Source organism: Neovison vison, chromosome 1 (genome assembly GCF_020171115.1).
Source record: "Neovison vison isolate M4711 chromosome 1, ASM_NN_V1, whole genome shotgun sequence".
Lineage (NCBI taxonomy): Eukaryota > Metazoa > Chordata > Mammalia > Carnivora > Mustelidae > Neogale > Neogale vison.
The window spans coordinates 130,602,881-130,747,059 of record NC_058091.1 but is presented as its reverse complement, the minus strand read 5'-3'; the positions used below and the strand labels follow the sequence as shown (position 1 = coordinate 130,747,059).

Sequence of the window (144,179 nt, the reverse complement as noted above, 5' to 3'; positions counted from 1 at the left end):
CATCCCAGATCAACCTAGATCAACCCTGACAGATTTCCCTTCCCCAAGCCCAGCCAAGGATTTCTACCCCTCAGCCCAAAGAGCCTTACTCTGGCTGCCATTCAAGGTCACAGATGGTGAGCACACCTTCACCAAAATCTACCGCTGTCTCTCCCTCAGTATAACCTCCTGCATGCCTATCTGTTTCTTCTCTCTAGAATGTTCTCCCTTGCAACCTCACCTGCCTAAACTGCTTTTATCCTCATCATACAATGACCTGGCCTGCTTGGTTGGACCTTTTCCCCAATACCCTTCACCAGATGCCCTGCCTCACTCTTGCACACCTGCTGGGGGCTTTGGGCTCCCCATGTCATCGACCCTTTTCTGCCCCGTATCAGCACACAGCCTGTGCTCCCTTCCTTTCTCCAGCTCCTTCTTCCTCTCCCCACCACAGCAAACGCCACCACCTCTCACTGTCCAGGCCAGAAACTTTGGACAATTCCAGATGCTTTCCTCTTTTTCACCCCGCACCTGGGTCCTCAAAAATCTGCCTCTGAGGTAACCCTCACATCTGTCCTCGCTGGTCGTCCTCCCTTGCTCTACGTTAGCTCTGGACACCCTCATCCACGGAGCTGCCCTGAGGCAGGCAGCCTGCTGTCTCCGCCCTGCTTACTACCTGCGTACCTCTGGGGGGTTGCTTCAGCTTCTCTGAGCATCAGTTTTCTCACCTGCAAGAGATTAAAAAATTAAATGAATTTTTTTGGATTGAATTAATAAAGCAATTTCCTGCCTGGCCCCTGGCTGCAGGACACAAGAATAAAGTCCAGTGCTTTCAATGCCCCCCATGAGCTTGATAAAAACCCGTGTGACCCCACCTACACTTTTCCAATGCCACTAACTGTCAGAATAAAATTTTATTATTACTTGTGAGTTTTTTTGTTATTGTTTTTTTAGTTTCAGGGCTTTTTTGTTTTTTGGGGGGGGGTTTGCTTAGACTGTAAGGCCGTGCATGCCATGGCGCAGCTGTTCCTCTTACTGCTCTGAGGAGCCCCCCAAGAGAAAAGCAAGCAGTCCGCCAAGTGTGGCAAGCCCTTGCACAGACCCAAGCCTTGCACCGGCTGTTCTCCAGGCCTCTAATCACCCTGATCCACCTCCACTTCGCTCCCTGACGCTTTCTGCATCACCTCCTTGTGTTCTTCAAGACACAGTCCAGCCGTCACCTGCCTTGTAGGGTTGAAGCCTGTAGGGAGCTCTCCTCTGGATTCCAATCATCCAACACTTAGTCTGAGTGTGAGTCCCATGTGGAGGGGCTCGATCTCACAACCCTGAGATCACGACCTGAGTCGAAACTGAGAGTCGGACCCTCAACCAACTGAGCCACCCAGGTGCCCCCAGATTTATGATTTTACAGTAAGGCCACATGCTACACAGTTTCATCATATGATGTATTTATCATGTTCAGAACCCTCCCCAGGAAACGCTCAGTGCGCTCATCTATAAGATGATGTTAGACCAGCTGACCTCCAGGGTCACGTTTAGTTCTGTTTTTTGATTTCTTGTTAATAAAAATGACTCTTAGGCTAAAGGAATAGAACCCAGCACAGCAGTCCCAGGAAAGGGATCCCTGGTCTCTGTTTCAGCAGCACCAGGATAGAGTGGGAACGACACGGGAGGTTTGGATTCTTCACTGGTTTGAGCAGTTACCACGGCAATGACCTTAGAAAAGTCATTAAAGCCCACCCAGGTCTCTGTTTCTGTGTGTCTAAAACATGGGAGCTCCAGGAGTGGCTTCTGTGGTCCTTCCCATAGAGAATTTGAGCTCTAACGCATCCTTGCTTTCTGAAAGCAACCTAGACCAGTCTTGGAATAAAGTGTATATTCACCCACATTATAGATTTTAAGAGTTTTAGTAAAATTAATGCCATTGATGTTTTTCCTGCTAAAAATACATGGAATACTATACATATTAAAGAGAATGTGGTAGCTTCTTGTCCAAGAAAATACGGAGTGGTGTATGATGCCAGTGCTGCAGGAGGGAGGTCTGGAACGAGAGGTCGCAGAGGCAACACAGGACAAGGCCAAGGACCATCACCAATCTGGGTCACTTGGTCAAAGACATGAAGATCAAGTCTGTGGAGATCTGTCTCTTCTCCTTGCCCATCAAGGACTCTGAAATCATTGCCTTTTTTTTCTGGTTTTGGAGAGTATGCCTGTGTCAAGCAGACCCATTCTGGCCAGGCAACCAGGTTCAAGGCATTTGCCGTCATTAGATTTTACAATGGACATGTTGGTCTGGGTGTTAAGTGCTCCAAAGAGGTGGCCACTACCATCCATGGGGCCATCACCCTGGTCAAGATCTCCGTCATCTACACGTGGCGAGGTTACCAGAGGAACAAGATCGGCAAGCTCCACACTGTCCCAGGCAAGGTGACCAGCTGCTGTGGCTGTGCCAGGGCGCCTCCCACCCCTGCCACCAGAGGCACTAGCATTGTCTCAACCCCTGTGCCCAAGAAGCTACTGATGATGGCCAGTATAGACGACTGCTCCCCCTTGGCCAGGGACTGCACTGCCACCCTGGGCAACTTCGTCAAGGCCACTTCTGACACCTTTCCAAGACCTACAGCGGTCCCACCCCTGGCGTCTGGAAAGAGACCGTGTTTACCAAGTCTCTCTATTAGGGATTCACTGACCATCTTGTAAAGACCCACACCAGTCTCCACATAGAGGCCCCAGGCTCCAGCTGTGGCCACCCACAGTTTTTTTTTTAATTAAATTTTCTATTTAAATTCAATGTAATTAGCATAGACTGTTCTTATTAGTTTCAGAAGTAGAATTTAGTGATTTTTCAAAAGATTTTATTTATTTATTTGAGAGAAAGAGAGCACACAAATAGGTGGGAGGGGCAGAGGGAGAGGGAGAAGCAGACTCCCCACTGAGCAGACACCCTGACATGGAGCTCTATCCCACCCAGGACCCTGGGATCATGACCCAAGCTGAAGGCAGCCACTCAACCAACAGAGCCACACAGGCACCCCTAGAATTTAGTGATTTATCAGCCGCATGCAACACCCAGGGCTCATTACTTCAAGTGCCTTTCTTTTTTTTTTTTTTTTTTTTTAAAAGATTTAAGTTATTATTTATTTGACAGAGAGAGATCACAAGTAGGCAGAGAGGCAGGCAGAGAGGGAGGAGGAAGCAGGCTCCCTGCTGAGCAGAGAGCCCGATGCGGGACTCAATCCCAGGACCCTGAGATCAGGACCCGAGCCGAAGGCAGCGGCTTAACCCACTGAGCCACCCAGGCGCCCTCAAGTGCCTTTCTTAATGCCTTTCTTAATCACCCAATTACCCTATCCCCCACCTACCTCCCCTCCAGCAACCCTCCAATTGTTCCCTAGAGTTAAGAGCCTCTTCCGGTTTATCTCCTTCTTTGTTTTCATCTTATTGTTCCTTCCCTTCCCCTATGTTCGTCAGTTTTGTCTCTTACATTCCACATATGAGTGAAGTTGTACATGATAATTGTCTCTCTCTGACTGATTTCACTTATCATAGTACCTTCTAGTTCTATCCATGTCATTGAAATGGCAAAGCTTCATCTTTTTTGATGGCTGAGTAATATTCCATTACGTATATCTATGTGTCACACAACACACACACACACACACACACACACACACACACACACATAGATATATATCCACATCTTCTTTATCCATTAATCCATCAGTGGACATCTGGGTTATTTCCATATTTTGGCTATTGCCCCCACATAATTCACATAAAGTGAATTAAAACTGGTAAAAAGAAGAATGTGGTAGATTTGTAAATACTACTTGGAAGATGTCATATGAGTATCGCTAGGTTAGAAAACTGAGTTACGGGACGCCTGGGTGGCGCAGTTGGTTGGACGACTGCCTTCGGCTCAGGGCGTGATCCTGGAGTCCCGGGATCGAGTCCCACATCAGGCTCCCAGCTCCATGGGGAGTCTGCTTCGCTCTCTGACCTTCTCCTCGCTCATGCTCTCTCTCACACTCTCTCTCTCAAATAAATAAATAAAATCTTTAAAAAAAAAAAAAAGAAAACTGAGTTACAAAACAATATGGACTGTAGTCCCCCCCTTATCTGCAGTTTCAGCTTCCCACAGTCAACCTCAGTCCAGAAGCATTTGATCCTCCTTCTGATATGTTGGCAGAAGGTTGGTAGGAGCCTAACGCTACATCACAATGCCAACATTCCTCACCTAACTTTATCTCCTCACAAACATATTTGATCATGTCACACCATCACAAGAGGAAGCAGGATGAGTACAGTAAGATATTTTGAGAGACCACATTCACCTAACTTCTGTTACAGTATATTCCCATAATTGTTTTATTATTATTCGTTATTATTAGTCTCTTACCATGTCTAATTTATAAATTAAATTTCATCTTAAGTATGCATGTATAGAAAAAAACATAGTATATATATGGTTGGGTACTATCTGTGGCTTCAGGCATCCACTGGGTTTCTTGGAACATATCTCCCATGGATAAGGAGGGACTACTGTATAGCATGATACAATTTTTATAAGAAAATAGTGTGTACACATATAAGTACCCAAATCTTTTCCTCACTTAGTCTTTACTATCTCACTATGCACCACAGTCCACACAACAGCTCAAGGCAAACATGCAGAAATCAGTCACTCTTGATTCCTTTCCTTCCTTCACACCTTCGCTCTCTCTCTCTTTGAAGGAGATAAGGGGAAAGTCACACGGACATCGACCTTGGGAAGTTTTATGAGCTTGAGGGAGAAGACAATGCACAAAAGATGATGTGAGAATAAATTGGGATGGATGTTATGACTGAAGGAGAGAGAGCCCTGCTGGTTGGGGTGGTCAGAGAAGAGGCCTGAGGGATTGAGCTGGGCTTGAGGAGGAAGTTGGTCTAGATGAAGGCAGGCAGAGGAGCAGACATGTGAGGGAAGTGGAGGGAATGAGTGTGGCGTGTGAAGGGAGAGGTGCCACTACTGAGGGACAACTGGCAATGTGCCTGTGTCCAGCCTCTCAGGCTGCCACAACAGAGTACCACAGATTGGGGGGCATTTAAACAACACACATTTATTTTCTCCATTCTGGAGGCTGGGAGTCCAGGATCCAGGTGTTGGCAGGACTGGTTTCTCCTGGAGCCTCTCTCCCTGGCTTTGCAGATGCCTTCTGCTCTCCAGATCCTCACTTGGTCTTCTCTCTGTGTCTATCTGTGTCCTAACCCCCTCCTCTCATAAGAACACCAGTCAGATTGGATTAGAGTCTACCCTACTGACTTCATTTTAATTTAATCGCCTCTTCAAAGATCCGGTCTCCAAATACAGTCACACTCTGAGGTCCTGGGGGATAGGACTTTGATGTATGAATTTTGAGGGCACACAATTCAGCCAATCACACTGTCTCTGCCTAAGGTGTACCAGATGACCAGGAAATGGGTGAAAAGCTGAATAAATGTACCACATTTTAATGGCATGTTTATGGTCCAGCAGGAAATTTGCAGGACACATAAAGTGAGAATGGTCATGGAGATCCAACCTCTAAGACACTCTTGAGCAAAGGAACACCATGATGTTGATGCCATTGTAAGCACATTCAATGGCAATGTTCTGCCGTGTGGTTTGGAGCAGAGGTGAGCCTGCGGCCAGACAGAGCAGGTCAAAGACCATCTCAGTCATTCCGGGTGTGGGGTGACAAGAGTCTTGACCAGGGTGGTGACCACAGAATAAAATCTGGAGACAGATGGGGGATTGTTTCAAGCACCTGCACCCAGTTGATGTGGCCATGAGGGCCATATGCTGCCTTGAGAACAATGAGCCCTCTGGAAACTGGCTACCAAAACCTGCATAAGATGATTTCATAGGTCCTAGGACAACAATGACTCCAAACAATTCCTTCTGATTCAGGGCCCTCTTAATTTGTCCCCACCCTGCAACTTGGTCTACTCTGCACTTGAATATGAGTGGGCTGCACTAAGACAGATTCCTACTAGTTGGCAGAGGCATTAAATTCACTCCCACTATGTCTTGGATTTTGTGGTTATCTCCCCTAATCATACCTCTTGTACCTACAAGGAGCTCCCCTCCCTTCTTCCATACTTTTGGAAATTCTACCTGGCTTTCAAGACCTAATTCATATACTTACTTGTCCACACAACTCTCGGTGGTGCTACAGCTCATGGGGCACTCTTGGCTGAGCCCTAATCACATGTATTTATACTACAAGATGTGTATGATATTAAATAAAGTATCATTCTCATGTTTGAGATGTTTGGAACATTTATATGCCATGCAAACTCCCCTATGAGATTATAAACTCCTTGAAGTTATGAATTTGGAACTTCTTATGTATTTGCTATACTACAAAACCTAGTGCATATTAGGTGCTCAACAAATTCATGCTGAGACAATAGCCAACACCCCAAAGGTCCATGTAAATGGAGTTAGTGGATGAAAAAGACAGAGATAGAATATAAGCATATTCATTTCAATTCATAGACATGGTCTCTAAGTCCCAATCCCACCAGTTTGCTCTGCACTTCCTGAATACTGCTCAAAAAAGCATTATCCCCAAGTCAGAAGAGATTCTTAAATCTCCAAAAGGAGCTTCATGGGTGGGAACTCAAAGTTGCCTCATCCTCATGTGTATAATGTTGATAAAAGGGTTGAGGGAGCCAGACTCTTGGCAGTCTGCATCCAAGGAGATGATTAACCTGTCCTGGGAAGCAAGTGGGACTAGAACCTGTGATAAGGATCATGCCTGAGGGGAGCTGGCACCAGGGTGGCCCTCAGGGAGGAAGGTAGTTGTTCCAGTGCTCCTCAAGGGAAGAGAACAAAGGAAAATAAGCAGGGGTTTTTTGGAAAAATGTAAAAGTTGATTCTCAAGTGCATATGGAGTTGCAAGGAGCCATGGATAATGAAAAGAAATGTGAGAAAGAAGAACTTATCACAAAACTTCAAAACTTACCACAAAAGTACAGTAATCATTTGAGTGTGGTGCAGGGATAAGGACAGACAGTTCAACCAACAGAATAGAATGGAGTCTAAAGATAAGTTCATGTGTCTACAGTCAAACAATTTTCATTGAGGAAGCCAAGTCCATTCAAAGGGGAAAGAACAGTCCTATCAACAGATGTTTCTGGGGAAAATGGATTTCCTTCCATATGCAAAAGAATGAAGTTGGGCCACTATCATACACCATACACAAAAATTAACTCAGACAGATCAATGACCTAAATTAGAAGGTCTAAAACCATAAAATTCTTAGGAAAAAAACACAGGAGTAAATTTTTACGGCCTTGGATTTGGCAATGGATTCTTAAGTATGACATCAAAAGCACAGGCAACAAAAGGAAAAACAGATAAATCAGATTTAGCCATTAAAAAATTAAAAATTAAAAAAATTTTGTGCACCAGAGACATTATCAAGAAAACAAAAAGACAAGCTATAGAATGGAAGAAAATATTTTCAGATCGAATATCTGATGAAGGTTTGCTATCCAGATCATATAAAGAACTCCCAACACTCAACAAGACAAACCACCAAATTTAAGAAATGGGTAAAGGACATAAACATTTCTCCAAAGAAGATACACAAATGGCCATCAAGCACATAAAAAAATGCTCACCATCATTAATCATTAGGGAAATGTAAATCAAAACCACAGTGAATTACCATCTCCCATCCATTACGATGGTCATTATAAAAAATGAACAAATAAAAAAATAGAAAACAACAAATGTTGGTGAATATGTAGAGAAATTGGAATGAGAATGTAAAATGGTGCAACCCAGCAATTGCACTCATAGGTATAGACCCCAAAGAACTGAAAACAAGTGTTCAAACAGATACTTGTCCACCAGGGTTTACTGCAGCATTACTCAGTAGCCAAAAGGTAGAAACAACCCAAGCGACTAGCCACAGATGAATAGATAAACAAAACATTGTGTATATATACAATGAAATATTATTTGGTCCTAAAAAAAGGAATGAAGTTCTGATCCAACATGGAGGAACCTTGAAAACGTTATGTAAAAGGAAATAAGCCAAACACAGAAGGTCAAGTATTGTACGGTTCCACCTATAGGAAACATCTAGAATAGGAAAATTGAGAGACACGGAAAGGATAATCGGGGTTTCCAGGGGATGGGAGTGGGAGAATGGGGAGTTATGGCTTAATGCTTATAGAGTTTCTGTTTCGGTGGTGGAAAAGTTTTGGGAGTCAATAACGGTGATCCTTCTACAACATTGTGGATGTGCTTAATGTCATTGAATTGTACATCGAAAAGAGGGTAAGATGGCAAATGGTGAATTCTGTTATTTACCTCTATTTCACCACAATTTAAAAAAAACTTATAAAATCAAATGAAACAAGAATTGGCAGATGCAAGGAGGAAAGAGAAATGCAACGCCGGATATGGCGCTTTGCAAATGGTAGTTACTGGGACAGTGTATGGTGATGGCCAGCCTTTTGGTTCAAAGATATTTTATGCTAGGCACTACATACAAAAAAACTAAAATAAAATAGGCAGAGAAGACTTGCTCCAGCCAATATGGGAGAACATTGACCCTTGAAACTATGAGACTGACCCATGGGCTCTCTGGGCCACCCCAAGATGCCAAGATAATGACTCTAAGGTCACTTTCTATGCCCAAGTTTTATCATTCTGGTAGCACTTATTTCCTCTCTCATGCTGAAGCTAAAGTCCCCTATCAAATATGGGAGTATTACTTAAAAAAAGTCTCAGCTAACAGGTGCCTGAAAACGTGCTTAGCTCAAAAATGTTTATTTTCCCAGCCTCTCCGAGGTGTCTGGGTGGTTCAGTCTCTTAAGCATCTGCCTTCAGCTCAGATCATGATCCCAGGGTCCAGAATCAATACCCATGTAGGGCTCTCTCTGCTCAGCAGGGAACCTGCTTCTACCTCTTCCTCTGCCTGCCACTCTGCCTGCTTGCGCTCTCTCTCTCTCTCTCTCTCTGTCAAATAAATAAAATTTTTAAAATATATATTTATTCTTCCAGCCTCTCTTCTGCACAAAAAAAAAGGAAAAAAAAAAGAGAAAGAAAGAAAGAGGCAGATGGCTTGCATACTTTTTAAACTTATGTTTTAAGTCAAAACACGTCTGCTTTCTATTCTACAGCATTACAAACTCTGCTATCATGAGAGACAGTGACACAGAGGCATGCTCCCTTCACGATGGGATGTGACTTTAAGTCCTCCCCTGAGGGTTTCAGGGGTTCCCCAGCTGTATGAGGATAGAGCTGCTCTACTCCTCCCTCCACTCCTGGCACTGGCTCCCAGCACCTCGGTGTTGCAACCCGACTCTAGGATACCATGAGCATCGAGATAAAGTCCTCTGCAGCGCTTGGCACAAACCATCCAGAATCAAAATATGTCCGTGGAATACAAACAATCTCAGCCCCTCTGATCTGGGGAAAGAAGCAGGAGGAGGAGATTGGGAGGAGAAAAAGTGACCTCCGCAGAATACTAATGAAGTCTAAGTTCAATTTTAAGACGGGACACGTGTTTAAAAGAGAGCACACGTGACCCTTGATTTGCTTCAAGCTTCTTTGAATACATCTGCCCTTTCATCTGAATGATTTTAAACCTTCAGTTGGATCGGGAACCGATCTTCGAGGGTATCAACCATAGAACTGAGGAGCGAGCTGCCTGCAAATCACCCATGCCCTTAAATGTTTAAACGTACTAAATGAAATAGGCCACCTGCAGGGCGCCCAGCTGGCTCTGTGGAAAAAGCATGGGACTTGATCTCTGGGTCATGAGTTCAAGCCCCAAACTGGGTGTAGAGATTACTAATAAACAAACAAACAAACTTAAAAAAAAATAACCAAATGAAATAATCCACCTGGGAAGCATAAATAAGAAGTAATGAATCGTGCCATTATGATGAAAAATTGAGAGACACTTAAAAAAAGATATATACGTCTGTGCAAGTGACATTTGGGTAAGTTTGATGTGATGGCTGGTTTGCTGACTTTTCTTGTGTGTTGCTTTCTTCTGATTTAAACTGTACTGTGCAGCTACACCCCACAGCAGGTCCTAAATACTAATTTCTAAGAGACACTCTTGCGGGGAGATGGATTCAATTAGCATCACATCTTTAATGACCCGGCATATTACATACTTCCCATGTATAATTATATATTTTACGGCATCATGCCATCCTACAGATAAACAAAAAACTTTGAGAACATTTACTAGCTTTTTCGGGAGTGTCCCCCAAAGGGTGTCATTTTCATTTGAACCAACCACTGAGATGGAATAACTCCACTCTTGAGGGTTAACTTGTGGAAGTACCTTCATTCAGAAATTTCCCTCATGAGGTTTTTTTTTCTCTTTTACCATAAAATTGCAGAAATGATGGAGGCATGATACTCCATAGTGTATATGGACCACATCTTCCTTATATTATGCCTCCATCAGAAAGGACGAATACCCAACTTTTGTAGCAACATGGACAGGACTGGAAGAGATTATGCTGAGTGAAATAAGTCAAGCAGAGAGAGTCAATCATCATATGGTTTCACTTATTTGTGGAGCATAACAAATAGCATGGAGGACAAGGGGCATTAGAGAGGAGTAGGGAATTTGGGTAAATTGGAAGGGGAGGTGAACCATGAGAGACTATGGACTCTGAAAAACAGTCTGAGGGGTTTGAAGTGGCGGGGGGGGTGGGAGGTAGGGGTACCAGGTGGTGGGTATTATAGAGGGCACGGCTTGCATGGAGCACTGGGTGTGGTGAAAAAATAATGAATAATGTTTTTCTGAAAATAATAAATTGGAAAAAAAATTGCAGAAATGCCTATCATGCCCACTTGCACAAGGGACAGCATTTATATTCAAATATATTCAAATCTGTATTTGAGCAAATACATATACAGATTTGAATCATTTGTATTCAAGTGATTCAATGATATACAAATTTGAATAATCCAGAGATTTTGTATTCAGGGAACTCAAGGTAAATCATGGGGTACTGGCCTATGAGTAAACCATTAAAACAAAGTCTGACAAAGGCACAGAGAGCAGAAGTGGACAGGGGTTGGAGGGTTCTGATAGCCTTCCTGAGAAAATGAAATGGGAATATTGAACACTGGGTAGACATTTTCATGGCATACAGAAATTGGGACATTGTTCCAGGAGAGTGAGCAGTGTGTGCCAAGACATGAACAGAGTGGCAGGTTTGGGAGAACTCCCTAGAGATCTATGTTGCTATGAGAGGGAGGTGAAAATAAAAATGGAAAACTTGAGGTAAAGCCTAGGACTTTTCCTCATTACTGAATAAAAGATGTCACCACCCAGGCAATTCATCTTCATCTTAAAATACAAACATAAATTGGGTTATTGGATTGTAAAAAGTGATCGAGGTAGAATGAGCAGTCCTAGGAACAACCGAACCAAAAAATCTTCAAGCTCCGCTATACTCTTCTGAGAATCAGTAACCTCAAAAGAAGAATGCCTCTTGCCTTACCACCACCCGATCTCCATTTTTTAAACATTTTGTTAGTTTAGGAGTGCCTAGGTGGCTCAGTCGGTTAAGCATCCGCCTTCAGCTCAGGTCATGATCCCAGAGTCCTGGGATGGAGCCCAGAGTTGGGCTCCCTGCTCAGCGCAGGGTCTGTTTCTCCCTCTCCCTCTGTTCCTTCCACCTGCCCATGCTAGCTATCTTTCTCTCTCTCTTTATTGTGCACAGGCACACCCATGGTGCACACCCACACACACACGCGCGCACACACGCTCTCCCTCTCTTAAATAAATAAATAAATAAATAAAATCTTTGAAAAATTGTCAGTTTATTACAGGCAAGCCTGGCAGAACAAGGACAATCAGAAGTGGAGGGTACTGGGGCAATTCCCTAACGGGCCAAGAGACGCTGCTATTGGCCAGCTGGTGTCCTGGGTCAAGACTGAGAAGGTATGGGAGAGTAAGGGGTGCGGGCAGGTAGATCTGAAGCACAAGGAAATGCAATCTGGAGAAGGGACGGTTTTGGGGCAATAGAGTTCTCTTCTCTGTTGCCTACTGGCACTTCTGCAAGGAAGGCTGCTGCTGGCAATTCTCATTCCACACCTCATTGCTTCCCCTGCTATGGATCTATTTTCTCTTCTAATGTCTTCCAGCATGAACATGTTTCTGCTGTTCCGGGTGCCTGGGTGACCTAGTTGGTTGAGGGGCCAACTCTTGATTTTGGCTCAGGTCATGTTCTCAGGGTCATGAGATCAAACCCCTCGCTGGGCTCCAGTCTCAGCAAGGAGTTTGTCTGAGATACTCTCTCTCTCCCTCAGCCTGTCTCCCCTCTCAAAATAAAGAATGTTTCTGCTAGTCAAGGTCTCAGAATGACGATTCCATCCAAAGCTTCTAGTGTCTATCCTGAGCCACAAGGGGTTCCCTGCTTCTCATTCCCTGTCCCCCACCCACCGCCCCTACTCCCTACCAAAAAAAGATTAGAAATTCTCTCTGACCAGACAGGGAAAAGTTCATTTGCACATCCAACAAAGTCCATTCTTTTTGTATAACAAACATAGCTTTAGGAAGTTATCACAGCATCTAATTGAAGAAAGGGATGAGGAAAGGAGATAATATTTACAAACCTGCCTGTGTTACACTTTAGTGGGTACTCTCAATATATTATCTCGTTTAATCTTCTCAAAGTTCCTGTGAAGGAGGCTCGATCAACCCATTTTACAGATATGAAAACAATCACCAAGTCCACAAACTCCAGCAGCCATCCTTACCCAGTCCAGTTTTTTTAATGCAGTGGTTTAGGCAGGTCTCCAGCACAGGAGATGACTGATAAATGGTAGACGACTCCACGGGATCCTTGTCCTGTGGAGTAGTCCTGACTGAGTTGATCAAGGTTTACCTGGCTTTTCCTGCCCTCTCACCCCAAGCCAGTTATCATGTCTCATCTCAGCACTCAAAACATATATTAACGGAGAACAGAAAGTTCTTCCTACTATCTTTGGCTCTCTAAAGGAAAAGTCAAAGTCTTACATGCATTTATTAATGGCCCACTTCTACCCACAAGGGGTTTAAAGTGATGTACCACAAAGAGGAGCACTTGGCTGGCTCAGTCAGTTAAAGCATGCCACTCTAGATCTCAGGGTTGTGAGTTCGAGCCCCATGTTGGGTGAGGTGCCTGCTTAAAATGAATAAATAAATAAATACATAAATAAATAAAGTGATTTGCCACAAAGATAGCTACAATAACTTGACTGAGTATAAATAAGAATAAAATAATAGGATCATAGATAACATAAATATAAGTAAAATAAAAGTTAATAACAGACAAGGAACAGAAAAATCATAAATTGCAGACTATAAGGAATTATATAGTTACTGTGATTAAGCCTTAATTTTTACTTTTTGTTTACTACCGGTCAAACGGAAAAGGGAAACCTGGTCAGTTACATAGTTCTGATTGTTAAAGAAGAAAAGAAACTTTCTCAAGGGAAGCTTAGCTTTTCTAAAAATTTAGTTTTAAAATATATAACTTATGTATAATTTCATAGTCACGTCTACCCTCCCCAACTCATGATAGAGTACACACCACCCCTATCATACATTCTTATAGCAAAAGTGAAGCATTAAAGTAAAAAACTCTCTAGACAAGGTTAGACCCTCTAAAACACATTGCATATCCATTATATACTGCTGTGTAACAAATCAGCCTGAAGGTCAGAACCACCACCATTTTATGTGCTCATTCTTCTCAGAGTCAGCAAACTGGGTTGAGTTTAGCTGGGCAGTCTTCTAAGAGTCCTCAAGCCTCATACTATGGAGGTTCTCACTTCACTGGTGTTGGATGGAGCTCTTCACTGGCAGCTCCCTAGGTGATTCTTGGACATTGCGAAGCTTAAGAACCACCGGCATTGTGCATACCCCTAACTCACACTCAGCGAAGGCAGTTTCTCCCAGGTGAAGTGAAGTTAAAAGGACTTTAAGAAAGGCCAGATCCAGATGACCGAAAACAACAGTGAAAACGAACAGACTCGTAATTCCTGATTGCAAAACTTATGGCAAAGTTACGGGATCAAGTTAGTGTACGGCATAAGGATCGAAATATAGAACAATGGATCAGAGTTGAGAGTCCAGAAATAAACCCTACTTTATAGTCAATGGATTTTCAATTAGGATGCCAAGATCTTTCAATGGGGAAAAATAGTCTTTTCAACAAATGGCACTGGGACAACTGGATATCCACATGCAAAGTGACAATTCTGAACCCTCTTCCTTCCATCATATAGAAAAAGGAATTCAAAATGGATCAAAGACCTTCAGGTAAGAGCTTGATCTATGTAACTCTTAGAAAGTAGCACAGGATTCTATACCATGACCAAGTAGGATTTATCCCAGGAATGCAATGTTGTTTTAACGTCCAGAAATCCAAGAACAAAACTCACTATATTAATAGGATAAAGGACAAAAAACAACAACAACACATGGTCCTCAATACCTATGGAAAAATCATTGCTTGAAATCCAATTATATTCGTGATATAACCTCTTAATAAACTAGGACTCAAAGGAGGCTTCCTCAATATGCTACAGGCATCTATGAACACTTGACAGTTATCACTATACTTATTAGTAAAGACTGAATATAGCAATAGAATACGATTCAACCTTAAAAGGAAGGCACTTCTGACACATGCTACAGCATGGAGGAAACTTGAGGACATTACGCTCAGTGAAATAAGCCAGTCACAAAAAAACACAAATGCAGTATGATTCCGCTGATACAAAGTACCTAGAATAGTGTAATTTGTTGAGGCAGAGGGTAGAATGGTGGTTGTCCAGAGCTGGAAAGACAGGGAGGTGGGGAGTTAGTGTTTAATGAGCACAGAGTTCCAGTGCAGGAAGAGTAAGAATTCTGGAGATGGATGGCAATGTCGTGTTGGAAAACACGGGACATTGTACAGTTGATGTGTATATTGTACATCACGTTGTGACAGTTGTACAATGTGAAGATATTAATGTTGCTGAACTGTCCACTTAAAAACAGTTAAAATGATACATATTATGTTATGACTTTTCTGTTTCACAAGTGAAAAAATAAAAATAAAATAAATAAGACTGAAAAAAATTAATGTTTTCCTGTTGAGACTGGGAATGGGGAAGGATATTTTCTGTTACCACCTTTATTCAACTAGACACCAATCTCTAGCAAGTGAAATACTCAAGAAAAAAAAACAAACAAAAGGGTATACAGATTGGAAAGGAAAGAAGTATAATTGTCTGTTCACAGACAACATGATCCTGTATGTAGAAAATTCTATGGAGTTTCCCCAAAACGCACTAGAATTAGTAAACCAGATCAAGTCTACAGGATAAAAAGGCCAATACATAAAACTAATTGTATTTCAATATACTAACAATAAATAATCCAAAACTAAAATTATAAAACAATTGCATTCACAATAGCATCAAAAAAAATTAAATACTTGGGAATAAATTTACAAAACAAGTGGAAGAACTATGCACTAAAACTATAAAACATTGCCAAGATATCTATCTGAAGATCTGAATAAATGGAGAGATGTACTATGTACATAGATTAGAAAGCTCAATATTGTTAAGTGGGTGATCCTTCCTAAACTGATCTAGAAATTACACGAAATCCCTATCAAAATCCCAGCATTTTTTCGTAGAACTGGATGACATGACCTCAAAAGTTATACAAAATGCAAAAAAAGCAGTCACCTGGGTGGCTCAGTCAGTTAAGTCTCTGACTCTTGATTTCCGCTCAGGTCATGATCTCAGGATCCTGGGATTGAGCCCCATATCAGGCTCTGTGCTCAGCAGGGAATCTGCTGGAGGATTCTCTCCCTCTCCCTCTGCATTCCCCTCTCTATCTCTAAAATAAATAAATAAATCTTTAAAAAAAAGAAATGTAAAAAACAGAGAAAAGCCAAACCATTTTGAAAAAGAGCAAAGTTGGAGAACTTACACTACCTGATTTCAAAACTTGCTATAAAGCCATAGACATTAAGACAGTCTTGTATTGGCATAAGTACAGACAGATGGGTCAATAGAACAGAACAGAATATCCAGAAATAAACCCTTACCTTTATGGTCAATTGATTTTCAACAAAGATGTGAAGGATATATATGTCCTTCACATCTTTCTTCATATATATAAATATATATATGAACAAAAAAAAAATATATATATATATGAACAAAGATGTGAAGGATATATATATATCCTTCATATATATTCATATATATTATATATGTGTATATATATGCACATATATATACACATAATATATACACATACACAGTTTAGAAAACATATATACACACACATATATAACATACACACACACATATATATTATATATATGCATATATATAAGAACATATATAAAGATGTGAAGGATATATATATATATATAAGAACATATACAAAGATGTGAAGGATATATATATATTTATATATTTTATTTTATTTTTATTTTATTTTATTTATATTTTTATTATATATTTTCTTATTTATATATATTATATATGTATATAATATATGTATATGCACCCTTACATCACAGAATACACAAAATTTCATTAATAGACTTAAAATTTACAAACTAAATATTATCTATAAAGATGCCAAAATCAGGGCACCTGGGTGGCTCAGTGGGTTAAACCTTTGCCTTTGGCTCGGGTTATGATCCCAGGGTCCTGCGATCGAGTCCCACATTGTGCTCTCTGCTCAGCAGGGAACCTGCTTCCTCCTCTCTTTCTGCCTGCCTCTCTACTTACTTGTGAGCTCTCTCTCGTCAGATAAATAAATAAAGTCTTTTTTAAAAAATGCCAAAATCTACAAAAAAAAAAAAAATCCTGACTTACCGCTCTTTGTTTTATTTCACAGGCAAATGAAGGAAGCTAAAGATGGGCCAAGTATCTTGCACGGCATTGTCTATTATTTTTAACACGTTTACCAATATTGTTCTTTCTGTGGCCAGATTTGTCGAGCTGAGTCCCTTGGCAGGAAAACCCCATCCCAGCACCCTGACGGACAGCTGCATTGAAAAGAAAGTCAGTGGGATTGTTATGTTGACCCTGGGATACTGAAAAGTCCTTAGATGGGTTCTAAACTCAGATTTTGTGTTATAGAAGAATAAGTTGTTTTCCATCGAGAGAATTTAATTAAGAGTTACACCAATAAATTCTCAAACGTAGCTGTAATCATTCACCCGAGTTTATTATGAAGACATCATCAAGGAAAGGATGGGTTTACCCAGAGCTTTGGTTACTGGGTTTCTTAGGCCCGAAAGTGTTGAGAGGGTCCACAAAGCCCCAAGTCAGCAGCCGTGGTTTGGGGGATTTTACCCATGAGGTGCCCAGGTGGGTACAATGTATGTCTCTCTAGAGAGCCTGGAACATTGCTGATCCAGGACTGAGCCTGCCTCCCTGAAATGCCTCCCAGGCAAGCAGTCCCTCAATTAATCTTCTCAAGGCTTCAATAGATCTGAGAAATGAAAGAACACAGTTCTCTCTCAAGACAGACCTGCAGGTTTGCCCATGTCTTCTGGATCCCTTCCAGTTTCTGGGGAGACTTTCTTTCTTGCAAGTCTGGAATGGGTGTGGAAAACAGCAAGGCCCTCTTCTCCACCAGTGACAGGATGTGCGTTTGCTTGCCGACACAGGCAGCCACCTGTAAGACCAACACCTTGTTTCTTTTGTTTGGAGATTTGGTGCGAAGCAAAGCAGGTCCCCTTCCCAGGAGGCTAGTAAGAGGGAATTTGTATTTAAAACAAGGATCTGTGCCCCAAATACAATTTCCATCTATCTCCCTACCACCCCACAAATACTCATTAAAACTAAATTTTAAGACTAGCTATGCATGTCTTTAAAGGATTAAACTCCCCTTTTAGCAAATTAAACTTAAAAACTCTATTCGGGTTACTAGTAACCTTTTTTCTTTTTAGAATATGTCACTCTCTCATCAAAGACATCAAATCTTCTTCTTTTCATGAATAAAGATGTCAGAATTAAGGGGTGTTGGGCGGGGCAGTCAGTTAAGTGTCTGACTCTTGGTTTCAGATTGGGTGATCTCAAGGCTGTGCGCTCTGCATGGAGTCTGCTTGAGATTCTCTCTCCCTCCTACTTGTGTTCTCTCTCTCTCCCTCTCAAATAAATAAATAAATAAATCTTTTTTTTTTTTAAGTCACAACTAAGAATTAGAACTCTTAATATTTCTTTGTCCTCATGCTATAATTTCAAGATGAAATCATCTATCACATTAAAGAAGTCATTTTCCAGTATGGCGCGGACACACACACCCCTGTCTCTCTCAGATCTATTCCTCGATTATATGATAAATAGTTTGGAGAAAATGACAGGATTATTCCCAGTTTGTGAGAAAGTTAAGCTTGGCATATGATCCCTGCTTCTCCAGTGTTATTTCTGGATATTTCCCCTACCAATATTCAGTTTCCTACCATTAAAAAAAAAATACAACACTATTCTTATCATCCTGCCCTTTTCTCATATTTCCTTTCATGTTTTAAAACTAGCATTTTTGAAAGTTGAAAATAGAGCTACCCTATGACCCAGCAATTGCACTACTGGGTATTTACCCTAAAGATACAAATGTAGTGATCTGAAGGGGCACGTGCACCCAAATGTTTATAGCAGCAAGTCCACAATAGCCAAACTATGCAAAAAATCTAGATGTCCACCAACAGATGAATGGATAAAGAAGATGTGGTATATATATATAGGCAATGGAATACTATGCAGCCATCAAAAGAAATGAAATCTTGCCATTTGTGACAATGTGGATTGAACTAGAGGGTATTATGCTGAGTGAAATAAATCAATTGGAGAAAGACAACTATCATATGATCTCCCTGATACGAGGAAGTGGAGATGCAACATGGGGGGTTTGGGGGTAGGAAAAGAATAAGTGAAACAAGATGGGGTCAGGAGGGAGACAAACCATAAGAGACTCTTAATCTCACAAAACAAACTGAGGGTTGCTGGGGGGAAGTGGGTAGGGAGAGGGTGGTTGGGTTATGGACATTGGGGAGGGTATGTGCTATGGTGAGTGCTGTGAAGTGTATAAACCTGGTGATTCACAGACCTGTACCCCTGGGGCAAATAATTCATTATATATTATTTAAAAATTTAAAAAAATAAAAATAAAAATAGCATTTTTGGGGTGCCTGGGTGGCACAGTCATTAAGCATCTGCCTTGGGCTTAGGCCGTGATCCCAGAGTCCTGGGATCGAGCCCTGCATCGGGCTCCCTGCTCAGCGGGAAGCCTGCTTCACCCTCTCCCTCTCCTGCTGCTTATGTTCCCTCTCTCGCTATCTCTTTCTCTGTCCAATAAATAAAATAAAATCTTTTTAAAAATTGCATTTTTTTCAGATTATAAAATTAATACTGTTTGTTATAAAATTTTAAAATATGAAAAATTATGAAGAAGAAAATCAGGTTATAACACCTATTCTCCTGAAGCTGTTTCAAGAAATTGAAGCAGAAGGAAGACTTCCGGACTCTTTCTATGAAGCCAGCATTACCCTGATCCCCAAACCAGGCAAAGACCCTACCAAAAAGGAGAATTTCAGACCAATATCACTGATGAATATGGATGCTAAGATTCTCAACAAGACCCTAGCAAACAGGATCCAACAGCACATTAAAAGGATTATCCACCATGACCAGGTGGGATTCATCCCTGGGCTACAAGGATGGTTCAACATTCGCGAATCAATCAATGTGATAGAACAAATTAATATGAGAAGAGAGAAGAACCACATGGTCCTCTCAATCGATGCAGAAAAAGCATTTGACAAAATCCAGCATCCGTTCCTGATTGAAATGCTTTGAAGTATAGGGATAGAGGGAACATTCCTGAACTTCATAAAATCTATCTATGAAAGATCCACAGCAAATATCATCCTCAATGGGAGAAAGTTCACAGCCTTCCCACTGAGATCAGGAACATGACAAGGATGCCCACTCTCACCACTCTTGTTCGACATAGTATTAGAAGTCCTAGCAACAGCAATCAGACAACAAAGAGAAATAAAAGGTATCCAATTGGCAATGAAGAAGTCAAACTCTCTCTCTTCGCAGATGACATGATTCTTTATATGGAAAACCCAAAAGACTCCAACCCCAAACTACTAGAACTCATACAGCAATTCAGCAATGTGGCAGGATACAAAGTCAATGTACAGAAATCAGTGGCTTTCTTATACACTAACAATGAAAATACAGAAAGGGAAATTAGAGAATCGATTCCATTTACTATAGCACCAAGAACCATAAGATACCTTGGAATAAACCTAACCAAAGAGGTAAAGGATCTGTATTCGAGGAACTACAGAACACTCATGAAAGAAATTGAAGAAGACACAAATAGATGGAAGACCATTCCATGCTTTTGGATCGGAAGAATATACATTGTTAAAATGTCTATACTGACTAGAGAAATCTATACTTTTAATGCCATTCCAATCAAAATTCCACTGGTATTCTTCAAAGAGCTGGAGCAAATAATCCAAAAATTTGTATGGAACCAGAAGAGACCCTGAATTGCTAAGGAAATGTTGAAAAACAAAAATAAAACTGAGGGCATCATGCTACCTGATTTCAAGCTTTACTACAAAGCTGTGATCACCAAGACAGTATGGTACTGGCATAAAAACAGACAAATAGACCAGTGGAACAGAGTAGAAAGCCCAGATATGGACCCTCAACTCTATGGGCAAATAATCTTCGACAAAACAGGAAAAAATATACAGTGGAAAAAAGACAGTCTCTTCAATAAATGGTGCTGGGAAAACTGGGCAGCTATATGTAGAAGAATGAAACTCGACCATTCTCTTACACCATACACAAAGATAAACTCAAAATGGATAAAAGACCTCAACGTGAGACAGGAATCCATCAGAATCCTAGAGGAGAACATAGCCGTAATCTCTTCGATATCAGCCACAGCAACTTCTTTCAAGATATGTCTCCAAAGGCAAAGGAAACAAAAGCGAAAATGAACTTTTGGGACTTCATCAAAATCAAAAGCTTCTGCACAGCAAAGGAAACAGTCAAGAAAACAAAGAGGCAACCCACGGAATGGGAGAAGATATTTGCAAATGACAGAACAGACAAAAGGTTGATATCCAGGATCTATAAAAAACTCCTCAAACTCAACACACACAAAACAGACAATCATATCAAAAAATGGGCAGAAGATATGAACAGACACTTCTCCAATGAAGACATACAAATGGCTATCAGACATATGAAAAAATGTTCATCATCACTAGCCATCAGGGAGATTCAAATTAAAACCACATTGAGATATCACCTTACACCAGTTAGAATGGCCAAAATTAGCAAGGAAACAACATGTGTTGGAGGGGATGTGGAGAAAGGGGAACCCTCTTCCACTGTTGGTTGGAATGCAAGTTGGTGCAGCCTCTTTGGAGAACAGTGTGGAGATTCCTCAAGAAATTAAAAATAGAGCTTCCCTATGACCCTGCCATTGCACCCCTGGGCATTTACCCCAAAGATACAGATGTAGTGAAAAGAAGGGCCATCTGTACCCCAATGTTTATAGCAGCAATGGCCACGGTCGCCAAACTGTGGAAAGAACGAAGATGTCCTTCAACAGACGAATCGATAAGGAAGATGTGGTCCATATACACTGTGGAGTATTATGCCTCCATCAGAAAGGATGAATACCCAACTTTTGTAGTAACATGGATGGGACTGGAAGAGATTATGCTGAGTGAAATAAGTCAAGCAGAGAGAGTCAATTATCATATGGTTTCACTGATATGTGGAGCATAACAAACAGCATGGAGGACATGGGGAGTTAGAGAGGAGAAGGGAGTTGGGGGAAATTGGAAGGGGAGGTGAACCATGAGAGACTATGGACTCTGAAAAACAATCTGAGGGTTTTGAAGGGGGGGTGGGAGGTTGGGGTACCAAGAAGTGGGTATTATAGAGGGCACAGATTGCATGGAGCACTGGGTGTGGTGAAAAAATAATGAATACTGTTATGCTGACAATAAATAAAAAATAAATTAAAAAAAAAAGAAAAGAAAAGAAAATCAGGTTAACCATAATCCTTCCACCAAGGGTTAATCTTGTTAATATTTTTGGTGTATTTCCCTTTTGTATTTTTAGTTATGACTCCCCCCCCCAAAGAAATTACATAGCAAATAAATCTGAGGCAATTTTCCCATTCTTTTTTTTTTTTTTAAGATTTATTTATTTATTTATTTGACAGAGAGAGATCACAAGCAGGCAGAGAGGCAGGCAGAGAGAGAGAGGAGGAAGCAGGCTCCCTGCTGAGCAGAGAGCCCAACGCAGGCCTCAATCCCAGGACCCTGAGATCATGACCTGAGCCAAAGGCAGCGGCTTAACCCACTGAGCCACCCAGGCACCCCAATTTTCCCATTCTTAATCCATATCCATTTGGCATAAGACCACTTACATTTGGTCTTGAGCTTGTCCCACACTGTCTCCAGCCCTGATATTTGGGTCCCTGCCTTGTGTTCTGTTTCTCCATCCACCCTGACCCTGAGTTCCTCAGCTGGGGCCCCACTTACACTGGGTTCCAGGTTTGAGTTTTGGTTATTTGCCTTCAATGCTGTTTGACCCCATGGGCCTTTGGGAACGTGAATTCTCAAGGCAAAAACTTCATGTATCTCTGTACCCAATGTAATAAAAATCAAGTAAGACTTCATGAAAATCTACATTCTTTATTATTTTGCCGCTTCTGAAACTAACTTAGAGTTTTACTTTGCCTTTTTTTTTAAAAGATTTTATTCATTCATTTGAAAGGGAAAGAGAGAGAAAGTACAAGCAGGTGAAGAGGCAGAGGCAGAGAGAGAAGGAGACTCCCCACTGAGTAGGGAGCCCAACGTGGGCCTTGATTCCAGGACCTGGAGATCATGACCTGAGCCGAAGAAGATGGTTAACCATCTGAGCTACCCAGGTGTCTCTTACTTAGCCTTCTTTAAAAGCAGGCATTTCCAAAGACATGAGATACTAGAGAGCAGGCACCATGATCATTTATAACTCCAGCACATGACCCATAGCAAATGCTCAATAAATGACCACTGAATGCTTAAATGACATTGAACTCTTGCTTCCTATCTGAGGAAATATAATCAACGCAACAGTAATGACTGTGGTCGGTGTCTCTGCATCCTTTATCAGCCAGAATCACTGAGCTTTAATCACTTAAACTTCTCTGTTACTCCTTTCTTGGCCACTGGCCACCTCCTCCTCCTGCCACCTTCATGCTTGCTGCTTCCCCCCTCCCTACCTCCCGCCTCCTCGGATGGATTGAGTTCCCTGGCAAGTAGAATGAGGTACCCTAATGTGGTTCCCATTGCCTTCAATTAGCCTTCAGCAACAGTCTTCATCAGCCTGTGGGTGTCTGCCATGCTAGTCCACCGGCTTCAAGAGAGCTAAGAGCAAAGCCTTTCCACCCTCACACAGTGAGAAAAGGACATGTGAACAGTGAGGTCATTAACAGAAAAATACTTTCAAAAATTTTGAGGACAATTGTGACCTCTGATGAGTTACCTATGTTGGTAACTCAGTAGTCATGGGGTATCTGGTTGGCTCATTCAATAGAGCATTCGATTCTCCATCTCATGGCTGTGAGTTCAAGCCCCACATTAGGCATGGACCCTATTTTAAAAAATTTCTTTTTCCTAAATACTAAAAAATAACAACAACAAAAATAACTCAGTGGCTGCATCACCTCATCTGTGGTTGGAGAGGACAGAGCTGCGAAGGGGACAGGGATGGGGAAGGGGAGAAACACAAGAGGGGCCTTGCAAGACTCAAAATGAGACTGACCACAAACTTGGGCAAATAACTTCACCTTCCACACCTAAGCTTCATCCCACCTTTAAAGTATCACCAAGAGACCCTAGAGATTTTATTACATCTTTTGATTCCTCCAGTTATTTAAATTTGGGGCCCAAATTGCTTTTTGATAAACAGAATCACATTTTTAAATATTGCTGCTTGAAAGAACCCAGACATCTCACACCCATTAAGGTGACCTGCTTAAGAAAGAAAGAAAAGAGAGAGAGAGAAAGAAGGAAAGAAAGAAAGAAAAAGAGAGAGAGAGAAAAGAACATGTTGGTGAGGATGTGGAGAAACTAGAACCAAAACATTATAGTGGTTTTTCAAAAATGAAACATAGAATTACTTCCGGATACTAGAGTTCCGCTGCTGGACATTTACCCAAAAAGAATTGAAAAGAAGGACTCAAAGAGGTATTTCTGCACCCATGTTCATAGCTGTATTATTCTCAATGCCCAAAAGGATGGAAATAACCGTGTCCATCCACAAATGAATGGATAAATAAAATGGAGTATAACATTATGTAGCCTTAAAAAGAAAGGAAATTCTAGAAAAAGAAGAAGGCGGCGGAGGAGGAGAAGGAGAGAAAGGGGGAGGGGAAGAAGGGGAGAGGCAGGAGGGAGGGGGAGGAGAGGGGGAGAGGGAGGAGGAAACCGACACACGAGGTCTCTAGAGTAGTCATTCATAGAGACGGGAAAGTAAAATGGCAGGTGCTGGGAGGTGGTTATTTTTAACAGGTGCAGGGCTCCTGTTCTGTAAGGTAAAGTTCTGGAGACAGATGGTAGTGATGTTTTGACAACAACATCAGTGCTTAATGCCACTGACCTGCACATGGAACAGGAGGGAAGATGGTATGTTTTACGCCACCTTTATTTCCTGCAATTTAAAAGGAAAAGAAAAAAGGAGCCCTGAATGAGTCCTTTGTTTTTTGTTTTTTGGGGTTTTTTTGCTTTTTGGGTTTTTTTAAAAGGTTTATTTTATTTTATTAAAGATTTATGTATTTGTTTGTTTCTTTATTATTTGAGAGAGAGGGAGGGAGATGAGGAAGTGAGAGAGAGAGAATCCCAAGCAGACTTTCTGCTGAGCTCAGAGCCCGATGCAGGCTTCGATCCCACCATGTCCTTGAGCTCATGACCTGAGCCCAAATCAACAGTCAGACACTAAACCGACTGAGCCACCCAGGTGCCCCTGAATGAGTCCCTTTGTAAAACCAAAGTATCCTGTGTAAGGTGAGGAATCACACCTTTTCCTCCTAAGCTGTGTTGGGAGTTCAGGCTTATGTGGAAACCTCAAGTCAGTCGCCCCTGAGATATGTTTTGCTTTGCGAGCAGCCTGTCTGCAGTCACTTCTCCACGAAGATTCTGTGAGAGCCATTCATATACCAACATTTGATTTCATACTTTTCTCTAAAGAATTACTTTGGGAGTCACGGCCATTCACTCACTTCCATTGCTACACAAAGGGCAGCTTACTAACATCATTCTGTCATTGCCGCCACCACAGGGAGATGAGGCAACATGGATACACAACCCTCCCCCACCCCCACACACAAGACAGAAGTGAAGTGAGAAATTCCTGCTCCTCTCAGCCTGCGGTGGGAATGCTGGGTTGGGTGAATAATGGCTCCACTGGCCACAAATGAAGCTTCCTCTGACTCATCGGGTAAATGAAGCTGCTTTATCTCCCTTGCCCCACCTACCGTGCCTTCCCCATCCTTTCCTCCAGAGCAGCCAGGGACTGAGATAAAAGTGAACGCACTGGACTCCTAGTGCAAGGAGGCTGCTGAATCAGGAGCGGACCCAGCCCTTGCAGCATGGCCCCAATAACGCCTAGACCGTGCCTTTCATCCGAGGACCTCAAAGTCCTCAAAAGCATAAGCCCTGGGAAATGATCTGGGCTATTTCCAAGTCAGAGAAACTAAGGCACAATGGGGGCCACGGTCGCACTGGGTATCAGCACAAGATCATGGTCCAAGGAGAACTCAGGACTTCCACATTATTTTTAACCATCACCCTCCCTCCTGCCTTTTTTTTTTTTTTTTTTTGTGGAATCGAACTCACATATTCTAATGGGTGGGAAGAAAAGGAATAACAACTTTGTACAAAACATAATCTGCAAATAACGCAGTGATTTAGGACATCTCAGAGAATCCGTGTTTGCGTTGCTTTTAGAAAAGCTTTTCTGCCTGAACGTCCCTGGGAGTGTCTCCCCTTTTGGAAAACCTTATTTCTCAGGATGCCAGCCGTCTTTTGGAAGGCAGTCACCCCAGGCTGTAAAACTGAGTATTTCCCCAAACCGCACTGTACAGAAGAGTCACGTGGGGGATCTATTAAAATGCAGAATCCAATCCAATAGTCTGGGTGGGGCCTCAGATTCTTGATCCAAGGACCACACTTTGAGTAGCAAGGAGCAAGCTGCTCGCAGACAATGCCCTTCTTGAAAATGAACACTTGGAGCCTATCCATTCCCCCCCAACACACACACCCCTCAGCACCAGCTTTCTGGGCGCTTAATTATTCTGAGTCTTTAATCATTCTGAGTTTAATTATTCCCACTCTTTCGAGCCTAATTTGCAAACCATGCTAAGGTTGGCACATCGAGGCACTGGAGGGAGGTGAGAGAGTGGTGGTTGTTTAAAGCTTAAACCAACTGGAGAGACGCATCATCTCTGATCATACTTAACCTTAGTTAACAGACACCATCCTTTAAAAGCGTGGGACCACATATAATTGTGTGCTAAGAGCATTCCAAGGCAACACTCGGAAAAAAGGAGAAACATTAATAGGAGGTCACTTGGGGGTGAAAAGAAAAATTACTCTCCAACAAGCCATCCGGGGTGTCTCAGGTACATAGTCCAGACACAGGAGAGGCTGAGCTGGGGATACTTATCAGTGTTTGACTTGACCTTTCGCCTCTGCAGTGTTATTCCCGGCCCCCACTGTTGTCATGGTAATGCTGATAAGCCGGTGAGGCTTCTCCACGCCTCCGGAGTCCTGCGAGCCCTCTCAGTGTTTAGGTCTCCCAGCCTGTAGACGAAGAGGCAGTTGAGGCCCCGGGGCACAATTTCTAAATGATAAAGTGTATGGCCAAGTCTCCATTCTTCGCAGACACCGCAGACTTCAACCCACCATGGCCAGAGACGCGCGGGAGGCAGCCACTGCCGGAGGAGCCTTACCCGGGTTTCTGCCGACCAGACATCAAGGATCAGAGCAGAGTGTGCATCTGGCAACGTCTACAGCCTGCGGGGCGGTCCATCCGGTGTCCGCCCCCGCCGGGGAAGGGGGTTGGGGGATGGACGGAGCAGCCCCTCCAGCTCTAGCTCCCGCCCTACAGATTCTCCATCTTTCCCTCTCAGCCTGGCAAATATTTCACATGTCCTGAAAAGGGCAGATCATATCGCAAAGATGTATATGCCAGTTTTCTCAAATATCACCATTAAATATTTTGAAAGAAATCCATGTACAGGGACAGTTAAATGTTGGCCGTGTGCTCCTTCCGAGTCCTCTTGGTCCTCCTCTTTCCAGAGCTGATCATCATCGTGACTTTGCAATTTGTCATTTCCCGCGTCCTTTATACCCTCACTCCACATGCTGCGTGATAATGAACGTCTGTCATTGGTTTTGCGTGGCTTTCTATCCATGGCATCCCACTGAAGCCATCTTCTTGAAAATGTGTTTTTTTTCACCCAACATTATGTTTGGGACAGGTTTTCATGGAGGTACGTGTAGTTGATTCATATTAAGTTGGTGTATAGTATTCCCCAACATGGATTGAATTGTATTTATCTGTTCTTCTGTTCGTGGGCACAGAAGTCCCTTAAAATGTTCACTCTTACAGATAAGGTTGCCATGATCATCCTTGCAAAGGCTCCTTGGGTGCATGTCCCAGATTCTTTACCTAGGAATGCAGTTGTTGGGACACAGAATAGGTGTGCCTTTAACTTTACTAAAAACAGCCAATGTGCTCTTCCAAAGTATCCCAGTGGACATGTCCCAAAGCCATGGGGCAAGCTCCTATCTCTCCCTGCACATCTTCCTCAATACACAAAATAGTCAGACTTTGCTTTCTTGTAGGAAGGAAATGCTCTCCCCATTCCCCTTAAAACAGCCTTATTGAGATACAATTGGTATATCAGACAATTCACTCATTTCAAGTGTGTAATCCAGGGCACCTGGGTGGCTCAGTTGGTTAAGCATTTGCCTTCAGCTCAGGTTATGATCTCAGGGTCCTGAGCTCGAACCCATGACCAGCTCCCTGCTCAGCAGGAGTCTGCTTTTCCCTCTCCTTCTGCCCCCACTTCCCACGCTTGTACTCTCTCTGTCAAATAGTCTTAAGAAAATAATGAAGTGTATAAGTCAATGACTCTTAGAAGTATATTCAGAGTTGCCTACCCATCACTACAATCACTTCTAGAATATTTTCATTACCCCAGAAGGAGCTTTGGCTCCTTTTAGCCATCACCCCCCATTTTTAAACCCCTCCCTATCTCCCTCGCCCTGAATAAACACTGATCTACTTTCTGTCCCTCTAGATTTGCCTTTCTGGACATTTCATACGAGTCACACTTTCATTCTTTTCACAGGTTCCTATAACCTGACAACATAGCACTTTGCCTCATGTCTTTTAATTCTGAAATATTTCAGTATGTGTTTGGTGCCCATCTTAATTCAAATTTCCCTAATTATTAGTTAAGTCTCATGAGGTTTTCATATGTTTATTGGCCAACTAGAATTCCTCTTCTGGAAATTAGCATCTTCCCTTCTTTCATCCATAGGATTGTTTGTCTTCTCCTTGCTTATTTGTAGGAGTTAAATATTCTGTATATGAATCCTTTTTTGGTTACATATGTTATGGATATTGCTGGGAGGCAATTCTCCCTGGATGTCTCAGTGTTCCTGCATTGCCCAGACCTTTCTGAGACACAGATATTGACAAGCTCCAAAGACAGAGACTGCTCTCTTTCTCCCCAGACCCATTTTCTCGTTTTCCAAAGGTGATAAACCCTGAGCCACTGTTTACATTCTGGATGGTTGTAAAAACCCAGAGACCTTCCTTGCCTCTCCCCAGAGTGGATTTGTTGACATTGGAGAGCAAAGGTCTCTTCTTCCACCTCCAGGGTGGGAGGAACAGATGTGTGGCAACTTCTGTTCATGCTCTGAGATCCATCATATTCGAGTTCCTCACTGCGTTTCAAGTCCCGGTACATGCAGGGTACATCTGGCCCTCACTGCGTTGACTGTTGGGAATTGGCACCGAGACCAATATGTGAACAAATCATCGGTCTGTTCTCAGATCCAGAAACTTGATGTTTCCAGCCAGTATAAATAAACGTCTGCAGATAGAAAAACTTAACAGGTATCTCCTCCTGGCCTTTTCCCTTTGTGTAGGCTATATTCTTTTTTTTCACTGTGGTAAAATATACATACATTAAATTCATCATTTTGGCCATGTTTAGTGTACAATTCATTCAATGACATGATAAATTCACAGCGTTAGGCAACTATCGACGCTATCCATCTCCCGAAAGTTTTCATCTTCCCGAACTGAAACTCTATACACACGAAACACTACCTCCCCATCTCCTCTCCCTCCAGTGCCTGGCAACCACCATCTACTTTCTGTCCCTCTGACTCTGACCATTCTAGGAAACCCTTGCCAGCGGAATCTTAAGAGTCTTTGTCTCTTTGTGAGTGGCTTAGTTCACTGAGCGTAAGGTCTTCAAGTCACATCTATGCTGTAGCCTGCGTCTGAATTTCTTTCCATGTCTTTTAATTGTAAAGTGCAAAGAACATAAACTTGAGCCCCTTACCCATTTTTAAATGCATGGCTGAGTGGAACTAAGTAGATTCACACTGTTGTGCGACCATCACCACCATCCGCTCCCAGAACGCTTTTCATCTTGCAAATCTGAAACTCTGTCGCCATCATTTAAGGGTACTTAAGCCCCATCCCCTCTCCCCTCCAGCTCACTCCTGGTTTGTGGCAGAATAATATAACCACTCTTTAACCATGACATATTTCTTGAGCCATTCATCTGGGAGTGGATACTTCAGATGCTTCCACCTTTTGGCTAGTGGGAATAATGTTGCTATGGACATGGGTGTGCGCTTATCTGATTCTCTACTTGCTTATGCCTTCTTTTGATGAAAAAGAAACTGACGTTTTAACAGATTTCTTTTCACCCTTTCTATTAGGGTCTGCGTTTTTTATATTCCATGAAACACCATTTAAAAAATACACCATGCTTGGGGTGCCTGGCTGGCTCAGTTGGAAGAGCGTGCAACTCTTGATCTTGGGGTCGTGGGTTTGAGACCCATGTTGGGTGTAGAGATTACTTAAAGAAAATTTTTATAATATATATGTGTATACATACATATACACATATATATTTATACACATACCATAGATGTATACATACCATTTTATATATTTAAATATATAAATCATATAATTTATATTATATAAAATTATAATAATATAATATATGAATATTATATAAATAAAAATATTAAATATTATTATTTATATATGTATAAATAAGCATGGTATGTGTGTTTGTATAAATAAGCATGGCATGTGTGTGTGTGTGTGTGTGTAAATAAGCATGGCATGTGTATATACAGCTTGCTATAATGGCCAGCCTGGTTTCTGGCTCCCATTGCTCTGTAATCACAATGCTGAAGCTGTTTATCTCCACCTCAGGCTCCGGGTCAGCCTGCCCAAATCAGGACAGACGGAGAGCTTGCCTTCTGCCCTAGGCCTCCTGTCAGCACTCTGTGGGCCCAGCCCCAGTCCAGGGGCACCAGCCTCTTCTCTGATTCATCTTGCTTAAGTCCCGTGCACGCTCATCGGCTCTTCTAAAGAATGGAGCCTTGTACCTGAACTCAGGTTCGGGGTCCAGGTCCTTGTTGTGTCCTCTGCCTGGACCACCAGCTTCCCACTCAGATCATCCTGTTGCCTGAGTCCTAGTCGCCTGCCACAACTTTCTCCAGCTGCTTGTTTTAGGGATCTTTCGCAAGGCCCTCCTCAAGTCATTGACGTCTCAGACGACAATTGGGGTCAATGCCTCCTCTCCGGCACTGTTTAGATTACAACCAGATGTGCGGACATTCCTTGTGTAAACAAACAGATCATTACTCCCTCTGATCTTTTTTTTTTTTTTTTACCACCTACTATGCACCAAGCACTGCTTGGATATAGACGGACAAGCCCCTATCCCCATGGTACTTACAGAGACCAGACCATAAATGGAGAGCAGACAGTAAATAAACATGGGAATGAATGAAACAATTCCAACCTACAATAAGGCTCTAAAGGTTGTGAACAGAGTGTTACACTACAGAGTGAGGTGGCCAGGGGGCTGCCGTGGTCATCAGAGAAGGCTTCATGGAGGAGGAGAAAAGAGATCTCAGATATAAAGGAAGTGAGAGTGTTGCAGAAGGAGCCTATGAATGAGGCCAGCGAGGGATCAACAGGCCCCTGCCCGGAACTGAGCCTCAGTGAAGGGGTCCTACTTCTCCAGCTGGGCCCCTCAGCTCAACGACTAGCTCTGTTACACCCAGGACAGTGACTGTGTGGTCCCCTTGGACCTCTGGGAATCTCTCCATGGTGGGCCTCAGCCAACTTACTATGGCCATTCCCACTGCCAAGGAAGTCACTCAATAAAAAATTTTTAACAAGCATTTATTGAGGAGCTAAAAGGGGACCAGCCCTGAAGATGCAAAAGTAAATAAGCAAAATAATTGAGAGCAGGGTCTTGCAGCAGTATTTGTAAATTTTTATGTTCACAGAAGCACTAGTCACAAAAGCAAAATGGTGGAAACCAAGTGTCCATCCGTGGATGAAGAGGTAAACAAAATGTGGTCTATACATACAAGGGGATGAACTGTTATTCAGCCTTAATAAGGAAGGAAATTCTGACACAAGCTACATTATGGATGAACCTTGGAGAACATTATGCTCTGTGAAGTGAACCAGTCACAAAAAGACAAATACTGTATGATTCCACTTGTACCTGGAGTCATCAAATTCATAACGACAGAAAGTGGATGGGTTGTTTCCAGGGGCTGAGGGGAGGAAGGAATGGGGGAGGATTAGTGTTTCACGGGTACAGAATCTGTTTTGCAGAATGAAAAAAGCTCTGGAGAGGGATGGTGGGGATGGGTGTACTCCATGCCACTGACCCGTAAAGACTCGCATCAACTCTCTGCAGGAGAGACACCATTCAAACACCTGCACCAAGAGACTTGACCAAACACTGACAGGGCTTCTGGCAGCCAAGGCCCTCGTCTCTGGGCCAACCCAGCCCTCCCCTTGAGATCCTGTCTGGAAAAACTCAAGGTTGTCAAAAGAATTCGCCCTCAGTTTCAGCTAACACCTAATTAATACCTCCCTTTCTTAGAGTATGTACCAAAAAAAAAAAAAAGCTTCAAATTGTAAATCTTTCCTCCGTTGAGATGTTGAGCTGTAGGTTTCTGCTACAACCCGGGAGTCTCCTTCTCTAGGACCTAATGGCTTTTATTTATTTATTTTAAGATTTTATTTATTTGAGAGAGAGACAGAAAGAACATGAGAAGGGGGGAGGGGCAGAGGGAGAGGGAGAAGCATTCTCCCCACTGAGCAGGGAGACAGCAAATGGGGCTCGATCCCAGAACCCTGAGATCATGACCTGAACCAAAGTCAGACACTTAACTGACTGAGCCATATAGGCGCCCAAAAGCCATTTTTTTTAAATGTCATCATCAAGAAGGATAGGACCTCTGGTTTCCAGTCTTTAGAGAAGTAGAAGCCTCCAATAAATGTGATTCGAAGACACAGCTGGTCTAACTCCAAGTTCATTGAAAAATATTCTTACCAGCTTTTTGTAACATTTCACCTCCTGGCCCCTGCATGATTCTCTGCTGGCTTCCCTTCCCCACTCCTTCATTCTCCCTTTATTTTTATTTTTATTTTTATTTTTATTCCAGCATAGCTACAATACGGAGTTATGTTAGTTCCAGGTGGACAATATAGTGGTTTAACAATTCAGCATATTTCTCAGTGCTCATCAAGATAAGTGTACTCCTGACTCTCTCTTTAAAATCCTGGGTCAAAAAATAAATAAATAAAATAAAATCCTGGGTCATCCCTGGCAAATCGGGAGGGAGGCTCAGCTGTTTCTCTAACCACAGTCATTAGTGAATAAGATCTGTGAATAAAAATGCCCAGCTGTGTTTAGCTTTGATGACTGTACACTTACACATGTTTAAAATAGTAAGTTTTGGGGCACCTGGGTGGCTCAGTCATTAAGCATCTTCCTTTGGCTCAGGTCATGATCCCAGGGTCCTGAGATGGAGCCCCACATTGGGCTGCCTGTTCAGCGGGAGTTTTATGTTTTGTGTATTTTACCACAGGAAGAGTTGAATTAAATTAAAAAGTCATGGTGGTAAAAAGTTTTTAAAAATTTTTTTAACTAAGTACACAGGTGGCTTTTATTGAAAGAGTTTGCTTTCCAGTAGAAGAAATACGAAGTCTGAGGAAGATCATGAAAAGTGTCATATTTGAGGTTACAGAAAAGGGACAAAGGTGTCTGGGGGGTGCGGGGGATGATCACTTCTAGTGGCCGGTGGGGGGGGGCGGGTGGAGGGACAGAATTCAGGGATGTAGCCACAGGGACATGTGAAGGCAGGAGAAGAGTACTCCAGGCCAATGAATGCCTGAGCCAAAGCTCCAAGGTGAGAAAGCTCCAAGGAAGTTGAGGTATAGCAGATGCTTCTACCTGGTTGGAATTGGAGAGGTTCAATTTAAAAGTATCTACCAAGGGTGCCTGGTGGCTCAGTCACTTAAGCAGCTGCCTTTGGCTCAGGTCATGGTCCCAGGGTCCTGGGATAGAGTCCCTGGTTGGGCTCCCTGCTCAGTGGGGAGGCTGCTTCTCCCTCTCCCTCTGCCGCTCCCCCTGCTTGTGTTCTTTTTCACTCTATCTTTCTCAAACTAATAAATAAAATATTTAAAAAGAAAAAAAAAATATCTACCAGAAGGAAATTTTTTAAAGTAGCAGAGAATCAAATAAGAAAACATCTTGATTTTGCTCTATGGCCAAAGGGAGCCACTAATGGTGTTTAAATGGGAAAAAGAGTGATCTAATCTAAAGTCATACAAAAGACGAGAAAGCCCGCTGCCTCATGCTCTGTGCTATATGGAATACAGAAGTTGGGGAGGGTGAAACCTCACTAAAACTGAGTCAGTGGACAGCAGGGAGCGCTCTCACACACAACCACGCTCCACCGCAGACCTCCCCCCCAACAAGGGGCAGTTCCTGGCAAGGATAGGACTTTACTGCCCCAGCACGAGGAAGAAAGCTTTCCTTCTTCCCCAGCAACAGCCCAACCAATGGGAGGCTGTCACGACTCAGCCAGTGAGAAGCCATCATACTGGGAACTTACTCCAATGGGCTTTTAGTTTATAATAACTCCCAACTCCACCCCACCTTTTCTCTATAAAAGAGGGATCTGCTCTGCGCCCCCTTTTCCAGTGGCTTGGGCATCCCAAGTTGTGATTTTCTTCTCTCTCAGAATAAACTCGTTTTTGCTGGTGAAAAACTTACATTTTGAAGGGTAACGGAAGAAAGTTTGAGAGGTAACACCATTGTCTAGGTGAGCTGATGGAAGTGAGCGTAAGGGAGCATAGTGAGAAAGGCCACGGCTCAGCCTTCACATGTAGGTGATGGGAAAGATTGCCAAGGAAGGTGGAGCCAAAAGGAATGCCTTGGTTGAGGGCGGGGCAGTGATAGCTCCAACTGGACGATGAAATCCAAAAAGAGGAATATCTCTGAGGGGAGCTGAGCAGTTCATATTTAAACTGGTCGAGCTAGAGAAGCTAATGGGAAATCTAGTACTCATTCACCGAATAAATTAAATCTGCTTTATTTCTGAAACTGGAAGGGAGGAGTCCGTGGTAGACTCCAGGGGTTAATGATTGGAAAATTCCTGCCCCCTCTACTGAAGCTGGATCCCCTGGAAATTGGGTTCATACTCCAGATTGAATGAGACACCCCCTCCCACCCAAAAAGATAGAAACTATACAATAACTGGTATTTGTGGGAGCTGCACTGCCAGTTCCTGGGTTGGAGAGTTTGGAGTTGTGACTAGACCTGTGGTTCTCAGACGTTGGTAGAACTAGAGTCTCCTGGGGCTTATGCAGAGGCTGCTTGGGTAGGTGGGTGGGGCTTGAAGCTCTGCTTTCCAGAAAATTCCCTCCCTGGTGATCTCATGGTACTGCTCTGGGAACCCTCGTTGAGTAGCAAGACACTGGAACACACTACTGAGATGTTGAGAAGGCAGGAGGGGAAGGGAAGGGACATAACAGGAAACCTACCTGCTCCGCCGCAGAAGTCACCTGAGCAACCTGCATCCTGCAATGCCCCTGAGTTTGAGAAAGCCCCCAGGGGACTTGTGGACAAGTGGTGGGAGGGACAGAGTGGGGAGAGCTCTGAGGTCAGAGATCTGGGTTTTGGAGCCCAGGCTCTGAAACCTATTAGCTCTGTAACCTGTGGCAAATTACTTCTTCCTCCAAAATGTCAATCTGTAAGTGACAAAGTCATGGCTACATCCAAGGATGGGAGGTATTTGAGGAAATAAGCATTAAGCCCAGTTCCTGGCATGTAGTAGGGATTCTGCTGTAGCGAAAATTGTTTTTCCTTCAAAATCTGAGAAAAGCCTATTGTACACAACCCTCAATAGACTTGTTAATAGACTAAAAACAGGGCCAGGGAGATGAGGACAGGGGACAAATTAGATGCTGGCTAAGCTGGTGAGCTCTGGAGCCAGCCCATCCCGGTTCGACTTCTGAGCTCTGTCACTTATTCACCGAGAAGCGCTCAGGCTTCAGAGCTAAGTGGAGGAGGAAAGAATGACGCATCCCTCAGAGACCCGTAATGAGCATGAAATGTGCAATGCCCTTCCAGGTAGAAACCCCTCAATACATGAGAGCAGTGGTTATTGTTTGTTTCAAATTAACACAAGTGACCTTTCAGAAGGAAGTAAAGTCCAGATGCCTTTGTGCCCTTAGCAGACCACTTGCAATTCTAGACAAGACTCCCAAAGGGAGTTGGACGTTGGAGAGATCCGATTAGCCCAAGAAAGAGTAAATTCTTCCTTTCCCAGCCCATGCACTTCTCAGCCACCTTCCTGGTGTCCTCTCTCCTCTGTCTGCTGATCCACTCAACTGTCTTTCCCCCCTGTGCATTCCCCGTACCCCCTTCCCCACACACCTCCTCTTTTACGGTGCATTTTCCATTCCCCCTCTGTTTGCCAACATGAGCAATCATCATTGCCAAATTAATTCATCCTGGAAAAAGTTTAAAAGTTGGCACACCCGAGCTTTCTTCGAATAGTCATTTTTGCCATGAGCTCTTTGCCTGCGGGCCAAGAGGTTTGTTGAAACCTGCCCCATCCCTCTTCTCCCACAAGTGTGGATTCATGGTATTTTTCAAGCCCAGGTTTACAGAGCACGCCACCCCCCACCCCCGCCCCGCTGCCACTTCCAGACTCTCTCAACAGAGTTTAGGATCAGCAGCAGCTGGACAGTGTTTAGCTCTAGATAAGATCTGGAGAAGCAGGAGGGAAGTCACACCCACAAGTACTGGGCAGTGGCGAGGGGTAGGGGTGTGTGTGGGAGCACGCACGCGCACACACACCACATACACACACACTCAGACTCATATTCCCTCCAGAAAAACCTCTTTGCCAGGAGTCTCCTGAGAGTCAGAGTAAGCACAAAAGATAAGAAGGAGCTCAGACACCCCACTCCTTCCCCATCCATCCATTCTCCAGAGAGAATCCCATTCAAGTGCACAGAACTGGCCTCACACATAAGGCTGGCATCCTTAGGAGTGAAAGGTCAGAGTTTTGGATCAGTCCTGCTCAGAGGCTGAGATCATTCTATCATAGCCTGAATGAAACTTGTCTGGGTTTTTAAATTATAAATGTCATTGTCCGATTAGTGGCTAAAATGCTCTTTAGTGGAATATAGACATACACACACACTTACACACACACACACTTACTGTATCTGTGCCTTTCTATTCCCACTCTGAGAACGGCCAGCACCCTGTCTTGAGTAAACATTTGCCCGTCCCATCATCCCACGGTGACCCAGGCTGAAGTTCCACCCATTGTTTCCCCGACAGCCAGCCCCCTGGTCTAAACCCTCCACATCTCCCTGTCCAGCAGAACCAAGCCCTGAGCCTCAGCCTGCTGCATGGACATGCAAGACGTGCCCCAATTGGATCCCTGTCTGTCTTTCACTCTTTCTCCCCCACCCACCCTCGACTCCAACCGAACAGGTTGATTCACTGTCTTCTGAATCACCCGAGCGCATTCCAGCCTTAGCTCAGACCACGCTTCTACTCTCTGTCCCAGAAGGCTCTTTGTTCCCCGATTCCACACATGTTGACCAAGTCCCCACTATGTGCCAAGAGAGGAGAGTTCCCATGACGTGGCTAGGGAGGGTGGTACAGAAGGGGTCAGACTGTCCTGACAGTGTAAGAAGTGGATAGGGGTGGGGAGTTGGGTTCCGGGGTGGGGGCAGGGGCAGAGTACAAGCCCGTGGGGGCCTCATGGAATGGAATGGGAAGAGTAACATCAGCCATACTTACTGTTTCCCATAAGTGTGGGATACCCCTTCGTTGTCCCCATTCTGGAGAGGAGGAGGGTGAGAGCTTGCAAGGGGCAGGGGTCTACATGCTGGGAGGGCCTCCTCCAGCACCAGCACCGCCAGATCAGACAGGGCTAAGGGACCACTCCAGGCAAGCAGGAGCTCTTCCCTTCTGCATTTCACTTGGCAAGCGATGGCATGGGCCCTTGTTCTTTGCAGTGTTTTTAAAACTTCGCGTGCATGTTGTATCTTGTCTCCCCAGCTGGCTGTGTCCCTGTGGGCAGGGCACTATTTTGCACAGAGTAGGCAGCCAATAAATACCTTCTGAATGAATAAGTGAATGAAGGTACTCATAGCACCTGGTTATCGACCCGAATCATCTGTCCCCAAAATTGCTCTACAGAACAGAAAACTGCTCTTTCCGACTTCACAGGGAGGATTGCATAGATGGGAGTCATTGGTGTCCCTGATGAGACTTGAGATACTTCGGGTGAAAAAACACTAAATCTTCCTGGCTGGGGGAAAAAAAACCAAACTTACAACATAAAATCGATGTCACTTCACCACTGGGGCCTCGATCACCCTCCTTTATGAAGCATAACATCGCATTTCAACTCAAAATGAAGAAAGTGGAAAGCAGAGAATACAGGGGAAAATTCCATTTTCTTCTTTACTGGCCTCTCTCTCTTGCAGCCTCTAGAAGGATTTCTGAGTGCTGGGAGTGTACTGCCCAAATCAGGAGAAAGGTCCAGCCAGTGCACAGCTCAGAACTGGCCTCTTTCTGAAGAGTGGGTGGCCCGCCTCCCTCAGGGCTGGGTCACTCAGCAATTAGGCCGCTGGGGCTACACCCAGGCCCCAAGCACCCTCCAGCTTTTGTCTCAGAGAGAAAACGCTGCTGAGCCCTGACGAATCTGCGAAGAGATTAAAAATAATTGAGGGAGGTCTCTAACTCTGTGCTCCACGCCTTACCTGCGGGGCGGGTGGCTCCCCCTCCCAGGGTGCCTTTGCAGAGTGGGAGGGGCCTTCTGGGGAGACACCCTCTCAGCGGGCCACACCTTGCTTGAAGGCTGTCCTCCCTGTGTGGAGGACTCTACACCTTTCCTTTTTCCCATTTCTCAGCTCCTTGCCCGTTTGCCAGTCTCCCGCAGCTTCTCCCACCCCATGCTCACTGTCCCACCTGGTGGCAAGGTTGAAAGCAAAATTCTCTTCCCTTGTCTACTCCTCCTGTAACAGAACCCCCAGACTGTCCTTTGGTTGCACAGCAAAGCCCATCGAGTTTATCCAAAAGACTACAGAAGAGGGGATGGCGGGCAAGAGGCTCAGAGCCGCCTGTGGAAGGGAAGAGTGGAGGATTTTTTTCAAGGCAGGAGGAACAAGGTCCACAGGAGGGGGAGAGAGAGAAATCAGATAAGGGAAGTTACTACATCAAGGAGGGCTGGTGTCCTTTCGTTGGTCTCTAAGAGGAGGGGAGTGGTCCCAACTGGTTCCAGCCGGCTTCTTGATGAAACCCTGACTTCCCACAAAACCACTAAATGAACTCTTGGTTATTGGGAGCCTCAAGCAAGAATAGGATTCTTACAGGCAGAGAGCATTCTGGGAAGAGGCAGAAATGGGAAAGTTGCAGCTTTGCTCATCTGCCCTGTTAACTCTTTGGTTCCCTCACACTCTGAGCAACTCAATTATTTCTGGGGTCAAATACCACCATCCACCCACATGGCAACATCTGTTTGCACACTTGTCCCCTGAAAGCACCAGCTCATTGGGCCCCAGAGTATCTGGTTCTCTTCCCCCAAACCTGATTCAATTTCATCAAGATGGGCTGGGTCACTGTCTACCATGCTCCTGTGGGAGCCAGAAACCCACGCACTCCTCTCCTTTCTCCAAGCCACACAGCCCCCACAGGCTGCCAAGTCTAATCCCTCCCATCCAGACCGCAACGGCCCTAAGGCAGGTGCTCCTCTTCATCTCACTAGCCTCCAGACTGGCTTCTCCGTCTGCAATCTCTCCTGCAGTCCAACTTCCACATTTTGGCCAAAGGGATCTTTCTTTTTTTTTTTTTTTTTAATTTTTTTTTTTAAAGATTTTATTTATTTATTTGACAGAGAGAGACCACAAGTAGGCAGAGAGGCAGGCAGAGAGAGAGGAGGAAGCAGGCTCCCCGCCGAGCAGAGAGCCCGATGCGGGACTCGATCCCAGGACCCTGAGATCATGACCTGAGCCAAAGGCAGCGGCTTAAACCACTGAGCCACCCAGGCGCCCCAAAGGGATCTTTCTAAAATGCCAATCCCAATATGTTCTCACCCAACCTCAATTCCTTCCATGGGAATTGTACTGCCTAAAGCAGTTGTTTCTTTCTTTCTTTCTTTTTTTTTTTTTTGAATTTATTTTTATTTGAGAGAGAGAGAGAGAGAGAGAGAGAGCACGAGAGGGAAGAAGGTCAGAGGGAGAAGCAGACTCCCCGTGGAGCTGGGAGCCCGATGTGGGACTCGATCCCGGGACTCCAGGATCGCGACCTGAGCCGAGGGCAGTCACCCAACCAACTGAGCCACCCAGGCTCCCCAAAGCAGTTGTTTCTAAACCTGAGAGCTTTTGAAAAGATAGAGATTGAGAGAACCTGAGAAAAGCTGAGTCAGGATCTCCAGGGACTCCTAGGCAGTGAGCCCTGCCAGGGAGCTGATACTGAAAATCACTTGCCCGAAGAATCAACTTCAAATTCCTTCAAAAGACTTGGCTCCAGCTGTCATTTACTCTTCAGACATCTTTTTTTTTTTTTAAGATATTCTTTATCCACTTGACAGAAAGAGAGAGAGAGGTCACACGTAGGCAGAGAGGCAGGCAGAGAGAGAGGAGGAAGCAGGCTCCCCGCTGAGCAGAGAGCCCGATGTGGGACTCGATCCCAGGACCCTGAGATCATGACCTGAGCTGAAGGCAGAAGATTTAACCCACTGAGCCACCCAGGAGCCCCTACTCTTCAGGCATCTTTAACAATTTCATTTCCCCAGTGGGTGCACCCAGGCTCTGCCCTGCTGTTCTGCTCTCCGAACACGCTCCCCACCTGAAGTCTTCCTTATGCCCAGGACAAAATCAGTTTCATCTGACCCTGGGCCTCCTCTGGACCCCAGAGTCAGTCAAGAAAACCCCTACTGTGTCACTTGTCATATTGTACCTAGATTGCGTTTTAAAAATATTTTTAAAGATTTTATTTATTTGAGAAAGTGGGAGCACAAGCTGGGAGGATGGGTCAGGCAGAGGAAGGGGGAGGAGCAGGCTCCCCGCTGAGCAGGGAGAGGGATGCGGGGCTTGATGCCAGGACCCTGAGATCATAACCTGAGCTGAAGGCAGATGCTTAACCCGCTGAGCCACCCAGGTGCCCCGCCCGCCCATATTGAGTTTTAACTCTTTCCAGTTAACACTGCAGACTAACTCCCTGATGAAAGTCTTAACTAGCTTTGCGTCCCTCAGCACCCAGTACAGGGTTGGCACATCACTGGTTCTCAATAAACATGTATTAAAGGCATGACTCCATGGAAATGAATAGGAGGAGACCCTTCCTTTCCACATGGAGAATTTTATAGAGATAGAAAAATATGAAGAGTTATGGACAATTTCTGCAGTTACTGCAAACTTCCCTGTGCTGGCAAGTCTAATCAATGTGAGTTTGAAGGAGACGATGCCCTTCATTTTCCTTCCATCTCTCTAACTGCTTCTTCTTGCCAGTTTTCCTGTCTTCTTGTGATTCTTCTTTATTTTTTTCTACCATCATAGGTGAAGATATGTATGATCTTTAAAGCTTTCTCAATTAAAAAGAGAATGACCAGAAAAAGCTGTTGACTGACGACTCGGTGCTACCTCTCCTTTGCCTTCCTTGGCCTGCTTGAAAAGATTCAAGAGAGATCTCTTCATGAGATCATGAGATTCATGAGAGATCATGAAGATGAAAGAATTAGGCACTCATTCAAATATAATATTTTTTATTTCCTTTTCTCAGGGGCTCACACCAATGAAATAAAAGATTTCTAGGCCATTTCTGCAGTGTTTGTATCTCCCTAACTAAACAACTCTGTTAGAATTTGCAAGGTAGTTCTGGGTAAAGATTGTGATAAGCACGCGTGCGTGCGCACACACACACACACACACACACATCTTCTTTTGTTCCCTCCTGAAACATTAAAAACAAAGCAAACAAAACCTGCACAGGAATGAGGACACAGAGAGGGGAGACAAAATAGAACTTTGGAAGCTGGAAACGGACCACTGGCAAGTGACTTAGCTGACCTGAAAAGCTGAACACTGAACAAATGGGAAATGCTGAGCACAACCTGATTTACACCTCAAGAATCCTTAAAACACTCCAGAAATGGCAGCACCAGGTATCTCAGAAATTAGGGGTGAAGGACACCCTGAAGGACAACTAGGTGAAAGCTGTTTAGGAAGTGGTTAAATCCATGGATTCCCCTCTCCCGCTCTCCAACTCTCCCCCTCCCCACCACCATCACCACAGCAAAATATGGGAATTCAGGGGAAGGCAAAAAAAAGTTCTCTGGACTGGGGGACACCAGGCACAGTTAGGGGTGAGGACATTCTACCGAAGGGGGAAGATGGTGAATGTTTACACACTGATAATGAAATAATTAAAGGTGCAAGGCTTCCAGATGCTGGGAACCAGGTTCTTACTACCAAGCAGGATGCTGGACTGTCCTAAGGGGGAGATCAAGATGTCATTTGTCAAAACAGCATCTTTTTGTAAACTATATTGCAGAGATATGGGAAAAAAGTATATTCATGAAAGAACAAGATCATATGAAAAAGCTGTGGTGAGAGAATTTTTCAAAAGCTATTAGAAATCAGGATGTTTTAAAAATGAAAACTCAATTTAAGATTGGAAACCTTCCAGAACAAAAAAGGCAGAGAGATGAAAAATAAGATGGAACTAGAGTTCCAAGGTAGGAAAGAGGTGAGGGGAACCCCATGAGACAACGAAGAGACCCAAGGGTGACAGGTGTGCACCTGCACAGGGGCAACCAGGCCAAAGAACTTTCGTGAAGATGAAATTGACAGGATATTTGATGAAAAGAAATATTTGGGGGAAGGAACCTAGACAATTGTAGAGAATTTGGGATGGAATTAGTCATAGCCAAGGAGACAAGTAAGCAAAAAAAAAAATTTTTTTTTAAGATAGCTGTTAATATTGGGGAGGAAAATTTTCCTACACCCTTTAAGATTCTTTTGGCTGGTCTAAGAGTTAAATTGGCATGAGGCCAAATGTAATTACACATGCAAAGAGAATCCATATAAACAGAGGAGGTTCCAAAGACTGTCAGGCAAAATGAGGTATAGATCATCCTGAAGAAGGAGAAAGGGGGAGGGGTCTGGAACTTCAAAGACAGGGAAGACAATTCACAGGAAGATGAAAAAGAATAAATGTTTGGTAAACACATGTTTGCTGCCACCACTCAGAAACACTGGGAAGTGGGGAGGAATTTTAACAAACAGACTTTGCTAGCTCCTTCCTGTCTACTACACCTACTTTATCTTACACTGTAGTCGTCAGTGTTGACACTTCCCTTCCTGGAGCAGGTCCTCTGACTAAATACTTCCACGCAGTTAGGAGAAAGGCCAAAGGTTCTTCCCGAGCCTTCTGTTTCTTAAAAATAATAAGCCTAAAATGATCCACATGCCAAAGAGACACATTAGGGGGTGGCCAATTTTGCTCCTCTGCATTAACTGAGGGAAGAACTAATAGCTGGAAGGGAAAGAAATATGGTTCAGGCTCTGCTCTGAACAGCAGGTAGCCCCACTAGCACAAATATCAGAACTCATATGAAATATAACTGTACTGGAGATGGGGAGAAGAAAGGAAGTGTAAGTGTGTGGGCTGAGAGAGGAACAAGACCTAATTCTCATCTCTTATAGAAGAAGGACAATAATGAATGCCTGAATCTGAAAATAAAGCAATAGAAATACAAGCTTGATAACTGGAGAAATGGGAGCAAATACCCAAGAACCGACTTAAAAAACATAGCAAATACCAAGGGAGGAATAATAGGGGAGGGGGGAAAGCATAGGGAAAGTGAGCTATGACTATTTTCTGTGTAACATGACGATTTACCTAACTTTTTAAAATAAATACTACATACACTTGACAAAAGGTACAACAAAGAAATATGAGGTTTATTAGAGGAAAATATGTTTAAACTAAAGCAACTGATTAAAATAAAGTTTAGACTTTTTTTAAGTAAAGAAAGAATCCTCTGGCTAACACCAAAGTGAGTCAAACTCCTCACCTTAACCAGGTAGAATTATTCATTCTTTTCTTTTTTTAAAAGATTTATTTATTTATTTCACAGAGGGGGAGGGGCACGGGGAGGCTGAGAGAAACAGATTCTCTGCTGAGTGAGGAGCTCAAACAACCAACCAACAGACCAACTATGGGGCTGTGTCTCACGACCCCAAGATCATGACCTAAGCTGAAGTCAAGAGTCAGGCACTTAACTGACTGAGCGACCCAGGCACCCCTAGAACCCTAGAATTATTCAATTGTAAGAAATCCACATTTTTTAAAGAATGGTAAACATTACATGAACTATCTGTAGAAAATGCAAGTCATGCTTAAAGGAAGCATACTTTCTACTAATGATTTTACAGAACTAAAAGACTTTGTAAAGTCCAATTTTTTTTAAAGATTTTATTTATTTATTTGAGAGAGAGAGAGACAGTGAGAGAGAGCATGAGCGAGGAGAAGGTCAGAGAGCGAAGCAGACTCCCCATGGAGCTGGGAGCCTGATGTGGGACTCGATCCCGGGACTCCAGGATCACGCCCTGAGCCGAAGGCAGTCGTCCAACCAACTGAGCCACCCAGGTGTCCCGTAAAGTCCAATTTTTGAAAAGGCCAATTTTCCATATTTCAGTATATACATAAAATAGGATAGTCCTTAGGAGTTTTCAACCTTGAAAAAAAAACTCTCCCCAGACCTCTTGTCCCAACTGAGGTAAAAATTGACTTTCAAACTCAAAGAGTTAGAAGGACCAGACTCTTGGAGCTGAGTCTCCCAGCCAGGATTTGGGTTATTGTGTCTTTGACCAAGCTTTCTCTGAAGAACCTCACAGCAAGCATGGTTTACCAGCCATGCCACAAGGCAGATGGAACTAAAGCTTTTCTTTCTTACCTTCAGATAAAGTTATTCTCAAGACTCACATGTTAAAATGGGTTTTGGATTGGTCTTCCCGCCTCACACCCTGCATCCGTTCCTCTTAGTTCAGAGATGTGGTCAAATCTCCCCCACCCAGCCATATTGTTACTCCCTGTCCTTTCTATACTCGGAGCTCACTGTCCCTCTGAATGACCTCTCTCCTTCCTGTCCCCATGCGGCTCCCCACCCCCACATCCCACAAACACACACCTGGCACCTGGGACTATTTCTCAGACCAGTTACTCACGGAGCAAGTTTGAGAAACTCTGTAGGATGATCTCCTTCCTTCTCCCTTAAACCCAAGGCTACCTCCAGAACTCTGAGAACACAGTGACAGTTCTAGGGTTCATCTGCTTCTGCATATCCAGACCTGATAACTTTTTAATTTCTTTCTTTTTTTTATATTTTAAAAATTTGATGTCTTTGAGAGAGAAACAGAGAGAGAGAGGGAGGAGTGGGGAAGGGGAGCAAAGGGAGAAGGAGAAGCAGACTCCCCACTGAGCAAGGAGCCCGATGAGGAACTCAATTCCATGACCCCAGGATCATGACCTGAGGTGAAGGTAGACGCTTAACCGAATGAGCCACCCGGGTGCCCCAACTTCCTCATTTTTTAAGACTTAAAGCCCCCTTCACAAATTCAGAAGGCTACTTTAGTCTCTAAACGCCAGCATTCTGTGTGGGAACTCAAAAGCCTAGTGTTCTTGCGTTTTCAGGGAAGTTTCATAATTTGGTAATAAGATCCATGTTCCCTATGTGCCTATGGAAGTGGTTCATTCTTAGGGAAATGTTTGAAGAAGTGATGGCCACAGCATGGGGAAAACTACCAAAAATACTGTTTTAATTCTTGGGGAGTTTGCCCTTTGGAAGAGACTGGAGACCACGTGGAAGGCAGAGGGGAGAGACAGAGGTTACGCTTAGTCCAAACACACCGGCGTCTTGGAAATGCATTTCTTCCTGGCTGAGAGGTGGGAGCGAAGATGAGGGTAAGGTGGCTGCCCTCTGAGCCAGCCCGCAGGGCCTGCCTGGTTTCTGCTGTGTATTGGAGAGGTTTAATCGTGACTCCGCCAAACCAAAGCAGCTGCAAGAACTCAAAGGGGATGCGGTGAAGTAGAATCCCCCGCTCGATTGCACTGACTTAAAGGTTTCTTAGCCATGTGAGCCAAGTGTGTTCCTAAAGGCAACCCGCAGCTATTTCTTCCTGAAAGGACCAAGTCACACACTGACCAACATTTTGGTCTAAGTAAGAGTCACAGATAAGGCCATTTGACAAAAGCATGGAAGTGATTATATCTAGAAACTGAACACTAACAGAACAACAAAATCCTCCATCCTCGAATCCTGCTGGGTTGAACTGGGTTGTCTGCAAATTTGGGAGCACCCCACCACCAAGGCTTGCCCCCCTCACCAAGCCTGATGCCCCAGAGCCATGTCTCCAGGTGGCTCCTGGCCCGGGACAGGAACCCCTCCAGAGGGCAGAGCAGCACACTGATGCCCCCATAAATGTGTGCAGAGCTGACGACAGTGTCGGATGATTTCAAGTACTGACGGTCATCTTTAGCATTGCTCGTCCATCAAAAACTCTGTTGGAACCTTACACTCACTTCCTACCCTTCCCCCTCATCCTACCCCAAGTGACTAGCAGTAGGAATTGAGGCAAAACTTTTAGTGTAGGCATAAATGGGATTTTATTTTTAATGGAATATAAAATGATTATAATACCTGTAAACTTTTAAAGTCATCCCATCCAGGAGGAAATGGTAAATTATATGACCCTCGCTTTAAAAGAATAAGTCAAATAATTCCCAACCCTAATAGCTACCTGTCTTAGTCTGTGCAGGCTGCTGTAACAGAATACCATAGACAGGGTGTGGCTTATAGGCAAAAGAAATGTATTTCTCAAAGTTCTGGAGTCTAGGAACTCCAAGATCGAGGTACCGACAGATTCAGTCTCTACTGAGGACCTGCTTCTTGGTCACAGAACACGGTCACACCGTGTTCTTACTGTGTCCTCACATGGTGGAAGGCACCAGGAAGCTCTCTTTTGTGAAGGCACTAACCCCATTCATGAGGGCTCTGTGACCTGATCACCTCCTAAAGCCCCCATCTTGGAATACCATCAGTTGGGGGTTAGGTTTCAACATATGACTTCAAGAGACTCAAACATTCGGTGTACAGCACTTTCTTTTTTTTTAAGTTTGTTTTTATTTATTTATTCATTTGAGAGAGAGAGAGAGAGAGAAAGAGGAGGAAGGAGCAGAGTGAGAGGGACCCTCAGACTCCATGCTCTCGGGGCTTGATCTGAGGATCCTGAGTTCATGACCTGAGCCGAAATGAAGAGTCAGACGCTTAACCTACTGAGCCACCCAAGCAGCCCTCTATAGCACTTTCTTAAACGATTCTTACAGGATTGATGAACTAACTGGAATACTCACTGCATTATTCTCTTCCTCTCAGTAGTCCAAGAGAATAGAAACACTTCCTTCACCAAACCACTGGCATAGCTCTCTGTGAAGACCAGATAGGAAAGAACCACTATCCTAACATTGCACCAATATTTAGGATAATGATCTTGCTTTCCTTTTTTTAAATTTTTTTATTTTTTAATTAACATATAATGTATTATTAGCTCCAGGGGTACATGTCTGGGAATTGCCAGGTTTACACACTTCACAGCACTCACCAGTTGCTTTCCTTTATTTTACCATAGTGTACTAAATAATAGAGTTCGGCATCATTTTAAACTTCATATGACTGTACTGTCTGAGGATCCATCTGTGTGTGTCTCCATGTCTTATTTCTTTTACTTAATCTTTTTGTTTGCTGTATACACCTCTCTTTATTCATTTTCATTTGCATCATATTTCATTATACAATTCCCAATATTTTGGGAATGAGCTGCTTTCCCCATTCTACTGCTGGTAGATAGTGAGCTACTTCTAGTCTGGGGTTAGTTCGAGCAACAGGGCCAGGAACATTCCTGTATATGGCTCCAGGGACACATGTGCACAAGTTTCTCTAGGGCAGTGCTATCTGGTCAAACTTTCTACAATGATGGAAATTCCTATATCTGTGTTGGCCCAACTCAGTGGCCACCAGCCACATGTGGCTATGGGGTATTTGACATATGGCCAATGCAACCGAAGAGCTTAATTTTTATTTATTTAATTTTACTTAATTTAAATTTTAATAGTCACCCGCAGCCTAAAGGTAACCACATCAGGCAGCACAAGTCCAAGGCTGTACATAACCCTGGAATTGGTGAGTCATCAGAATGGCAACTTTGACTCTTCTAGATAATGCCAAACAGTTTCCAAAGCTCCTGGTCTGGCTATCTATTCATGTATGTGCAGAAGAAAAATGGAAACTTCTCCAAGCCCCAAGGGGCAGCCAGACTTCTTCAGAGAAATACGGATGTTGAGTCTGCAGGACTCTCAAGTGATGCATTAATGTTGGTTTATGAATAACATGTTTTAGTGACATTTGCTAACTCCCTTAGCAGGTTATAGTGAGTGGCCTTTACCATACTAAACAATAGAAAATATTGGGAATTGTACATCATTTGCCCATGAAATCAAGAATGGATTCAAGTTTGGGGTTAGGAAGATATCTGAAAGTGAACTAACAATCATTGGGATAGCAAAAGGATCCAAAAACCTGACTTCCTATTCTTATGCTGCCTCTTGCTGGTGGTGCAACTTTGAGAAAGCCGTGTAACCTGTGAGGCTCTGTCTATTCTCTCATTCATGGGCAGGCATTTGGTAGACACTAGGGATTTAAAGGCAAGACAAAGTCTCTGAAGTATCACACTGCGTACTTGAGGAGAGAGCCACATGAAGTATTTATTCAATCATCAATATATTCAATTGCAGTAATGAGAATTAAAAAATCTTATACTAAGAAACAATCAGGAAGTGAAAAGAAAGCCAACAGAATGGTAGAAAACATGTGCAAATATCTCTGATAAGGGGTTAATAGCCACAATATATAAGGAATGTCTATAACACAACCACAAAAATATAAACAATGTGATTTTAAAATAGGCAAAAGATTTGAATAGACAAAGAAGCATGTCTTCTCCAAAGAGGACACACAGATGGCTAGCACACATATGAAAAGATATTCAACATGACTAATGATGAGAGAAGAGCAAACTGAAACCACAGAGAGATCATACCTCAGACACATTAGGATGGCTACTATCAAAAGAATAGACTAACAAATGTTGGTGAAACTGGCATCCTTTGTGTACGGCTGGTGGGAAAGTAAAATGGTACGGCCATTACAGAAGACCGTATGGAGGGTCCTCAAAAAATTAAGACTGTAATTGCTGTATGATCCAGCAGTCCCACTTCTGGATATATATCTTTAAGAACTGAACACAAGATTTCAAGGAGATATGTGTCCCGCCCCCCATGTTGACAACAGCACTATTTGCAATAATCAAGAGGCGGAAGCAATTCCAGCACCCATCCACAGAAGAACAGATAAAGAATATGTGTATGCATACACAATGGAACTTATGCTGACATTCTATTTATTTATTTAGAGATTCATTTATTTTTATTTGAGAGAGTGCACACTCACATGGTGCAAGTGAGGGGGGCAGTGCAGAGGGAGAGAATCTCAAGCACATTCCCTGCTGAGCACAGAGCCTGATGCAGGGATCGATCTCACGACCCTGAGATCATGACCTGAGCCGAAATCAAGAGTCAGACACTTAACTGACTGAGCCACCCAGGCGCCCCTTATGCAGGCATTTTAAAGGAAATCCTGGCATATAATAGAACTTGAGGACACTATGCTAAACAAAACAAGCCAGAAGCGAAAGGACAAACGCCGTATTATTCTACTCGTATGAAATATCTAAAGTACTCAAGAGCATAGAAACAAAAGGTTAAAAGGTGGTTGCCTAGGGCTGGGGAAAGGGAAAAGGGGCATTAGTGTTTAGTGAGTATAGAGTTTCAGTTTTGCAAGATGAAAACATTCTGGAGATCTGTTGCACAACAACGTAAATATACTTAACACTACTGAATAGCACTCAAAGATAGATAAGATGATAAATTTCATGTCAGGGTTTTTTTCACCACAATGAAAAGTTATCTCATGGGATCCTTGTGAGAATGAGGTAATTAAACAACATACGCTGCCCGGTGGAGTGCATCACATTTAACAGGAGCTCACGATTTCATTTCACAGCAGTGCCTACCCTCAGCATATCTGCACATTCTTCCCAGAGCTCTCTAACTGGTACCTGTGCCATCAGTCTCTCTCCCTACCTGGAGTTTCCGTGCAACGCTAAACCCAAATGTCACTTCCATTAACCGGCCTGCTCTATCACTCTCACCGTTTGCCTGTGTGACTGGCGCGGGGTGTGTAACCTTCTGGTGAATTCGGCGTGGTAATGTACTTGACGTCTTTGAGTGGCACACCTAGTTAGTGCTCACTGACTGGTCGCCAACATGATGACTCCGATGGCTTTGCTGATTAAGCCCATGTTTCTGCACTCAGAGAAGGCCTTCTGTAACCTGAGTCCCTCTTACTTCACGTAACCTCGCTAGGCACACCCTGTTGACTGCCGACCCAGCGCCATTTCCTCTTTCCCCCTGAAAGAACCCCAAGTGCATCCAATAACACATCTTCCTCTGGGTGGGGAGGGGGTGGCCATGGGATTTGGAAAAGTGACCCAGCCCTAATCCCAAGGAGAGAACCACCATTAGTCCTAGCCATCTCCGGAGCCAGTGACTGGCAGTGAAATGCAATTCACATGGAAATCTGCAAGATCTCTGGTGAAGGTATTCTTAGCTGATAAAAGAATGATGGGGAAAAAGTCCTTTCTACCTCTGGTTATTGTCGTGAACATACGATACACTGCTGATAGCAGGATGAGAGTACCATGAAGAACCAGGTCCTGGATGAAGACTTTGGATGGCCAAGGGAAGCATCCAGAATGGGCCTGCCTCTAAACGCACATGGGAGATAATGCATCAGGGCTCCCTCTCAGCACGTGTGTCATATTCCACAAGGAAACAGTAATATTAAGGTCAGGAGCAGAGGTATAACCCTGGTCTAGCCCCCAGTAGCATATCATCTGCAGGCTTAGAATGCTATTCAGTTCAGAAACACACACACACACACACACACACACACACACACACAATGAGCAAATGAGTAATACAGCTACTGTTGATTTTCATTAACTTTCTATTTGTTTCTAGGGGGATTTGTTTTTATTTTTTGCTTGTTTGTTTTTTGGTGGGGGAATTGGTGTTGGAAAAATAAATCTAAAGTATGCAAGTAAATGTTTGTGGTAAAAATGGACTCCAAGCTCTTCAACGTCCCTTGTGACCTCAGAGCACACTTCACGTGGCCAAAGCCTCTCTAAGAATGCGACATGAACGATACAAAAACCAGAGCCCCAGGAAGGCTCTGGATGGCATATCTTTCTGCTTTCCACATCTTCTACTTCAAAAAAACCACCACCACAGAACCCAGAACAGACTCAGGGGGGCTATGAGGCTTGTCAGGGAGCAAGGGAACCAGCCGCCGGGCAGCCTGGCCGCCCTTGGGGTGGGGTTGGGGATAGGGGGATAGTCAGGCCACAACAGCTGTTGCCCTCAGAACTAGAGCAGAGTGCTGGCAATCACATCCACAACTTTCCACTTTCCGCTGGCCTTCCTGGAATTGTGAGTGACAGAGAGCATCTCAAATCCCTTCAAGAAGCCTCCAACAGGCCACTGGAAAGTGGACACCCCTTCCACAGCTGGGGCATAGACCCTGTGACCCACCTCCCCTAAGCTGGGGACAACAGCCATGGGCAGGAGGTGCTTCAAGGCTCTCTCAAGGGCCTAGATCTCTGGACCTTCCTGGCCTGCTTCAGGGAGGTGACATGATAGTGAGGAGCAGGAATACCAAGAGGGAGCTGGGGGGGGCCAGACCACCACAGGCTGCCAAGTTTTGTGCACTTTCGACTCCTGCGGGCGTCCGGGAGCACTGGCTGGGCATGTTCCTAAATGCCAAGGAGTCCCGACGCATCCAGCCCCACCCATTCACAAACACCGGCGGGCCTTCTCTGCTGTCTTGTCTGGGGACACGTGGGTCCCCGTGGTGCACAGTCGTGCGCGCGCACCGCCTCCACGTGACCACAGCACGCGCCCCGTCAGCGCCCAGCCTTCATTTGCAGCAGCCCAAGCGCCCCGAGACGTCTGCTCTGATTCCCACCCCCCTCAAAACACCTGGTTCTGGAAAACAGACTCCTGCGCTTGCTGGGCTGCTGATGCTGGCACAGCAGCCACGGAGAGGAGCCCAGGGCTCCCGGGGACGCGGCTGGACCAGACAGTGCCCGCGGAGGCTGGGCGGGGCCTCCTCGGGCTTGAAGATACATGGAGCTGAAATCCCAAACCCCAAATACAACCATTCCTTTTCTGCACTTGCCTTCTTGTAGGGACTTGCCCTTTCTTTGTTACCAAAATGTCTTCCCATTGTTAAGGTTGTTGGTTTTTTTGTTTTTTCCCCTCTTCCTCCAGACTGCCTTGTTGGCAGCAAGCACGTCTAGTCAGAGATCTGGATGTCCATCGCTGGGACACCTTGAGAAGGGGCTTCGCTCTGGAGAGCTGCGCCCTGAGAATCTGCTCTTTGTGGCCCAACCCTGGACTTCAGAGGCAGGACAATTTAAGCTCACTCTGCCCCCCCCCCCCGGGGGGGACTCAGACCCACTCCCCAAGGTATAAAGTATTTCAGAGAGCCTTGGGAGGGTGAATCCAACCAACGCCCAGGTCGGCTCACTGCCTTTTCCATGAAGACGCTTTCTTCCCTGGCAGGCGCAGGCTAAATTTAAGCAGCACCCATCATGCGTACTCACTCTGGAACTGGAGAAGCTGGATGGAAGGTGGAATCCTAACCAGAACCGGGCTATCCAGCAAAAGGGAGAGCTACTGGCTTTCTACCTCCCACTAAGCTATAGAACAGCCATGACAGAAACCAAACAGCCAAAAAGCAAAAACGAAAACCCACCGAAGAACCCAACCCATAGCTCTACTGGAGAATCCCCGTTACAGCCTGGCCCGCATGCCCAGAAGGACTGGCGGGGGGGTGGGGGGGAGAGGAGGGCCGGACCAGGGTGTGGGGGTGCCGAGGTGGAGGGACGCCCTCTGCGCAGCTGATTTCCCAGCCTCCGCCACACAGCCAACCCTCTGGGGTGAGCACGCGCTCGGGGACCTGGCTGGGAAGGCCAGCTTCTCCCAGCCAGCTGCTGGGCGTGGGCTTCCTGAAGCAGCTCCACCTTACCCAGGAGCGCAGGCTGCCATCCCATGCTCCAAATTGCGAGCAGTTTCCTAACAGGATGAGCAGGTCCCCAAAGTTAACTGACTCCTCCCACTGTTTTAAGGGAGGGCAGGGCCGACCCCAAGTAAAACTGTGAAGTCAGTAAGTTTGGCTTTTGGACTTCTCCACCCTTTCTGCTCTGCACATTTCCCACTTCCCACCACACCCCAATGCCCTCCACCTCATTAAAATCTGCTCAACAGAAATTAGCCTTTTACAGTTGGTGAGAATTGGTCTTGAATTGAAATAAAATCCCTCACCTGCTCTTAAAAACACGATCTCAGAAGCAGTGTTGGTGGTATAGGTCATTCCCTCCGAGATCCCCCTTCCTTCAAGGACTGTGCCACGGGTGCCATGACCACTGGCTCTGGAGATCTTTGAAGTCCCAACTTATCCTGTGTGTAAAATAAAATATCTATTTTGGAAGAGGGCACCAGAGCAAAACTGTGGTGCTGTCAGTCAACTTGCGTTCGAACTTCCTAGAATTCCTCTGGGAAACCAGCAGCGATCCCTTCCTAAGAGTCAAGCCTTGGACTTTTCCCGGACACCATATTTGATTTTCATACCATCTTCCTTTCAGGTGAAGGAACAAGTTCAGATAGTTCGGTTTGTTCATCCTCTGATGAACACTGGAGGTGGCACTTGAACCCATCAGAATTTGTCTAACTTTGCAAGTGCTGTGCTTAGAAATGCGAAAGCCTTAGCAATCACCTGGTCCACTGGTCCTCCCCATTCTGGAGCTGAGCAAGACAAGAGCTTACAGTCAATGAGTTCCCCAAGCTCACTGATCCTTTTGCCCAAAAGCTCTGGAAATTCAGCCGGCAACAAGTATCTATCTGCCCATAGGTGTTTGCTGTGACAACCTCTCCCTTCCTCCGAATGGCTTTGCTTGTTTTATTGATAGGACTGCATATGCTCCTTACTGAAACCATTTTGAAATTCTTCATAGATGGGGTATAAAGGCTAAATAAAGTAAGGAGGAATATTAGGTCCCAGACTAGAATTCAGACTCTTTTCTTTTTTTTTTTTTTTAAGATTTTATTTATTTATTTGACAGACGGAGATCACAAGTAGGCAGAGAGGCAGGCAGAGATAGAGGAAGGGAAGCAGGCTCCCTTGCTGAACAAAGAGCCCGATGCGGGACTCGATCCCAGGACCTTGGGATCATGACCTGAGCCAAAGGCAGAGGTTTTAACCCACTGAGCCACCCAGGCGCCCCTAGAATTCAGTTTCTTGATTCAAATCTGGGATTTTCTCAGTTACACCATGTGGCCGTCTACTGACACCTGCAAAAAATGAACAAAACAAAGAGGGAAGCAGGTTTCCTACACATGAGGAGTATGGATACAGTGTTATAACTCCATGGATGCTCTGCCAGTATGGCTTACATTTCCCAAGAGAAATCCTATAGCCTCTACTCCTTCATTTTTAGGAACCACAAGAGAAAAGTAACCAATACTTACTTTTTCTTATTAAACATTTATTGTGTGCTAAAGGACCTATCTGCATTTTATCTCATTTAACCCTTACTTCAATATAATGGATACTATTATCCTACAATTTTCAAGCAAAGATCCTGCCACACTGTTCTGACTAGCAACGGACTTTCAAATACAATTATGATGGTCCACAGGGGAACCCCAAGTTAAACTCAGGGCACAACTTCCTGGAGCATTAATGTTAATTGATTGTCATTTTAAACTTTCAAGAAAGTTTTTAGCAGGAATTTAGTATGAAGTAGAATATAAAATTCACATGGATTTTTTTTTTAAGATAAAACAAGATTTGAAAATGTCGTGTCTGGCGGCAGTGTGGAAAGCAGCGTGGGGTCATGTTCTTCTGTCCCAGGGAGGACCTGCCGGAGGAAAGTGTTGGGAGCACACTAAAAAGCTAACAAAATGCTGTGGGGAAAAAACAAGTATTTAATGCTTCCTTGAGAAGTCCCATTTTCTCCTCATGCATTATATATATTATCTGTATTTAAACCAAGTGGAATGGCAATTTTTTCTTCAGAAATAATAAATATTCCTGAATATGGAATTTTAAAAATATCTTCTAGAAGATTGATTTTGACAGATTTGGGGGGAGTCCCTTGCTCATTCCTTCCTTTGTACGTTGCCCTGTCCTACACACCACATATTCATGTATACAATTTAAAATTTTCTACCCCACAAAATATAGGTGAAATTAATTTTAATCTATTTTCTTTGACCCAATATACTGCAGTCCCCCTGGCCTGTATCCACAGGGAAGACATTCCAAGACCCCCAGTGGATACCTGAAACCACGGATAGTACCAAACCCTGTATGTATCCTTTTTTCCTATGCATGTGTGCATATAATAGGTTAATTTATAAATTATGAATTAGACACAGTAAGGGATTAACAATAATAATGCTGTAACAGAAGTTATTTGAATGTGGTTTCTCTCCCTCTAATATCTTATTGTACTATATCACCCTTCTTATTGGGATAATGTTTGATGTTAATAATAATGATTGATGATAAAATGTCATGTGAGGAGAGGGAGGGAGGTGAGTGACTCAGGCATGGTGACCCAGTGCTAAGCCACTACTGACCTTCCAAGCACGCGTGGGAAGGAGGACCACCTGCTTCTGTACTGCGGTTGACCACGGGTAACTGGAACCACAGGTATGGGCTGGGGGTGAGGGGTGGCTACTGCATGCAAAAGATTAGCATTTAAATGTGTAATCAATATTAAAAAGTTACTTTACATTCACTTTACATTCCTCTAGAATGTCACTTACATTCTTCTTTTTCCATACTGAGTCTTCAAGATTCAGTGTGTATTTTGCACTTACAAGCCCGCCCAGCCACATGCAAGGGCTCAACAGTCTCCCGTGACCAGTGGTGACCATAGACACAGCTCTAGGACTCCGGAGTCCTCATCAGTCCAATATCTTCCCTTCGTAGATGGGAAAGCTGAGGCCCAGAAAGAGAAAGTGAGTCCCTAGCAAGTTCACAGCATGCCAGACTCCCAGAGTCTAAGGATCTTCAGGAGTCTGTGTTTGTGTGATTGTTACTCTTTTCTCCAAGCCTGTGTGCTGTTTAAAGGAAAGCAACTCCTGATTAAAGGAGCTGCAATTTCTGGAAAAAAGGCTAACTCCTCAGTTCTTTAAGAGAACGGATTCAAGGGCGCCTGGGTGGCTCAGTGGGTTAAGCCGCTGCCTTTGGCTCAGGTCATGATCCCAGGGTCCTGGGATCAAGTCCCGCATCGGGCTCTCTGCTCAGCAGGGCGCCTGCTTCCCTCTCTCTCTCTCTGCCTGCCTCTCTGTCTACTTGTAATCTCTGTCTGTCAAATAAACAAATAAAATCCTAAAAAAAAAAAAAAAGAGAACGGATTCAAAACTCAGCCACCAAACATGCACCTGCTGTCAACAAGATGGGTTCATTTAATCCTTCTTGAAGGGGTACATAAAGAGATGAACTTGACCCGTCCTGTGCACCCTGGGCCGTCTGAAAGTCCTGGCAATCAGCAGCCTAAAGGCCTTTTTTTTTTTTTTCAATTTATTTATTTTCAGAAAAACAGTATTCATTATTTTTTCACCACACCCAGTGCTCCATGCAAGCCGTGCCCTCTATAATACCCACCACCTGGTACCCCAACCTCCCACCCCCCCGCCACTTCAAACCCCTCAGATTGTTTTTCAGAGTCCATAGTCTCTCATGGTTCACCTCCCCTTCCAATTTACCCAAATTCCCTACTCCTCTCTAACGCCCCTTGTCCTCCATGCTATTTGTTATGCTCCACAAATAAGTGAAACCATAAAGGCTTTCATGCAGCTTACAGGACGGGTTAATAATTAGAACTGAAGAGCACAGCTCCCTCTAGAGGCGCAAACGTTATTGCAGGGACAAGGAACAGAACTCTATCCGGAAATTCGCATGGCACACATTAAGAAAATGGGGCCTTGATATCATGCTTCATATAAAAAGCAAGCCTGCCTTGTGGGGTCACTAGCCCCTTAAACCCATTGATTGTATCTTTAATAAACAAACTCTTTTAAGAGACGCCATTCTAGCTTGGTCCCTTGGTTTTGAAAGGTCTTTTCTAAATCATTGATCTGCTACACTTTTTATATAATGGAATTGTAAAGAAAAAAGTCTTATGACACCTGGTCTGACTCTCAGTCTACAGATGAAAAATTTCCTTCCAAAGGAAAGTGATTCACCCTTTCCCCAGCCAAGAGAGGGTTCTCCTCAAGCAAGCCTTGACAATGTTCACATGGTGGGGCAACAGGAGACAAGCTCCCAAGTAGGAGACTCCTGCCAGTACTGGTATCATTTTATGATGAACTAGGTTGGGCAGGACCAAAAAATAACAATCACACCAGTGTCTTGCAGCTGGCAAACTATTTTATGCCCTATTGAAGAAAAGGATCAGGACGGTGCTTCCCTGGGGTAGTTGTCAGCCTGTCAAGCAAGCAGAGGTCTTGTTTACACTCACAACCACCTTTTAAGATAAATTTATCGGGTACCTGGGTGGCTCAGTCAGTTAAGCGTCTACCTTCGGCTCAGGTCATGATCCCGGGATCCTGGGACCGAGTCCCTCCGTGGTCTTCCTGCTCAGCAGGGGGCCTGCTTCTCCCTCTGCCCGCCATTCATGCTCCTGCTCTGTCTCACACAAAAATGAATAAATAAAAATATTTAATGAGATAAATTTATCTTAAAAACTCCCAGTCTTTATTTGGGAAAAGATGGCGAACTGTATAAATTCTAAGCTTTCGTTTCAAAGACTCCCACTGTCATTTATTGCGGTGATTTGGGATTGAATATTTCATTAGTCAGTCGAATTTTGGCTGAGCATTTTGGATAATGGTTAGATGGTCTCACACCTTCAAAATCAAAATAACCATCTAGTTTAAAACCCATCACTTCCATCAGCTTGAGTGCCTCAGGGGCCTACAGACAAAGCTCAGGTCAACCACCTTAAAATGGACACCATTGGTCAGTGTAGGGCTAGAGAGGTACAAATCAGTCCACATCAACTCCTGCTTTTCACTGTTACAAACATGTGGGGTGCGTACTGATGTAATACCCTCTTTTTTTTTTTTTTTTTTTTTAAAGAAACACAACCTACTAATCACTTACATATTTACTGAGCATTTACTCTGTTCCAGATAGCATGCTAGGTGCTAGGCTACAAAATTAACAAAGGTCAAAATCCTTGCCCTCATGAAGCTTACATTCTAGTTGGAGTTTGGGAGGTGAGCGAAGACACATGATACATATATCTGTAAATTCAGTACGTAAGTTTGTTAGAGGAGCCCCAGAAAAATAATGTGGAGAAAAGGAAGTACAGGTGTGTAGGGGCCGCTGGGAAGGGGTCAGACTGCAATTCCACATCAAGTGATCAGGACAGGCCCTCTGAAGATGGAATCATATTTTAAAACAAGGATCAGGCTTGACAGAGCTAAAACTTCCATTAGTCTTTGTTCAATATACAAGTTCTTGAAATGCTTCCTATGAGTAGCATCTGGATTTCAGAGCCAAAAGGTCATCTCAAGTGACACCAAGCAAGGGAAGCACCAGGAAGGCATTACAATTCATATATAGACACTACTATTACGTGAAAAACCTTGTGTGTGACATACTTTTTTAACTCTTATAAAAAAGAAACTTTTTCTTATGGAAACTTTAATACATCAAAATAGAATACAATGACTCCCTATACACCGATTACTCAGCTTTAGCAATTATTAATGTTCTGCTGATCTTGTCTTGTCTACTCTAAGACTAGGGATAAAGATGAAAGTATTTTCTGAAACAAGACAGGATCGAGAGGGAGACAAACCATAAGAGACTCTTAATCTCACAAAACAAACTGAGGGTTGCTGCGGGGAGAGGGGTAGGGAGGTGGTTGGGTTATGGACATTGGGGAGGGTATTGGCTGTGGTGAGTGATGTGAAGTGTGTAAGCCTGATGATTCACAGACCTGTACCCCTGGGGCAAATACATTATATGTTAATTTAAAAAAAAAAAAAAAAGATGGAGTATTTTCGAGCAATCCCAGACATATTTGTTGGATGCATAAAGACTTCAGTCTATAAGAGGCACAATTTTTAAAATGGAACACTACTACTATCATATCTAATAAAATTACAATTCCGTCCTATCATCTAATACCTACTCCATTTAAAATTTTTTGTCTAATGAACAAAACAAGTCCATTTTTTAAAAAGATTTTATTTGTCAGAGAGAGAGAATAGAAAGAGGCAGGCAGAGGGAGAAGCAGACTTCCCGCTGAGCAGCTAGCCTGATGAGGGACTCGATCCCAGGACCCCGAGATCATGACCTGAGCCAAAGGCAGGCGCTAACCAACTGAGCCACCCGGTGTCCAAAAAAATCCATCTTTTTACAACTGGTTTGGTCTAATCGGAATCCAAACGAAGTCCCCAGCACTGGGATGCAGGTCTCTTCAACTGCTTTCACGTTTTGCACTAGCTCTTCCTTTTCCGAGACAGACCTTCTGACTTGGGTTTGGCGGACCGATTGCTCCCAGCATCAGTTATCCCGTCCCTGCGAGCGGTGTATTTTCTGTCACTGCTGATGACATCAGGAAGCTCCCTGGATTCGGGTTCGGTGGCTTCTGCAGGAGGCAAGGGAGTGCTTCTCCCTACCTGGCAACAGAAGCCCCCACGTGCCTGGCTGCTCCCTTTCCAGTGACTGAGGCGTGGGTCCCGGCCTCCACAAGCTGCCTGCAGCTCTCCTCAGCGTCCCTCACACCAACTCTGTGAGGTGGGCACAGCTACTGTCCCCACCACAGTCATGGCATTTGCCTACTTAATGGAGCAGGTTCTGAGAATCTGAAGCCACCAACGCCACCAAGGGGCCTGCACCTGAGCTCAGAGGCCCCTTCACACCTTTCTAAGTCCTGAAATACTCCCATGGGGCCTTTTGGAACTCCTGGTCAGACACCAGCAAAGAGCCCTGTGTCTTCGGCGTCTTCGCTGCAGGTTTCCTCTTCCTTGTCCCATTTATACTCCGGCTCTCCCGAGGGCACTGCTTGCCCTGCCACCCTGAATCTGAGGTCATCAGACACCACTCACCTCCCAGGGGCAAGCATCAACGCCACCCCCTCCTAGTCCACTTCCCTTCTTGCCCTGAGGATTCAAGCAGGGCCCTTACTGATGCTCTAAAGTGAGGCCTGTCCTAACACAGATGGTCCTGCCAAGCCCTGGCCTCAGGTCCTTGACCTTCCAGCCTTCAGTGCTTTTGTCTGCTCCCTTCCTGCGGCCACCGACAGATATTACGCCAAGGGCAACCCTCCACGAGCATGACCTTCAGTATCTCTCACCTCCTCTCTTTCCAGGTTCTGCACTCCAGCATCCTGATTCCAACAATTCTTTGGCCCCAAGGATCTTTTTCACCGACAAATCTAGAACCCCATGACATTCACATACAGGATTTGTAAAGGCTAAAATTTCGCCCAAAGTAGATGAAGTTGGTCAGCTTTTAAGCAAAATTACTAAGTAGCACTAATGAGACATGGAAACCTCTCTAGAGAGCTAGAGATAGCTCTGCTCGCACATTAAATAACCCCCTTACTATTCTGGGGGGAAAAAACCACCGAGGACAAGGACAAGGCTGTATGATTAGACTAGCCACCCGAAAGCCACCTGCTCATAATCACGGCCTGCCAGCACTCAAAGCAGGATGTGGAGTGACGCAGAAAATGAAGGAAAGGAAAGCCAAAAACCAGTCAAGAATTCCATCAATTCAAGTTTTGGTTCCCCACATTCAAGTCCAGAGGTTTCCACACCACTGTCAGCGGGGACTGAGATCTCCAGAGGACACAGATGCAAGAAAGGCCTCTTCTCCTTTGGAAACTAGCTTAAATGATTTGATACCCTGTACTACAATTTCCCCTGGGACAGTTTTTTAAAAAATTTTATTTATTTATCTGTCAGAGAGAGAGAGGGAGCATATAAGCAGAGGAAGCGGCAGGCAGAGGGAGAAGCAGGCTCCCTGCTGAGCAAGGGAGACCAATGTGGGATTCCATCTCAGGAACCTGGGATTAAGATCTGAGCCAAAGGCAGATGCTTAACCAACTGAGCCACCCCGGCGTCCCTCCCTGGGACATTTATAAAAGCCTTTTTATCCAAGGCAACATAAACTCAAAGGCTATGGAAGTTAAAAACTGCAAGCAAAATGTAGGGAGTGTGATAACTCAATCTGATTGGAGACAAAACATAAAGAGCTCCTGCTTCCCGATCGCCCACGACTGAAAACTGTGTCCATCTGATGTGGTCGCCAAACATCTTCCTGGGAAACTAAACTTGGAGAAGCTGCTGATCCATGCGACTCTTTCATCATCAAAAAGTAACCCCCAGAAATCAAGGCAGAGCTCTGAATGGGCATAGTCTCTACTTACTATGTACAAACAACGAAAAGTTAGAGAACCTGTCAAGCTTTTGAAAATGAAAGGATTTTAATGTCCTCATTTGGAGTCATGACATTGGAGTTATCCTGAAACTGAACTTTTACCAGCTTTTAGAAGAATTTTTTTTCAACTCTTCATTTTCTGAGCCAAAAGATTAATGAAATCATAGCCACAAAACGGGATGGGCCTGCTACCAAGGAACAGCAAGCTGCTTGCACTGAATTCAATAGAACATTCATGAGAAGAAGAGATGGTCTCAAAACAACTTAGTACCAAACCAAAGAGTTTTCCAACCTCTTGAGTCCATCTCCATTGAGTAGAGATAAAGCAGAAGGAAACCTGACAGCAGCCCAGAACCCTGGGCTCCCACTTGGTCAGACTGAGGCAAAAAGCTGCCACAGTCCATGTCTCTTCGCTGCAAGGCCACGCTCAGATGCTGGGGCGGTAGAAGTTCTGGGCCCAAACTGCTTTAGCAAAGGAAGAAGGACAACTGGAGAGGCACAGGTGAGAGCTGTGATTGTGTGCTTTAAAGAAATGGCCCCAATTTCTCAGAGTAAACAGAAACACATTATGTGGAAGGATTAAATATCAACAAAATAGGACAGGAAATCAGACACATTGACAAGCGACAAAGTTATGCCCCAGCCTTTGAGTCAAGACCCAAACCCCACCTCCCCAGATGGAAAGTAACTGTACCAATAATGAAAATAATGAATCCGTGGGCACTTCAAACCTGTCAAGCATTCAAAATTCAACTGCAGTCAAAGTCAGCAAGTAGCCCTCTAAGCTTGCTTAAGAAGAGGCTCCTTCTTCCAAGCCTTCGGGTAAGAAAGACAGGAACGGGGAAACGGTTTCAAACAAGTTTGCCGGGAATATCAGCAGTGGTTACTGGTCAGTACGGCCCGCGGCCCTGAATCCAAACAAGGAAACGGACTATCAGCAAGACAGTTACCAGAAGAATGTTCCTCAAATTAGAATCCCCCAACAGTCCCAAATTTTGGGGTCTTACAAGCCACTTCCTCCCCGCAGCAATGCCAATGAGAATGTATTGTTCCTGTTTTCTTGCTAACACTACTTCTGCCCAGGAGACATGGACTCCAAATTCTGTAACTGGATTAGATTCAGAAAAAGAGAGCACTGAGGAGCTTGACCCCCCAAACACACCATGTTTGAGAGTAAGATCAAACACATGCCAGAAAGGGAAGATCCTGAAGATAAAACCCCGAACACGTACAGGATTGCTAAGTCAGTTTCTCTCTGGCTATCTGGAGGCTATTTCAGAGGGGCTACTGTTGTAGCCCCAAATTTACATTTTGGATTTTGAACTTTTTTAAAGTCAGGAGGGGAGGAGAATATGAACAATAATAAGTACGACCTAAAATTTCAAAAGCTCAGCTGACCGTGCCCCGCCCTCCCCTAGTAGCCCACCAACCGTAAATCCACCAGGTGCAAGCTTCAGTTTCAGGGAGACTCAGTTTATTTGCAGCAATTGTTTCTGATGCAAGGGCTAAAGTAGGATTTCCAATAGAAAATATACGGTAAGAAAAATTAAAAGTTGATCAATTCTTTGGACTTCCGTGCTCTGCTGCAATGGAAGCTTACCGCCAATCCTGCCCCAGCCACACAGCTTCCCAGCACCGGAAGTGACAACTGCGGTAGTCTCGCAGTCGCGTGGGTCATAAACCCTGACACCGTCCCTCAGTCATACGCCTCCCATATTCCCTTAGCGCATCCAGTTCGCTCCACTCTGTTAAACCAGAATCATGCCCCTGTCATGTGTGCTGCTACCCCGAGAAGGGAGCCATCGCCAGCTCGCACGTGCATTACTATAGTAACCGACCCCTGTCTCCCACCCTCGCTTCCGACTCAGGTCCCCACCAAGGCCAGAGAGAGCGAGAGTCTTCCAAAACATAAGTCAGAGCATATCATTCCTCTGCTCGAAACCCTCTAAGAGCCTCGCACCACGCAATCTCTTTCTCGGTTATGGGAACCTCTTGTTTCTGGAACATTTCAGGCACACTTCTGCCTCGGGGGCTTTACATTTGCTGTTTGCTTTGCCCGGAACACTCCTCTCTCCTGATACGCACATGACTCACGTTCTTCAAGTATTTGCTCGAATGTAGCCGCTCGGTGTGGCCTGTTTTTCAACTGCAAACTCCCACCTCCCCAGCATTCTCTCTGTTCACCATTATTTCTCACCACAGAATTTACCCCCTACTGATACTGGTTTTTTTTACTTATCTGTTGAATGTCTTGCTTTCAAAATGTAAAGTACCTGAAGATGGTAATTTTTCAGTTTTGTTTACTGTTGTATCCCTAGCACCTAAAACACTCAAATATTCGATGAATGAGCGAACAGGCCAAAGAGCTGATGTGAAATAGCTCATGGACTGCGATGTCTTCACTCAAGAGAGTAATAAAGGCGAGCAGTAATGGCATCCCAAACGAGCAACAGCACAGAGTCCCTGTGGATGATGACATCAAGAGCCAACTGAATCCTCTTACAGGTGAAACTCTCTTCTACAGAAACTGTGGCCCTGGGATCAGGGGATTTCAGATGGGTCCCTGGCAGTAGGTAAGAGCAAAGCGAAAACGATCTGCCCAAGTCTGTCCAGAGTGCCTTGACGTTTGCGTTTAGACTACGGATGCTGGTCACATTTAAACATTCATGATGCTTCCAAAAACACATTGCAGGAGAAAAAAATACATATAAAAATAAAATTATATAAAGCTTTTCATTAAAATAGTAGTTTAAATAAATCCTCTGTCAGTACCACCCGGAGGCAGTGAGAGGCTCTAGACAGTAGAGCTTAGAGCTTGTTACATGATTACATGAGAACACGTGACCCCGTCTTCGCGACACCACCGTGAGAATCCCTTCCAGACGCAGCTCATTGCGCGGGCGGGAAAAGCGACTAATGGAAGATTATTCTATGTCACGAGTTCTCGTTCTATTTGCCCTTTTTCATTTTGGCTGTCTTCTCCTTTCTTTTTTTCACATGCTTTGGAATTTTGTTTTTTCTTTTCTCTCTCTGGGCTTCCTTGACCATCTTCTTTCTTTCCTGTAAAACAAAACAAAACAAAATAAAGAAAAGAAAGGAACCTGCAGATTTCATTCAAGAGTATTCATTTTACTATTACAACTAAGTAAGAAAATATATATGAAAGGACAAAAGTGAGTATAACAGGAAAGATGAAAATAATTAGGATGGGGCGGTACAGTTTGGTTCCAAATTTGTCTCTAGGGTTTCTTTTTTTTTTTTAATAAAATTTTTTATTTTTTATAAACATATATTTTTATCCCCAGGGGTACAGGTCTGTGAATCGCCAGGTTTACACACTTCACAGCCCTCACCAAAGCACATACCCTCCCTAATGTCCATAACCCCACACCCCTTCTCCCAACCCCCCTCCCCCCAGCAACCCTCAGTTTGTTTTGTGAGATTAAGAGTCACTTATGGTTTGTCTCTCTCCCAGTCCCATCTTGTTTCATTTATTCTTCTCCTACCCACTTAAGCCCCCATGTTGCATCGCCACTTCCTCATATCAGGGAGATCATATGGTAGTTGTCTTTCTCTGCCTGACTTATTTCGCTAAGCATGATACGCTCTAGTTCCATCCATGTTGTCGCAAATGGCAAGATTTCATTTCTTTTGATGGCTGCATAGTATTCCATTGTGTATATATACCACTTCTTCTTTATCCACTCATCTGTTGATGGACATCTAGGTTCTTTCCATAGTTTGGCTATTGTGGACATTGCTGCTATAAACATTCGGGTGCATGTGCCCCTTTGGATCACTACGTTTGTATCTTTAGGGTAAATACCCAGTAGTGCAATTGCTGGGTCATAGGGCAGTTCTATTTTCAATATTTTGAGGAACCTCCATGCTGTTTTCCAGAGTGGTTGCACCAGCTTGCATTCCCACCAACAGTGTAGGAGGGTTCCCCTTTCTCTGCAACCTCGCCAGCATCTGTCATTTCCTGACTTGTTGATTTTAGCTACTCTGACTGGTGTGAAGTGATATCTCATTGTGGTTTTGATTTGTATTTCCCTGATGCCGAGTGATATGGAGCACTTTTTCATGTGTCTGTTGGCCATCTGGATGTCTTCTTTGCAGAAATGTCTGTTCATGTCCTCTGCCCTTTCTTGATTGGATTATTTGTTCTTTGGGTGTTGAGTTTGCTAAGTTCTTTATAGATTTTGGACACTAGTCCTTTATCTGATGTGTCGTTTGCAAATATTTTCTCCCATTCTGTCAGTTGTCTTTTGATTTTGTTAACTGTTTCCTTTGCTGTGCAAAAGCTTTTGATCTTGATGAAATCCCAATAGTTCATTTTTGCCCTTGCTTCCCTTGCCTTTGGCGATGTTCCTAGGAAGATGTTGCTGCGGCTGAGGTCGAAGAGGTTGCTGCCTGTGTTCTCCTCAAGGATTTTGATGGATTCCTTTCTCACATTGAGGTCCTTCATCCATTTTGAGTCTATTTTTGTGTGTGGTGTAAGGAAATGGTCCAATTTCATTTTTCTGCATGTGGCTGTCCAATTTTCCCAACACCATTTATTGAAGAGGCTGTCTTTCTTCCATTGGACATTCTTTCCTGCTTTGTCGAAGATTAGTTGACCACAGAGTTGAGGGTCTACTTCTGGGCTCTCTATTCTGTTCCATTGATCTATGTGTCTGTTTTTGTGCCAGTACCATGCTGTCTTGATGATGACAGCTTTGTAACAGAGCTTGAAGTCCGGAATTGTGATGCCACCAACTTTGGCTTTCTTTTTCAATATCCCTTTGGCTATTTGAGGTCTTTTCGGGTTCCATATAAATTTTAGAATTATTTGTTCCATTTCTTTGAAAAAGATGGATGGTACTTTGATAGGAATTGCATTAAATGTGTAGATTGCTTTAGGTAGCATAGACATTTTCACAATATTTATTCTTCCAATCCAGGAGCATGGAACATTTTTCCATTTCTTTGTGTCTCTAGGGTTTCTTAATAGAAACTTGAAGAGTGCCCAACAGAAGTATCTGGGAGGACTATTAAAGTTTGCAACTATTTCTTCACAAGTTTCATATTCTAATAGAAATAAAGGTTGGACAGAGACAAAGTACTTGTAGTAGACAAAGAGAGAAAATGTGAGCATTAACTTGGGTATAATAACTCTCTACTATACCCAAGCAATTAACTTGGGTATAGTAACTCTCTCAGAGTTTTAGGGGCCAGAACATTGTAGGGTTTAAAGGCTTAAGCTAAGAATGAACAGTAACATTTAGACAGCAATCATGTATCATTCATCTCACGCCAATGGCTAAGAGTGGAATCAGTCTTTTAGATTCTGGAAATACCAGCTTAGTTGCAAATCCCCTGCGAAATAGCCGTTCAGTATACGAGACAACTCCAACATCAGTTGTGTTTCAAGTGAATGACAATCATTTCTAATCAATGAATTCAGTGTGTCCTCTCTCCAGGCAGTGCCCGGGGAGCTCCTAACAGAAGCCCAATCTCCACATGATGTGACCTCCAAAGGTAAAGCTCACACGTAGAAACTAGCACTACAACTACAAGTACTTACTGATCAATAATGTTTCCAGCCATTACAATCTGCTAATCTAATCATCTAATCTTGAGCACAGAGAAACGAAACTGGCTTTGCTGCTATGCTGAAAAACAAGAGAAATTCCATCCTCAGCTCACCTTTTTATCAACTTCGGTGTCAACATTGGGTTTCCTGGAGCAGGCCTGGTCTTCCTGCTCTTCAGCCTCTGTGTCAGAACACTCAGAGCTTCTAGCATCTTCTGAATCGGAACAAGCCTCTCCCTTAGCCTGACTGTCTAGAAGTGCAGGGACCTTGAAAATATTACAAAACCACGTTACTCTAAACCACTATTGTCCAAAGCGTTAATGCTAGAATTCAGATTTTTCAGCCTTCCAGTTATACGGTGAACAACCACAACCTGTACTGAAACATCGAGAACAACAGAATCGACATCAGAGAGGAAGCGAGGAAGCGGCACATCGAGTGAGGCTCCAGAACACACCCAGATGAAGGAACCAGGGCTTCACGGGGTAACCCAGATCACCGACAGAACTGAGCTGCGATTTGGAAGGATGAAAAATACAGAGAGAAGTGAAGAAATAAAGATTTGGATAACTTCACAGTTGTTTTCCTATGAACTGAATTTCAAGCAACACTTACTATTAATCTAATCGAGAGGGAAAACAATATTTAAATAAGAGAAATTTGTGCTTTTTCTCCCCCAGGAAGTTTAGCAGTTTTTAAACGAGCAGGAACCATTTTTTAAAAAACAGATTTTCCTTTTATAAGAAAAAATGATCTTTAAAAGGCAATTGTACAGAAAGGTTTTCTAGCCAGTTTTCACAAAACCTTCATGGGCTGGAATTCAAGGCAGGACCACCCCATAGCACTTACTAGATGTAACACATACCGAACGTGTGAGTTTTCCTAATTCAATTCTTCCAAAAACAAAGACACAGTAAATTTTTGAAAAGCAAACTATGATCCTTCATATTTAAGCCTTTAATTAAGAATATTAAAATAGGGGGCGCCTGGGTGGCTCAGTGGGTTAAAGCCTCTGCCTTTGGCTCAGGTCATGATCCCAGGATCCTAGGATCAAGCCCCACATCGGGCTCTCTGCTCCACGGGGAGCCTGCTTCTCCCTCCCCCTTTGCCTGCTTCTCTGCCTACTTGTGATCTCTCTCTGTGAAATAAATAAATAAAATCTTAAAAACAAAAAAAGAATATTAAAATAGGTTCCCCTGGGTGGCTGAGTCAGTTCAATGTCTGCCTCTTGATCGCAGCTCAGGTTTTGATCTCAGATGAGTTCGAGCCCCACAATGGGCTCCATGTTGGGTCTGGAGACTTTCTTTAAAAGATTTTATTTATTTACTTGGGAGAGAGAGTGTGAGACAGTGATGGGGAGAGAGAGAGAATGAGCATAAGCAGAGTTAGGGTGAAGGGAGGGGCAGAGGCAGAGGGAGAAGCAGGCTCCCTGCTGGGCAGGGAACTCAACTTAGGACTTGATTCCAGGACCCTAGGATCATGACTTGAGCCGAAGGCAGATGCTTAACCAACTGAACCACCCAGGCGCCCCACATGGAGCCTGTGAGAATGGTCTGCAACAGGTTTTATACTAGTAAGAGACCAGATTCCCTTGTTTTTGTTAACTGTGAAAACGTCAAGAAACACCTGGTTATCATTAAAAACTCCAAAAATAAAGACCAGAATATAAAAAGTATCAATGCCTCAGCAACAAAACCAGAACAATTGAGAGACAGAAATAAACCACAAATTCCTATAATTCACTTTTATCGTTAAGAAAAAAAAGTGAACACAGGGCACCTGGGCGGCTCAGTGGGTTAAGGCTCTGCCTTCAGCTCAGGTCATGATCTCAAGATCCTGGTATCGAGGCCCGCATTGGGCTCTCTGCTCAGCAGGGAGCCTGCTTCCCCCTCCCCCTTTGCCTGCCTCTCTGCCTACTTGTGATTTCTCTGTCAAATAAATAAATAAAATCTTAAAAAAAAAAAAAAAAAGGGAACACAAATACAGCATTTCTGAAAATGCCCATAAACTTCGAAAATATCTGTAATAGTAATACTATTGTTAGTTTAATTCTAGTATGCAGTAGATTTTATACACTTCCAAAGGGTATTTGTGTAAATGAGGAGCAACACAAGTTCTTATACCTTCTGAACTCCAGACAGATCTTTCTTCAATCCTGTAACCGTCTGGTACAGAATCTTAAAACAGGAAAGACAAAAAGAGGAATCAACATAAAGCTAGACAGTGAAAAACACACATTGCAATATTACAAGTGAACACTGTGGGCTCATAATCTTCTGTGATTATTAAAAGGTGCTTAAATTTATCCCCTGGCTAACACAGCAAGTTCACAGTGTGGTTTATCATTCTTGCCCACCAAGCATATAGGCACGAGCAAGGCCCACAGCCCACCCACAGCCTGACGGTTTTTACAAATGAACGTCTGCAATCAATTTTATAATAGAAAATTCTAACTTTGATTCTCAATTAAATGGAATGAATGTATTCTCCTCCCCCAAATAACTCCATTCTTCTCTCAGTATTCGGAATCATGAAAAGCTATATTCAATTATTATTAAAGGACTTTTAATTTCATCAATTTTTGGAGAAAATTTTTTTTCTTATCTTATAATGACCTATATAATAGTCTCAATTTTGCTTCTTAGCCTGCAAAGTCTAAAATATTTACTATCTGGCTTTTCCACAGGAAGAAATGTTGCAGACCTTAAAATTATGTACGTTAATGGACCTAGTGTAATAATTATTTACAGCCCAGACTTTACACAGATCTTCCATTTTCTGCAAATATAGTCTGTTGGACTCAAATATGCCATTTTCTTTCACAAATACCAGTGAATTCCCTTTACATCCAATGTGCACAGAGGATCTATTAATGCAAAGGGAAACAGCCGTCTCAGAAGACCAGAAGCCAACATTCAAGATGGCAGGTGTGGGACAGGAGCTTCCTCTATAAATCTGCTTGAAGATAAATCTACGTACAAACCAAGCTACTCACATTGTCTTGTTGGGCATTCATGGCCATGTCCTCTTCCTTCAATTTCATCATGATATCCATATCCCTTTCATAATTCTTTACTTCATTCAAGGTTCTAGGAATATATGCTCGCTTAAATACCTGACAGAGAAAAGGAAAATCAAAATGGTTGTTTACACGCTTCTCTCATTCCTGGAGCATCCCGCCCCGCCCCCGCCAGAGCAGTCCGTCACCATCTATAGCACTGATTCTCAGCCAGGCTCTCTGCACACAGGGGCGCTGCTGTGCGGCATCCCAAAAGGACTTTGTTACTAATAATGAAACTGATTTGAAGTGCCCTCTTTCCCCCTGTCTGCGTTCCCAAAAGCTTTTGAGTGGTTAAGAAAGGAATGGAGCTGCAGTTAGCAAGTACTGCCCTGGCCATGCCTTACAAAGGAGCATGTTCTTACATGGAAATCTCACCTACTAGAGTGAAAATTCACAAGTGCTGATAAATACAGGGTGCCTTATATTAACAGTCTGAGAACTTTTGATAAAAAATCCACTATAGGGGCACCTGGGTAGCACAGCTGGTTGAGAGATGGACTCCTGGCTTCAGATAAGGTCATGATCTCAGGGTCCCGAGATTGAGCCCCAGGTCGGGCTCTGTGCTTAGTGTGCAGTCTGCTTGAAATTCTGTCTCCCTCTCCCTTTGCCCCTCCCAATTGTTCTCTCCCTCTCTCAAACAAATAAGTAAATCTCTAAAAAATACCCTGATCTCCAAGATTAAAATAATTTTCTTTTTCACCACACATAAACATTTAAAGTCTACAATGGTACCAAAATCCACATTTAAATCATTTAAAAATTCACATTTGTGTACGGAAATGGGCTTTTCCTTCTTGAATCATGTTTCAATGGGTTCTTTAAAAATGTTCCCTATCTGAAGCATGATATGCCCTAATTTCAAACTATACTACAAAGCTATAATAAGGGACACCTGGGTGGCACAATCGTTAAATGTCTGCCTTCAGCTTCGATCGTGATCCCAGGGTCCTGGGGTCAAGTCCCCATCGGGACCCCTGCTCAGCAAGGAGCTTGCTTCTCCCTCTGCCTGCCACCCCTCCCACCCCCTCTGCTTGTACTCTTGTGCTCTCTCTCTCTCCCTCTCTCTTGCTCACTCTTTGGTAATCTTGCTGGCTCTCTGGTAAATAAATAAATAAAATATTTTTTTAAAAAAGTTGTAATAATCGAAACAGCACATAGCACTGGCACAAAAACAGACATGTAGATCAATGGAACAGAATAAAGAGCCCAGAAATAAGCCCATGCATATATGGTCAATTAATTTACAACAAGGGGACATGAACATGTAACGGGAAAGGACAGTCTCTTCAGTAAATGGTACTGGGAAAACTGGACTGCCACATGCAAAAGAATGAAACTGGACGACTATCTTACAAACAAAAATAAACTCACAAAAGAGCAAAAACCTAAATGTAAGATCTAAGACTTTAAAATTTCTAAAAGAAAACAAAGATAGTAAATTTAAACACAGTCTTAGTAGTATTTTTTTGGACCTTTTTCCTCAGACAAGGGCAACAAAAGCAAAAATAAGCAAACGGGGCTACATCAAACTAAAAACCTTTTCAGAGCAAATGAAACCATCCACAAAATGAAAAGACAAACTACCAAGTGGGAGAAGATAATTTGTAAATGATGTATCTGATAGGGAGTTAATATCCAAAAGATATAAGGAACTCAAAAAATTCACCACCAAAAAAACAAATCAATAAATAAATGATATAAAAAATGGGCAGAGGACCCAAAGAGAGATTTTCCCAGAGACATACAGATGGCCAACACACCCATGAAAACATGCTCAGCCTCACTGTAGAGATACAGATCTAAAGCACAAGGGGAGATCACCTTGCAGCAGTCAGAATGGCTATTATCAAAAAGAAGTAAGTGCTGGCAAAAATGTAGAGAAAAGAGAACGCCCATTCACTGCTGGAGGGAATGCAAAATGGTGTAGCCACTATGGAAAACCTCACCGAGGTGCCTCAAAATATTAAAAATACAACTACCACAAGATTCAGCAATTCTATTTCTGGGTGTTTATCCAGAGAAAACAAAAACACTAATACGAAGAGATACACGCACCCCTATGTTCACTGCAGTATTATTTACAATAGCCAAAGTAACGAAGAGCACATTAAAAAAGAAAATGTGTGTATACACACACACCCACACACACACACATACTAAAACATTACTCAGTCCTAAAGATGAGTGAAATCTTGCCATTTGTGACAACATGGATGGACCTCAAGAGTATTATGTTTAGAGAAATAAGACCAAGAAAGACAAATATCATGTTATATGTGGACTCTTAAAAAAAAAAAAAATGAACAAACAAAACAGAAACAGGCTCAGAAAAACAGAACTGGTGGGTGCCAGACAGGGAGAGGAGGGAGGAATGAGGAGGAGATCAAGAGTATAAACTTCTAGGGACGCCTGGGTGGCTCAGTTGGTTAAGCAGCTGCCATCGGCTCAGGTCATGATCCCAGCGTCCTGGGATCAAGTCCCGCATCGGGCTCCTTGCTCGGCAGGGAGCCTGCTTCTCCCTCTGCCTCTGCCTGCCTCTCTGTCTGCCTGTGCTCGCTCGCTCTCCCTCTCTCTTTGACAAATAAATAAATAAAATTAAAAAAAAAAAAGAGTATAAACTTCTAGGTTTAAGATAAATAAATCACAGGTATTTAAAACACAGCACAGGGAATATAGTCAGTAACATTATAATAATATATATGGTGACAAATGGTAACCAGACTACTCAGTAATGTACAGAAATGCCGAATCACCGTGCTGCACATCTGAAAGTGATACATACAATACCGCGCATGAACTATTCTTCAAACAAATAAGTAAAGCTCTCCGTCTAGGACAATGTGCTAAAAGGCTGCTGAGTGGAATGATGTAATGAAATGTAATTTATCCAATTTGGCTCAGTTCAATTACATACAAGGAAATAGTCTCATCACCTGAAAACTGCTTCTCTCTTAAAAATCAAGTTCATGACCTAGCATGTCCTTCAAAAACAAAAACTCAAAAGCGTTTCCTGCGACTGTGGATAGATAATCCATCTTACCTCTTCATCCACATGCTCTTGGCTGGACCGTTCTTCCTTGGTCCTTTGAGATGCTATTTCCATGGCCTTGGAAAGAAATCAAGAGTTATATTCCTTTATATTCGACCTACAGAAGGAAGATGCATCCATTTCTGGGTTTTAGTATAAACCTGCTCTCATCTTTCTCAGTTTCACCTCCCACTTCTGAGAAAAAGGACTCCGAGGCCTGGGGTGATACAGGTTGGCTCTCTCTGTCAGACCTCACCAAAAAGGCTGCTCTCAGCTCGAAGGTAACAGCATAAATCAAACTATTTAGCCTTGGGGAATCCCTACCCCTTTCCTCAAGAGTGAAACTGCCTAATTTTTTTTTTCAAGATTTTATTTATTTGAGAGACAGTGCAGGGGGAGGGGCAAAGGAAAAGGGAGATGCAGATGCCCTGCTGGGCAGGGATCCTGGGACCAACACCTGAGCCAAAGGGAGATGCTCAACTGACTGAGCCACCTAGGCGCTCCTAATTTTTTTTTTTTTTTTTTTTTAAAAAGAAGTCTCCACACCCTGTGCAGGGGGTTGAATTCAAGACCCTACTTTTCCTAATTTTTAAATGATTAGCAAAAATATTTACTAAACAACAGCTGAGACCCAAAGAATGGAAGAACCACCCTTTAATTCTGTAGCAGTCAATGAAGGGAAACAAAGAGGAAAAGTGGACTGTCCTCTAGTTTCGAGCATGTGTGTCTAACGCTGCAGAAAAATAAAATGCCAGAGGAATCTCTTTGAGCAGTGGCTGCAGCTAAGGTGACAAAGATTCTATGAGAGTCTCTGGTCTTGGAAAACTGGAGATTTGTTCTCTACTTGGAATACATAGAAAAAAAGGAAAGAATTGTACTAGGGTTTTTGGTTTTTTCATTCAGACACTAAAATCAGTGCTAAAAAATTTAGGAATAAAAATGGTATGTATTTATTCAATTAACATACATAATTGCTTAGTGAGTGCGAGGTACAGATTTGGTACTGGGTAATACAGGAATCAGCCACTGCCCCTTATGGGCTCGCGGTCTAGCAGAGGGTGACAACATTAAAAAGAACTTAATAACAAGAGTGCCAGGTGACTCAGTCTGTTAAGTGTCTGACTCTTGATCTCAGCTCATGTCTTAATCTCAGGTTTGTGAGTTCAACCCCATGCAGTGGGGAGCCTACATAAAAAACAGAAAAAAAAAGTGGAAAAAAGAGAACTTAATGACAAGTGAGGCAGTTTGACCACTTCTACTATAGGCTCACAAGATCGGGAAATACACCTGTAGAAACAATGATTTCTGCCTGATTTCTCCTTGAGAAAGTTCTATGAATAGAGCTCTAATGTGGCCAACAAGCAGGTGAAAAGATGCTCAACGTCACTCATCACCAAGGAAATGCAAATCAAAGCTATGATACTCCACACCTCTCACCCGTGAGGACAGCTACTCCGAGAAAAGACCAACACAGGGCACCTGGGTGGCTCAGTGGGTTAAGCCTCTGCTTTCAGCTCAGGTCATGGTCTCAGGGTCCTGGGATCGAGCCCTGCATTGGGCTCTCTGCTCAGTGGGGAGCTACTCCCCCCCCCTTCTCTCTCTCTGCCTGCCTCTCTGCCTACTTGTGATCTCTCTTTCTGTCAAAAAAAAAAAAAAATTAAAAGAAAAAAAAAAGAGCAACACAAAAACAAAACCAGAACATGGTGAGGATGTATGTGGAGAAACTGGAACCATCTGCACAGTGTTGGGCTGGAATGTAAAATGGTTTTACTGCTAAGGAAGACAGAATGGCAGTTTCTCAAAAAAAGTAGAACAGAATCACTAGCTAATGCAGCACCTGCACTTTTGGGTATCACCCAAAGGAACTGAAAGCAGGGTCTTGAAGAGAGACTCGTGCACCCATGTTCACAGCTGCATTATTTGCAACACGCAAGGGGTTTCAGAAGCACCCCCGGTGTCCACTCGGACGGATGGGTGCACAGGTGTGGCTGTTCACCATGAATGAATCTTGAGGACACTATGCTAAGGGAAACAAGGAACCAGAAAAAGGAAACAAAACAGCATGATTCCACTTATGGGAGGTACTTAGAGTAGACAACCTCACAGGCAGAAAGTAGAAGGGGCTGGGGGCAGGGAGAAACGGGGAGTTAACGTTGACTGGGTACGGAGTTTGTATTTTACAAGATGAAAAAGTTCTCATGATGGACAGTGATGATGGTTGCACAAGAGTGTGAATGTACATGATGCCACAGGACCACACACTTACATGTGGTTACAATGGTATGTTTTACACTATGTGCATTTTGCCACACTTGCAAAAGTTCTAGGATTCAAAATGGCCTCTGTGAAACAAGGGAAAGACCAGAAGCCAAACAAGTTTCTCACTAAAGGTTCACGACCTTTGGTGGTCTATGTGACCTTGCTCAATGCTTCAAGTCAAGAAACCTGGCTTTCCCACTGGCTCTTTACTGTACTTCTCATTCCCTATGTGTAAAATCAAAAGAAGGTCTCAAGAAGCTGTTGAAACGAACATACACTGAGCAGTTGGAGTCCCTGAGAAGTGCCATGTGAGCGCAAATTACTATTTTCTGTTCTTTCCTTTCCTCGCCCCACCTCACCTTTGAGAGGTAAGCGTCCATGTTCTCATGTGTGATGGACGGATCTGTGACAAATTCAAAGAGTTCCCGCACAGTCATCACGGCAACACTGTGCTTCAGAAAGAAATCTGTTGGAAGGAAAATACAGTACAGCCTTAGGAGGGGAAAGATTATTATTCCAACTACTTTATGGAGAAACAAAGAGAGGAATAAAAATATACCATCTCCCGATCACAACTAACACCACGGAAGTAGAAACAATCATCAGAAGTTATTATCAACAGTTATATGCCAATAAGCTAAGCAACCTAGATGAAATGGATGCATTCCTGGAAAACTATAAACTCCCAAAATTGAACCAGGAAGAAATTGACAACCTGAATAGACCAATATCTAGTAACGAGATTGAAGCAGTGATCAAAAATCTCCCAAAAAACAAGAGCCCAGGACCTGATAGATTCCCTGGAGAATTCTACCAAACTTTCAAAGAAGAAAAAACACCTATTCTCCTGAAGCTGTTTCAAAAAATTGAAGCAGAAGGAAAACTTCCGGACTCTTTCTATGAAGCCAGTATTACCCTGATCCCCAAACCAGGCAAAGACCCTACCAAAAAGGAGAATTTCAGACCAATATCACTGATGAATATGGATGCTAAGATTCTCAACAAAATCCTAGCAAATAGGATCCAAAAGCACATTAAAAAGATTATCCACCATGACCAGGTGGGATTCATCCCTGGGCTAAAAGGATGGTTCAACATTCGCAAATCAATCAATGTGACAGAACAAATTAATATAAGAAGAGAAAAGAACCACATGGTCCTCTCAATCGATGCAGAAAAAGCATTTGACAAAAGCCAGCATCCGTTCCTGATTGAAATGCTTTGAAGTATAGGGATAGAGGGAACATTCCTGAACGTCATCAAATCTATCTATGGAAGACCCACAGCAAATATCATTCTCAATGGGAAAAAGTTTGCAGCCTTCCCGTTGAGATCAGGAACATGACAAGGATGCCCACTCTCACCACTCTTGTTCGACATAGTATTAGAAGTCCTAGCAACAGCAATCAGACAACAAAGAGAAATAAAAGGTATCCAAATTGGCAATGAAGAAGTCAAACTCTTTCTCTTCGCAGATGACATGATTCTTTATATGGAAAACCCAAAAGACTCCACCCCCAAACTACTAGAACTCATGCAGCAATTCAGCAACGTGGCAGGATACAAAGTCAATGTACAGAAATCAGTGGCTTTCTTATACACTAACAATGAAAATACAGAAAGGGAAATTAGAGAATCGATTCCATTTACTATAGCACCAAGAACCATAAGATACCTGGGAATAAACCTAATCAAAGAGGTAAAGGATCTGTACTTGAGGAACTACAGAACACTCATGAAAGAAATTGAAGAAGACACAAAAAAGATGGAAGACCATTCCATGCTCTTGGATCGGAAGAATAAACATTGTTAAAATGTCTATACTGACTAGAGCAATCTATACTTTTAATGCCATTCTGATCAGAGGTGGCTCCATAGCTCAGGGGTTAGAGCACTGGTCTTGTAATGCCATTCTGATCACAATTCCACCGGTATTTTTCAAAGAGCTGGAGCAAATAATCCAAAAATTTGTATGCAATCAGAAGAGACCCCGAATTGCTAAGGAAATGTTGAAAAACAAAAATAAAACTGGAGGCATCACGCTACCTGATTTCAAGCTTTACTACAAAGCTGTGATCACCAAGACAGCATGGTACTGGCATTAAAAAAGACACACAGACTAGTGGAACAGAGTAGAGAGCCCAGATATGGACCCTCAACTCTATGGGCAAATAATCTTCGACAAAACAGGAAAAAATATACAGTGGAAAAAAGATAGTCTCTTCAATAAATGGTGCTGGGAAAACTGGGCAGCTATATGTAGAAGAATGAACTCGACTATTCTCTTACACCATATACAAAGATAAACTCAAAATGGATAAAAGATCTCAATGTGAGACAGGAATCCATCAGAATCCTAGAGGAGAACATAGGCAGTAATCTCTTCGATATCAGCCACAGCAACTTCTTTCAAGATTTGTCTCCAAAAGCAAAGGAAACAAAAGCGAAAATAAACTTTTGGGACTTCATCAAAATCAAAAGCTTCTGCACAGCAAAGGAAACAGTCAAGAAAACAAAGAGGCAACCCACAAAATGGGAGAAGATATTTGCAAATGACAGTACAGACAAAAGGTTGATATCCAGGATCTATAAAAAACTCCTCAAACTCAACACACACAAAACAGACAATCTATCAAAAAATGGGCAGAAGATATGAACAGACACTTCTCCAATGAAGACATACAAATACAAAAAAAAGACATACAAAAGACATACTATCAGACACATGAAAAAATGTTCATCATCACTAGCGCTCAGGGAGATTCAAATTAAAACCACATTGAGATATCACCTTACACCAGTTAGAATGGCCAAAATTAACAAGACAGGAAACAACATGTGTTGGAGGGGATGTGGAGAAAGGGGAACCCTCTTCCACTGTTGGTGGGAATGCAAGTTGGTGCAGCCTCTGGGGAACAGTGTGGAGATTCCTCAAGAAATTAAAAATAGAATTTCCCTATGACCTTGCAATTGCACTCCTGGGTATTTACCCCAAAGATACAGATGGAGTGAAAGGAAGGGCCATCTGTACCCCAATGTTTATAGCAGCAATGGCCACGGTCGCCAAACTGTAAAGAACCAAGATGCCCTTCAACGGACAAATGGATAAGGAAGATGTGGTCCATATACACTATGGAGTATTATGCCTCCATCAGAAAGGTTGAATACCCAACTTTTGTAGCAACATGGACGGGACTGGAAGAGATTATGCTGAGTGAAATCAGTCAAGCAGAGAGAGTCAATTATCATATGGTTTCACTTATTTGTGGAGCATAACAAATGGCATGGGGGACATGGGGAGTTACAGAGGAGAAGGGAGTTGGGGGAAATTGGAAGGGGAGGAGAACCATGAACCATGGACTCTGAAAAACAATCTGAGGGTTTTGAAGGGGCGGGGGGTGGGAGGCTGGGGTACCAGGTGGTGGGTATTATATAGGGCATGGACTGCAAGGAGCACTGGGTGTGATGCAAAAATAATGAATACTGTTATGCTGAAAATAAATAAAAAATAAATTTAAAAAAATATATATATATATGATTTTACGATCTCCCAGCAAATGGTAGACGTACCACTACATGAAATGATTCAGTGCCATGATTTGGTATCAGCAGAACCAACAGACACAAATAACTTGGTAGGAAACTCCAATTTCCACTCACCGTTGACGTTGGCACAGTCCTTTCTTAAGAACTCCAAGGCATGTGGGTGGTCATGCTCTACGGACTGAGAAACGTCAATGATGTACACACCTCCGCTATGGTACCTGTGGGCCAGACACACAGGGACTTGGGATCGACTACTTTCCTGCGTTTTTTTGTTCAAAAAAATTCTATCTTAAGAGCAAAGGAAAGAGTCAATAGAACGAACAAGGTGGGTAAGGGTAAGAGGCCACTCGGACTAGCAGGAGATGAAAACTGAAACAATTTCCAAAGTCCTGTAAATCTGTTAAGGATCAGACGGTCAGTTCTGTGACTAAGGCCACTGTAGGGCACAGAACACATCCTACACTATGACCATGTGAAAGCCAACTTGAAAACTCGAGAATTTAAAAATGACTTCTTAGGGGCGCCTGGGTGGCTCAGTCATTAAGCGTCTGCCTTTGGCTCAAGTCATGATCCCAGGGTCCTGGGATGGAGGGCCAGGTTGGGCTCCCTGCTCAGGTGGATGTCTGCTTCTCCCTCTCCTCCCTGTTCGTGTTCTTCCTGTCTCTGTTTCTCTCTCAAATAAATAAATCGAAAAATAAAATAAAAATGACTCCTTGCTTTGGATTTTATTTTCTTGAAGACCATGAGGTGCTGTACAGGAGGTTCCCAAGGGACAAAACACACTCACAGCATGTTAAATTCACTGAGATCTGCGTGGACGAGTCTGGCATCTTGATACATTCTTCTCATATACTGGATGAGCTGTAGATATAACTCCCGAGCCTTGGATTCTGATAACTGGACGTTTTTCAACAGTGGCGCTGGCCTTGAATACAAATAAAACAAACGAAGATAAAATGCCCCAGAACGAGTTTTCTTGCTTTGTACCACACATGGCTACATGGACTTCTTTTCAACAACTCATCACTGAACAACTATATCACTACAGCTGTACCAATCCGAAAAGCTGTCGAGAAACAGCTGTTCTCCCGGCTTACTGTGTAAAACATTCCTCAAATTTGTTATTCTGAAGCATTCTGAGACTTAAAAATGTAGAATAAATGAATAACTCTCTGCACGAGTACAGTGGAAAAGATTCACAAAAAAAAAAATTCCAAGGTGAAAAGAGCGATTTCAATGGGAAAGAGTCCTATATTGGCTAATTCAAAGCACTTAAAAATATACTTCTGAAAAAAAAATTTTTTTTTTAAAAATACACCTCTAAGCATGTAATCCTTAGCCTTCTACGTACTCACATGTCATCTTTACCAATGAAGCCCATGACAAGAACATGACTTCTCAGCAGGATAGGTTCTGGGCATGGGATCTGCGCCGTGGTTAGCCTGTGGTATTCAAAGACAAAAGGACAAGGGAAAAGGTGACCGGGTATCCAAAACAAATGACAGCAGCTACAGCACACAAGATTAATACAGCTGTTAGGAAACAGCATCAACATGTCTCAACGATGTTACTGCATTTCAGAAACTTGAAGACCCCAGAGATTTTGGGTAGCACCATGATGCACAACCAAGAATGACAAAACACTGGGAATTAACCTACATCTCATAGCCTCTAAGGCTCAGCCCAATTCCAGAGATGTGAAACTGTGAATTGTGCATCCTGGAATTGGTAAACTACAGCAGATCTGTCTTCTGAGTTGATTAGCCTCAACAATGATTAAAAAAAATCAGGGCACCTGGCTGGCTCAGATGGTAGAGTGAGCACGAGGCTCTTGATCCCGGGGTAGTGAGTTAGAGCCCCACCCATGCTGGGTGTAGTTTACTTACAAAACAAAACAAAACAGCTGGACTCATACATAATAGCTAGCTGAACACAGGAAGATTTCAAAAGTACTTTCAAAACAAGTATTTAATACTAACATATCCAATGTATGTCATTAATGCACTGCAGATAAAACGCCAAAAAGTTATCTGAAACAGGGGAAAAGAACTTCAAAAAAAATTTTTTAAGATTTTATTTATTTATGACAGAGAGACACAGCAAGAGAAGGACACAAGCACAGGGGAGCTGGTGAGGGAGAAGCAGGCTGCCTGCCGAGCAGGGAGCTCAGTGTGGGGCTCCATCCCAGGACGCTGGGATCACGACCTGAGCCAAAGGCAGACAGCAAACAACAGAGCCACCCAGACACCCCAAAACTTCAATTTTTTGAGAAAACTTGGTCTCAGCTCAATAAGTTGCCCTCACTTGATATAAAAGTGTCAGGACAAAGAATGGATAAATATGTCCAAGATTGGACTGAAATCAGAAAAAGAAAACCATGACAGAGTTTAGGTCCTAACAAAACTGTCTAAAACTCCAATGCCTATAAAAAATGACACATCAGTCTCAAAACCCAACTGTGTATTTACCTATTTAAAATCTTGCAAAAGCCCCCTATCATCCTCAGTATAAATTTTAAATGCTTTCACATGGCTTCCAAGGAGCTTGGAATGACCCAGCCTTGCTAAATAAAGGTAAATTTTTCCCAGAACAGAGTGGGAAAGTAATGGGTTCTCAAAACAGAGAAGACAAGGTAGTTCTTATTTGTCCAGGAATGTGCTGGATCTAATCGAAATGAACAGCACTCCAAGTACCCACTTTTGGACAGAACCACCCTGGGATTTGCCAGCAGGAAGGAATGAGGGCCAGTATGGCCGCTGCAGCACAGCCACACACCCCCGACAGTCACCTGATTAAGTTCCTCATTTCTTTTTCTGCCCAGGTTTTCACCATTTTTCTGGGGTTTCCTTTACAATAGCCATGACGAAATCTTGAACGAGAAAAATATTGGTTATTCCAATCATTCCATTATTCCTGTCTGTATTCTAGGATAGAGAAATTAGGCCAACTAGAAAAAGAATCGGAGCTTACCTGAATTCCCCACTTACATACTTATCCCGATCTTTGAACACCAAAATAGAAGTTTTGTAAATTTTGATTGCTCTGCTCTCTCCGTTTGCTGTGCTAGCATGGTACACATTCGCCTATTTTGCATCAAAAACAAAAGGACATTTGTGTTAAATAGCTACACATGGTATTTCAATTTTTCACTCTATTTGATTCTATTCTCAAAAGTTAAAAAAAAAGTCAAGCGAACTGAAGTAACACGTATGAGAAACACCATCATCCAAAACATCATCACCAAACGGTACAGTAAGTAGGGCTCTAATTTACGTATATAGTAAGATCCAATTTATGTACAAGAAGCCGTTCCGAACATTTTTGTATCTCAAGTAGGTGAAAAATATTTTAAGACACTCTTACATCTGATTTATAAATTGAGTTTTACTGAGAAGTGCTTCCCATAGGATGAATTGCTAATTTAAAAATGCCGTGTCTGTCTTTCTCCATATCCAAGTGCAAAGGAAAAATGGGAAAGAGATTGGTTGACTCACAGAAACCAGACTAAGCCTCTGCCCCTATCAGTAACAATGCAATAAGGACTCGGGCCAGCAGGAATCAGACCATCTGCACTGACCCTGGCACCCCTGGACCCAGTGATCCAGTATTGTGACGAAGGTGAAAAGGAACAGCTGTGTGCCCAACTTCCTCCCCACCCATAAATATTAATAAAGCTGTTTTTGGAAAGAGTAAGCTATTCTGACTTGTGTGGTTTTTTTTTTTCCTTTCCTTTACTTTTTAAAGGCACCATTTATGTACCAAGTGCCTTAGTTCCCTTTGGAATCTGAAGTAAGAAAACTAACATGAAAACATTCAGGCATCCAAAGAAAAGCTCACTTCTTTTCCTGTGCTTATGCAGCCATTTATCTCAGATATGATTCCTCTAGTCAACATCTTGAATAATATCATTCGTGTTCTAGGATCCAACACCTAAAACATTGAGAAAAAAAGAAAGTTCAGAGAGACAGTACCAAATATTTCTCAAACAGGTGACCATTAATAATCTGAAGAGCTTAAGTACTAGGCCATCCTGGCTGACTCAATGAATATCAACTGTGTGTTTTTATTCACTCCGAATTTTAGAAAATAAAATGCGACATAAGAGTCAGAGAGACAAGAGATGAACCAACAAGTTCAGTCACAGAAATTAAAGTCTACCAACCAAGTCAAAAGGAAGCGGAATTGACCGTAGACGGACATTAGCTAAGAGAATATAATACAAGTCACATAAGTAGGTTTACATTTTCTAGTAACATTATAAGGAGTAAAAAATAGCAGGTAAAATTTGTTTTATTTTATTTAATCCAATATATCTAAAACAGTATCAATTTCAACATGCAATTGACATAAGAAGTTACCAGCGAGAGATTTAACACTGCATATTTTACACCAAGCCTTCACAGTCCAGTGTGTTGACATGGACGGCACGTCTTAATTCAGACTAGCAACATCTCAAGTGCTCAGTGGCCACTGTCCCAGACATGCAATTTTAAATCAGGGGTCAGCAATGGGATTGGGAGGGAGACAAACCGTAAGTGACTCTTAATCTCACAAAACAAACTGAGGGTTGCTGGGGTGAGGGGGGTTCGGTAAGGGGGGTGGGGTTTTGGACACTGGGGAGGCTATGTGCTATGGTGAGTGCTGTGAAGTGTGTAAACCTGGCCTGTACTCCTGGGAATAAAAATTCATTATATGTTTACAAAAATTTTTTTTTAATTTTTAAAAATTAAAAAAAAAAAAAGAAATCAGGGGTCAGCACCCTACAGCTCATGAGTCAAATCCAGGCCACAGCCCGTTTTTCTATAGCCTGAAGTTAGGAATGGCCCTTACATTTTAAAATAGTTGTTTAAGAAAAAAAAAAAATTGTGAGCCATAATGCTTAAAGTATTTATTTAACCCTTTAAAGAAGGAGTCTGCACACCTCTGCTACAGATGAGTAAATCAGGGAAAGGGTCCCCTTTGGAGTCAGCGCAATCAATCTTGAGGTGGCTGCAGCAATGTTCTGACCCTTTCTATCACCTTTTCACATCAAAAATCTGGGAAAATGCTAACATCCAATCACAATGTCTACATATGGGAAAACAAAGAAAATTCTTCTCCACTCTTGAATAGAAAGAATAAAAACAAGTGTAATTTCTAAACCAAATAATGAATTTCTTATTGAAAATTACACACACACACATACCCCCACTTTGTGGCAGATACCTATCCTTTGTGAAAGCTCAGAAAAATTCCTGCTGACCTTAAGACAAGACAAGAGATTCCGATCTTACAATGAATTCTGCTTCCCCACAGAAGAGGGAAGCACTGCATGATGGCCAGAGCGGGACATGCCTCTAATTTATCTGTTAACAGTCCTATTATAAATAAAGCAAAATGTAGATTTCTAAACTCAAAACTACAGGAAGGAGTAGTTTTAGATAACATCAGCATTAAGCAAGAAGGATGAATGCAAACTATAACCCAAGAGAAAAGTAATGCTCATTTAAAATGAGAGCTTGCAGGGCATTTGCGTGGCTCAGTCAGTTAAGCGTCTGCTTCTGCTCAGGTCGTTATCTCAGGGTCCTAGGATGGAGCCCCACATTGGGCTCCCTGCCTAGCACGGGAATCTGCTTCTCCCTCTGCCTCTGCCCAGCTCATTCTCTGTCTCTCTCTCAAATAAATACAATCAGAAAAGAAAAGAAAAGAAAATGAATAAAATAAAATAGAGAGCTTGCAGCACATTGAAATTTTACCTGTTCCACAGTTGCTCTGTCCGCCTTATCTTTGATGCGATACCTAAGCAAAACCAAAAATGTATATGTGACATTCAAAATTTAGAAGCCAAAATAAAGTTTCCAAATATATCATTCCTTGAAATTCCTATATGGGTAGTTTCTTTAATAACAGATTTCATAATCTCATTGTAGTTTCATTGCTCAATGATGATTCCTTCATGTCCCCTTAATCATCAATTCAGTTCCCTACAGCAAAAGGAGCACATCTGCCTATTTCATTCATATTTCTGTCCATATTTCAGGAGGGTTAGATTAAAAGAACAGCTGGGATAAAGTGAACTATGCTGCAAAAGAGAAAACACCAAGTCTATTAATAATTGCCCTTAAATCTTTAATGATTCTATTAATACAGATTAAAGTCATTGATACTGCCTTCTCTTTAGAGTTCCTTTCTACAAAGACACAAGGTTTTATCATCTTAAGATATTTCCTGGGTTCTACATTAAAACACAAACTCTGGTTGGTTTCGCTCACACACTTAGTGACTCTATTAGCACTCATCTAAACTCACAAAGATCCAAACAAACACTTCATGAAATAACAAGTGATTATGGCAGTTCTTATAAAGTCTGTATCTTGGGGCGCTTCGGTGGCTTAGTCAGTTGAGTGTCGGACTCCTGGTTTCAGCTCAGGTCATGATTTCAGGGTTCTGAGATCGAACTTCCCCCTCCCCCCACCCTCCCACCCTCTGCACTCAGTTGGGAGTCTGCTTGAGATTCTCTCTCTCCCTCTCCCCCTCCCTCCACTCCAGTGGGTGCGCACGTACTCTCTCTCTCTCAAAATAAATTTTTACAAAAAGAAAAGAAAAGCTGATTATCTCTTAGGTATAGCAATAAACCAGAAGAAAACTGATTTTTAAGTTCAGTTCTTTTTTTAAAAAAAGATTTATTTTAGAGGGAGAAAGTGCACATGTACATGCACAGCCAAGCAGGGGGAGGGGCAGGGGAGAGAGACTCCGCAACCAGACCCCCAATGAACCCAATGAAGGGCTCGATCTCAAGACCCTGACATCACAACCTGTGCCAAAATTAGGAGTCGGACATGAACTGAGTCACCCAAGTGCTCCTTAAATTTGGTTCCAACACTACTAGTTGTATAACCTTAATATCACTTTTTACAATATATTGTCAAAGCCTTAGAGTTACTATGACGTAGAAGTTAGCCCGATCTTAAACAACTGATTTTGAGAAGAATAAATAAAAACTGTTCTTAGATTATTCAGTTTTAAATCTTCCCTTGAATTTTTAAAAACATTTCATGGAAAGGAATAAATTTTAATAAATTCTTAAAAGGGAATATTTTTATGCTCTAACATTTTACTTTAATCTAGAATCTATATTTTAGTTTAAAACCATTACCCTCTTGAGAGGATATTTGTGAATTTCACAAAATTATAGTTTGACCATACATATCTTAAGACTCAGTATTTTCAACTTATAAAGGAAAAGGATACCCTCACTTAAAAAAAAAATGAAAAAATTGGCTTAAGTATACAAAGAAATATCCTTTCCAAAAGATTTATAACCAAGATGCTACTTTATTTGTCTCAAATTAGTCCCCATCAGCCATGTTTTATAGCTAAAATATTACTTACATATCTGCTTCCTTTTGTCTAGACTTTTCAGTGACTTTATTTATGACAGAATCAGTAACATTTAGCTTATCTGAAAATTAAAAAACACAATGTAAACAACATTGAAGACAAAAAGACAACAGTCTGAATAGAATACTTCCTCCCTCTTATTTTCTAAATATTTTGTTGTATAGAGTATCTCTGAATACTAAAAAAATGTTCATGTTTTCAGAGAGGAGCACGACGCTGTGTCTCCGTAGTGACCAGCGTTGTCACTGTCATCACTACGGCTCTGTTCTGAGCCACAGAAACTCGGACCCAAGCATCCCCTCCAAAACACTTCACCTGCATATGCTGTATTTCAGACACTTGTTCACACTTTACATGACTAATACAGATAACATAACTGCTTGAATTCCAAGTCTTATTCTAAAAACTTCAAGTTTCATTTTAAATTATAGCTCAGTCATGGGCTTTGAGAGATGTGCCAGGTTTATGATGAGTCATCAATGTCTGTGAGACAAAGATGACCCTGCATTTTTCAAGAGCTGGTGGTTCAGATCAGCATTCAACAGCTCACTAAATGACACCTACACACTGAGTGTCTAGTAAAGCCAAATGTACTTGGGTTCTGTCTTCTAGCACAGCTGACTCTTGAACAACATGCGTTTCAACTGCCCAGGCCCACTCACATGCAGAATTTTCACAGCAAAGGACTGCACATGTATTTCCTCTTCCTTATGACTTACATTTTCTTTTCTCTAGTTTCCTTTATTGTAAGAGTGAAGTATATAATACATATAACATACAAACTACGCGTCTATCCACTGTTTGTGTTATCAGTGAGGCTTCCCGTCACCAGTGGGCTGTTAGTAGTGAAGTTTTTCGGGGAGTCAAAAGTTATACATGGATTTTCAACTGTGTGGAGACAGGATCCCAACTTACACATTCCAGGGTCAGTATATTTTCAAGATCCTACTACTGGATAATCTTACCATAAAATCTAATACAAAACAGACAAAAACTTGAACAGGCACCTGTAACTTTATAATTCTACAGCAGAGAAAAAAACAGAACTAAAAAAATCTAAGCTAAAGTCTCTTCCTGAAGCCAGGCTTTTAAGTCACTGAGTTTTTATCTTCTGTAAATGTTATCAGTCAGTCAGCAACACTGAATACTCTCATTTCTTGATTTAGTAACATTTTAATAACACTAAGGTTTCTGAAGAACTTCCTCAGAGCCCAAATATATTTTACGAACTCACCTAGATTAATTTTATTCTCAAATTTCCGTAAGACCTTGTCTGCTGGAGTAGACATTTTGGCTGAATTGCAATTGGAAGTCTGTCGATTTGCCTAGAAGAAACGAGTTTCAGAGTTGAAGGCACTAGTTTTAAATAAAGACCTCGGGTTCTTTATCACATCCCTTTTTCCTTAGCTCACAGTTAACTATTAAAGCATCAATACTTGAATGAGCATGCCAATAAAAGGTTAAGAATCAATCACATTTGTGCAAGAAATTTTTTAAAGACATCTGAAATAGGACAAAATTAGTGGTTAAAGGAGTATGTACCATATCATTTTTTTTAACCTCTTTACAATATATTCCTCATTATTATAAGTGACAAATTAAAATTAAATGCATTTTTTGTTTGCTTTATAGATTCAAAATTTGAAAATGTTCATTTATACCCAAAGTGTATAACGAAGAGCTTAGACCAACATGAAACTGGTTCAAAGAATCTCAGTTTGGGTCTACTATCTCAAGAATCTTAATAACTTAATATCTTAATAACTTAGACTAAGTTAAGTTTGTGCACTATGCAAAAAAAGAAGAAAAAAAACCATAAATGAGAGAATATAGTACAGATCAAAAGCGCCCATAATAATTGCTGACTCAATCCTGTTATCTCAACTTGGAAGTGTAAGGCTGACTTGTTTCTTGTTTGCACAGACCTCTTTAAAGTTTTCTACTAAATACAATTTTTAAAACATTTCTAAATACAGGTTCACAGTAGAAATCAAAGGTAAAACTTTAATCACCTATAATTCCCAACACCCAAGACAATAGTTAACATTTAAAGACATATAATTACTTGTATTACTAGCTTTGTTCAAAGGGGTTACACTATTTCAAAGTTGAAATAGCTCAGTGTCTCACCAACAAATCAATGGCGGAGTTACCAAAACAAGACCACAAGTGTGAAATTCATCTGGTTATTTTTAATTGCTAGCATTCTAGTCCAAGAAATAGTCTCAACAGTCAAAGAAATATTTTTGGCTTTTTCCCCCCTCCATCTCTTTCAGAAACTGGTATGTTCCAGAAGATGTACCATGCTAATCCTAGGACTCTGTAAACTCCTAAAACATTAAGTACTTCCAGTTGAGATGAAGGCTTTATGTAGTTTGGTAACTGTTCACATTTTGTACACAGCAGAGATAGTAGATCATAAACATATGTCATTAATATACCCTTCCACTGCAGCGTATCTTAAAGTCACATAACATCCCATCAGGGATCCTATGAGGGAAATCAGTCCCTCAGTAATTAATCAAGTTTACTTCCAATGCTTCTCTATAAGCAATACTGGAGGATCATTCTTTTAACATTATTTTTGGCACAATCCTAGAAGAACTGCTGAGTCAAAGCACTTATTTTATGTTTTAAATACTTTTTCTCACATACCAGTTTATCCTCCAAATAACTGTGCTTATTTACTCAATCAGCAATTATAATTTTGGGTCTTGGTCAGTTTCATAGGGGAAAAAAACGGCATCTCTACGTATTTAATCTGCACTTCTCTAATTATTAAGCAAGTTGAACTTTTTTCTCCATGCTTCCTAACCATTTGTAGTAAACTGCCTGTTTACATCCTTTCCTGTGCACATTTTAAAGCTCGTCATCATAATTTAAATGATTCTTTTTAATTGTACTCATTATGAAAGGAATCTACATCCATGAAATTACCAGAAATACGAAAAGGATGAAGAATGAAAATGGTTAAAACCTGGGGCTACAGGGCAACATAACCTGATGGAAATCTTGCAGTTAGTCAATCCCAGAATGACAAAAAGTTCTTTGAAAAAAAGACAACGTAAGCAGTAACAGATGCATAAAATCATTTATAAAATACCTGGGGGTTACTCCTTGCATTTGAGATGCAACTCTTGGTGAACCTCCCAACTCCATCATCCCAGTCCCAGTCGTCATCATCATCGGACGCCTCCTCCTCCTCCTCCTCCTCCTCCTCCATCTCACCTTCCCCCGTCTTCTCAGACACACTGTGCAGGTCTTCAAACAGAACACCATCTTGTTCTCTGCTGGTCTTCAAGTCAATGCTTTCACTAGAAATAACAATGTTTCAGCATGTTTACACATACCTCTAGTAGGATCTACACATATAATTATTTGTGATACAACAGACTAAATCTATACCAATAGATGTAAAAGTTTTCCTTCCAAAGTACTTCCCCATAAACTCAACACCAAATTGTTTTTCACAGTGCCATTCCCATTGTTTGCTTCTTCTCCTGGTCCTACTAAAGAAGAAATACATCCAGTACGAAACCCACTTTGAAGTTAGGATTTACGCTGTCACTTTCTCTGCTGAACAAATGGACTCTGACCAATACACCAGACCCGCCTCTAGGAAAACCATTCGCAGATATGCCTTAAGATGGGGGGAAAAAGGCTTTTTGATAAAATTTGAGAATAAGTCTAAAGCAGCCTTACCTTGAGCTTAGTGCCACTCCGACAAAAGGAGCTGTATCAAGATCTGGGTCACACAAAGAACTTTAAATCACCCTTGTTCGTGAAGGGAAGGAATGAACAACACAAGCACCACAAATGAGAGTGGGAGTATGCGTGTAATTCAGTATGAGAAGTGGTGAGTCTCGAAACCAGAGAACAGGTCCAGAGTAAAAAGGGAGCCAACCAATGGGGTGTTTTCTTGCCATGGGAAAATTCAGACCAAGTGCTACTGTACCTTCTTAATTATTCAAGAGAAGCCGAAAGTGTGGATTTTTGTGGCAAATCCTACTTAACTGGTACATTTAATTTTAACAAAACATTGCATACCAAACAAAATATGTGTCCACAGGTCACAGTCAATAGAGGAACTACCAGTTTTGACCTCTCATGTAGAGAACAAGACAGAACCACATAGAACAGCTGATAATGTGAACTACTAGATAAAAAAACAGTCAGACGAGAGTTTAGTAAATTCAGATGATCAATCCTGATTATTAATAAGTCACAGCTTACTGGGCTCCAAATCTCCATAAATATGGATGGGAAGAAAATAATCATTACACACCTGCTATCTATAGTTACTATGATTCTGTAAATACAATCCTTAATTTGATCCTTTAATTGCCAGTAACCTAGAGTGGCATGTCTAAGTTATACTTCATTTGTACCAGAACTTCTCAACCTTGGCTGGGCAATTTTTTTATTCTGGAAGGTCGTTCTGTGCCTCATAGGATGTTTAAAATCCACTGGTTTATCCTCACAATATCCAGCGATGGTTGGTAAGCCAGTGCATACTCATTACCGTCAACTATTCACCAGCAACACTGGGCTGGGTTTCACCTTCCTACTTCTTCCCTAAAGCCTTATACATGTTTGTCTGGAAACAAAAATCTGCAATTAATTTGAAATAAAATCTTATTTTTCTGGCTAAATCCAATGTAACCTCCCAGTAATGATCATTTGCTCACGGAAGTTTTCCTTATTCCTCATCCGTTTCTCCTCTTTACTAGTTACCCGATTCTAATACAAATATCAATTGTCTAATCCTTTAATGTTTCCCCTCCTACCATGAAAGCCTTGTGTCAATCAGGGTGGTGTTTATCAATGCACCCCTACCCACGAATGTTAGATCTGACACACAGAAAATGATCAACATATATTTACTGAAAAAAATCCCCAACTGATTAATAAAATGTATATGTAAAGAATCCTTACTGTAAACACAAAGTAAAAATGGTATTCTTGGAATTTCAAAGAACTCTCGATGTTTCATGTAGGAATTATCCTTAATCCTTTTGCCTCACAGGGTAGCCCACATTCAATACACCAAATCTTATCACTTCTACCTAAAACATAATCCTGTTACCCTATATCTAGCTCCCATCAAGTATGAACTGAATTACTTTTGTCAGTTTTTTTTTTTTTTTTTTTTTTTTTTTAAGAGAGAGAGCGTACATGAGTTGGGGTGGGGGGTTGCAGAGGGAGAGGGAGAGACTCTTAAAAAGGTTCCATGCCCAGTGTGGAGCCTGAGCGGGACTCATCTCATAACCCTCAGATCATGACCTGAGCTGAAATCAAGAGTCAGATGCTTAACTGTGTCACCCAGGCACCCCCACTGTATTAATTTTGAACTGCTTCCATCCATGCCTTCCAAAACCACCCTCTCCATAACAGAGCAATTCCTTTAAATCATAAGTCATATTATGTCATTCCCCTGCTAAAATCGCTCCTATGGCTTTCTATTAATACTTAAATATCCCAACTCCTCAACACTTATAAAGCTCAACACCATCTGGCCCCTTCTCGCTTCTACATCGTACCTAGCCATCTTCTCAACCACTTCTGCTGTGCTCTAGGTACAATGGTCTCTAAATCTCCCCTTCACAGCCAAAAGCGATACCAACGTTAAGCCTCTGCACTGTTGTCTTTTGCTGAACGTCTGTTCCTTCTGCTCTTCTTCAGATTAGTTCCTTTTCGTCGTTCAAATCTTGACTTAACTCCCTCCTGACATTGTCGTTAGTCTACCAACTGATTTTAATTATTTACATAGTGTCTTTTTTTTTTTATATCTCTAGGTACTCAACTGTCAGTCCCTCCCAAGTACAAGGTAAAATTCACTGACAGCTGGGACTTAAGTCTTGTTCATCACCATCTCCAGCGCCGAAGACAGAACCCGGCACACAGTAGGTGCTCAAATATTTCTGAACGCTGAATAGAGTTAAAGAGCAAAAATCTGTGTTTCCTAACCGCTATCCCGACTGTGCGTGCCCGCGATGCTAACTCTGCCGCAAAGCAGGTTATAAAAGACCCGGCTGGGATGGAGAAAGAAGCGGAACAACTACCGGTCTCCCTCAAAAGCCCAAGGGGGCGGTTGGCGGAGAAGAGAGCAGAATCCCAGCGGAGTCAGTGTCCAACCCGCGCCCACCTGTCGGAGGCATCCGCGTCGTCGAACTGCCCCGGGACCACCCGACTCATCAGCAGCCGCCGGTAGTCCATGACGGAAGCGCGCAAAGCCTCGACGCCCGGGGAGGCCGTCCGCGCAGCGCTGGAACAGGAACCCCACAGGGACAGTCCTACCCGCCGCCCATCAAACCGCCTTTCGGCAGATGCCCGCCTCGCAAACCACTCAGAAGCTCCGAAGCTAAAAGCGAGCGCCACGTGCTAAAAAGGAGATACACTTGCTACGGCAGGAAGCAGGACCTCCCCGACCGGAAACTCCCGCTCAACCGGATGTCTCAATCCTGCCGGAAGTCCCGCCCTCTACAGTCCCGCGCCGGAGGGCGAGAGGCGGGGATGAGGGCGTGGGAGCCCGGGCTGCTGAGTTCCCCGCGGAGATTGGCTGGCGCAGCGGACTGACGTCACACAGAGTCGTTCCAGCCCGCCTGCCTGTCTTCTGCTAGTTTTTTAAAACGCTGAATACAGTTAAAGAGCATCTCCCATCTCTTCGGTGGGAGAACCCTTCAAGTGTCGGTCTTCCTCGCGCAAAACCGTATGCGGAGGGAGGAAGAACGAAACCGTTACTGTGGATCCAGAAGCTATGGACCCTGGAAGTGAGCACGCTTTTTAGACTTAAGGAGTTTGGTGCATTGTTTTGAGGGGAAAATAGGATAAGTGACTTTAAAAGTTTGTGATACGACTGAAAAAATTTTAAAACAAAACTAGAATTTGCAGCGGTAACTCCCAATGACTTTTTTTAAACACCCATCTTAAAACAGCGTTAGACTGTTCTGGAATATCTATCCAAATACCTGAATAAATATTTTTAAAGTGTGGCATAAATCTGGTAAGGACAGAATGAAAGTGGAAAGCTTAACTTAAAATGTCAGCTGACAGATGGTGCCATATGAACAAAGTTCTAAAAGTGTAATCGGAAGTGATGATGTAAGAGGTGGAAAGAAAGCATGGGTTAGAAAAAGCATTGTTAAAGGAGAGATGGATACGGCTTGGTAACTGGATAGCCCAGATGATGAGGTAGAAGGATACCAAAGGTGTCTCCCAAGTTCTCCAGTCCAAGTGCCTGAGAGAATAGTGTCAGTGGGGAAAGTGGGAGAAAACTGATTTACAATGTTGGATTTGGTTTGATAATGACATAGTAGTATCAGATAAGTAGTATAATGGAACCCGATAGTCCTCGGATAATATTTTGAAAATATGTTTTAAGTAACTGAGGGGGCCCTTCATCCTCCTAGGTCTTTTAGGAAATTATTGGATAGTAGCCACCTGTGTATTGACGTGTTTTTGTTCAAATCAGTATTTACTACCACACGAAGTGACCATGGTATACTCAAACTGAACATTTTTATTTTTCTAATAAGCTGACAATGAACATTTAAAAATTTAGGACAAGGAGTGTTGCTGCTTCCTTAATGCAAGGAGGGATGGGGGTGGAACCCTTAGTTTGCATATTCTAATAAACATTAAAATTATGTGGTTTTTATTTTTAAAGAAACCTTCCATCATTCAACAGGAACAAGGACTATCAAAGTTTGGTCGTCATCTTCAGATCCTGTGCATTTTGAAACGGATGTTTCTCATGAAAAATTAGAAAGCGTGTCAGAAGCAGAGGCCATGAATTTCAGCAGTCTTTCTCAAGACTTAACCCACTCACATTCTCCCTTCTATATGGAAACCAACAGTACCACTTCAGACTTGCCTCAGGTGTGCATTGCTTATAAGTTCTAGGAGGTACAGATGTATGCAGCTTTCACATTTTTTCCATATGAAAATTTCCTCAAAAGTATGGGGGGGGGGCTACCTGGGTGGCTCAGTGGGTTAAAGCCTCTGCCTTTGGCTCAGGTCATGATCCCAGAGTCCTGGGATGGAGCCCCACATCAGGCTCTCTGCTCGGCAGGGAGCCTGCTTCCTCCTCTCTCTCTGCCTGCCTCTCTGTCTACTTGTGATCTCTGTCTGTCAAATAAATAAATAAAATCTTTAAAGAAATACAGGAAACAATAAAAGAATTTCCAGTGGAAGCTCAGAGGAGGAGAATACAGGGTTTGGTTTTCCCAGTTCTCTTAGTGTACAAAGAAAGAGAGAATTGTACAAATAATGTTAAAACTGATCCTTTCAAGCCTCCATGTGAAGTCTTAAGTGTGCAACCAGGGGACATGGCCATGACAACTAGTGACAGGGGCAAAAAAAGAGTCCAAGAGACCGGACATCTGGTCTAGAGTGTGTTCTAACACATCAGCATGCAAATGATTCAAATGTCATTCCTAATGGCATTGACAAGACGCTACATGTCAATGATTTTTTATCTTAATGAAAATTCCAAGTGCCCTTTCTCACAAAATAAAGGTTAGACTTTCCCAAATCAGTATTTAGTATCAGTATTTAGAGCAACTGGATGTTGTTCTAAATGTTTCACAATTATTAGCAAGTACGTAAATAATAGGAGTGAATTAAGTTGTGCCATATGTAATTGACTTTTTATAGTTCTAAAATGGACAAATATTAGCAATTTCATGTGGGTTAACCCATAAATTGGCATAACCTGTCTAAAGGGCTATTTAGTGATAAGAAAACACGTGTTATTTTTAATTCTACCTCAAGGAAGTATGCAAATGAGATACATTCAGAATTACCCTTAATATATAAACATTAAGGGTGCCTGATTGGCTCAGTCAGAAGAGCGCGTGACTCTTGATCTCGGGGTCATCAAGTTCAAGCACCAGGTTAGGTGTAGAGATCACTAACCATTTAAAATAAAAAATAAATGAACATTAGAAGCAACCTAAATTGTTTTTTTATTTGACAGAGAGAGAGATCACAAGTAGGCAGAGAGGCAAGCAGAGACAGAGGGGGAAGCAGGCTCCCTGCTGAGCAGAGAGCCCGATGCGGGGCTCAATCCCAGGACACTGAGATCATGACCTGAGCCGAAGGCAGCGGCTTAATCCACTGAGCTACCCAGGGCCCAGAAGCAACCTAAATTTTTATCAGTAGGGGCCTAGTTAAATTATTTCACTGATGTACAGTAAGGTGTAAGGTGTAAACCTTAAATATGGTAATACAGATAGAGTTGACCCCTGAACAATGCAATACAGATAGAGTTGACCCCTGAACAATGCAGGACTTAGGGGTACCAACTCCCCTCACAGTCGAAAGGCTTCATGTAACTTGAGGCACCCCAAACCGAAGTACTGATAGCCTACTATTGACTGGAAGCCTTAACAATAATATAAATAGTTTGTGTATTTCATGTGTTATATTTATTTATATACTGTATTCTTACAATAAAGTAAGCTAGAGGAAAGAAATGTGATTAAGAAAATCATGAGGAGGGACACCTGAGTGGCTCAGTGGGTTAAAGCCCCTGCCTTCGGCTCAGGTCGTGATCCTAGGGTCCTGGGATCGAGCCCCACATCGGGCTCTCTGCTCAGCAGAGAGCCTGCTTCCTCCTCTCTCTCTCTCTGCCTGCCTCTCTGCCTACTTGCCATCTCTGTCTATCAAATAAATAAATAAATAAAATCTTTAAAAAAAAAAAAAGAAAGAAAGAAAACCATGAGGAGTGGGGGTGCCTGGGTGGCACAGTTGGTTAATTATCTGACCCAGTTTCAGCTCAGGTCTTGAGAATGGCATCTGCTTAAGACTTTCCCTCTCAGTCTGCCCCTCCCCCCTATTTGTTTTCTCTTTCTCTGTGTGTGTGTGTCAAATAAACTAATTAATTAAAAAAAATCATTAGGATAAAATACATTTACAGCACTATACTGTGTTTCTCCAAAAAAAATCTCTTTATAAGTAGACTTGGCCAGTTCAAACTCATGTTGTTCAACGATGAAGTATATATTTGTTGATATAGAAAAATGATCACATTGCTTCTCACTGGGTAGTGGGATTCTGAGTGGTTTTTGTTTTTTTTAACTTTCTTTTTAAAAATAATGTTAAAGATTCTTTTTTATAATGATAATTTTATCATATTTCTATTTTAAAAGAAAAATTGGTTATAGTATTATAATCAGGGTCTAACATTATATATCAAATTATAAAGAATGAGTGTCTTAAATTATGTAATGAAGTTCTTTTTCTTGGAATTCACTGAGTATTTTGTTCTTTATAAAAAATTTACAGACTAAAAGAACAAAAGGCATATTTTAGTTAAAAATAGTATTATCATAGAAGGCTAGAGTTAGAATGAGCTCTGAAATTTGACAAGTAGTGGAGTTCCAAGAAATTTGTGTATATATAACATCAATACATGTGAATAATGCTATTTTATTTTTCGAGTATATTGTTCTTGGTATTTTAAAAATCTCATTAGCAGGAATGGTCTAAATTAGCAAGAAGTCTAAAAAACAAATTGTTGTAAAATATAACTCAGTTTTTCTTGTACTTGAGGTATATTCAGAAAGTGCAACAATGTTATAAAAAGCATGATTGAATAGAGATTTGTAACCAGCTGATGTTAGTAAGAGATACAATTTTTTTTAGAGCATTCTCAGGTCTCACATACTTGATACACTATCCATGATTAAACCAATGCTTTCCTCCAAAGTTCAAAATAAGACTTTCTTTACTATCCTACTTATACTATTAATTTACTTCACAAAACCTTTATGCTAGATAACATTAAGGTAACTTTGAGAATAAGCCCTCCATGAATTTTTTAGATTTCTATCAATTGGAATCATATTTCAATTCATTACTGGAACCTTGTATCTTCATTATCAAAACCCTAATAACAAGTATACTAGAAGTTGTTTAGACCAGATTTAGCAAACTTCAAAGGATGAAAAGAGATATATACATTATCAAACATCCCTATATTTATAGTAACATGATTTGACTTACCAAGAAAACCAAGATACTAAAATAGCAAGATACTTGCTTAATGTCATTTAACATCATAATCCCATTAACATGGTTTTACTAAAAAGGAGTTCAGATACACAGTAGGGAAGGGTACCAGAAAGTACATTCTACCCATGCAACAAAAAATACTAACAAGTTACATATCCATGTTCAGAAGAGGCTTATGATATTTATTTGAAATAGTAATATTAATGCCTTTTTTATTATTAATACAGAATGAAACAAAGAATGCTCAAAGGGAAGTTGAGTCTAAATTCACACTTTGCGAAGAAATGTATGGCACACTAGATGATTGGTTAGGCGGTGAGTATCTCTGTTGGCAGTATGCAAACAGAGACACTAAGATTTTGATATGTGTCCTGTGATAACAGCAATAATAGTAATAGTAATAGCCAAGTGCTAAATTATGCTTTATATGCACAATTACATTTAATCTACAAGCAATCCTATGAAATAGGGCTTTTTTTTCCTTTTTGAATAAGGGCTGTTTTGTCTCTATTTTACAGATGAGAAACCTGAGGCTCAGAGAGTAGCTTGAAAAGTAAAAACCATAAGGAACACATTTGACCCCATTAAAATTTTTTAAAGTTTCTATGTGACCAAATTATAATCAAGAAAATAAAAAAACAAGACTCAGACAGATACCTGCAATATGTACATTGTCAAGATTAGTATTCAAGACAAAAACTCCAAAAAGAAAGAGACACATATAACTCAATAGAAAAATAGGCAAAGAATTCATATTAGCTTGCTAGAGCTGCCAAAACAAATCACTACAGCACAGGTGACTTCAACAATGGAAATGTATTTTCTCACAGTTCTAGAGGCAGGAAGTCTAAGATCAAGGTGTCGGAAGAGTTGGTTTACCCTAGACCTCCCAGATAGCCATCTTCTTATGTTTTTACGTGGCCTTTCCCTGTGCCTCCCTGGTCTTTTGTTCCTTTAAGAACACTGGTCATAATGGATTAGGTCCCCAGTTTTATAACTTTATTCAACCTTAGTTACTTCTTTAAAGGCCCTACCTCCAAGTATATTTACATCCTAAGGTACTGGGGGGTAAGCTTTCAACAAAATAATTTTGAGGAGGTGCAGTGCAGGCCACAACGGTATCTAATAGGCAGATCACAGAAAAGGAAACATGCAAGATTATTAAAAAGACCACAGAATTCCATTTCATACGTATCAGTTTAGCATGCCTTGAAGGATGTAGCAGAGCAAAGAAACTTTTCTGCTATTGGTGGAAGTATAAATTGGAACGGCCACTTTGAAGAGTAATTTTGCAATGTCTTGTGAAGTTGAAGATACATATTTTCTATAATCCAGCAATTCCACCCATAATCTAAACAAAAATTCCTAGTATACATTGAAACTTGTACAAGGATTTTCACTGAAGGGTTGTTTTTAGTAGCAAATAGAAATGAATGTCTAACAAAAAGGAAAGAAAGTGTAATCCTTCAGCCAAATGAACGAGATCTACATGTATTTACATGGCTAAATCTGAAAAGCAAAATTTTAAGTGAAATAAATACCCTTATATGAATATACATATATATATATATTTTTATATGTAATAGATAGGTTACAAATATAATTTTATTCTAATTACAGAAAATTTTAAAACACAGAAAGTAATACTATATAGCCACAGTTCACCCAGTGTGCTGCAGGATCTTTTGAAATATTTAGGAAACAGTGATATTGGACATCTGTGGGACCCACAAAATACTACCTTGAGTTCATTCTTTCAATGTAAAACCATACTACAGCCCTTACCATAAAATATCATTTGCAAAGCTGGGTTTTGGAGGTTGCTACAATAAAAAGCAAGTATTGTATGAAAATCAACGTGGAATAGAAAATGAGTGCTGATCTCATCCTACTGATTCCAAGATTTGAGACATGTGGTATCCAATAGTTCATCCAAGTAGTAAGTTCAGTTGTATAAGAATGATATAAAACATTGTGTTTTTCTTTCAGTTTATGTATATTTTCAAATATCTAGTCAGGGATAATGCTTACATTGAGCTTAACTACTTAATATAATGGAACTGTTAGGTATTTCTTTTGGTCTTTTGGTGCTGTGAAAAACTACTAAGACAGTGAGATGTCACAAAATGAGAAATTCTGGGAAGTTGATATGTATTATTTAAGGTACATGGGAAAGTAGAAAAATAAGTTCATCTGTAGTTGTCTCTGGGGAGGGGGAAAGGAGGATTGAGATAGAAGGGAGGCATCATTAATTCTGTAACACTTAATTTCTTCCCACTTTATTTGCTTCTGATTTTTGAAAATCTATTAAGTCTGGATAATTTATCATATTGAGAAACAGTATAGCGTAGCATTTAGAAATAGTATTCTAGATGGCTAAAATCAACAACACAGGAAACAACAGATGTTGGCAAGGAGGCAGAGAAAGGGGAACCCTCTTACACTGTTGGTGGGAATGCAAGCTGGTACAGCCACTCTGGAAAACAGTATGGAGATTCCTCAAAAAGTTAAAAATAAAACTACCCTACAACCGAGAAATTGCACTTCTAGGTATTTATACAAAGGATACAAAAGTACTGATTCAAAGGGGCACATGTACCCAATGTTCATAGCAGCAATGTCCACAATAGCCAAATTATGGAAAGAGCCTAGATTCCATCGACAGATAAATAGGTAAAGAAGATGTGGTGTGTAAATACCCTGGAATATTACTCTACCATCAAGAAAAATGAAACCTTGCCCCTTGAAACAATGTGGATGGAGCTAGAGGGTATTATGCTAAGTGAATTAAGTTAGAGGAAGACAAATACATGATTTCACTTATATGCGGAATTTAAGAAACAAAACATGAACATAGGGGAAGGGAAGGAAAAATAAGATAAAAACAGAAAGGAAGGCAAACCATAAGAGACTATAGTTGGGGAAAAAACAGGGTTGCTGGAGGGGTGGTGTGGGTGATGGGCTAAATGGGTGATGGGCGCTAAGGAGAGCACTTGTGGGGACGAGCACTGGGTACACTGGGTACTGTGTGTAAGTGATGAATCACTAAATCTACCCCTGAAACTAATACTGCACTATATGTTAACCAACTTCATGAGAGACTGTGGACGCTGAGGAACTAACTGAGGGTTTTGAAGGGGTGGGGAGTGGGGAGTTGGGTGACCCTGGTGGTGGGTATTATGGAGGGCACGTATTGCATGCAGCACTGGGTGTGGTGCACAAACAATGAGTTCTGGAACACTGAAAAGGAATTTTAAAAATAAATGAATAAATTTAGGAAAATAAAAAGAAAAGAAAGAGTATTCCAGAATTGCGGCTGTACTGCTTATCTACTCTGTGACCTTAGGCGAGGAAGTGACAATATCTCTTATGTCTCAGTTTCCTTATCTGTACAACAGGGATGCTAAGAATGCCTAGTTCATGGGATTGTTGTGAGATGAAACAAGTTTATATGTGTTTGTTATTATTCTATTGTGCTTGTGTATTCTTTGGAAACATAACCAAAACTTTTTAAAATTACAGTATAACAAAAGAATTTTGAAGATACCTTAGGATTTGTTGCAGTGGTATTTGACCAGAATCACTGTAACAAGCTTTTTTGTAGCAGTCAGATGAGAACTTCCAGCCCCCATGGAAAAGTAGTTCTGTTTTGTTTACTAGCACAGAATCATGCTGAAATCCACTCAATAAAAAATGCTGAAATTAATGTAATTTTAAATAAACTCCAGCAGTTTCATAAATGTAAATATAACTGTTAACATATAAGTTTACAGTCAGCTAATTCTTATTTCCATCTTTCTCTTTCTAATGAGATGTCAGCATTGGAAATGATTCACAGAACCCTCTAACTCAGCCAGCCGACATTTCCTCCTTCAGGCAATTTGAACCCATTTGCAAATTTCATCTCAGAGAAGCACTTAATAATGGAATGATAATATCTCAAAATCCAACAGAAAGCTTACCTTACACAGAGAAACCAGAAAGGCAAAGTTGTGTGTGTAATTGTGCAAAAGACACCAATGTGAAGGAAAATTCATTTAAGGAAGAAAATCCAGTGGGAACTAGCACCTCCACAAATGAAGACCAGCTTGCTCACGAGTGTGTCAGACAACCTTCTAGAAGCCCACCTCTAGTCCAGAGCAGTGAAGAGACACTGAAATTCAGGGAAATGTCACTGCGTAAAAGTGCCTACATGGAGTCTAGTCAACCTCAAAGCTTCCCATATGAGGAGAATGTGCACAGATATGTTGAAAAACCATTTTATCAAGAGAATAGCTTTAACCTCTTTGATCTGAAAGCTAATTATACAACAGAGGAGGTAAGATTTTTGATGGTGAGTATAATTTGTAGAGTGTTAAAATATGTGCTTTCCATATTATGCAATATAATCTGAGACTTGAAGTACTGCTAGATAATTAATCACAGGGGACATTGCTTCTCTGGGAAGATGTCTTCTGAGATCTTAACCAATTTAGAAACAAAATTTCTCAAATAAAATCAAGTCCATATTGGAAGTTTAGCTCTACCAAATGATAATTTCCTTGAGGATCAGTATGTCTTGCTCATACTTTTTTGTATCTTAGCATCTACATAGTGCCTTGAATATAATAGGCTTTTATGTTTGGTGAATCAAATTGACTGGAATTCAGTTTATAGAAAGGAAAAGGTTGAAAAGAAGGAGAGTGATATTAGGTCATTTGACCAGAAAACCTTAAAATTTTTCTGATGAGGGATTTCTGTGACAAGCACAAAATAGTAATTTTTCTACCCAAGTGAAAATATTAATTTGTTTTTTGACCTATTCTTTCCCAACACACATGTAGTGTCCTGAGAACTCTGAAGATGCCAATAGTATAAATTCTACATACTCTGAAAATTTTTAAAAAGTAACCATTTTAAGGGCGCCTTGGTGCCTCAGTCATTAATCGGCTGCCTTCAGTTCAGGTCATGATCCCAGCATCCTGGGATCGAGCCCTGCATCAGGCTCCCAGCTCGGTGGGACGCTTGCTTCTCCCTCTCCCACCCCCCGTTTGTGTTCCCTCTCTCACCATGTCTCTCTCTGTCAATAAATAAATAAAATCTTTTTTTAAAAAAAGTAACAATTTCAAGAATTGGTATGGGCAAATAGGTATAATCCTAGAATAGCAAAAACAGTACCTTTTTATTTTAAGTCTGATGAGAAAAGCTATGACTACTATGTTTCATTTGCAAGTATGAACTGTTTTTTTTGTTCATTTATTTGGAAGCAGTATGTAAAAGAGAACTTTATTTCCCTGTATTGATTCTGGAAAATGACATTTAAAAAATCTGTTTAATTAGTGTTTCTCAAGATTGCTCTTTCCTATTTCCACTGCATTTAGTTATTTATTCAGCCAATAAATTCTTTCAGGAATCTGTTATGTGCTACGCCCTGTACTATGTGTTCGTTAATGGTTTTTTAAAAATGTGGTTTTGTCCTCATAAAATAACAGCTTACTAGAGGAAACTCACATTAATCATAAAAGTAAATGTAAACTTTCATCTATGGTAAGTGCTATGAATAGTAATATAAAGTGTATGTAAAGTTTCTGTATGTTATATAATATTACATATAAACTACAAACCGTAAGTGTGGTAAATGCTATGAATAAAGTGATGGGAATCTTACTGTTCCTAAGGTAGTGGTAATTGAACTGGGCTCTGAAGGATGAGTTAGGAGTTAAAATAACTATGGGTGGGATTAACATTCCATGCAGAAGTAACATCTGGCTTCAGGGAGCATGGCACCCACTAGGACCTGGCAGGAGCCCAGTGTTTTGGGATCGACGGTGGCAGGGAGTAGATGAGGAGGGACAGGTAGCATGGGTCAGGCATCAAGACCAGACATGGGCATCTTGTAGGCCTCAGTAGGGATAGTTACCTTTATCCCAGAACAATGGTAAACCATTAAAATACAGGGATCCAGTATCTCTAAATTCTAGAAAGTTACACAGCTCACCCCTGCAGATACCTTTTACAGGGTTTTATTTTATTTTTTAAGATTTTATATAAGTGTTCTGACCTTCTCCTCGCTCGTGCTCTCTCTCACTGTCTCTCTCTCTCAAATAAATAAATAAAATCTTTAAAAAAAAAAGATTTTATATATGTGTGTATGTATGTATGTATGTATGTATTTGACAGAGAGAGGGAGAGAGAGAGCATAAGCATGGAGAGCAGCAGAAGGAGGAGAAGCACACTCCCCACTGAACAGAGAGCCCAAAATGGGGCTTGATCCCAGGACCCTGGGATCATGACTTGCGCTGAAGGCAGATGCTTCACCAACTGAACCACCCAGGCACCCCCTTTTACAGGGTTTTAAATATCATACTCATTAGAACATTTTCTTACTATCACTTATTATCCTTCGAAAAAGCCCCCAAAACCTGTACTGTGGGAGAAAATCAATCACGAGGCATGTTCATCTGATATTCTTACATTCACAGGAGTCATAGCCATGAGATAATGATTTCATGAGCAGCAAAAGAAGTCTTCACTCAAAAGAGGCATCACAGGGCACCTGGGTGGCTCAGTGGGTTAAGCCACTGCCTTCGGCTCAGGTCATGATCTCAGGCTCCTGGGATCGAGTCCCGCATCAGGCTCTCTGCTCAGCAGGGAGCCTGCTTCCTCTTCTCTCTCTCTCTGCCTGCCTCTCTGCCTACTTGTGATCTCTCTCTGTCGACTAAATAAATAAAATCTTTAAAAAAAAAAAAAGAGGCATCACAGACTATAGGGTAATTGATAAATTTCTTTGAATTCATTTGAAGTTAAAGAAAGTACCTCACGTGTGTTCAGAAAAGTTGGTATCAAAGCTGAGTTTTTCTTCCAAAAAAGTAAATGTGATACATACCTCTATCATATAACTACTGTTTGTGCTCTGCTGTGCTCTTGGGTGCTACATATACATGTAGCAGTTACTACTTAAGAATGTCTATTAAGTAGTAATTATTATTGGGGGTGCCTGGGTGGCTCAGTTGTTAAGTGTCTGCCTTCGGCTCTGGTCATGATTCCAGGATTCCGGGATCGAGTCCTGCATTGGGCTCCCTGCTCGGGGGGAAGCCTGCTTCTCCCTCTCCCACAACCCCTGTTTTAGTTCCCTCTCTCACTGTTTCTCTCTCCATGTCAAATAAATAAATAAAATCTTAGGGGAAAAAAAAAGTAGGTGTTATTTTATTGGAAGAAGACATTATCATTGCTCTTTTATGACTGAGGTTATAACTTTTATAACTAAACTAGAGGCCTGGAATTCAAAGCCAGCTATATATGATTTCAAAACTCATGATCTTTATACTCATTTTCACACTCATTTACTCTAATTTATAGATCTCAGTGTCTTCGAGAGGAATACAGACCTTTGGGGATATTCCTGAGATGCCAGTCTGTCACCATAAGGAGGTCGCCGTGGAGGGCACAGACAGGCCACGGATGGGCTCACCTTGGTCTCCTGCAAGCACTACTTGGGGTCGTGGAGCATCTCCAGATGATGGCAAGATGCCTGACACAAAGCAGAGCTTGGAAAGCTTACAACTTCCAGAAGAGGATATGGCTTTAAATGAAGTCTTACAGAAATTACAGCACACTAACAAACAGCAGCAAACTCGGATCCAAGACCTGCAGAGTAGCAACAAGTATTTAGAGAAGAAGGTCAAAGAACTACAGAAGCAGACTACCAAACAGCAGGTGTTCGTGGACATCATAAATGAGCTGAAGGCCAAGGTGGAAGAATTAATTGAAGACAAATACAGAGTGATGCTAGAGAAGAATGACATGGACAAGACACTGAAGAATTTGCACGAGGTCTTAACTCAAACCCAAAAGCATCTTCAGGAAGCTGGGCATGAAAAGGAAACCTTAAAGCTGGAGCTTAAGAAGATCAAGGGCAATTACATTCACCTACAGGAAAGGTACATGACTGAGATGCAACAGGAAGATGAAACTGTCAATCAGTGCCTAGAGATGGACAGAACCCTAAGGGAGAAAGAAGAGGAGGTGGAGAAACTGAAGCAACTCAAGGGGGAGCTGGAAAAGGCCACCACCTCCACTCTGGACTTGCTGAGAAGGGAGAAGAAGGCCCAAGAGCAAGAGTTCCAGTCTTTGCAGGAGGAATTTCAGAAGCATGAGGAGGAACACCTGGAAGAAAGACAGAAACTGAAAGCAACACTCAAAAAACTGCTCACTCAAGTTCATCATTTGCAGTTCGTATCTGAAAACGAGAAGGTAAAGAACGCCCGACTCCAGCAGCAGGTCAACGAACTAAAACAGGAAAATGCAAGGTTTCGGCAGCAGGTGGCGAGGAGCCAGGAGCCAAACGATGCCCCTGGGTTTGACACGGCCGGGTTAACGGAGCACTCTGGAGAAGCGATCGAGGCCGATATCAAAAAGGTACCAGCACAGATTCGGAATTTCGAGCGCAGAATTTCATGAGTTGCTGGCAGTCTGCTGATGCACATTTAGACACTGCACTCACATTTGTTGGTAGAAAGAATTATTAATGAGAAAAAGAGAGAATGGAAAATGCACCACAGGTGTATAGAAGTTTCTGCCGTTCTTGGGTACCCAGATAAAGAAGAGCCATTTCTGGCCTATTATGATTATTTTAGTAGAAGTGAAAGTTAATGTGGGAATTTTCTGGGTACCTGTGATCAATCATCTGAAGCATCCCTTGAGAAAGGATCTTTTAGGTGGGGATCTCGGTGTTTTCATGCCACATCTGCCTAAAAATGAAACTAAATAATGCAATTACATGGTTGGCTTACAAGGTCAAACAAACCCATATTATATCACGTGTTAATTTTGTGACATTATCAACTTGGTGATTGAGATGTAATTGACATATAACGTTAGTTTCAGGTGTGTAGCATGATTTGATATTTGTATATGTTGCAAAATGATGACCACAGTAAGTCAAGTTAACATCTGTTAAAAAAAACAGCCTGGTTGGGGTGCCTGGGTGGCTCAGTGGGTTAAGCCTCTGCCTTCAGCTCAGGTTATGATCTCAGGGTCCTGGGACTGAGCCCCATGTCGGGCTCTCTGCTCATCGGGGAGCCTGCTTCCCCCCTCTCTCTCTGCCTGCCTCTCTGCTTACTCATGATCTCTCTCTCTCTCTCAAATAAATAAATAAAATCTTAAAAAAAAAAAAAGCCTGAAAGCCTCATATCAGTAGGTTTGGAGAGGATATAATATTGTATTCTCTGCAGTTCAGATGGCTTTTTTGGCAGATGAGATCTTTTTCACAAGCCAGAGCACATCTATTGTTTTTATACTGTTATAGTTTTGTAGGCCTGTTTTAAATTATTTACAGTTTAACCTTATTAATTCTGACTACTTAGAAAGAGGGCTAATCTTAACTAGAAAAATGTATGTTTATTTTAAAACTCTTAATAACAAGTTCAGCTGATTGTGTTCCCTTGAGAATGTCCTTGGAGGGCTTCTTTTCAGGAATCCTTAATTAGTATAAGTACTATTTGCAAGTAAATAGTTCTGTTATTTTTTAATGATTCTCAGGAAAATATTGTTCTCTTCTGTTTAAAGAATTCTCTCTGTAAACTTTTCTCCAGAGAGAAATTAGGGTTATTTAAGCCAATGCTCCTCAAACTTTAGCATTCATCAGCCTTACCTGTGAAAATGCAGATTTCTGGGGCCTGCCTCAGGGTTTCTGATTCAGCAGGTGTGCCATGGGGCCCAAGAATGCATGTTTCGTTGTGGTGTTGTTGTTGTTGTTGTTTTTAAGATTTTATTTATTTATTTATCAGAGAGAGAGAGAGAGCACAGGCAGGCAGAGTGGCAGCAGAAGCAGAGGGAAAAGCAGGCTCCCCACCAACCAAGGAGCCTGATGTGGGACTCAATCCCAGGACTCTGGGATCATGACCTGAGCCAAAGGCAGCTGCTTAACCAACTAAGCCACCCAGACGTCCCAAGATTGCATGTTTCTAACAGATCCTGAGTCTCCCCAGTGTGCTGAGCCAAGGGTCACACTTTTGAGAACCACCAACCTAAGCAGAGATGACCTTAAGTCATCTTAAGAGTCTGTATTTTGTCTTCCAAAATAGCTGCTAACCAAATCATGATAAATTTTGTATTGGTTAACTCTGAATGAATTAGCACAACAGTATAGAAGTTTATCACAGTACATTATTTTTTTGGAGCTTTCTTTAAAAAAAAATATAAAGTTCTTTGTTTTATCTTGACAAAATCAATTTCTTTAATAGCCCCAAATCATCCTTACTCTGCTTTTCATTTTACTTTTATGAACTCTAGGTATGTTTTCTCAAAAGTGTGGTCTGGTATATCTATGAGATCAAAGTATTTTCATAGTAATAGGAAGAATTTGTGAGCCTGCTACTCTCATTTTCACAAGTGCTTCCCGTGGAATTTTCTAGAAACTGAGTGTCATTCATTGCTTTTATGTCTGACCAATGTATGAAGCAGATGTGAGGATTTTGCTGTCTTCTATGAAGTCAGCATTATAGATATTTACAAAAATATAAAAAGTGAAACTCTTTTCATGAATTTTTTCTTTTGGAAAATGTGGTAATTTGATATTAAAATTGTTATTTATATTTATACAAGGGATTTATTGTTATTTGAAGGGGTTAGTAAGCAAATTTTTAAATGTTCTCAGTTGAAATAGCTAATACAATAAATATTGGTAGATATGACCCACATAAACAAAAGCCTTTTAGGATTCTTAAAATTTTTGAATCTATAAAGGGGTCCTGAGAATCCAAAGTTTGAGAACCACAGCTCAAGAGTTTGGTTTTTTTTTTTTAAATAAATTTAACATTTATCTATACAAATTTAAATTTGAGTGCCATGTTTTTAGGGCTGCTCAGAGGTTTTGGGGTTTTCCCCCCATTTTTTCTAGTTTTTTTTAATTTAAATTCAATAATTAACATGTAATGTATTATTTATTTCAGGGATACAGGACTGTGTTTCATCAGTCTTATATAACACCCAGTGCTCATTACGTCATGTGTTCTCCTTAATGTCCATCACCCAGTTACCCCATCCCCCAACCCATTCCCCTCCAACAACCCTTTGCGTCTATGATTGAGAGTCTCTTATGGTTTGTCGCCTTCTCTGATTTTGTCTTCTTTCATTTTTTCCTCTCTTCTCCTATGATCCTCTGCGTTGTTTCTTAAATTCCATATATCAGTGAGATCATATGATAATTGTCTTTCTCTGATTGACTTATTTCTCTTAGCATAATACTCTCTAGTTCCATCCATGTCATTGCAAATGGCAAGATTTCATTTTTTGATAGCTGCGTAATATTCCTGTGTGTGTGTGTGTGTGTGTGTGTGTGTGTGTACACATCACATCTGATTTATCCATTCATCTGTCAGTGGATATCAGGGCTCTTTCTATAGTTTGGCTATTATGGACTTTGCTGCTATAAACATTGGGGTGCATACACCCCTTTGGATCACTTCATTCCTGTCTTTAGGATAAATATCCAGTAGTGCAGTTTCTGGGTCACAGGGTATCTCTATTTTCAACTTTTTGAGGAACCTCCATACTGTTTTCCAGAGTGGCTGTACCATGTTGCATTCCCACCAACAGGGTAGAAGGGCTTCCCTTTCTCTGCAACCTCAGGAACACCTGTCATTTCCTGATTTGTTAATTTTAGCCATTCTGACTGGTGTGAGTGGTATCTCACTATGGTTTTGATTGTATTTCCCTGATGCCAAGTGATGTTGAACAATTATTCATGTGTCTGTTGACCATTTGTATGTCTTCTTTGAAGAAATGTCTGTTCATGTCTTCTGCCCATTTCTTGACTAGGTTATTTGTTCTTTGAGTGTTGAGTTTGGTAAGTTCTTAATAGATTTTTGGATACTAACCCTTTATCTGATATGTCATTTGCAAATATCTTCACCCATTCTGTTGGTTGCCTTTGGGGTTTTTTTTTTTTTTTTTTTACTCTTTCCTTTGCTGCACAAAAGCTTTTTATCTTGATGAAGTTCCAATAATGCCCATGTTTCTCTGGTCTTTGGAGATGTGTCTAGCAAGAAGTTGCTGTGCCCAGGGTCAAAGAGGTTGCTGTCTGAGTTCTTCTCAAGAATTTTGATGGATTCCTCTCTCACATTTAGGTGTTCCATACATTTTGACTCTATTTTTGTATATGGTGTAAGGAAATGGTTTCATTTCATTCTTTTGCATTTGGCTATCCAATTTTCCCAACACCATTTGTTGAAGAGACTTTTTTTTTCCCCCACTGGATATTCTTTCCTGCTTTGTTGATGATTAGTTGACCATAGAGTTGAATGTCCATTTCGGAGTTCTCTGTTCTGTTCTATTCATCTATGTGTCTGTTTTTGTGCCAGTACCATGCTGTCTTGATGAATACAGCTTTGTAATAGAGCTTGAAGTCTGAAATTGTCACACCACCAGCTTTGATTTTCTCTTTCCTATGGCTATTTGGGGTCTCTTCTGGTTCCATACAAATTTTAGGATTATTTGTTCCAACTCTGTGAAAAAAAGTTAATGGTATTTTGATAGGAATTGCATTGAATGTGTAGGTTGCTCTAGGTTGCATAGACATTTTCACAATATTTGTTCTTCTAATTCATGAGCATGGAACATTTTTCCATTTCTTTGCATCTTCCTTAATTTCTTTCATGAGTATTCTATAGTTTTTTGAGTACAGGTTCTTTGCCTCTTCGATTGGATTTATTCCTGGGTATCTTATGGTTTGGGGTGCAATTATAAATGGGACTGACTCCTTGATTTGTCTTTCTTCTGCTTAATTGTTGGTGTATAGAAATGCAACTGATTTCTGTGCATTGATTTTATATCCTGTCACTTTACTGAATTCCTGTATGAGTTCTAGAAATTTTGGGGTGGTGTCTTTTGGGTTTTCCACATAGAGTATCATGTCATCTGCAAAGAGGGAGAGTATGACTTCTTCTTTGCCAATCCAGATGCCTTTTATTTCTTCTTGTTTGCTGATTGCTGAGGCTAGGATTTCTAGTACTATGTTGAACAGTCAGTGGTTACCGTGGATAGCCCTGCTGTGTTACTGACCTTAGGGGAAAGCCATCCCTTTTTCCTCATTGAGAATGATATTCACTGTGGGTTTTTCATAGGTGACTATTATGATATTGAAGTTTGTACCCTCCATCCCTACACTGTGAAGAGTTTTAATCAAGAAAGGATCATAAAAGCATTTTGTCAAATGCTTTTTATGAATATGTTGAGAGAATCATATGGTTCTTGTCCTTTCTTTTATTTATGTATTGTATCACATTAATTGATTTGGAATTGTTGAACCAACCTTGCAGCCCAAGAATAAATCCCACTTGGTCAGGGTGAATAATCTTCTTAAGGTAGTGTTGGATCCTCTTGGCTAGTTATTTTGGTGAGAATTTTACATCTATGTTCATCAGGGACATTGGTCTGTAATTCTCCTTTTTGGTGGTCTTTGTCTGGCTTTAAGATCAAGGTAATGCTGGCCTCATAGAATGAGTTTGAAAGTTTTCCTTCTATTTTGATTTTTTGAAACAGCTTCAGAAGAATAGGTATTAATTCTTCTTTAAATGTTTGGTAGAATTCCTCTGGGAAGCCATCTGGCCCTGGACTCTTGTTTGTTGGGAGATTTTTGATTACTGCTTCAATTTCCTTGCTGGTTATGGGTCTGTTCAGGTTTTCTATTTCTTCCTGGTTTAGTTTTGATAGTTTATATGTCTCTAGGAATGCATTCCTTTCTTCCATATTACCCAATTTGTTGGCATAAAGTTGCTTATAATATGGTCTTATAATTGTATTTCTTCAATGTTGATTGTGATCTCCTCTTTTATTCATGATTTTATTAATTTGGGTCCTTTCTATTTTCTTTTTGATAAGTCTGGCCAGGGGTTTATCAATCTTATTAATTCTTTCAAAGAACCAGATCCTAGTTTCATTGATCTGTTCTACTGTTTTTGTTTTGGGTTTCTACTTCATTGATTCCTGCTCTAATCTTTATTATTTCTCTTCTCCTGCTAGGTTTAGACTTCATTTGCTGTTTTTTCTCCAGCTCCTTTAGATGTCAGGATATGCTGTGCATTTGAGACCTTTCTCTTGGGAAAGGCCTGTAGTGCTATATACTCCCCTCTTAGGACAGCCTTTGCTGTATCCCACAGATTTTGAACAGTTGTGTTTTCATTTTCATTTGTTTATCTGAATTTTTTAAATTCTTCTTTTATTTCCTGGTTGACCATTCATTCTTTAGTAGGATGCTCTTTAGCCTCCATGTATTTAAGTTCTTTCCAACTCTTCTCTTGTAATTGAGTTCCAGTTTCAAAGCATTGTGGTCTGAAAATATGCAGGGAATGATCCCAATCTTTTGGTACCAGTTGAGACCTGATTTGTGACCCAGGATGCGATCTGTTCTGGAGAATGTTCCATGTGCACTTGAGAAAATGTGTATTCTGTTGCTTTGGGATGTAATGTTCTGAATATATCTGTGATGGCCATCTGGTCCAGTGTGTCATTTATTACCTTTATTTCCTTGTTGTTCTCTTGCTTAGATGATCTGTCCATTTCAATGAGAGGGGGTGTTAACATCCCCTACTATTATTGTATTATTGTCAATGAGTTTTTTTGATTTTGTTATTAATTGGTCTACATCATTGGCTGCTCCCATGTTAGGGGCATAGATATTTACAATTATTAGATCTTCTTGTTGAAAAGACACTTCAGTTATGATATGGTGTCCTTCCTCATCTCTTATTACAGTCTTTGACTTAAAATCTAGTTTTTCTGATATAAGGATTTCCATCCAGCTTTCTTTTGATGTCCATTAACATGATAAATCGTTTCCCACCCCCTTCCTTTCAACCTGGAGGGGTCTTTGGGTCTAAATTGAGCCTCTTGCAATTAGCCTATCAATGGGTCTTGCTTTTTTATTTATTCTGATACCCTGTGTCTTTTGATTAGGGCATTTAGCCCATTTACATTCAGAGTAACTATTGAAAGATATGAATTTAGTGCCATTGTATTGCCTGTTCCTTTCTGGTCTTTGTTAGTTTGGGGCTTTCTCTTTGCTTAGATGACCCCTTTTAATATTTCTTGTAGGGCTGGTTTGGTGATCACAAATTCTTTTAGTTTCTGGTTTTTTTTCTGGAAGCTTTTTAGCTCTCTATTTTCAGTGACATCCTAGCCAGATAAAGTATTCTTGGCTGCATATTTTTTCTTGTTTATCACCCTTGCTCAGAGTTTTTAAGAGTTGTATTTAATTCAGCATTTTACTTAAAGAGCAACCCCAATTCTTTATCTTTATCCTGACATGTCTGAATTGTATACACATAGGATTCTAATTTGTTCCTGAACTGCTCACCTGGTGAAAAAAGCTTGAGTCCCCCAGATGTGAAAAGGACTTCTCAGCTGGTCTCCAAAATTCACAGTGTTCCAACTCTGATGGTAGGACTTCTCACATCCCAAGTAATTTTTAAAAATTCATATTTTTTATTGGGGGAGGGAGAAATATCAAGGTCAGACTAAACCAAAGAGGTAATCTAAAGCCACAGAGTTAAGTTATGGGATCAAAAACTGGAAGAATCTTCATTTAATACTTTTTATATGTCCTAGAAAGTCTATCAGAGCAATAGTCTTGTCTGGCTCAGTCTGCTTCTAGTGATTGGTAAGTGGTCCTATCAGCAAGCTGCTCACCCAATCCAAAATTTAGCTTTGGGGCAGAGGGAGGGCAGTAGGGAGTTGTGTACATTGGTGGAATAAAGAACGAAGTTGGTGTCAGGTGAGTTCAAATCCTGCTTCACCACTTCCTGGCTGTGTGACTTGGCCAAGTGACTTTATCTTTATCAGCCTCAGCTTCCTCTTCCTAAGTAGGAGAAATGATACTTGCCACTGCCCTGGGAGGTGACAAGCACTGCATTTAATGAGAGAGCATGTTACAGGGCATGGCATATGCTAGCTTCTCAAATGAGCTATTATTTTTCTTCCTCTTATATTAATGTCCATCTTTCTGATTTTTTTTAAAGATTTTATTTATTATTTATTTGACAGACAGAGATCACAAGTAGGCAGAGAGGTGGTCAGAGAGAGAGGAAGGCTCACTGCAGAGCAGAGAGCCCAATGTAGGCTCGATCCCAGGACCCTGGGATCATGACCTGAGCCGAAGGCAGAAGCTTTAACCCACTGAGCCACCCAAGCACCCCTCTGATTTTTTTAAACATTTATTTGAGAGAGAGCAAGGAAGAAAGAGAGCATGAGCAAAGGGGACGGGCAAAGGAGAGGAAGAAACAGACTCGCCGATGGCAGGGAACCTGAAACAGAACTCATCCCAGGACCTGAAATCATGACCTGAGCCCAAGGCAGATGCTTAACCAACTGAGCCATGCAGGTTCACCATTTCTTTGATCTTAAGTGCAGTCATCTGAGCCAAATTTGGGAGGGCATGCTCTGTGATGTTCCTGATCCAACACAATGCTTATTTTTAATTGAGTTTCAGCTAAAGTTTGTTGAACACTAGCATTTATTTAGTGCTAAAACTGAGCCAAGCATTTTATGCAGAAGATTACAAAGTGGTGGCCCACCGACTATATCCACCTGAAATTTTGTTTTTACACGTGTGAGTCTGAATGTGGCACCAGACCCTTCTTAGCTACAAACCTTCCCATCCCACTTTGTTCCTTTGAACATTTGCTTACTCACCATAAACCTTTGTTCCCCACCCCCCACCTATATCACTGGAGGCTGCTATTCTTTCTGCCTTACTTGCAGGCTGCTGCTTCTCTGTCACACCTCTTAAGGAAAAACGTGTCCTCAGCCCTCCTGTCAGTCTCATCCCACATCAAACAAACATTATGTTTGCTTGTTCTGGGTCTCCCACACCCACTAGAATGGAAGCCTTCAACGTCAGAGACTTGGTACATTGGATGCCCTGTCCCTAATACAGGTTGAACCCTTAATCAGCACTCAACCTGTCCTTGAAGACTTTCAAGTTTACTGCTCCCTGCTTTTCATGGGTTATCTCCTCTAGTCCTTATACCGTTCTTTATATCATCAGGCTTTTTTTTTTTAAGGGAAAAAATAAAAATAAAATAAAATAAATAAAACAATAACAGAGAATAAAATAAAATAAAACATGGAAAAACAAACTGAGGCTTAGAACAGTCACGTTTCTTATCCAAAGTCTCACATAGGGTGAAACAGCAGAACTCAGACACAAATTCAGGCAGTCCAACTCATGCACACATTTTTGACCCTGAGATTATACATACAAATATCTTCTTTCTGGGTACCCTTGAAATATCTAGAGTTTCAGTGTTGTTGAGGATCTCTGGCTCCTCTAGTGTCAGAGCAATTTGGCTGAAGTTTGGCTTTATAAACTGACCAAGCTAGGCTAAGCGGGATGTATGTGTGAATGTGAAAGCATGTATTGTTATTACAGATGAGTGTTGACTTCCCAGCGTTTATACTAGTCTGGCCCAATAACAGCTTATATACAAGTGTGAATCTATAAGAATTCTTTCCACACTAACTCTTTACTGGATGTCTTACGAGTAACTGAAGAATTGGGTTCAATATTTTATCTCTTTTGGTTTGGTCACTTATTGTGGAAATTTTGTGTGTGTGTTTTCTGTCCTCCCTTTAGCTTTACTGAAAACTTTTTAATACAACTTCTCAAACTGTTCCTCTTAGGACATCACCACTCCGGATGTTGAACATTACAAAGAGAGCGAGAAAGTTAGTGATACAATGCTACAAAAATTGAAGCACTTCCATCTTAAGAAGGAAAGTTTAGATAAAGAGGTACTGTATTTATTGTTTATTCTAAAAATTGTATCATGTTTTGTGAAAAAAATCAAAGAAAAAGATAACATCAAAGTATAAAGAAATTCTGCAAATTTGGGATTTTTTTAAAAGGAGTTGTTTTTGGCAGGGCACTTGGGTGGCACAGTTGGTTAAGCGTCTGACTCTTGGTTTCCACTTGGGACATGATCTCAGGGTTGTGAGATTGAGACCATTGTCAGGCTTCTTGCTCAGCTTCCGGGTCTGCTTGAGATTCTCCCTCTCCCTCTGCCCCTCCTGCTCATTCTCTCTCTCTCTCTCTCTCTCTCTCTCTCTCACTCTCTCTGTCTAAAATAAAAGGCAATAGCAGGATGTTAACTTACACCAGTTTTAATGTGAGAGGAATACAAAAGTGGCAAGTTTATCAGCTAATGGAATAAAAACATTGTGAAATATGGGATCTTTGATTGTAGAAACAAATTCAGTCCAGTGTTATGAGGAAATTATTTCTCTGAACTGAAGTGGATAGAAAATTTGTTATGGGTACTCTGGGGAGTCTCTTTGTCTCCTAGCTAACCTGAGGAAGGAACAACAGGTACACAGAGAAATTATTGTCCTCCATTTCTTAAACCAACCTTCAAAATCAGCCCCATTGAGGGTTGGAGCAGGATGTTACAGAAACACAATTTCATATATTTGTGTTGTTTTGATAAATTTACTGAAATATTGCCAGGTGAAATGATGTAGTGTCTGTAATTTGACTCCGTGAAGGGGGATTGGAGGGAAGAGGGCATGGTCGGGGGTATAAATGATACAAAATTGTCCACAAGCCATCAGTAGTTGAAGCTGGGTGATAATTACATGGAGGTTCATTCCATTTTTTGTCTGTTTTTTTTTTAAATATTGGAAATCCTGGGGGTGCCTGGGTGGCTCAGTCGGTTAAATGTCCAACTCTTGATTTCAGTTCAGGTCGTGATCTCAGGTTCATGAGATCGAGCCCCAAGCCCTGTGTAGGGCTCCACACTCAGCATGGAGTTTGCTTTTCCCTCTCTCTCTCTCAAATAAATAAAAAAATAAATCTTTTTAAAAATTAAAAAATAAATATTAGAAATAGTTCATAATAAAAATAATTTTGTGCATCACACTTTACCTCACTGATTTGGGGAGAAATATGAATACTGAATATTAAAATTTATTGTCATTTTCATAAAGGAGCAAATGAACAAATAAGAAACAATTATAAATTACATCTAGGAAAAGTTGGTAGTTTTTTTCCCTCCTTTAAAGAAGAATTCTGATAGCCTAACTGTAAAAACACCTGAATATTGGGATAAGCTCCCAGAGATCCCAAGCCTACCCTCAGGTTCCATGATCTGCTAGGACCCAGTGATAGTCACAGCTACGTTTCACCATGAGAAGCTACAGAGCAAAGTCAGCAGAGAGAAAAGGGGCTTGGGGCACAGTCCAAAGGAAGCCAGATTCAAGCTGCCAGGAGCCCCTCCCCAGTGGAGTCACACAAGATGCACTTCATTTTCCCAGCAATGAGCTGTGATAATACGTGTGATATTTTTACCAGGGTCTCATTAGAGACCCAGCACCCAGGGTTTTTATCAGGGGCTGCTCACAATAGGCATGTCCCCCTAGCGTGTACCAAACTGGACCTTCCAGAAGGAAAGAGGCATTCAATATAAACGACACGTTCTGTACCGATAGATTAGGCACAACGAGCCGTTCAGATTACAGAAGGATGGCGCTCCTCCTGCAATGCACATTCCCAGATACCAGTCAGGGGGAGCGTGACGAGCAGGCCTTCCTGAGGGAAGCAGTCTCTGATCTGCTGTGTGAACTTTCTTCTGCACAAGAGCTGTAAAAACAGTAGACCTTTGGAGACCAGGGACTAGACAGGGCAAGCTTTGATGATTTTATTATCAATGTTATCGAATATAGTCTTATTTCTTCTCCTTTTGTGAAATATAAAATGCTTTTTTCCTTAGCTATTGGAACATAAAGACAAAATCACAGCTTTTAGAGAGTTAATTGCAGTAGAAAAAGCATTTCAAGATCAGGTTTTTGAGGTGAGTTTAACATTTCCCATGTACTGTCTTTAAACATGCAAAAATACGATTTCAAATATTTATGTTCTCTTGGTATATTTGTCAAAGTCCTTCTAGCTCCAAGTTCTACACTTCTATTATTCTAGCCACTGAAGAGCTCTTTGATTGTTAAGCTTAAAAGTATTTATTATCAAATTTCTCAAGGAATGTGCAAGTATTGGAAGTGAGCACAAATGTATTTAATCTCAGTTTACAGGTTTTGATTCAGATGAAGCCACAAGTGCTGGAGATATACCCGTCTTACTGGGAGCCAAACTGAATAGGTACCGTAGTCTGAATGAAGGACATGATTTCTTGATAAGAAAGACCTTTTGTTGATTTGCTGGCATTATTATCCGCAGCACCATCTTATTAACAAATTTAAGCCACCACCATTCTTACTATATCAGATTGTTCATTAAAACAGTCACATACTGGCACTGTGGCAGTATCATTCGACCATAAAAATATAGAATTAAAGTTTGCATTTTCAGGTTTTGAAATTTTACATCTTGTTCTACCTGACTCTTGTTTAGACTAATCAGATTTATTTCTTTCCAAATGCAGAAATCAAAAAAGGGGTGCTGTTTTTCACAGTGATTGAAACACATTTATGCTACCCCCATTCTTTTTTTTAAAGTTTATTTATTTATTTATTTATTTATGTATAATCTCTACACCCAACATGGGGCTCTAACACAGTCCTCAGATCTAGAATTGCATACTCTTCCGACTGAGCCAGCCACCACCATTCTTAATTTATCAGTAACTGTTTATAACAACTATGATTAAGGAGTACTTCGGGTAATAGTTCACTTTAGATGCCGTCTAAAGTTGAAGGCATCAGTACAGAAAAGAAATGGTCATTATGTGATTTAATGGAGATGTTAGCTACTGCTGTGGTGGTGATCATTTTGCAGTACAGAGTGCATCAAATCAGCATGCTGGACACCTTAAACTTACACAGTACTCTGTCAGTTATATCTCAATAAAGCTGGAAAAAAATAAAGGCAGATGGAACAGGAAAAATATGTTATAAGGAAGGAAAAATGTGATCTTGGGGGCTGAGATCCTGGGGGTAGTTCAGTGGGTTAAAGCCTCTGCCTTCAGCTCAGGTCATGATCTCAGGGTCTCGGGATAAAGCCCCACTTCGGGCTCTCTGCTCAGTGGGGAGCCTGTTTCCCCCTCTCTCTGCCTGCCTCTTGCCTACTTGTGATCTCTCTCTCTCTCTCTCTCTCTGTCAAATAAATAAATAAATAAAATCTTTTTAAAAAATGTGATCTTGGTATCTAGGTAGTTACAGAGTTGCAATCCAACTGGATCTCACGTAAGAAAAGGTGATTAATTAATATAACTTATTTTTAATAGCAGTTAGAGAAATCTACCATATTAATAAATTGTTAAAAATTGGCATTCTGCAATAAATTCATAGCATAACCATTCCTCTTTGAGAGAAAAGAAAAAGTCCAATGTGGTGAGGGCTCAAAAGTTTCTCATAATTCACTATTCTTTTAAATTTAACAAGTAATTATTGACTTCTCACAAAAGGCTACAAATGCTAATCACTATGGGGGCAGAAAGCCAAATCAAACATGATCTTTGCTTCTAAGAAAGCTGGAAAAGAAGATAAAATACATAAATAACTGTTCAGGAGGGATAAAGGGGAAGTTCCTTAAAAAGTGGGACGCCTGGTGGCTCAGTTGGTTAAGCAGCTGCCTTCGGCTCAGGTCATGATCCCAGCGTACTGGGATCGAGTCCCACATCGGGCTCCTTGCTCCGCAGGGAGCCTGCTTCTCCCTCTGACTCTGCCTACCACTCTGTCTGCCTGTGCTTGCTCTCTCTCCCTCTCTCTCCCTGACAAATAAATAAATAAAATCTTAAAAAAAAAAAAGTGATACAGTGACCAGTGTCTAACAGGGGCAGTGTTTGTCTAATGAGAAGCTCAGATGAGGAACAGATACTGTCCAAGTGGGGGAGTCATGGGACACCTTATGAAGGCAACTGGACTTTGAAGACTAATAAAATCTGAGCACAGGGAGATGAGAGGAGAACTCTCAATCAATTCTGTCGTTCATTAGTAGTTTCTGTGCTTTGGGCATAAAAATTAATACAAGTGGACCTTCCTCTTCCCAGCAGTGGGAGGCTGGAATGAGAAAGAGGAGACAGCTAGAAGCATGTCAGACACACTATGTCAGTTCTAGAATGTGCCTCAGGCTACTTGTACAAGCTGTCTCTCAGAGAAACCGAATAATTGATGAGGGAGGGAGAGCTCCTCACCGAAAACGTAAGCTACTAAAAGCAGAAAAGAAAAGGGATCTTTTGGGGGCAATTATAATGGCTGCTAAACCTTATATCCAAGACTGAGGGGGAGCTTTATGCTTTTTTTTTTTTTTTTTGAGAGAGAGTGTTGGTGGTGTTGGGGAAACAGAAGGAGAGGGAGAGAGAGAGAGAATTCCAGGCAGACTCCAGATCCAGCACAAAGCCTGATGCAGAGCTCAATGTGAGGTTCAGTCTCACCACCCTGAGTTCATGACCTGAGCCAAAATTAAGAATCGGATGCTTAACTGACTGAGCCAGCCAGGCACCCCTGAGGGGAGCTTTTAATGAATGGGTTAACCTGACAAGCACCTGAGCTTGTTAATCAATCTCAAGGCGCTAAAGGTGAGCCACGCACACCCCCCTGATGTGACACAAAAGGACCGGCACAGCAGATCTATGAAGTCTTCTCACCCAAACAGCTGGATCTGAAAGCAGGCTTCTAGACCAAACTACCTGGACCATGGATAAATATAGATGACACCATGATAACAAATCCAGAGTGGGGAAGATCTGCATCAGTAAACACTTGGCACGAGAAAAGGGAGGGAGAGGAAAGGGATAGTTGGTATAGACAGTGGAGACAACGAACACATCAACCAAATGCAGTGTGTGACTCCTGTGTAGGTCGTGATTCGAACAAACCTACTCTAAAAAGGTATTTGTCAGATAGCAGAAAAAGGAACACATTCTGGTATTAGATAATATTAATATTTTAATATCATTATTAATTTTAATATTGATATCATTGTGCTTTTAGCTAATTTTTTTAAGTTTTATTTATGTAAGTGGGGCTCGAACTCACAGCCCCTGAATTCAAGAACTGTCTACTTCTCTGACTGAGCCAGCCAGGCACCCAAGTATCATTGTGTTTTTAAAACCCCTTATGTGTTACATACAGAAAAGTATTTATGAGTGAATTAATAGAATGTTTAATTTTGCTTTATTTTTTTCTCCTAATTTAAATTCAACTAATTAACATATAATATATTACGAGTTTCAGAGGTAGAGTTCAGTGATTCATGATTCTTTTTTTTTTTAAAGCTTGGGTATAAGTGAAGAGGGTAACAGCCAGTACAGCTTCTTAGTTCTGGTTTTTTTGTTTTGTTTTGTTTTTAAGATTCACTTGTCGGAGAGAGAGAGAGAGAGAGAGAGCACACAAGCACAAGCAGGGGGAATGGCAGGCAGAGGGAGAAGCAGGCTCCCAGCCAAGCAGGGAGCTCAACGCCAGATTTGATCCCAAGACCCTGGGATCACAGACCTGAGCCGAAGGCAGACACCCAATTGACTGAGCCACCCAGGCATCCCTCATCATTCTCATATAATACCCAATGCTCAGTATATCACATGCCCTCCTTAATATACATCACCTATGTTTGAGAGTCTCTTACAATTTTTCTACCTCTCTGATTTTGTCTTGTTTTATTTTTCCCTCCCTTCCCCTATGATCTTCTGCACATATAAGTGAAACCATATGATAATTGTCTTTCTCTGATTGACTTATTTTGCTTAGCATAATACCCCCTCATTCCACCCACAGTGTTGCAAAAATGGCAAGATTTTATTTTTTTTTTTTAAGATTTTATTTATTTATTTGAGAGAGAGAGACAGTGAGAGAGAGCACGAGCGAGGAGAAGGTCAGAGAGCGAAGCAGACTCCCCATGGAGCTGGGAGCCTGATGTGGGACTCGATCCCGGGACTCCAGGATCACGCCCTGAGCCGAAGGCAGTCGTCCAACCAACTGAGCCACCCAGGCGTCCCAAGATTTTATTTTTTTTGATGGATGAGTATTCCATTGTAAATGTATAGCACATCATCTTTATTCATTCATCTGTCATTGGCCATCTGAGCTCTTTCCATAGTTTGGCTATTGTGGACATTGCTGCTATAAACACTGGGGTGCACGTCCCCCTTCAGTTCACTACATTCATATCTTTAGGGTAAATACCCATTAGTGCAGTTGCTGGGTCATAGGGTAGCTCTGTTTTCAACTTTTTGAAGAACCTCCTTATTGTTTTCCAGAGTGGCCGCACCAGCTTGCATTCTCACCAACAGGAAGGAAGGCTCCCCTTTCTCCACATCCTCGCCAGCATCTGTCTTTTCCTAACTTGTTCATTTCTGCCATTCTGACAGGTGTGAGATGGTCTCTCATTGTGGTTTTGATTTGTATTTCCCTGATGCCAAGTGATGCGGAGCATTTTTCCATGTGTCTGTTGGCCATTTGTATGTCTCCTTTGAAGAAATGTCTGGTCATATCTGCTGCCCATTTCGTGATTGGGCTATTTGTTCTTTGGGTGTTGAGTTTGGTAAGTTCTTTATAGATTTTAGATACTAACCCTTTATCTGATGTCATTTGCTAGTATCTTCTATAGAGTGGGTAGGTTTGCTTTTAAATACTCCAGGGAAATGAAAAGATGGCAGAATTGGGGAGGCAGGAGGTTGGAGACAGATGAAAAGGCAATGGAAAAATATTGATAATTGTTGAAGTTAAGTGATGGACACACAAGTGCTTCATTATTTGCTCTACTTTTGTATGTGTTTGGAATTTTCTGAAGTAAAGAGTTTTTGAAATGCAGAAGCGTGCTCCAGAAGGCTCACTTCTCATTCTCTAAGGAGCTCTAGGCCAGCAAGATGTGGTCTGCTGGAGCGAAATTTGATGGCTTATGTGTCCTTTACTATTGTCATGTGCTTATCTCGTGGCCCTTCTGATCCCTTGCTTTTGGTTCTTCACAATTCTGAACTTCCTGTTCCTTTCACCTCCTGCTGGGCTCTAATAACACTGCAGGTATTTAACTGTCAGGGACAAAAATGTCTCCTGATCCTAGGAGCCTTGGATAAAGTACACCGAAGTCAGGGATTTGGTCAGAGTGAACAGACGAGAGTCTAGTTAATAGTGCTGTGGTTTAGGGTTCAGGTTAGCCTAATAATAATGATTCATCAAGGTCCTCCTAAAGCCCATCTTTAGTAAAATAGTAATCTTTTTATAAAAATAAAATTTTTAGGGGCACCTGGGTGGCTTGTCAGTTAAGCATCTGCCTTCAGCTTAGGTCATGATCCCAGGATCCTGGGATGCAGTTCCAGCACTCAGCAGGGAGCCTGCTACTCCCTCTCCCTCTGTTGCTTCCTGGCTTGTACATACTCTTTCTCTCTCTGTCAAATAAATAAATAAAATGCTGGGGCACCTGGGTGGCTCAGTGGGTTAAGCCTCCGCCTTCGGCTCAGGTCATGATCTCAGGTCCCGGGATGGAGCCCCACATTGGGCTCTCTGCTCAGTGGGGAGCCTGCTTCCCCCTTCTTTCTCTGCCTACTTGTGTTCTCTCTATGTCAAATAAATAAATAAAGTCCTTAAAAAATAAAATATTTGAAACCGGTAATATAGAAGATATCCTTTAACTGTTATTACATAATAGTTGAAGGTTAAAAAAAAACCATATACTTCACTATACTTTACTATGTATATATACACACTTCACTACACAGACACATTCACACACACTTTACTATAGCATTCTCTGCATTGCATAAAACATTTAATTTATTATTTTAATAGTCTTCACAGTTAGATGTTTATTTCTAGTCAAGGAAATACTTAGAAGGTAGCAGATTATTTTCATGTTCATCTCCTATAATCATAAAATAAGGAAACAAATATGATGTAAGACAGAAAATTACTACTCTAGGAAAAATGTTCTAAGGGAGACAAAAGAAAACAGTCACTACCCAGTGTCTTATGGTTCCTCTGAATATTAAACATACCCACCAGTTCCTGGGTTTGGACACAGTACTCCCTTGAGCAAGCTCTAGAGTTTAGTTGGCTTCTCTGCCACTGACCAGCCTCTTAAGGAAGACTGTAGGCTCACTTGAACTCCAGCCACACAGATGAGATGGCTGTCCAGTCAGGTCCAACGCATGCTCCTCAGTTTCCACAGGAAGATGTCAACCTTACCATCTGTTTCCTTGCTCTCTCAAGCACCCTGGGCACTTATTTTATCAAGGGATGCTAAGTTCCCATTGCCATGTCCCAGGACTAGGGTGTAAGATCTTTGGGCGGCCATTACTGTGCCTACCACACCCTATTCCTCAACTTCCTGGCTTCAGTTTTCTTAAATCCTATTCTGATGCTGGTGTAAAAACCAATGCTTGCACTACGGATGCTTGTTGTGGGATCTGACATCAGCCTATTCGCTGACCAACTGAGAGTTTGTTTAAGAACTTGTCATCCCGAAGGATTATCTGTGCAGCCACCTCATGGCTGTCAGAGTCATGCACAGTAGAAAACACAGTTCACTTCTTGGTCAGATATATATGTACCCCTACACAGAAGAAACACTTGTTTTTTATTCTTCTATTCCATGTTTTTGTGTTGGTCATAAATTCATGTCACTGCTTAATAAAGAGTCACAAACTGGGTCATGATTATTCTCAGCTGCTGTGTGGAACATGCTGGCTTGGCCTTCACAGAATTGCTTTTACCAAGCGGTGGTTGGTGCTATGCCATCAGCAATCCTAGGAAACCTCTTTCTCCATTTCTTACAGAGATTGTTGTTTCACTTAGTGCCATGGGGATAAGAGCTTCCTTTGAGAAAACAAATGTGTTTCCGTCACATTAATAATGAAAACCATGTCAATGACCCGATTTCAGTTTTGCTTTAGCTATAGGGAAGTTCAATCAATCAATCAATCAATCAGGGGCCCCTGGGTGGCTAAGTGGGTTAAGCCTCTGCCTTTGGCTCGGGTCAGGATCCTGGGATTGGGTCCTGCGGTGGGCTCTCTGCTCAGCAGGGGGCCTACTTCCCCCTCTCTCTGCCTTCCTCTCTGCCTACTTGTGATCTCTCTCTGTGTGTCTAATAAATAAATAAAATCTTTTAAAAAATTTTAAAAATATAAAATAAAATTAAAAATCAATCAGTCAGCCAGCCTTCAGATGTCCCAGTCTCCTAGGCCATTCATAACAATGATAGATACATCTACTGTTCTGGTGAAATGTTATTTCTACGTTGACACACTTTCTAAGTTGACAAGAGCAGAATATAAGATAACCCATATGGGGAAAAAGTATTAATGGAAGCAAAAGAACATTTTTTTCCTTAGGAAACCTGAAATTATGAACTAGGTAGAGCCAAATAGCTTGACTGTATCACCAGGCCACTGGTACCCCTCATCACAGAAGGTCTCAGTGATCCTAGTAGAGGGGTGTGTGGTAGGCACAGTAATGGCCGCCCAAAGATCTCCACACCCTAGTCCTGGGACAAGGCAATGGGGACTTTACATCCCTTAATAAAATAAGAAATCTAGGCACCTATGGCAAAAGGGATTTTGCAGATGGGATTAAATCAAGGACCTTGAGATGTGGAGATAGACTATCCTGAATTATCAGGATGGACCGAATTTGATCTAGTGCATCCAGCCCTGTCTGAGAGAGAGAGGAACTGAAGAATTGAAGAGACGCAACACTGCTGGCTTTGAAGATGAGGAAAGGGAACCACAAGCCAAGGAATGTGGGCAGCCTTCAGAAGCTGGACAATCTCCCTAAAGCCTTCAGAAAGGAACACAGTCCTGCTGATGCTTAACTTTAACCAAAGGAGGAGACCCCTATCAGACTTCTAACGTACAGAACTAACATAATAAATTTATGTTAGTGTAAGCCACTATGTTTATGGTTTCTTACAGCACCAATAAAAAACCAATACAAGATGTGTTGACCTTATTTATTTTAGCAATTTGGATTTCAGTGCCTCATAATATATTAGAGTAGTTCATACCTTATTAACTTGGAACTAAGCCTACAAATCTAGAACATGGGGGAGGGGCATAGCAGGGACCCAATCTAGGAAATCTTCTGCTGGAGGACTTCATGATTGAACGTGGTCACCTGGGCTGAGGGCCCCTCAGCCAGCTCTGGCAGCCAGCTGGCTTCTCCACCTCTCATTCCACCGCTCAGTGCCACGTCCACACATTGTGGAAATCAGCTTTCCAAGAGAACTTCCTGCTGTGCTCTGGTCAAGTGTACATTGCTGTGGACAGGGCCAGACATGGGTACTCTTCCTCTGCCTTACTCAACCCTGCCCTTGGAACCTGCTGCTTCCAGATGATTGTCAAGGCCCATTCCCCTCTGCCGTGGGTCTGCCTCTGCGCCATGCACTCCAGCACACATGGGCAGACGCAACGGGAGGGGAGGTACTGGGGAGATGGGAGAGCACGCCACTGCTCCTGCTGTCAGCCCTCACGCACCCTGGGGTGAAGAGGTCTTGCTGGACCTTATGTGAGGGCTTTGATGCTATCTTAAAAAGTATTTATTTTAAACATTTCACAACAAACCGTGTAAAAACTAATATAATAAATAGACGGGTACTTACTGTCCAGATAAAGAAATGAAATGTAAATATAGGTGAAACCCTCTGTGTCCCTCTCCAGTTGCATTTTTCTCCCCTCCACCCAGTGGTAACCATTATCCTGAACTTAGTGTTTACCTTTACCATGCATGTCTGTATTTCCTGCTTACATATTTATCTTTAAACGATGTGCATATCATTTTGCCTGTCTTCTTTACTGCATCTTATATATTCTTTCCTGAATTCCACACCCCAATCTTATAACTGCAAGATTCTTTTTTGTGATAGGTGTAGATGTAACTTACCCTTTTCCATACCTTTGTAGTATTTGGACATATGAATAGATCATAGCTCACACTAGAACATTTCAGATACATCCAGTCTTTGTCCACACATTTTTACAGACTTGAAATCATACTGTATGTAAACTCTTGAGTTTTGCTTCAATTAAGTATCCCACATTTTTACATGTTACTATGCTATCCTTAGAGATTGTATATAGAGGATATATAATTTTCAATGACTCCATAATATTCCATAGAGTGAAAATAAAATTTTTTTAGCCCTTCTCCTCGTTGGATATTTGAGTCCTTTTTACTTTTACCTGGAGAGATTTTTCCTTTGTGTTATTTCCTTAGAATAAATTATCAAAGTGGGATTACTGCTTTTAAAGCTATAAATAAGCATGTGGATCCTTATGTACACTATCAAATGAATTTTCAAAAGACTTAAACTTTACCTTGCAGGTAGCAGTGTGTTTGTGGTACTCTTTCACAAAACCTTGCAGTATTAAATATTATCACTACAATTTTTCTAGACAATTGGCCTTTTACTTTATACTTGCAGTAGGATGGAATGTTTTTCAGTATATTGCTTTTTCCATTATATCTGTGGGATGGTCTCACCTGTAGATTTTAATATGTGTGGAGTTTAATAATTGTCATTTAACACAGGTTTCAACACATATGTTATATTTTCAAGGAATAAGAGTTATGATAGAATTAATAATATCCACTATGTGGAGATGTCACACCACCTTCCAAGCCATAGTGTTTTGAATTTGTACAATACCTATTCCTGGGCCTAATACCCCTCTAAAGATTTTTTGCTTTATCTTCAGTGTAGCTTGTCCCCAAATCTGATTTCTCTTTTACCTTCACTTATTATGGTGACTGTCTGGAGAAGCTGAAGGGGTGGGAGTAGGGGGAGGAGTTTCCCAGCGAGAGCTGAGATCCTCACCAGGGGCAGCAAAGGATGCTAAAATCAAAGAACTAAGACTAAACAGGGCCCAAACCATGCACGAATGTCATGGGAAAGGCCTAGAAGGGAAGCCACAAGAATTACTGACCAAACTGGGGGGTGGGGCAGTGGCTCCAGGCATAGATAGTATCTATGGATCCAGAAATCTAGGGCCAGGTAGAATAGTGCCCAGGGCTCAAATATCTTGCCATATTTTTTTAAAGCTTATATTTATTCATTTGACAGAGGGCATGCACAAGCAGGGAGAGCAGCAGAGGGAGAGAGGGAGGGAGACAAGCAGACTCACCACTGAGTAGAGAGCCCAATGCAACTCTGGGTTCAATCCCAGGACCATGGGTTCATGACCTGGCAGAAGGCAAACGCTTAACAGACTGAGCCACCAGGTGCCTCTACCTCCTGCCATTTTAAGCCAAGTGCATAGAAAGCCACCCTACTAATGTTCAGTTTCTCTCCCTTCATTCAAATCTGCTTTCTTTTGGTGGAGACTTGGTGTGGGTTCAGATTTCCTAGCATTTAGCTCTGAAGCATTACAACAGCTCTGAGACATCAAGAGAAAGGCATGACATTAAAGGAAAGCTTTCCTTAATATTAGTCAAATAGCCACATTCAGTGTTTTTTTGTATTATCTTCCTTACCAAAGACAAATGTTGCCACCCCCATATCCTTTAAATTATTGCTTAAATATTACTTTACATATTAAAAAGTACTTTTTGGTATGTTTTCATGAAAATGTTTTAGACTTTTTCAGTAATTTGACTCTAGTACACTGTCTTCTACAACTTTCCTATTTTGGAATTTTTCTTTAAGCTTTAGAATTTGAGCTCTTAATGAAAAGGCAAGCCACAGACTGGAAAAAAAATTTGAAAATCACAGATTTAATAGAAAAGTTGTATTTAGAATATGTAAAGCACCCTCAAAACTTTATAATAAGAAAAAAACCCATTTAAAACGTGGGCAAAAGGGGCACCTGGGTGGCTCAGTGGGTCAAGTGTCCGACTCTTGATTTGGGCTCTGGTAATGATCTCAGAGTTGTGAAAGGGACCCGCGTGTTGGGCTTCGTGCTCAGCATGGAGTCTGCTTGAGATTCTCTCTTTCCAGCTCTCCCTGCTCCTCCCTGTACTCGTGTGTGTGTGTGTGTGTGTCTGTGCGCGCATGTGCGCGCTCTCTCTCAAAATAAATATAATCTTTTTTTTCTTTAAAGATTTTATTTATTTGTCAGAGATCACAAGTAGGCAGAGAGGCAGGCAGAGAGAGAGAGAAGAGGAAGCAGGCTCCCTGCTGAGCAGAGAGCCCGATGCAGTTCTCAATCCTATGACCCTAAGATCATGACCTGAGCCAAAGGCAGCAGCTTAACCCACTGAGCCACCCAGGTGCCCTAATCTTTTTTTTTTTTTTTTTTAAAGAGGGCCAAAAGATTTTAACAGATAGCTCACTAAAATGATACACAGATAACAAATAAGCACCTGAAGAGAAACTCGCCATCATTGAGATGCACGTTAAAACCACGATGAAGGGGCACCTGGGTGGCTCAGTGGGTTAAGCCGCTGCCTTCTGCTCAGGTCGTGATCTCAGGGTCCTGGGATCGAGTCCCGCATCGGGCTCTCGGCTCGGCAGGGAGCCTGCTTCCCTCTCTCTCTCTCTGCCTGCCTCTCCTTCTACCTGTGATCTCTCTCTGCCAAATAAATAAATAAAATCTTTTAAAAAAAAAACAAACCACGATGAATACCACTACATACCTATTACAGTGTCTGTTAAAACACTGACCACGCCAAGGATTGATGAGGATGTGGAGCACCTGATGGAAATGCTGCTGATGGGAATGTAATATGGTACAGCCACTTTGAAGAACATTTTGGCAGTTTCTTAAAAGGATAAATGTATACCATCGGTCTACTCTTGGGTATTTACCCAAGAGAAATGAAAACATATGTTCAGGAACTGTCCAATAATTGTCTGCCTTGGGCTCAGATCATGATCCTGGGGTACTGGGATCAAGTTCCATGTTGAACTCCCTGCTAAGTGGGAAGTCTGCTTCTCCCTCTCATTCTCCCCCTCCCTACCATTTGCATTTTCTCTCTCTTTCTCTCAAATAAACAATATTTTTTTTAAAGCGTATGTTCATATGAAGACTTACACATGAAGTTTCTTAGCAGCTTTGGTTATAATAACCGAAAACTGAAAGCAACTCTAATGCCAACCAACAGATGAATAGATAAACCAACTATAGCATGTCCATACAGTGGAATACTACTGAGCAATGAAAAAGGAATGAACTACTGATACACATGCAACATAGATGAATCTCAGAATTGTGTGGAATGACAAGAGCCAGACAACAATAAATACTGTTTGCTTCTATTCCCTAAAATTCTAGAAAAGACAAATCAACAGTGATAGAAAGCAAAATTGGTATTTGCTTGGGGCTGGCATAGAGGGTGGGAGTTAGGGAAGATAGGCAAGCAGGAGGGAGGAATTACCAAGAGGCAAGAGGAGGGGCAGTGATGGATATGTTTATTATCTTGATTGTGGTGATGGCTAATCCTGAGATCAAGCCTCCCTCTGGGCTCTTTGCTCAACACAGAGTCTACTCATCCCTCTCCCTTTGCTCCTCCCCATGCTCATGTGCACACGCGCGCTCGCTCTCTCTGTCAAATAAATAAATAAATAAAATCTTTTTTTAAAAGTAAGAATAAGAAAGTTGCTGTTTCTGCTGGAAATTTGTTTTGCCATTGCTTCTCCTAGGGGATTTCACTACAGACACATAAGTATATCTAAAATATTAGAAGATTGATGGCCATTCTTTTTTAAAAAAGATTTCATTTATTTATTTGAAAGAGAGAGATCATAAGTAGGCGGGGGGGGGGCAGGCTCCCCGCTGAGCAGAGAGCCTGATGCAGGGCTCGATCCCAGGACCCCAAGATCATGACCCGAGCTGAAGGTAGAGTCTTAACCCACTGAGCCACCCTGGTGCCCCTTAACATCGGTATTTAATGGGGACATTTTTGTCATTTTTCTTCTATAGTTGAAAATTAAAATAACTGCTAAGGGAACTTGTGATTACCCTTTCTTGATAATCAATCCAAGATGTCACTTTTAGAAATACACTTTTTAATTTTTATTTATTTATTTTTGCAGCTAAACATTGGATCTTAGGTCAGAACATGACATATGAACTGAAGCTTTTTTTTTTAAGACTTGCTATCATTAATGCAAGTTGAGAATATTTATCAAGCCTGAAAATGCATCCTCAAGCACATCAGCACTTCAGACAGAATCAAATATGTTTATGTATTGGTTATAAATGGAAAGAGGTTAAAAAAAAAAGAAAGAGGGTAGTAAGGTAGTAAAGATTTGGGTTGACATTTGGATTCACTAACAAGTGTTAAATTATTTGCAAAGCTGTTTCATAGTGTTAAACTGGAGAGAATTATAACTAATTACAAAATTATAATTTCTGCTTATCTGTTCTAAATGCAATTTAACTAGGATTAGCATCTATTGATTCACTTACGGCACAACTTGGTTTAAGAGAGTCCTGGAATAAAGATTAGGTCACTGTTTTCATATATTCTCAGCCTATGGTTTCCACGACAGTTTTTAGGTTAGTATTTTTACTGATGTTTCTCCTAGATTGCAAAATTGGGAAATCTTCTAGAATCAAAAGAAGACCATTGCAGCAGACTCACTGAAGAAAATGACAAATATCAAAGACATTTAGGCAACTTAATAAAGAAGGTACAAATTTTCTTATAGAAATCTTGCTCTTTAAAAACTATGCCGGCTCAGGTGGTTAAGTGTCTGCCTTTAAGCTCAGGTCATGATACCAGGGTCCTGGGATCAAGTCCTACATCGGGATTCTGCAGGGGGCCTCCTTCTTCCTCTGCCTCTCCCTCTCTCTATCTCTCATAAATGAGAGACATTCATGAATGAATGAATGAATGAAGCCTTTTAAAAATAATAAAATTTAAAAACTATGCCAAATACTAAAATAATAGAATTTTGGTGCTGCAAAATATCTGAGGAGTGATGGAAATATTTATATTGATTCCTTTTACTTCTTAATGACATTATAAAACCCTCTCATTAGCTTTTTAAGCTGACAACCTAGCAAAGAACATTCTGTGTATCTTTACCTCTGCCATCAGCAATTTCAAGTCTTAGTATTGCGATTTCATTTTGAGGGTAATTATAAATTTTGCCAACTTAACATTCTAGTTTACCTCCTAAAAGCTGCATTAACTTTAACCAAACAGGCTCTGACCTTTAGTGGATACATCCACCACTTGTAAGGAAGACAGCTGGATTATAGTTGACCCAACAGTTGTCCGCTTTCTGACACGTCACTCTTTCATGATGAGGAGGCACTTTATAATTCTATTTCTATTCACAGTCCTGATTTCAGAACTATAAGAAAGTTGTTTTGCCTACTGTAAAACTACTGGTGGGAGTCACATAATTGAATGTCAGTATTTAGAGATTTTTTTAAAGCCCAAAGTAAAAACTCTATGTCAGAGAATAATTTTTAGCTTCTTTTCTCAAGGTTACATCCTATGAAGAAATCATCGAATGTGCTGACCAAAGGCTCACGATATTCTACTCCCAGATTACACAGTAAGTTGACAAAGCATAGTTTTTAATTTTGTAAACATGTACTCATATTGGGTTTGCTCTCTGGCTTGCCAAGTTTCTGTTCTTAAACTCCTAGGAGGAGGAAAAATGTACAGTTTTTGTACATTAAGACCATTTCTTCAATGAAATAGTATGCGTAACATCTGACTGCTTGAATCACTGGATTTTCATCTTTCTTTCTCAGAGCTCCCTTTGATTTCAGGGAGGTGGGAGGTGACGGACTTAGTGAGAGATATCCAAAAATTTCAGAAGCTATTCCCTGGTATTCAAGTAAAATAACCTTGCAATGCTTAGATTTTATCCACAAAAAGTTTCTGAATGCACACCGAATGAAACATGCATGTATGTTGATCAAGAACAATTAAACTCTCACTAGAATGGGATTCAGCTTGAAAGTACTCCAAAATTTGTGTTTTTAAATTCTGCATATTTTTTCACTCATTTCTTTTTTTTTCCAATTTATTTATTTTCAGAAAAACAGTATTCATTATTTTTTCACCACACCCAGTGCTCCATGCAAGCCGTGCCCTCTATAATACCCACCACCTGGTACCCCAACCTCCCACCCCCCCGCCACTTCAAACCCCTCAGACTATTTTTCAGAGTCCATAGTCTCTCATGGTTCACCTCCCCTTCCAATTTACCCAAATTCCCTACTCCTCTCTAACGCCCCTTGTCCTCCATGCTATTTGTTATGCTCCACAAATAAGTGAAACCATATGATAATTGACTCTCTCTGCTTGACTTATTTCACTCAGCATAATCTCTCATTTCTTATCCTCATTTCTCATAAGCTGTTTCCTCATCCTTCCCACAATTTCATTTAGACTGTGCTAGCTATCACTAGAGCTTAAGCAAAAGGTCTCATCTTACATAGGAAGATACCCCAAATATGAAATTTCTACACGGCTAACTCACATTTGAGAAGATACAACATCTCCACTGTGGCTGAAAGCAAGGCAGGGGGAATGGCAAGATGCAATGAGAAAAGCAGGCAGAAACCGTATCCTGAAGATATGGCAGGGAGCCCGCTTCCCTTCCTCTCTCTGCCTGCCTCTGCCTACTTGTGATCTCTGTCAAATAAAATAAATAAATCTTAAAAAAAAAAAAAAGAGGGCACTGTGATGAGCACTGGATGTTATATGTAAGTGATGAATCACTAAATTCTCCGTGCCTGGGTCTGCCTGCCCACCATCCTGGGATCAAGCGCCACATCAGGCTCCCTTCTCTGCGGAAAGCCTGTTCTCCGTCTCCCACTCCCCCTGCTTGTGTTCCCTCTTGCTGTGTCTCTCTGTTAAAAAAAATTTTTTTAATCCTTAAAAAAAAGAAAAACAATGTAATCTTAACATTAAAACAGACAAGGACAGCCTGAGAAATAAATGATAAGCTAATCTCATCATAAATATAGATGCAAAAATTCTAAACAAAAATCATAAATAAACTGAATCCAGGAATGAAAAGAAAAACCAACAGTGCATCCTGAGCAAATTGAATTTATCGCAACAATGAAAGGTTCAGCATTAGAAAGTCTATTAATAAAGTCTACCACATTAGCTGATTAAAGGAGAAAATATCATTTCAATATGTTCAGGAATTCTACAGCAGTATACAATAAGAATTTTTTTTAGAACTCATAACAAAAATACAAGAAAGGAAATCTTCTACTTTTTGATAAAAAGTTACGTTCCCATCCCTCCATCCAAAAAAACCCAAAGCCAATATAATAATCAATTGATACACTCCCAAGTATTTCATCTAAAAATCAGGAACAAGATAAATAAACCCATAGTTGTTGCCAATTTTATTTAGTGATATGCTAGCAGTCCTCACCAGTGCTATAAGAAGAGAGAAAAAAAAAATCCTAAAGGTTGGTATGAAAGTAACAAAACTCATTATTTTCCAATGATATAATTGCCTGCAAAGAAAGCCCAAAACAATCTACAGATAAATTACCGATATTTATAAATGACTTTAGCAAAATTGACAATTACAAGAAAAACTTCCAAAGTCAACTGAATTTCTGTACATGAGCAACACGTTGTAAATAAGTCCAATTTTTAAAACTCTCTATATAATAGCAAACAAAAGTTCCCTACAAAAAAATATGCATGAACTTCGGGAAGAAATTTTAGTCCTTATTGGAAGATTAAAGAATAAGTTAGTGGGGCACAGCATAATACCCATCGAGTAATAGGTAGAAGGTTATTTTAAAAAAAGTCTGTTCATTTCCTATCCTGGCCTCCCATATTCTCCAGCCATGCTACCTTGTTATTCTAAGTGATCTTCCATTTTTATCATCTGCCCATCGTGGTCCATCGTGGACCATCGTAGTCTATAGGCTTTGAGGGCATGTGTCAGTGTCCTTTACATTAATGTATTCACTATTTATCATCCAGAGTACCTACTGCGCCCTGAAGCATACTTCCAAGGCCATGCATGTCTCTTACAGACAACAATGCATTCACAGATAATAGTTCCTGCCCTTTCACAGCACCTGTGGTTTCTAGCCTTGTGAAGTCCCTATAAATGTTTTTCTGTGTAAAACCAAATCAGAAATCACAGAAAATTCCAGAGTGTAAATCCAGAACCTTTCTTCCTAATTCCATTATAGTCTAAACACAGGGTGATCAATAATATTTTCCTGGCTTGAACATGCTTTTAAAAATCCATAGGTTTTTTTTTAAATGCCCATCACCCAGTTAAAAATCCATGGGTGGCTCAGTCAGTTAAGCATCCGACTCTTGGTTTTGGCTCAGGTCATGATCTCAGGGCGATGTTATCCAGCCCTGACTGAGGTTCCGTGCTCAGCATAGAGTCTGGTTGAGATTCTCTCTCTCCCTCTCCCACTGCCTCTCCCCTCCAAGTAAATAAATAAATAAAATCTTTTTAAAAATCCGTGGTTTATATATCTTGATCACAGAGAATAAAGTGGACAACTGTTAACCTTTAAGACTTATAACCCCAACAAAATAGCCACATTTATATATGTAACATATTAAAAGACACTGCTCTAGAATCCCAATTCCATTGTATTTCTTTGACTTCCTTTTTCTTTTTTTAATGAAAAAAGGTTGGCATGAGAAAAAGAAGAGGTAAAAGTAAATGGCAGAACAGTAATTACGGCAGAGAAAAAATGGCTACCTACAAGATAAAAACATCCTAATCCCTGAAACCTGTGAACGCTACCTTATATGGGCAAAAAATGGGGGGGGGTCAGCTCTATGTGAAGTAATCCTGTTAACATAGGACAACATATGAAAAATTAAAAAGGAAAAAACGTGATCATCGGACAGAAAAAACCTTTCACAAAAGCCATTCCTGATACAAACACCAAAAAAACAAGGAACAGAAGGGAACTCATTCAGTATGATGAAGAGTGTCCATAGAAAAAAATACTATTAAAGTCCTTGAGGATGAGAGACTGAATACTTTTTCAGGATCAGAAATGATTTCTATTCATATTGTATTTGGAAGTTCTGCCCAATGCAACCAGAAGGAAATAAAAGGCATTCAAGTTAAAAATGAACAAGTAAATGAAATTTTTTTTAGAGTTTATTTATTTATTTGATAGAGAGAGATGGTGAGAGAGGGAACACAAGCAGGGAGAGTGGGAGAGGGAGAAGCAGGCTTCCTGTAGAGCAGGGAGCCAGATGCAGGGCTCGATCGCAGGATCCTGGGATCATGGCCTGAGCTGAAGGCAGACACTTAGTGACTGAGCCACACAGGCGCCCGTGAATTTGTGGGTGTTTTCTTTTTAAATTTTTATTTATTTATTTTTAATTTTTTTTTAGTGTTCCAGAATTCATTGTTTATGCATCACACCCAGTGCTGCATGAAATATGTGCCCTCCATAATACTCACCACCAGGCTCACCCAACCCCCCACCTCCCGCCCCTCCAAAACCCTCATGAATTTGTTTTTTAAATGACCTGATAATCTGTGTAGAAAATCTGATGAAATCTACAAAAAAGACTATTTTTTTATTTTTTATATATTTTTATTATTTATTTGACAGAGAGATCACCAGTAGGCAGAGAGGCAGGCAGAGAGAGAGGGAAACAGGTTCCCTGCTGAGCAGAGAGCCTGATGCGGGGCTCAATCCCAGAACCCTGAGATCATGACCTGAGCTCAAGGCAGAAGCTTAACCCACTGAGCCACCCAGGCACCCCTACCTACAAAAAAGACTATTAAGAGATTAACAAAGTTGCAGAACATGAGATCAATAGTATTTCTATATACTAGCAATGGGCAATCAGAAATCTAAATTAAAAAAATAAAAGTATTTCTAAAAGCACTGAAAATATGAATTACACAGGGTTAAATCTGACAAAAATTGTGAAAGACTATACAAAGTATAAAACACTGTAGAGAGAGGATAAAGAAGACTGAGCTAAATGAAGAGATACGCCTTTTCATGGCTCTTCAGAATCGTTCTTGTGAAGCCTTCATTTCTCCTCACGCTGATCTACAGATTCAATGGAATCTCAATAAAAATTCAGCAGGCTTTCAAAATAGAAATTGACGAGCTGATCCTGAAATTCATATGGAAATTCAAAGGACCATAGAATGGTCAAGAGAACTCTGAGAAAGAAGGACAATATGATAGATTCAAGCTGTTTGGAAACAGAGGGCCTATTTAAGATTGTCATCTCCTCCTGGATTGGACAATGTCTCCTCTCTAACCTTGGAAAACAAAAGCCTGATATCTCTGGACAGTAATGCAGAAGCTTCAAAACGCCACCATGCATGTCTTATCCTGAGACGTATGCTTTGTTTTGCCCATATAATGCTTGTTTTTGAAATATTGCCAGTATTTAAAAAGGAAGATTTCCAGGGTGTCTGGGTGGCTCAGTGGGTTAAGCTTCTGCCTTCGGCTCAGGTCATGATCCCAGGGTCCTGGGGTCGAGCCCCGCATTGGGCTCTCTGCTCCGCGGGAAGCCTGCTTCCTCCTCTCTCTCTGCCTACTTGTGATCTCTCTCTCTCTCTGTCTCTCTCTCGCTCGCTCGCTCGCTGTCAAATAAATAAATAATCTTAAAAAAAAAAAGGAAGTTTCCTATAAAAAATTTCGATTTCCATCTCCTCTTTAAAAGTAAGATCTGCCATTGTTGCTGTAACATTCGCACTAGGCAACATCAGGCAAGAGGCAAGGAGCAACTTTGTCCTTCAGGCAGATATTAGGTGTGGTATCTCTCCCCATCAGATGGGAGCCCCCAAACGTGGGATGACCTGACATGGCAGAAGCTGGGGCTCTTAGGCCGTGAAGGAATTCACTGGTGGCAGAACAAAGGAGACAGGAGTTGATTCAGTAAATCCAGCTGAATACACTGCAGAGAAGCAATAGGCAGGTCATCAAAGCAGAGCCTGCCTGCCATGAGATAGTGGGTGGGAGCCGTATTTAAAGGAAAAAGGAACGAGGTATGGGACATTTGGAATTTTCCCTTTTTGGGTAACTGTGTTTGGTTGTAAGTAGCCATTGGTTAGTGAGGGCTTATGGATATTTCGAGGTGAGTTGCCTCCTAGGCTTGTCTGTATTCATTTCAGGGGTTGGGGTCGCCTCGGGCCCCTTTGCCTTGATCAATTTTCTGTTGCTCAAACCTGTTGTCTAGAAGAGGCCTCTACAATAGGGGTATATGCTCTCTGGGTTGCCCCAATTCCCCCTTAGCTGGCTGCACTCATTTCACATACTTGCCTGACTCTTCCATACGCATTTGCATTTGCGGTTATGACTTCAGCAAGAGAATTTCCTATCTCTGTGGTAGGCTGAGTAATGGCTTCCCAAAGATAGCCACACTCCCTGGAACTTGTGAATGTGCCCTTATCTGGCAAAAGGGACTTTGCAGACATGATTAAATGATGGATCTTGAGATGATAAGATTATCCTGGATTATAAGGGGAGCCCTAAAGACAGTCACAATTGTTGTTATAAGAGGGAGGCAGAGAGAAATTTGATGAGGGAGGAAGGCAGTATGACCAAGCAAGCAAGCAGACAGGCCGAAAAGGCAATGAGCTGACGAGCCAGGAATCACGGAATTAGGATGGCAGCCAGACATGATGGAAAAGGCGAGGCCAAGAATACAGCTTCAGAGCCTCTGGAGGGAGCACGTCCTTGCTGACACCCTGATTTTAGCCCAGCGCATCTGATTTCAGCCTTCTGACCTCCCGAATAAATGTGCCTTGTTCCAAGTCAACGGGGTTGTAGAAATCTGTTCAGCAGCCGCAGGAAAGTGATAAACTGTCCCTGGCTGGGAAAGCGAGTTTGGGAAGAGACTATTTTAATTAATTTGCCCTCCTAGAGGCAAGAAGGGAACCTGCTAGTATCGCTCTTATTGGAAGGCATTAAAGTAGAACACAAGTAAATCTCCGACAGGCCCCCGAGTGCTGTGATCCTATGACACTGTTACGTATTTCCCCACGTTCAAGCAGTTCACAGTTCAGGGGCTGTGCTTTTAACATGTTACCCCCAGGATTATGTTGGCAGGGATCAGTTCCCTACCCACAGTGTGTATAAATGAATAGGATATCGAACTGTCCCTTCGTGGGTTTACCACTGTCTGCTTTCCCTCCTCACTACTGGAACCCCTAAAGGGAGAGACTGATTAAATCATTGGAGTTTCTAGGAAAGAATTCCAGATTGTCGTATACTGAAGTAGATGGATGAGAGACTTTGCCAAAAAGCTAGAGTCACCATTTATATTCATCTCAAATCCTCCAGTGCATCCAACAAAATATTACTTTGGAAAAGTCAATTTTAGTCATAAAATTCAATTGTTCTTCCCTTCAGTTTAGAAAAGAGAAATAAACATTTGGAAGATTTGATTAGGAGGCCCAGAGAGAAAGCAAGAAAACCACGGTAAGTTTCTCTCTCTCTTTTTTTTTCTAAATAATAATGTCTTTAACTTTAAAACGTAAGTATAGGGGCACCTGGGTAGCTCAGTGGTTAAAGCCTCTCCCTTCGGCTTGGGTCATGATCCCAGGGTCCTGAGATCGAGCCTCACATTGGGGTCTCTGCTCCGTGGAGATCCTGCTTCCTCCTCTCTCTCTCTCTCTGCCTGCCTCTCTGCCTACTTGTATCTTGGTCTGTCAAATAAATTTTTAAAAAGTCTTTAAAAATTAAAAAAAAAATAAGTATATAGATAATACATTAAAAAAACCTTTTTTCCTTCTCTTAAGATAAACTATATGCAAGTTCTTGGTATTTTACCTAGCATAAAATAGTTGCTTGATAAATGTTTTTGGTAGTACTTGAATTGGAAAATCAGAATACCTACCCTCATGGAACTTATAATCTCCTCTAAGGAAGATACCATAAAGATTATGATCTAAGATTTCGTCTACAGCAAAACAGCTTACATTTGTATTTTATGACCAGACTTTCTTATACTAATGTTAAACTTACCACCCATTATTTCTGTGGATTTGATGCTGCAAGGGATATGCACAAACCATATAGGGTTGATTAAGACCACAGTAGGATATTAAAATGGGATTCTTCCTGGCCTAGTCCTTGAGGTGTTAATAAAATAGTCACAAGTTGGGTTTTTTTTTTTAATATTTTATTTATTTGAGAGAGAGAGCATGTGCACAGGAGAAGTGGAGGGTCAGAGGGAGAAGCAGACTCCCTTTTGAGCAGGGAGCCTGATGCGGGACTCCCATCTTGGGACTCCAGGATCATGACCTGAGCCAAAGGCAGTCGCTTAACCAACTGAGCCACCCAGGAGCCCCCAGTCACCAGTTCTTAAAGTGAGAGTGAGTTTTCCCCGTATGTAGGGTTTCTAAAGGAAATTTCAAAGAACCTGTTTTATGACTTGTATCTCTTGGCCAGATCCCATATATAAAAATTGTGGAGAGTAGGGAAGACTAGAGAAGACATTTCTTTGAATCCGTCATGTTGTGGACTCCCATCACCCCCAAATAATTCTACCTAATAATAATAATAATAATAATAATTTACCTTTTTTATTGAAAGCCTGGTGAGGGGGTTTCCAGAAGATCACCTGGAGAGCTTTGATCTGCATTTCTTAAAATTTGGGGAACAGGGAATCAGTGATATACCCTGCCTGAGAAAACCAAAGCAAGCCATGGAAGCCCCCCAGAGGGGCTGTGTGGGGTGGCCTGTTCTCTCTGAGCTTGTCCCCAGGACAAAAGATGTGTGTGATAGTTCTTGTTAAGAACCAAGCAGGAGGGAGTTGAGTTATCTTGGGCTCTGCCCAAAGCCACCTGGAAGGACACCAGCAGCAAGAGGCAGGAAGGGAATACCAGATTCTTATGGGCTGATGAAGGAGTATCAAGTGACCACCAGAGGAGAGATGCATCAGCCTCAGTCAAGGGCAACTGTAGGACAGAGTTCCTTCGCCCTGGCTAGCTGCACAGAGAAAGACTCAGCTTAGCTACTTTTCAGGCCCAGGGACTCTGAAGCCACCAAGCCAAATAAAACTATCACCTTGCTTCTTCTCCCTCCTCCTGCAAAAGGACAAGGTCAAAAACCTCGAGAGAGCAGAAGTTGACCTCCCATAGCAGACGGTGTCCACCAACTACAAGGTTTAGCTTAGAGGAGGGGATGAGAAATCCTACTTTTGAATGACGATTAAAGATTCACGTTTAAGTCTTGGACATTCTGCTTACCAAATTGAGGCAATGTGCCTGCCTCACAGGGAAGACTGACCTTATCTCAGAGTAAGCAAAACCTCACTGGGCCTGCTGCACATTCAGCCGATGGCAAAGGAAAGTCTCCCCTGAGTGCAGAAAGTCTAAAGTAGAAACAGGAGGCAGACATTAAAGTCGCATTTGGACTTCGTTGCAAGTCATGAATGTTCAGCATACTATTTTGCAATACAACTATGTTTTGAAAATTAAAACTCCTTAGCAGATTTATACTAGTGTTTGCAAAGTGATAGGTTAACTATGAGGGTTTTTTTTTCCCGAAGATGAAAGAACATGATCTGATGCCTGGCATATTACAGATGCTCAGTAATTGCTGATTTAAACTGAGAATGAGTCTTCTCTGAGTGGCTGACAGAAAGTGTGGAATATTTTTCCCCCAGAATCATTTTAAAATAAGAAAATTAGTATATAAATTCACACATTTCACTAGTTCAGATAGTTGTTCACTGATACGTAGCCAATTATAAAGTGGATTTGAGGCCCTTTTGTATAGATTTAGACTGGCCTTGAAGCCCAGGCATGGGGGTGGGGAGGCAGTGAGCCGAAGACCTCGCAAGGCCCTTTCCAGCTGATCAAAGCTGTTTCTTAGAAAACTGGAGACTTACGGGAGCCTTCAACCACCATCCTTGAAGCTTCCCATGGGCCTCAGTAAATTCAACTATGGGAACGCGCTTTAGACTACTTCCACACCGTCTAAGAATTATGGTACTCCTGGTGCTGATTGTGTGCAGGAGTGGAAGACTGGGAAATAGGGAGATAAGAGCGAGCCCAGCATGTGAATAATTTCAGGTTTTTTTTTTTTTTGCCTCTAGTTTTTCATCACTTTCAAGGAGCCATAATCTTATGCTAAAGAAATCCATGAGAATGTTAAAACATAGCAAGACCGTGGCTCAGTACATTTATTCAATTGCAATGAGACTGATCCATATATGACATACACTGAAAAGCTTCATCTTTTAGGGTCTGATAGTTCTAGCCTAAGTGGCAATTTCTCCTTGAAAGTGAGGGCACGAATTTATCAAATAATGCGGTCCTTGTTCATTAGGTTTACTGTTTAAGCCCTTCTTGCCACCACCTGGTTTTTTGTTTTTTGTTTTTGTTTTTGTTTTTACCTCATTCTCCTTCTGTCTCCTACAGGTCCAGAAGATTAGAAAATCACCCAAAGTCCTTGACCACGGTAAGTCATATTGATGATTGCTATAAAAAATGTTGTATCTCCATGTAATTTGACAGTAGCATAAGATTAAATTTCAGGAATGTTCAGCTTAGCTTTCCTTTCTGCCCTCAGACGAGGCCTCTTCGGCCTCTGATCATCATAAGTCCTGTAACTGGGAAGCCCTCCCTCTGAAATTTTCCTTGTATCGGTGTCTTCACATCATCCCTGCAGCTTCTGCTTCATGTCGGGCCCTTATCATTTCTTATCTGGCAGATGGCAGTCAGCTACTTGGTGTTTCTGCCTCCAGCTGGGTGCCCCTTCCTTCCATCCTCCACCGAGGAGACTGCGAATTTCAGAAGGAAATAAGATGAAGCCCCTTGCCTATATAAAACTCTTCGATGGTTCCCTGTTGCATTCTGGATCAGTTTGAGCTCCCTAATTAAGCACATAAGATCCTCTATGACCTGGCCCTTGCCTTCCTATCCAGTCTTCTCATTCACTGCTTCGTTCTCACCTTCTCACCATCATACACCCAACCATATCAAACCACTTGCCCCTTTCCAAACATGCTATGTTATTTTCATGCCTTCCTGATATTTCCTATACAGCTTCCCCTGCCAAGAATGCTCTCTCTCAGTTCCTTGTGTCCCCTTACTTTAGTTCCCACCTTACAAACTTATCTGCCAGCTCAAGCTCGACTTGACAGGAACCCTTTGAGTGCAGGGATTATCTCGTATTCATTTTGGTATTCCCAAGCACGTACCCCAGAATAGGTATGAAATAGGAGGGAGTGTTAGGCAGACTCAGGACCCATTACCAATGCTACCCATGCTGGAGTAATTCTTAATAGAAGTTACAGCCACTGTTGCCCTTGTCCCACCCTGGGTCGAGCGTATGTATTCATGAAAACCCATGATTTATATCTGGCATAGCTTTGTAGAAGAGGGTACAATCAAAGGGCATGTCTCTATATGCCCCACTGAGCCCCAGCTGTTCTAATAGTTGAGTTATGAGAATACCCTAACACTACCAACTCTTCGCTATATTGTACCGATGAGTCACTTCCTGAATTACTTAGATTCTTGGTTCTGTTCCTTTGTCTTCATTCTGCCAACTGGCAACCAAACCAAGGAAGAGGAAATTCAACCATCCTTGTTCCTTGTCTTGTTCCTTAATGGAAAAAAGGTTAAAACAAACAAAAATCCTTATTAAAATATAGTATCGGTATTATCTGAGAAGTTCATCTATCTATAGGTTGTACCCCCTTTTCCATGTGTTTAAGAATTAGCTGTTTATTGAATAAGAATTGTATGTATAATCAAGAGTTCCACGTGGAATCAAGAATCAGCTGTTCTATCACTGAATGTCTGTGTTTCCTAAAAATTAAAGATATACTTTTTTCCTTTCGTTTTTAGATGCCAGTTGTTTTAGAAGAAAATTTAAATTATTTAGATTAAACAGGACTGAAGATTAAACATTAATCATTTTTGTCAACCAATCCAGGAACAGAGTCATTATTACCAAGTATAGAACCCAGGTCCATCATATAAATAATACATTAAAATCTACATAAATGATAAAATTTTACATTCCAAAAAATGTGATTACTTTTCTTCTAATTTATTCCCATGAACAACGAAACATATTCTACTTTAGCACAAACAGGGGAATACGGTGGCTTCTTTTCCAAATGTCTATTTTCATTCACACAGAATAGCACTTCCATATTATCAATTCTCGGATGACACATAAAAATAGTAATTTATCTCATTTCAACTGTTTGTTTCCCCGTGGAGAAGATCCTTTTTCCCTCTAAGCAGGCAGGCTCTTCCTACTACCAACCAAATTTTAAGACACCAATCCTGAAATCCTCTGGAATTAAAAGCCAGAGGAAAGGAGAGGACTGGCCTAAGATGTAACCCTCGTAATTCTACTTTAACACAGTTTTCACGAATTAGTTCTGAATTTAAACAAAGGAACCAGCAGCAACTGATTTTGTGAGATGTATCAGAAAAACAAATATACATGCATGCGTATTATTCTTTTGATAAATCTTAAAGCCAGGATGGCGAGGTAGCTGTTGAATCAACTATTGGAAGGGAAGAGATGATTTTAGCTTGCTGAAATTAGTTTTGCACTTAAATTACTCAGGTAAGTACAAGAGGAAAATATACAGAGAATATATATCTGGCCTTAAAGGAAGTACTGAATAAATAAAAGCTATTATTATTATTGTTATTTCTGCTGAGGAATTCTGTAAGACAAATCTTAAATGTGAACTTCACAAAATACAGCAAATTGCAACACCTTTTAAGATGAACGATGAGAAAGGCATAGCCCATCTCAACTGCGACAGTGCTGTGTTTCAGAACATTAAGCACTGAAAGTTTTGGGAGTGATTCAAGTTTTAAAAAGATAATTATTGGGGCATCTGGGTGGCTCAGTGGGTTAAAGCCTCTGCCTTCTGCTTGGGTCATGATCCTGGGGTCCTGGAATCGAGCCCCACGTTGGGCTCTCTGCTCAGCGGGGAGCCTGCTTCCCCCTTTCTCTCTCTCTGCCTGCCTCTTTGCCTACTTGTGATCTCTGCCTGTCAAATAAATAAATAAAAATATTTTTTAAAAAGATACATTATTATTAATAGTTTTAGGAGATCCTCTAAGAAAAAATACGATAGGAGAAGGGCAAATATTAACATAAGGATGGCTA

At 41.6% G+C, this 144,179-nt stretch overlaps 2 protein-coding genes, 1 long non-coding RNA gene and 1 pseudogene across 5 annotated transcripts; 2 read left to right on the top strand and 2 right to left on the bottom strand.

Moving 5' to 3' along the window:
- The first annotated feature begins 988 nt into the window (after nt 1–988).
- LOC122907610 lies at nt 989–2,747 on the top strand (annotated as a pseudogene).
- Nucleotides 2,748–16,851: 14,104 nt separating this feature from the next.
- LOC122912591 lies at nt 16,852–37,829 on the bottom strand. Its single transcript, XR_006385660.1, has 3 exons — nt 37,500–37,829; nt 17,532–17,678; nt 16,852–17,043 (listed from the first exon to the last, which is right to left on the bottom strand). It is a non-coding gene; the product is annotated as an uncharacterized LOC122912591 (long non-coding RNA).
- A 25,041-nt stretch (nt 37,830–62,870) lies between these two features.
- RIOK1 (RIO kinase 1) lies at nt 62,871–92,699 on the bottom strand. The gene is made up of 17 exons (XM_044258546.1): nt 92,408–92,699; nt 89,366–89,576; nt 87,497–87,587; nt 86,254–86,323; nt 84,618–84,660; nt 82,720–82,812; nt 81,853–81,965; nt 81,671–81,751; nt 80,238–80,324; nt 79,670–79,807; nt 78,997–79,100; nt 75,696–75,802; nt 73,090–73,155; nt 69,984–70,103; nt 69,112–69,165; nt 67,102–67,254; nt 62,871–64,473 (listed from the first exon to the last, which is right to left on the bottom strand). Exons 1-17 carry the CDS (start codon nt 92,476–92,478, stop codon nt 64,363–64,365), a joined length of 1,713 nt encoding a protein of 570 aa, XP_044114481.1. The 5' UTR covers nt 92,479–92,699; the 3' UTR covers nt 62,871–64,362.
- Nucleotides 92,700–92,859: 160 nt separating this feature from the next.
- On the top strand, nt 92,860–142,300 carry CAGE1 (cancer antigen 1). 3 transcript variants are annotated; one of them, XM_044258533.1, is made up of 14 exons: nt 92,860–93,032; nt 93,929–94,140; nt 97,506–97,593; nt 101,091–101,596; nt 104,617–105,675; nt 112,585–112,716; nt 114,937–115,047; nt 117,021–117,101; nt 117,330–117,441; nt 130,662–130,762; nt 131,568–131,638; nt 138,438–138,506; nt 141,455–141,494; nt 141,747–142,300. In XM_044258533.1, the coding sequence occupies exons 1-14, from the start codon at nt 93,020–93,022 to the stop codon at nt 141,837–141,839; spliced, it is 2,688 nt and encodes an 895-aa protein (XP_044114468.1). In that variant the 5' UTR covers nt 92,860–93,019; the 3' UTR covers nt 141,840–142,300. The 3 variants fall into 3 exon arrangements, with proteins under 3 accessions (XP_044114468.1, XP_044114449.1, XP_044114459.1); XM_044258514.1 differs by lacking the exons at nt 117,021–117,101; nt 117,330–117,441; nt 130,662–130,762 and having other exon boundaries at nt 112,585–112,695; XM_044258524.1 differs by lacking the exons at nt 112,585–112,716; nt 117,021–117,101; nt 117,330–117,441; nt 130,662–130,762.
- The last annotated feature ends 1,879 nt before the right edge of the window (nt 142,301–144,179 follow it).

Excerpts from the sequence above, each read along its gene's own strand:
- RIOK1 (XM_044258546.1), bottom strand. The coding sequence starts at position 92,478 with ATGGACTACCGGCGGCTGCTGATGAGTCGGGTGGTCCCGGGGCAGTTC. Across the intron at positions 86,324-87,496 it reads TGAGAATAAAATTAATCTAG|ATAAGCTAAATGTTACTGAT; the intron begins GTGAGTTCGTAA and ends TTTAATTTTCAG. Across the intron at positions 70,104-73,089 it reads AAGAGCATGTGGATGAAGAG|GTATTTAAGCGAGCATATAT; the intron begins GTAAGATGGATT and ends TTTCTCTGTCAG.
- CAGE1 (XM_044258533.1), top strand. Across the intron at positions 115,048-117,020 it reads AGGAAAGTTTAGATAAAGAG|CTATTGGAACATAAAGACAA; the intron begins GTACTGTATTTA and ends TTTTTTCCTTAG. Across the intron at positions 117,102-117,329 it reads TTCAAGATCAGGTTTTTGAG|TTTACAGGTTTTGATTCAGA; the intron begins GTGAGTTTAACA and ends ATTTAATCTCAG.